Source organism: Oryctolagus cuniculus, chromosome 16, assembly GCF_051225735.1.
Source record: "Oryctolagus cuniculus isolate XC-2025 breed Fujian yellow rabbit chromosome 16, ASM5122573v1, whole genome shotgun sequence".
Lineage (NCBI taxonomy): Eukaryota > Metazoa > Chordata > Mammalia > Lagomorpha > Leporidae > Oryctolagus > Oryctolagus cuniculus.
This window is the reverse complement of record NC_142882.1, coordinates 54,313,202-54,453,331: the sequence shown is the minus strand read 5'-3', so window position 1 is coordinate 54,453,331 and position 140,130 is coordinate 54,313,202. Positions and strand designations below refer to the sequence as shown.

General features: G+C 50.6%; 3 protein-coding genes and 1 long non-coding RNA gene across 27 annotated transcripts; 2 read left to right on the top strand and 2 right to left on the bottom strand.

Moving 5' to 3' along the window:
• Positions 1-38,971: 38,971 nt before the first annotated feature.
• Positions 38,972-52,720, bottom strand: CBX3 (chromobox 3). 6 transcript variants are annotated; one of them, XM_089315436.1, is made up of 7 exons: positions 51,936-52,007; positions 50,931-50,982; positions 50,021-50,138; positions 46,658-46,800; positions 43,290-43,452; positions 41,037-41,131; positions 38,972-40,190 (listed from the first exon to the last, which is right to left on the bottom strand). In XM_089315436.1, exons 3-7 carry the CDS (start codon positions 50,078-50,080, stop codon positions 40,064-40,066), a joined length of 588 nt encoding a protein of 195 aa, XP_089171562.1. In that variant the 5' UTR covers positions 50,081-50,138; positions 50,931-50,982; positions 51,936-52,007; the 3' UTR covers positions 38,972-40,063. The 6 variants fall into 6 exon arrangements, with proteins under 6 accessions (XP_089171562.1, XP_008259771.1, XP_002713771.1 ...); XM_008261549.5 differs by lacking the exons at positions 50,021-50,138; positions 51,936-52,007 and adding an exon at positions 52,153-52,720; XM_002713725.6 differs by lacking the exon at positions 50,021-50,138 and having other exon boundaries at positions 51,936-52,088.
• Positions 52,721-52,864: 144 nt separating this feature from the next.
• HNRNPA2B1 (heterogeneous nuclear ribonucleoprotein A2/B1) lies at positions 52,865-62,957 on the top strand. Of its 18 annotated transcripts, none has more exons than XR_011383105.2 (14): positions 52,865-53,084; positions 55,682-55,717; positions 55,816-55,926; positions 56,093-56,239; positions 56,964-57,174; positions 57,300-57,401; positions 57,476-57,553; positions 57,991-58,053; positions 59,272-59,391; positions 59,627-59,749; positions 60,284-60,365; positions 61,210-61,438; positions 61,734-61,869; positions 62,415-62,957. XR_011383105.2 is itself a non-coding variant. In XM_070059678.2 (12 exons), the coding sequence occupies exons 1-11, from the start codon at positions 53,079-53,081 to the stop codon at positions 60,343-60,345; spliced, it is 1,059 nt and encodes a 352-aa protein (XP_069915779.1). In that variant the 5' UTR covers positions 52,865-53,078; the 3' UTR covers positions 60,346-60,365; positions 62,415-62,957. The 18 variants fall into 18 exon arrangements, 6 of the variants coding, with proteins under 6 accessions (XP_069915779.1, XP_069915780.1, XP_017199883.3 ...); XR_016222565.1 differs by having other exon boundaries at positions 60,522-61,438; XR_016222564.1 differs by lacking the exon at positions 52,865-53,084 and adding an exon at positions 53,109-53,360.
• Positions 62,958-64,966: 2,009 nt separating this feature from the next.
• Positions 64,967-94,517, bottom strand: NFE2L3 (NFE2 like bZIP transcription factor 3). 2 transcript variants are annotated; one of them, XM_008261554.5, is made up of 4 exons: positions 93,789-94,517; positions 72,801-72,977; positions 67,458-67,541; positions 64,967-66,911 (listed from the first exon to the last, which is right to left on the bottom strand). In XM_008261554.5, exons 1-4 carry the CDS (start codon positions 94,368-94,370, stop codon positions 65,697-65,699), a joined length of 2,058 nt encoding a protein of 685 aa, XP_008259776.4. In that variant the 5' UTR covers positions 94,371-94,517; the 3' UTR covers positions 64,967-65,696. The 2 variants fall into 2 exon arrangements, with proteins under 2 accessions (XP_008259776.4, XP_089171558.1); XM_089315432.1 differs by having other exon boundaries at positions 64,967-67,541.
• Positions 94,518-94,658: 141 nt separating this feature from the next.
• Positions 94,659-98,837, top strand: LOC149121755 (uncharacterized). The gene is made up of 3 exons (XR_016222567.1): positions 94,659-94,785; positions 96,361-96,473; positions 98,701-98,837. It is a non-coding gene; the product is annotated as an uncharacterized LOC149121755 (long non-coding RNA).
• Positions 98,838-140,130: the final 41,293 nt, after the last annotated feature.

Here is a 140,130-nt window from a genome sequence, read left to right as displayed (position 1 = left end):
CTCACCAGCACGGGTTATCTTTTGTCCTCAGCAACGGCCCGCGAGCTGCAGTGACAGCCCATCACGGTTTTGATTTGCATGTCTCTGTGATTAGTGATGAGCATTTTTCTCCTGTACTCATTGGCCATTTGTATGTCTTCCTTTGAGAAGTGGTTTCTTTATGTTCACTGCCCTTTTTTAATCTGAATTATTTGTTTTTTGCTTTTTGTTTTAGTTGTGCTGAGTTCATTTTATATTTGCTTGATTAACCCCTTTGTCAGCTGTGTAGCTTGCAAATATTCTTGATTTTTCCTTTGCTGTGCAGAAACCCTGTAATTTGGTGAACTCCTGTTGATCTGTCTTTGGCTTTGTCTCCTGTGCTCCTGGGGTCTCATCTAAGACATCCTTGCCCACTCCAGTGCCTGAAGCAGTCGCCCCTGCTTACTTCCAGTCATTCCGAGGGTCCAGGGCTTACACTTAGGCCTTTCTTCCGTTTTGATTTCCTTTTTAACCCGATATTAATCATCCGCAGCAGCAAGTAGCGTAGTGCGTGCTCGACATGACCGGGCTGTCTCCCAGGTGCCTTCATTGATTAGTTTGTTCCTGCCAGCAGCGATGCAGAGTTAGCTTCTGTGGTTAACCGCTGTCTCATAGTGAGGATACCGAGGTACAGAGGGGTTGAGCAGTTAGAAGTCGCGTCCCCAAGCAGGTTTTGACCCCTGTGTCGTGACTCAAAGACTGTGACTGAGTCCAGGCCTCGTACTGCCTGCCCTCCATTGCAAAGATGCTGCATGTCTCCCCCTGCCAGCTGGGTGTGGAAACCCCCTTCCAGTCTCCAAGAAAACCGTGGCCTCCGCTTCCTCCACGGTGCCCACACACATGAAGGAGCAGAGTCACCACGGGTCGCTCTGAGCACTTTCTGTTCCCAGCTTTCTTGGCATGTGATTTGCAGATCTGTGTCCGTTTGTGTCCATGTCGGTGACTCTGATACAGATCCAGGGCTGTGCAGCCATCGGCACGGTGGAGCTGCAGAACAATCCCGGAGCACCTGCAGGATCTCCTGCCTCTTGCACTGTTCCCTGTCACACCCCAACCTGGGGACACATCACAGAGACTGGTCACAGAGGTCCCCACACGTGTTAGTGGCGTCTCGCTTTCAGAGGCCCTTGCCTCTGACTACCCGGAGCCCCGCTTCTTCAGGGCTTTCCTGTTGGGTAGTGTCACCCAGCGTGCCCCTTCTGCGGAATGGAGAGTGCCCGTTGTGTGGAGAGACTGGACGTCAAGTTGTGCAGCAGCTGACGGCCGTCTGATGACTTCTGCTTGCCGGTTGTGAGTGATGCGGTTATGAACATTCCTAGGCGCTTCTTTATGGAGACAGACATTTCCAGTTGTCTCAAGTGTGCATCTGTGCCTGGGAGCGGAGTTGCTGAGTCCTACAGCAACTCCATATTTCACCACTAGGACAACTGCTTGATGGTTACAGCGGCTGCTCCATTTCCCACTCCCACCATGGGGAGGGGTAGGTGAGCGTCTCCGTTTGTCCATATCCTGGACAACACTTGTTCTTCCCCCATTGTTTTAACTCCTGCCACTCAAGTAGGCTGGAGGTGGGGTCACTCTCTGGCTTCCATTTGCTTTTCCCTGGGGCCAGATGATGTAGAGCAGTGTTTGGTTGTGTTCATCTTCTTGGGAGAGATGGTTGTTCAGATCCCTTACTCACTGACTGGTTGAGCTGTTCATTTTCCTCTTACATATTCTGGACAAACGTCCTTTATCAGATACATGATTTCGAAGTATTTTGTCCTATTCTGTGCCTTCTCTTTTTGCTTTGATAATGTGTTTCTTGAATCACAACTGTTTTAGATTTGGAAAAGTTACCATTTATATATATATATATATTTAATGGCTCATACTTAGATGATAATGTACCCAAAGTCTGTGGATCACTCAAAATTAGGAAGATTTTCTGTTTTCTTCTAAGTGATTTACGTTTTTGACTCAAGGTCAGATGCTCCATCTTGAGTTATATTTTAGAATTTATGAGGTGAAGATCTAAACGAGAGGCGTGGAAGCTTTTCCTGCCAGGGGCCATTTGGTGTTTATAGCCTCATTCGCCGTGTTTGCAAGTCTGCCCAGGATGCTCCCTTCTCTGGGCCTACTCATGTCTCCTCTGCAGATGCGCAAGCCTTCACACCTGCTCAGGGTGAGTAGACAGAAAGCACCTGCTCTTGTCTTTGCTAAAGTAGCACAGGCTCCCCCATGCACAGAAACTTCTAGATCACCAGGGAAATGTGGGAGATTTTCAGGGTTCGTATGTCTGCTTGATTCTGCTGTGTAAACTTGTGGCTAGTGCACTGTGGGTTGGGGAAGTCCTGGGTGGCAGAGCTCTTGCTGGTGCACACATGTCTGTTGGACTGCCCTGAGTCTACCTGTTGGCAGGGCAGCTGGTCCCCAGAGGCCAACAGTGTGCACCAGGACACGTGCATCACTCCTCTCCACCTGTGGGCTCCCAGGGACTGTGAGGTTCTTCGTCTGTAAGCCAGAGCCGGCCAGCAGTACAAGAACATGAAGCCCTGGGGTGCCCTTCCCCAGTGGAGACGGAGCCTGTTCCGGTGGAACGTGGTCTTCGCCCCATGGGCCTGCTGCAGGTCTCCCTGGTCACACCCTTCCCTGGCGTTGCCCCTTTCCCTTCTGCTTGCACCTGGGTTCATCTCTAACAAAGGACCTGGCCCTGAAGCCTTGTCTAGTTTCAGGGATGTAACTCCTCCGGGCTCCATCCTAGCCGGGTGACTGGAGCAGGTCATCCCAGCCTCTGACCGTGAGTGTCCTCTCCTGTCTACTGGGGACTAAAGGCTGACTCATAAGGTTGTGAAAGGAGATGTGACAGGATGGTGATGGTGCAACAGGAACCAGTCCAAGGTCAGGGGTTCAACCCGCAGAGGCAGGGAGGCAGCAACCTACCCACGTGACAGGGAAGGTTGGTGACAGTCAAAAAAGGATGACACCAGAGAGGTTTCCAGAGAGAAAATTGCATGCATCAGCAAAAAAAGAGTCCTCAAGGAAACGCACTAGACCAAAGATTTATGCTGCAATTCTGTAATTTGTCAGAGAAGTTGTGTCAGTAATATCCACCCGGTCGACACTGCCTTCATGGTTCTTAGTTCCCAGAATCAGATCCTAGCTGTAGTGAGGAACTGTGTTTCACTGGGTATGCAATGTGCATTCATAGCTTAATGTCATTCTTCGTGATGACATGGCATGTGGGCCTTTTTATTTGATTGTAGTTCAAGTCACTCCTTCAGTACAGTGAGTGATTTCTGGAACCTGTCAGCCCGTCTGACTCCAGGGAGCACCCCGTCCACATATAAGAGTGGACAGGGGAGCCACCGGGCAGGGACCACCGCTGGTCATGCTCACTGAGGAAACCACAACCGTGGGCACACAGCAGGGGCAGTGAATGTTTGCTCAAAGAATGAGTACATGAATGAATGAATGAACAGGAGAAGCAGCCTTGGGGTGGGTCATACTGGGCACAGGGTAGGACCCCTATCTGTCCCTCCCACACCGAGCCCCTTCTCGTGGGAGGGCTGTCCCTCCCTGCACCTGTTCCACTCCCCTCCAATCACATGGAGCATTCCTGGGCCAGGCAGAAGGAGGGGACACCTGCTGCCAAGTGGCCCTTCATGGGCAAAGGGCACAGGGCACAATCCCCACAAGTCTCTTCTCGGGGAATTCTGTCCACACCTTATCGGGAAGGCCTGGCTGTTTCCCATTTCACTCTTGGGGAAACGGAGGCCCAGTTGTCAGGGAGGGCAACTAGAAAGATGGTGGACAGGACACCTGTTTCTGTGACTCTGCACCCTGAGCTCCATCCTGTCCACTGAGCCAGCTGTGGTCTCCATGGGGAGATTCCTGGCCTCCTGCAGCCTTTGTGGAAGTCAAGGTTGGTGTCACCGCATCCTGGGCTGCCCGTGTGCTTCCTGTACTGGCCCTCTGCTCTCGCGGTCACAGGTACGTGGCTTCTCTCTGGCACCAGGACCAGGGAACTGCAGGGCCTGGAGGTCCCTCCCCAGACAACTGAGCGTAGCCTCCTTTTGAGGGGGAGTCCCAGGGCTTCTGGCAGCTTCTGGTCTGAATCCTGAATCTGTTGCTGAGCACACTGCAGAGAGTGAGACCTCTGGCCTCAGTGGCCTGATCAGCGCAGTGGGAACCTCCCCCACCCGTGCTGGGGGGAAGGACAGACCCACGTAAGGGCAGAGGCCTGTAGGGGCTCAGCCCCCTCCGCTGGTCATGCTCAGGACGCCCCACAGCAGCCTGGGGCTCACATCTCTCTGGCTTGTGCCCACCCTGTCCCTTGGGCTGGGCCGGCCCGCCTCTCTTAGACCCCACAGTTTCTCTAGAAATCAGGCTGCGACCCTAGTCATGCTGAGATGACTTGCAGCTCGGCTTCCTGGGGGGTGGGCTGTAGCCATCGGACCCCCAGGATCTGCAACTTGAGATGATCATGAGCTCCTGACCTTGTGTTCTGAACACTGACTGACCTGAGTGGTTTCCCCTACACTCTAGGTGTCCACTGACATGCAAACTGTAGCTTGGGCCAGTGCTGGGGTGCACAGTTGCCTGGGGCTTCTCCCTCCCAAGGCAGCCAAACTAAGCTACTGCGGGCTCCCCTGCTCAGGCTCTTCCACCCCACCCACTCCTTCCAGGTGGACTGCACCCGGGGCTCCAGGCTAACAGGTGCCCAGGGTGGGTCTGGTGGTGATCTGGGCATTTTCCGGATGGGGCTCTCCTGTGGATGGTGACGTCTCTGGGTCTGATCCAGGCCATTCCCAGGAACACACCTGTCAGCTTCCCAGTGCCCCGGCTTCCTCCTCACAGCCCAGCCCCAGCCTAGTGGGCCAGCTGAGAAGCCCATTAAGAAAATCCCTGGGGCTGTAGCCTCTCAGAGAAGTTCACACCATTCTTGCCCCTCCCGCCCTGCTGAGGTGCACTCTGGCCTCCATGTTTGCCCTTAGGGTCATGGCCCCCAACACAGTTGAGGCTCAGCATGAGGAGGGGAGGCCGCATCTCGGCGTGACCACAGCCGAGATCTGGGCAGGGGCTTCCCTCTCAGAGCTGTTCCCCATCTACAAACCCAGGGTGACAGCAGTGGCTTTCCCATGGGTGACACGTGGTGCCCAGGGCCTGGCCTGGGCCCTGCACATCCCAGGAGGTCAGAGACGGGACTGGTCACTGTCACTGGGGTTGTCCAGGATCCCCCTGCACAGTGGCCTGTCTGGGGTCACGTGGGGGTCATGGACCCAGCCCACTTCCTGTCCTGTGCTGTGGACATCAGGGCTCCCACAGCTGGGCGAATCCCTGCTGTGCTTCTGCCAGCCCCCCTGCTGAGCACGGGAACAGGGACTGTGCTGGCTCTTGTGTGAGCATGGCCCCGACCCGAGGCTCTGCCCTCAGTGGGAGAAAGCCCCCACCCCTGCTTCCTTGTTCCCACTGTGCACTCCTCATCCCGGAAGTTGGGGGCACCCAGTGTGTGCAGAAAGGGGCAGGCCGTCCCATTCCCTGTCCCTGTGATGTCTGGGGGCGGGGCTCCATCCCATTTCACAGATGGGGACACTGAGGCTGCATGGGCAGTCCCACTGCAGGTCAGTTCCATCTGACCCCAGAGCCCGCGTCCCTGACCATGAGGAGGCGCTGCCCCAGCCATGACAGTGTCTCCCTGCTGTTTGTCTTCCTCGGCCTTCCCAGCAGTCACTGCTCCCTGTCCAAGACAGACAGCAGTGTCTGTGCCCCGGGAGGTGTCAGTGTCCCTTTCAGAGGATCTAAGATGTAGACGTTGGCCCCATTCTGCAGTGAAGCCGTGTTGGGAGATCAGCCTGGGGAGCTCACACTGTTGCCGAATTGTGCACTTCACACTGGGCGGCAAACTACATTTTATTAATGAATATGGCAAACAAGGCAGAGAAAATGAGAATTATCGAAGAACATAAAAAATCATGGGACAGGCGAGGGACCTGTCTGGCACCAGGGATGGTGAAGGGGGCGTGTCCAGGAGCGGGCCCTGTGGGTGGGTCCAGAGCTGGGTCTACTGCCCTGCAACTTCATTGGCTGCAGCTCGGGTCAGTTTATCTCCAGCTCAGTTTCCTCACAAATGCATGGCCAAGGTGCCTCCATCCCTGCATCCAGTGCTGTCAGCATTGCTGTCCCCTGGTCAGCAGCCCGCGTCACGGCGGTCCCCAGCACGTCCCCGTCCAGGGAGCTAATACAGCTCCAGCGTGGCTGTTGCTAGAACTCAGGGCTCGGCCCCAGGCCAGCGGCAAGGTCTGGGGTTGGGAATGCCCTGACCTTGCTTCCACTGTGGCACAAGCAGAGCCATTTTGCCCCATGCCCCACATAGGGGACGGGCATCTGCAACCACCCCAGCTCCACTTCTGCTACCAAGGCAGCAGGCCTCCGTGGGCTCTCAGGTGGGTAACAGGCTCCAGAACGAACCTGGCTTAGGCGCAGGGCCTGGGCAGGGCTCTCTGCTGCTTCAACACTCAAATTTCAGGGTTGGCGGCCAGTGCTTGTCCAGGGTGGATTCACTGACAATCCCTACGCTGCTGTGCTCCTCCTGGTACTGGGCTGACTCATCTTGAACCTTGTGGATACATACAGGGTCCCTTTGAACTTGTCCCACCCATCAGGCTCTGGGCTCAGAATCCCAACAGACCCTTAACCCTGGTCCCTTCCCTTGCCCAGGGTGCAATGGCCCCTCATTCTCCCCACACACCAAGGGGCTAGTGGGCTGCCCAGTAGGGCCAGAGGCTTGCTTGGCTTACAGGGACCTGACCTGGCTGCCCTGGATAACCTGGCCACCTTCTGGGAAAGCACCAAGCAGCGTGATGGCTGGGGGCTGACCCAGCATCTGTACCACTGGACAAGGTGCCCAGATCCTGGTTTGCTGGAGCCTGCAGCTCAGCATTGTTGGAGACTACAGGAGAATATCTTCCATTGAAGATCTCAACCTAATGTGCTGGCTCTGACCAGCTCTGAAATGTGGGTGCTAGTTGCCAGAATACCCAGTTTTGATAGGTGGTCACCAAAGACAAGGTTAGCAAACACTTCTTCCTAAGATCTGATAGCTGCTAACCATGTCCCACAAACCCCATGCTTTGTCCCCACTGTCCACAGTTGCACCAGCATAACACACACCTGCCCCAGTGCAGGGCTGGGGGCAGCCAGTGCCACAACTGGGAGGAGACAGAGCTGGGCTCAGACCTGCACCCTCCTCCTTGGCACAAGTTGACCACACACAGGCCACTGTCCCTCTCAGGACATCCCAGCCTCCCATCTGGTCCCTGGACCATTTGCCAGTAAGGCTGGCGCCCTCCCCTGTCCTGAGGTGGAAGCTGAGGAGCGGGAGCCCCCATCACACCCTGGGACAGGGAGCCTCTGCTCTCTACATTGCGCAAGGTGAGCCACCACCCGCCCCGAGGGCCAGCTGCACCCACCCGCACCTGGAGAGTGGTTCCACTTAGAGCCCAAAGCTGAGATGAGCTGCCAGGCTCAGGGGCCCGTGTGCACCTGGGGCTGTCTGCTCTGTGTGGCTGATGGTGTCTGACACCCAAGAGCCCGTGTCACAGCTCTGCTGTGCACTCCGGAGGAAGCCCTGGGGTGGCCCTGGTGGTCCTACAGGATCCAGGGCTGGACCAGTGCGGAGTGTCTGCAGAGCCACCACCTGCCTCCCGGGGAGCTGGGGACAGGGCTGTGCTCTCTGAGGTCAGTGAGCAGCCTGGAGTCTCCTCATCAGGGCGGTGACTCTTTCACCCCCTGCCTGTGTTGATTGTTCCCCAGACTCCTGGTGCCACACGTGTTCTGTGGCACCACTGACTGAGCCCCCCATGCCATTGGTCACGTCATTCAGCCTTTGCTACGATGGTGGTGACATGCAGAGTGACCGAGGGACAGGACTCCACCCATGAGTCTTGGGGCACTCCGGGCCTCCCACTGTCTGCTTGTCCTGCCCTGTGTCCCAGTGGGCTGACCCCTGTGGAGTCTGCAGCTCTGTTCCTTCTAGGGACTGCCTGGCTTCAGGGGGAGGGGCTGGGGCTGGGGTGATGGTAGGCAGTAAGGTGGGGTCACCCATGGGAGAAGAGGTAGGCCAGGAGGTGGGGTCAACTACAGACACCTGAGAGCTGAGCAGGGAGCCCCCTCCTCAAATAGCTCCCTGGCCTGGGGCATTTCGCTGCCTGACTGCTCTCTTGGTTCTTTTTTGTCTTTGTGAATAAAACAGCCTTCCCTCTGGAGCCTGCCCCAGCAGTGCTGTGGGTGAGCAGCCTCCCAGTGCCCTCCAGCTGTCAGTCAGAGCAGCTGCCAAGGGAGGGGCACAGAGCCTCACTGTGCACAGAGGGAAGGCCAGAGCAGGCAGCAGGAGAGCCTGCAGGAGCCATCTGAGCAAAGAACTGAACACAGGGACTCGAGTCCCGTCCCCGCGTGTGCCCAGCAGCACTGCTCAGCACGGCAGGAGGGGCCCAGCCCTGACGCCCCCAGCAGAGGAAGAGGCAGGCGCCAGCAGGTGGATCGGTGCAGTGGAGCAGCGCTCAGCCATGAACAGGAGTGGGGTCTGGCACCGCAGCTGCCCTGAGGAACCATGAACACTGCCAGTGAGGTCAGATGCACGAAGTCACGAGTGCGAGATTTCATTTCCATCCAGCGTGCGAGCAGGCAGTGCTGTAGACACAGGGGATGGTCAGTGCTGGGGTGGGGTGGGTAGTGGGCATGGGCATGGGGAGAGACCGGGAGTGGTGTGGGGTGTGGTTTAAGTGATGAGTGTTTGGGGAGTAGATGTTAGGGGTGGTGACACATGCTGTGAGTGTCCTACGTGTTACCGAGTGGCTAATTCCCTGTTGTGGGAATCCTCCTTCCATGCATGGTTAGGGACAGGCTCATCTGGTGGGACTGGGGAGGTGGAAGAGCAGGTGCACTATTCCCTGTGGGAAGGGTGGAGAACTTTTGAGAAGGGAACAAGACCTCTTGTTCAGACTGAGGCTGTGTGGAGGACTGGGCTTCTGAGGGTGGTGGGTCAGGTCCCGGAGCAGCTCATTCCTGGCCCAGACAGGAATACACACTCGGAGGTGTGGGGCACTGAGAAAGGAGGGAAGTGGCAGCATCCATGCAGCAGGGGTCTGGGTGCAGGGGTGAGGCTGAGCTCTCACAGGGAAACATGAGGTCCCTCGGAGCTTCTGGACCTGACCTTGAGTGAAAGCAGAGGTCAGTGTCTTTCCCTGGCTCAGGTGGACCTGTGTGGGCAGCATGTACCTGTGGGATGGGGCCCTCTCTCTGACCCAGAGGACCATGGTTGGGAGTGGTACATCTCCGCAGAGACACTTAGTCACTGCAGCCTGTTTAGCTGGGTCACAAGGCCTTGGCAGACCTGCCCCAAGATACTCCAGAAACCTTGTGATGCAGGCTGGGGAGGATTGTCACTGTCACCATTAGAAACAGACAAGGAGGGAGGGGACAGACATGGCAGAACTATCCTGAACCTGGAAAGCAGTTCTGGAGGCTCATGAAGGCGATTCCGGGCAGACGGGAACAGCAGGTGCTAGGGCCAGTCCTGTCCCCGTCCAGTGGCAGTGGGGCACGGGCTGAGTGCTGGTGGCACATGGAGGCGCTCACCTGTCACCTTATGAGTGTGGCCTACAGCTTCAGAGCTGCTTCTCTGAGAACCTGTAAGAAATGTAAGTGTGTGCTCATTGTCAAAGGTGACGGATACGGAGAAGGGACTGGGAGTCAATGCCAAGCAGGCCCCGCAGAGTCGGCATCTCCACATTAGCTGTACCTGCCTCTCTCCCTGGGTTGGGCCTGGATTCGTCTTTATCTCATGCATGCCAGTAGGCTGTTTTTGAGCTAATTAATTTAAACCAGCATTGTTAAACAACTAGTATTTAGTAGTTTTAACTTTTCCCTTCCGTCTTAAAGAATAAAATGCTAAACTGAGTGAAAAACGACCCTTGCCTGTAAACATGGCAACACCACACAGCTACTGTACGATGGGAAGCAAAGTGGCAGAAAACTGGTCTGTGTGTTCAGACGGGACAGGGGCTGACTCTGCAGAATCAACAGCCCTGGACTGAGAAAAAAAAAAAAAATTGGATGTGGGAGTGGAGAGGCTCGGTCTGAGCACGTGTGCTCCTGGTGCAGCCCTGATCGCGGGGCTGGTGCCCAGTAGCACCTGCGCAGCCAAGCCCCCTCGGCTGTAGCTGTGAAAGCCAGCCCCTCTGCTGGCAGAAGGCTTTCGCCATTCGTGGGAAATGGAAACTTTACAAGGGAGGGGGAGGAACAAGATACTAAAGGGCTTTTTGTGTCGGTGCCCTTGAAACCCAAACAGCTTGCTGTCCCCTGGGTGCAAACACGGAGGGCGGGACCATTTTAGACAATATCCGGGAAGATTGTGACCTTCTGAGTACTCAGCCAATGAGGAGAAGAAGGGAGGGACTTGCGCACTAGGGTACACGTGCTTTGTTCTTGCTGTCCTGGGTGTGCCTGTGCACCCGACACCCCTGCTTGCGAGGCCGTGAATAAAGTCTCACTGTTCACCCTCTTTGTGTGTCCGGCTCCATCCTTTGATGCGTGAGGTGGTCCCTGGTGGGCTTATTTCCCACAATCTGTGGTCTCTGGAAGCCCCCTGGGGACCTGTCCAGTGGGAATTGGCATAGCAGGAGATTTTTAGACTCTGAAGGGTGCCTACCCCTCTTGCCCAAGGGCATTTCCCTAGATTGGCCCATGGTCGGTCACCCACTGTAGGTGTACCCTGCACACACAGCCTCCCCCAGCCAGCCAGACTCATCAGAACCCTAATACCCAGAGCTCTTCACCCCATGCAGGACCCCAGAGCCCGGGCTGGCTCATGCAGCACCTTCTCTGCCCCCTCCCCCAGGGCAGAGCAGAGCAGAACCCCGCTGCTGATGGCCAGGGCAGTGCCAGGGCAGGTACCAGCAGGCCAGGCAGCTGTGCCTGGTTAGCTGTGTAGGCATCAGGTGTGGTGATCTCCCGGGTAGCAAACCATTGTCATTACAGAAAAGAAGGACTCAAGGTCCCTCTGAGCCTGGCGGGCCATGTCCTGCATGGAGACACCGAACAGCCTGAGCAGAAAGGAGCCCCTGGCTGCCGGGCATCGGCAGTCTGGTTTGGGACCTGCTGAGGCCAGGAGAGGCCTGGGGATGCCAGGTGACCCCACCCGGGGACCACAGCCTGGGGCTTGGGAGGTGCAGGAGTGAGTCCTGGGGGCCCAGGCAGCTGGGCCAGCTGCTGCCCTGGTTCCCAAAAAATGGAATCCCTGGTCCTTCTGGGTTCCTTGTCATTCTCCCTTTGTCCCTGCCCCACAGACCTCAGGGAGTCCAAGGAAGCCCACTCCAGGGAGCCCAGGGACAGGCAGCGTCTCGAGGGAATGCTTAAGTTCTCTAGGTAGAGCAGGGAGGAGGGGGCAGAGAGCGAGATGCTGGGCCCCAGGAGGAGCTCCTTCCATGGCAGGGAGCACAGAGGGTGCAGGTGGGGCCACCTGGTGCTGACTTGGGTCCTTGGTGTCCTCTGCACCAGGAAGGAGGGGAGGGTGGGAGGCGTTTGCTTGAGGGTGAGGGGGGGCACTAGTCAGTGTGTCAGGGTGGCCAATTTGGGATTAGAGCAGTGGAGAGAGGGGGCTCACTCAACCCTGAGCCCTGCAGTCCTCCTGGGGATGCATGAGCCGGGGTGGAACCGGTCCCGTCACTGTGACCCCACACTGTGTTCCAGGAAGGGCACTGTCCAGGAAGATCCTAGGAGGACTGAGGAAGAGACGTCCCTGCGGTGTCACAGACGGGAGCAGTGTGCGCCTGTTGGGGCACCTTCTGCAAGCTGAGGCCCAGCCAGCCCAGAGCTGAGTCTCTGGGGGCCAGTGCCCTGGTCAATAAGACCATGTTGGAGAGTGAAGCAGAGAATGGAAGGCCTCTCTGTGTTACTCCTCTCTCTCTGTAATCCTTTCAAATAAATAAATAAATCATAATAAATAAAGCGCCCTCTCTCTGGCACCAGGAACCGAGGGTCAGGAAAAGCACGGTCAAGAGGTCTCTCCCACGACATCTGGGCACAGTATGCTTGTCAGGCAGGCCCCACGGGTTCTGGCAGGGTCTGGGTTCACCCTCGGCTCCGTCAATCAGTAGCACACAGAGAAAAGACCTATGAGCCTCGTTTCCTGATCAGGGCAGTGGGACCTCATGCTCCTCTGTCACCGAGGGGTGAGATGCAGAGAGACCCGTGTGAGGACAGGGGCCCTGCAGGGCTCAGCCACCCTCAGCTGTTTGTATCCATGTCGCCAAGGCAGCCATGGCGGCCACCTTGCTCTGGCCACTGCCCACTCTGTCCTGCCCCTCTAGAGTGCCCTGTCCCACCAGGACGTCTGGTTCCATGCAGAGTCTGGGTGGGATGACCTCCGACTGAGCTCCAAGGGTGGTGTGGTAGGGGTCCTGCCAGCAGCCCCTGCCATTGGGAACTGCAGTGACCCCCAGCTCCTGTCCGCGAAGCTGTGGACTCGGCTGTCCTGAGTGTTGACCTCTCCACTCTGGCATCCTCCCACCTGTCACCTGTAGCCCGGGATGTGCTGGGGTGCACGGTCACCTGGGGCTCCTCCCTGCCAAAATGCACTACACCTGGGCTCCCCTAGTCAGGCGCACCCACCCCACCCACTCCCTCCAGGTGGACTGCACTGGGGCTCCAGGCTGACAGGTGCCCAGGGTGGGTCTGGTGGTAATCTGGGCATTTTCCGGATGGGGGCTCTCCTGTGGATGGTGACGTCTCTGGGTCTGATCCAGGCCATTCCCAGGAACACACCTGCCAGCTTCCCAGTGCCCCGGCTTCCTCCTCACAGCCCAGCCCCAGCCTAGTGGACCAGCTGAGAAGCCCATTAAGAAAATCCCTGGGGCCGGCGCCTCGGCTCACTAGGCTAATCCTCCACCTGCGGCGCCGGCACTCCAGGTTCAAGTCCCGGTCCGGGGGCCAGATTCTGTCCCAGTTGCTGCTCTTCCAGGCCAGCTCTCTGCTGTGGCCAGGGAGTGCAGTGGAGGATGGTCCAAGTGCTTGGGCCCTGCACCTGCATGGGAGACCAGGAGAAGCACCTGGCTCCTGGCTTCGGATCCGCGCAGTAGCCATTTGGGGGGTGAACCAACAGAAGGAAGACCTTTCTCTCTGTCTCTCTCTCTCTCACGGTCGAACTCTGCCTGTCAAAAAAAAAAAAAAGAAAAGAAAGAAAATGCCTGGGCTGTAGCCTCTCAGATAAGCTCACACCCTTCCTGCCCCCTCCCACCCTGCTGCGGTGCACTCTGACCTCCATGTTTGCCCTTAGGGTCCTGCCCCCACCATGCTCCCCACAGTTGGGGCTCAGCATGAGGAGGGGAGGCCACACCTCGGGGCCACCACAGCCGAGACCTGGGCAGGGGCTTCCCTCTCAGAGCTGTTCCCCATCTACAAACCCAGGGTGACAGCAGTGGCTTTCCCATGGGTGACACGTGGTGCCCAGGGCCTGGCCTGGGCCCTGCACATCCCAGGAGGTCAGAGACAGGGCTGGTTACCGTCGTTAGGGTTGTCCAGGATCCACCTGCACAGCGGCCTATCTGAGGTCACGTGGGGGTCATGGACCCAGCCCACTTCCTGTCCTGTGCTGTGGACATCAGGGCTCCCACAGCTGGGCGAATCCCTGCTGTGCTTCTGCCAGCCTCCCCCTGCTGAGCACGGGAACAGGGACTGTGCTGGCTTTTGTGTGAGCATGGCCCCCAACCGGAGGCTCTGTCCTCAGTGGGAGAAAGCCCCCACCCCTGCTTCCTTGTTCCTACTGTGCACTCCTCATCCTGGGAGCTGGGGGCTCCCAGTGTGTGCAGGGAGGGGCAGGCCATCCCATTCCCTGTCCCTGTGATGTCTGGGGGCGGGGCTCCATCCCATTTCACAGATGGGGACACTGAGGCTGCCATGGGCAGTCCCACTGCAGGTCAGTTCCATCTGACCCCAGAGCCCGCGTCCCTGACCATGAGGAGGCGCTGCCCCAGCCATGACAGTGTCTCCCTGCTGGTTGTCTTCCTCGGCCTTCCCAGCAGTCACTACTCCCTGTCCAAGACAGACAACAGTGTCTGTGCCCTGGGAGGTGTCAATGTCCCCTCCAGAGGATCTCAGTCCTTGGCGTTGGCCCCGTTCTGCAGAGTTGGGTGGGGAGGGCCCGTCCCGGGAGCTCACGGGTCCTGAGTTGTCCCCGGTACCCTGCCTTTCTCAGCAGTCCCAGCAGTGGTTCCCTGTCTGCGAGTGCTGCTCTCACTGTGCCCCCGGCGTTACCAGTGTCCTTCCGCGTGCTCACCTCCAGGCTGGGCCCATTCTGCAGAGAGCTGGGAGGGGAGCCCCGGCCTGGGGAGCTGGCACTGCACTGCCCGCACACTTGGCCCTCGGCAGCAGGCTACTTTTTATTGAGCAGCGCAGTAAACATGGAGCAGAACATGAGGAAAACGGGAATGAGTACGGAATAGTAAACGATCATGGGGGAGGGGAGGGACGGGTCTTGCACTGGGGGTGGGGCAGGGGGGACTTCAGGAGCTGGGGCTGGGGGCGGGGCCAGAGCTGCCTCTGCTGCCCCTGCAGAGTCCCTGGCGGCAGCTGGGGACACACTGGGCTCCGGCTCAGCTGCCCCCCACACCCATGGCTCCAGGGCCTCCTTCGCAGCATCCTCTCCGGCCAGGGCCACCACTGGAAGCAGCTCGGTGACCGGGGGCGTGGCTGTGCCCAGGGCTTCCTCGACCACCTGCTCATCTGCCAGGGGCAGACACAGCTCCAGCGGGGCTTCTGGGGGCAGGTCAGGGCTCTGCGGTGGCGCCCCAGCTCCGAGGTCTGGGGCCAGGGCTGGCTCTGGTCTTGTCTCAGCTCCGGCACAGGCAGAGCCATCGGGCCCCACTGCCCCCACTGGGAGGTGGGCCTCTGGGGGCCCCCAGGCCTCCACCTGTGCTGTCACCAGCACTGAGGGACTGAGCGCCACCTCACGTGGTTTGTGCTTGCTGGGGAACGCCGCTGACGGGGGCTCCTGGGCTGTGGACAAGTTTGTCCACTGCTCCACCACACACAGGTAATCCGGCGTAGGCGGCCGGTGCATGTGCAGGATGCTGGCAATGCCCAGCCCGCTGTGCTGCGCCAGGGCTGGGGCTGACTCGTCCTGGCCCTAGGAGAGAAGAACAGGGACCCTTTGCACGTGGCAGGAAAGACACAGTCCCGGGGTCCCCTCCACACCCTCCCAGCCTGGGCCTCAGGCTCCCCCCAGCTCTTCCTCAGCTCTGGGCCTCAGGCTCCCCCCACCGCCATCCCCATCTCCTCCCCAGGTGAGTGAAGTGGCCCCCTGATTCTTCCCCAACTCCTAGGGGGCTGTGGGCTCCCCAGGTGGGGCCCGGGGAGTGGCCTGGCCCACAGAGCCCTGCCCTGGCTGCCAGGCTCACCCTGCCCTTGCTCTGGTGAGAGCACCAGGTGCGTCGGGGGTGAGGGCTGGCCCAGCGTCCCCTCCACTGGGCAAGGCGCCCACAGCAGGGGTTCCTGGGGCCTGGGCCTCGGCATCGCGGGATACAACAGAGGAACATCTTCCTGAGGGAGTCTCCACCAAGTGTACTGGCTCAGACCCAGCTCTGGAATGTGGGGCTGGTTGTCGGGGCACCCAGCACTGTGAGGTCATCACCAGTCACGTGAGGTCACTTCCGGAAGCCCCTGTACCGAGCCCCCTCCTCACACAATGTCTCCCCCAAAGGCTTTGTGCTTCCCCTACACCCCCACGCCTTGTGCCCCACTGTCCACTGTTGCACCAGCATAACACACTCCTGCCCCAGTGCAGGGCTGGGGGCAGCCAGTGCCACAGCTGGGAGGAGACAGAGCTGGGCTCAGACCTGCACCCTCCTCCTTGGCACAAGTGTGACCACACACAGGCCACTGTCCCTCTCAGGACATCCCAGCCTCCCATCTGGTCCCTGGGGTGTCCCTGGTGGTCCTGCCCTGTGTCCCAGTGGGCTGACCCCTGTAGAGTCTGCAGCTCTGTTCCTTCTGGGGACTGCTTGGCTTCAGGGGGTGTAGATACAGGGGGCAGGGCTAGGGTGGGGCCGTGGGTGAGGGTGATGGTAGGCAGTAAGGTGGGGTCACCCATGGGAGAAGAGGCAGGCCAGGAGGTGGGGTCAACTACAGACACCTGAGAGCTGAGCAGGGAGCCCCCTCCTCAAATAGCTCCGTGGCCTGGGGCATTGCGCTGCCTGACTGCTCTCTTGGTTCTTTTTTGTCTTTGTGAATAAAACAGCCTTCCCTCTGGAGCCTGCCCCAGCAGTGCTGTGGGTGAGCAGCCTCCCAGTGCCCTCCAGCTGTCAGTCAGAGCAGCTGCCAAGGGAGGGGCACAGAGCCTCACTGTGCACAGAGGGGAAGGCCAGAGCAGGCAGCAGGAGAGCCTGCAGGAGCCATCTGAGCAAAGAACTGAACACAGGGACTCGATTCCCGTCCCCGCGTGTGCCCAGCAGCACTGCTCAGCACGGCAGGAGGGGCCCAGCCCTGACGCCCCCAGCAGAGGAAGAGGCAGGCGCCAGCAGGTGGGTCGGTGCAGTGGAGCAGCGCTCAGCCATGAACAGGAGTGGGGTCTGGCACCGCAGCTGCCCGGAGGAACCATGAACACTGCCAGTGAGGTCAGATGCACGAAGTCACGAGTGCGAGATTTCATTTCCACCCAGCGTGCGAGCAGGCAGTGCTGTAGACACAGGGGATGGTCAGTGCTGGGGCGGGGGCGTGTAGTGGGCATGGGCATGGGGAGAGACCGGGAGTGGTGTGGGGTGTGGTTTAAGTGATGAGTGTTTGGGGAGTAGATGTTAGGGGTGGTGACACATGCTGTGAGTGTCATACGTGTTACCGAGTGGCTAATTCCCTGTTGTGGGAATCCTCCTTCCATGCATGGTTAGGGACAGGCTCATCTGGTGGGACTGGGGAGGTGGAAGAGCAGGTGCACTATTCCCTGTGGGAAGGGTGGAGAACTTTCGAGAAGGGAACAAGACCTCTTGTTCAGACTGAGGCTGTGTGGAGGACTGGGCTTCTGAGGGTGGTGGGTCAGGTCCCGGAGCAGCTCATTCCTGGCCCAGAAGGGATCACGCACTCAGAGGCGTGGGGTGCTGAGGGCGGGAAGTGGCAGCAGCTTTCTGTGGGTGCGGGGTCGGTAAGGTAGAGACATTGTGGGGCTCCGTGTGAACAGGCGGGGTCCTGGGAACTTTCTCAGTCTAATCTGGAGAGGAGGGCAGAGGCCAGTGTCCCTCATGGTTATGTGCATCTATGGGGTGGACTCTCCAATCTGACCCCAGATGACAGTTGGGTGAGTTCCTGCAGAGCCACTCCGTCCTTGCTGTCCCTGGTCCTAGGGTCCTTGGGGGCCTGTCAGACTTGACCTGAGACCCTCCCCAGAGGACACGGTATGATGCAGGGTGGGGAGGATCGTCACCGTCACCTTCCTATACAGGGAGGGATGGTGCGCCTAGCAGGACTGTGCCCTGAGCCCGGCCTATGAGCTGGAAGCTATATTGGGGAGCACATTTTAAAAGTAATAGTTCGGGATCTTGTCTCAAGTTTAGAGAGGCATTCTAAACTTAGACATATACAAGAAAGGCAGTATAGTAAAACTTCAGAATTTTGGGGGAGCAGTGAGAGAATAAGGGAGAAGCGTTCAGAAAGGTGAACTGGGAGTTCCATGCCAGGCAGAGAGCAGATCAGGGGCCACGTGCGCGCGTTCACAGGCTGGAGCCGCGTGGGAGAAGAACCGTGCTGACAGCACGGACCACGAATAGCGTGGTGTCACGTGGGCATCAACAGGGAGAAGTGGCCAAAAGGCCGCAGCCCCAGAGGTGTGCTGGGAACAGGGGTGGTGCCAGGGCGCCCCACGCCTCTTATTTGCTTCCTAACGATGAGTGGTTATGTAGCCTGACTGGTAGGTGAGTGGATGCAGATGAGATCACGTAGGGGCAGTGTGGTTTTCAGCTCATGAATCTGATTAATTTCACCCTATCTGCCTGCCAAAATCAGACAGGGGTTCAGTGGATTCATAATGTGGAGCCCAGGGGTGTACAGGGGAGCAGCGGGTGCTCAGGGCCCACCTGCCGAGGGCCAGCTGCAGTGGGGCGGGGCCTGTGGCCTAAACAACGCCTCCCCTCTGAGTGCTGGCTGCACACAGATGCGGTCACTGTCACCTGATGAGTGTTGTTTCCAAGGGCACTGCTAATTACCCCTTAGCAGCTGCTTCTCTGAGAAAAGTCTGAGTTCCTGGGGGCCTTAGGGGCCCTGTCCTATGGAACTGCGGTTGGCAGGAGTTTCTGAAGAACTGTCTCTGCTTCCTGCCCCTTCAGTCCAAGGTCACCTCTCTGGGTTGGCCCAGGGTCCAGTCCCCTCCTGAAGGGACGTTCAGCACAGGGCTTGGCACCCACCCAGCCATCCTGGGCACAGCCAGGCTCATCAGAACCCCATGGCTAGAGCCCTTCCCCCACGAAGGACCTCAGAGCCCTGGCTGACCCGTGCAGTACCTGCTCTGTCCCCTCCCCCAGGGCAGAGCACAGCAGAGGCTCCACTGCTGATGGCCAGCTCAGCACCACGTAGACGCATCCCTGCAGGTCCCTGGGCAGTTGTCTGTAGACAGAGCAGCTGTCCCTGGTCACTCTGAGGGGCCCAGTGTGGCGGCCTCCAGGGGTGGGATCAGTTATCTACAGAAAGCCACAACACAAGGCCCCTCTGAGCATCCTGATCAGGGAGGGGCCCCGGGCTGCCTGGGTGCCAGCGGTCTGGATTTGGGACCTACCGTGACCAGGAGAGTCCTGGGGATGCCAGGATGCCAGCTGACCCCTCCAGGGACCATGGCCTGGGACTTGGGAGGTGCAGGGCAGGAGCCTTGGGGTCTGGGAAGCTGGGTTGGCTGCTCTCCTTGTTCTAAGGAAACAGAGTCCCTGGCCCTGCTTGGCTTCTTGTTGCTAAAAGGGAGGCAGCCCTGGAGTAATTTTGGAAAACTGCCTCAGGGCTTGAGAGCACCCAAGCAAGGCCAGAGCTGAGGGGAGGGGTCCCTCTCTGGGGGGCCTGGGGAGAGAAACAGGAGCAGAGCCACACTTGCTGTGCTTGTCAGGGTCCCCCAGGTCCGTCCTGCTGGGCCGGGATCCTGACCCACACCTGTGTCCTCCACAAGGCTCCCCTCCCCACTCCTGCCCTGGCCTCCAGTCTGTGGGGATCTGGGAGCCAGGTGATCCCCACCTGGTCAGCAGACTGGCCAGGTGCCCACATCCGGGCTGGAGCCCACCCTTTGTCACAGCGGCTCCCAGCACAGTTTAGGGCTTTGTCAGGGGCAGCAGCCAGAACAGCAACCCCGACACCAGCCCCACACCAGCTGCCTACATGTTGGCTTACAGCACACCTCCACAGAACCTGCAAGGGGCTTGGTTTCCGGTCATTCTCCCTCAGTCCCTCCCCTCAGACCTCAGGGAGCCCCAGGAAGTCCACTCCAGGGAGCCCAGGGACAGGCAGCGTCTCAAGGGAGTACTTAAGCTATGTAGAGCAGGGAGGAGGGGGCAGAGAGTGAGATGCTGGGCCCCAGGAGGGGCTCCTTCCACGGCAGGGAGGTCAGAGGGTGCAGGTGGGGCCACCTGGTGCTGCCGTGGGTCCCTGTCATCCCCTGCCCTTGGAAGGAGGAGAGGGCAGGAGGGGTTACTTGAGGGTAGGGGGCACTAGTCAGTGTCCCAGGGTGGCCAATGTGGGATCAGAGCAGTGCGTGTGGGGGCTCTTCCCACAGGCTGCCCCATCACTCCTTGCTCATGTGTGACAGGTGACAGGGTGACTTCAGACGGCAGGAGGACAAGGGAAGGAGAGCAATGCTGCTTGGAGTCTGGCTCTGCCCACACCTGGACATGTGGCACTGGGAAGTCCTGAGCCCCAGACCGAAATGCCAGGCAGCAGGGAGACCAAGGAAACCTGAGCGTGGAGGCTGGCTGGAACATTTGTGAGTGTTTTAAATGTATTATTCTTTGTTTGTTTGTTTACTTAAAGAGACAGAGAGACCTCCTGTCATCATATATACTCCTCCAAATGCCCACTACAGCAGGGGTGGAGCCAGGCCAAAGCAGGGAAGCCTGGAACTCCATCCAGTGCAGACAGCAAATGCGGAGCCCTTAACCTGCTGCCCTCCAGGCTGCGCACTGGCAGGAGGCTACAACAGGGGGCGGAGCAGGGAGTGGAACCCGGGCACTGCAGGGGGGATTGCAGTGTGGGATTCCAGGTCTCAAGCAGCACCTCATTCACACGGCCTGTGCCCAGCCCAGATATCTAATCCTTCAACGCAGAAAGCAGAGTGCTGAGGATGTTGAGGGCTAGGGAGGAGACGAGAGGAACCCACTCCCGCTGGAGCGCGCTGGGGTTCTGGGGGGGGACACTGTGTCCAGAGGCACCCCAACACAGGAGCCTTCCCCGGGGAAGGATGCCCTCACTGCCCTGGCGTGACAGCCAAGGCGGGATCTGAAGGCAGGCCATGTGCTGGGGTGGCGCCAGCAGCGGGGCCCACAGCTGCCTACCCAGGTGGGTCTCCCTGCCAGGTTGATGGGAGGCAGGGAATACACCACTGGCTGATTTAAGCTCCATGGCCCCCAACACATGGAATTTCCCGAGTGTCCTCAACTGGGTCACTTGGCCGACCTGTTCCTGAGAGCAGGATTCTGTGAGAGGAAACGCAGAATTCAGAAGACCCCGGGGAATCAGGCAGGACCCCTGCAAGCATAAACCTCAGGGTCAGTGGGAGTCAGTGGCTCCAGGAGGGTCCCTTCTGAGACGCAGAGCACAGGCCCCGCCAGGCAACCCAGGTGGGAGCCGCTGAAGAGGGAGTCCCAAGGGTGGGCGTCACAGAGGTGGGGTTCCACAGGGGAGGCTGCCCTGCATTTCTAGGGGTCCCTGCATTGGCTGCCAAGCCTCCTTCTGGCGTCCTCTGTCCCCACTGGGCATTCTGCAAACCTTGTCCCTGCGCATCTCCAGAGCAACTTACAAAGAGAGTTACAAGTCTAGGGGCCTTGGGCCCAGACCCTGTTCTGCCTCTGCTCTGAGAGGAAATGGGCTTTTCCCCATGGGCCTGCCTGGCACAGGTGCCCCAGTGCCCAGCACCACCCTCCGTGCCCTCCTTCTGATCAGAGCCCTGCCCTCCTGCGCAGTGGTTCCTCCTGTGCCCGTGGGTGTCTCCCTCCTGGGAGCTGCAGATCCCTGACTCGGGACACCTCAGCAAGGCGGGGTCCCAGGGACTATGTCCTACTGGGCCAGGCAAGGTCAAGCCTTCAGCCCCTTCCTGACCACACTGAGACCAGGACAGAGCATGTGTGTGGCTGTGGTCCGTGAATAGCCCTGGACCCCGTCCCCAGGAGGCCAGTGATTAAACACCTTCTGCTAAGGCAGACTGAGCTGCCAGGGTCAAGTGGCGCCAGCAGCAGTCCCTCAGCTGAACTCAGTGTCTATTTCCAGGATGACCAAGTTCCCAAAGGAGCAGCAGCCTGCGTCATTGCCCCCTGCGCATCCGACATGCTGAGCCGCGTGTAGTGGCCCTGGGGGCTCTGACCTGTTTTTTTTTTTTAAGATTTATTTATTTACTCATAAGTCAGAGTCACGCAGAGAGAGGAGAGGCAGAGAGAGAGGTCTTCCATCTGCTGGTTCACTCCCCAGATGGCTGCAATGGCCAGAGCTGTGCTGATCTGAAGCCAGGAGCCAGGAGCTTCTTCCAGGTCTCCCGGTTGCATGCAGGGGCCCAAGGACTTGGGCCATCTTGTACTGCTTTCCAAGGCCATAGCAGAGAACTAGATGGGAAGAGGAGCAGCCAAGACTTGAACTGGTGCCCATATGGGATTCCAGCGCCTCAGGCCAGGGCGTTAACCCACTGTGTCACATTGCTGGCCCCTGACCAATTGTTCTTGTTGCCTGCATGTCCGAGGCATGCAGAGCTGGCCTTGCCCCTCCCCTGTGCCCACAGGCCCCCGCCTTCATTCAGAGCCCAGCAGAGTGGACGCCTTGTTGGGGAAGAAGGGTGTGCTCACCTGGCCACAGCTGACCTTCCTCATGCCTGACCTGGGAGGGAGGACCCTGTGGACATGGACAGCTCAGGCCCTAAGCAAACACAGTGGGATTCGTTCCACTGCAGAGAGCTGCAGGTGTTGAGGTGAGTGGATCCCCTTTGTGAGGGTGCCCACGTGTGGTCTGGAGGCCTGAGGACACCTGTGACTGAGGGGCTGCCCCAGGGACAGGGGGGGCTCTGTGGGTTCCTGCTCCCTCTTCTCTGGAGTGCATCCCAAGCCCTCGTCCCTGCACACAGGACACGGGGTACCCAGAGTGTGGCTGAAATGCAGTGAATGTCACAGGAACCAGAACCTTCCTGGAGCCCACCTGGCCTGTGTCCTCCTGAGCTAGTTGCCATCTGATGCCGTGGACCTGGCCTCGCAGGTGAGCACTGCCATCCTCACACACACACACACACACACACACACACACACACCACCCTGCCTGCTCCCCTCAGCCTCCTGGCAGCCCTCATGGTCAGCGTGGCAGGAATGGGATGCTCGGGGTCCAGAAGCCTCCAGGCCCCCAGAAGCACTCAGCCGTGTGCCCTGGTCGGGGGGTGGGCTCCAGGAACCCTCCTGGGGAGGGGACCTCACTCAGCTCTGAACCCAGCAGTCCTCCTGGGGATGCATGAGCCAGGGGTGGGACCGGTCCCGTCGCTGTGACCCACACTGTGTTCCAGGAAGGGCACTGTCCAGGAAGATCCTAGGAGGACTGAGGAAGTGACATCCCTGCGGTGTCACGGACGGGAGCAGTGTGCGCCTGTTGGGGCACCTCCTGGAAGCTGAGGCCCAGCCAGCTCAGAGCTGGGTCTGCTGTCCTGCTGACAAGGACGTTAGGCTGTGACCAGGACAAGGTCCCTGAGGAGGGCAGACGTCCTAATCTCTGTTTACTGTAACCCCCCGTTCCAGTTCCCCAAAGGTACTGGCATGTCTGGGTGGTCATTCAAATCTCTGTTCTCCATAGGTGTTGACCTGTCTGTGCAGGTATCCTCATCTCAGTTTTCTGTAAACCTGCCCCCCCCATCTCAAGTTCCCTGTACGTGTGGTCTCAGGTTCCTCTCGGGTGGTCCTGAGTCCCGCAGGCTGCAGCTAAGCCCACTATGCAATAACTGGGAAGGCATGATGCTGATGAACCTGTACATGTTGTAAGACACCTGGATCGGATGCCCAGCCTTGGGAGGTGATTCTGCCGGGCCTGTCAGTGTTAATAAACTGCTTCTGCTGATCCTCCACCCAGCCTCTCGTGCCTGTTTGAACTAAGGGGATTTCTCCAATCCAGCTTTCTATACGCTGCAGCTCCGCCCACTGTGCGCCTACAGGAAGCTGCTCCCGGGGAGGCTGGAGATGGAGGGGGCCCTCCTGGGGTGGGGTCACAGGGCTTCCCAGCACAGGGTCAACTACTGGGCACAGAGTCCCCCTTCTGCCCCACACTGAGCCCCTTCTCCTGGGAGGGCTGTCACCCTGCACCTGCTCCACTCCCCCTCCAATCACGAGGAACATCCCTGAGCCAGGTGGGAGGGGCGGCCCTTCATGGGCAAAGGACAGGGCACAATCCCCACAAGTGTGTTCTCAGGGAATTCTGTCCACTGCCTGTGAAGACGGCCTGGCCATTTCCCACTCCACAGATGGGGAAATAGAGGCTCAAGCCCCGTCAGGGTCAGCAGCTAGAACGAGGATGGACGGGACAGTGACCCCCATCTCTGACTATGCACTGTGAGCTCCTTCCTATCCACGGTCCCCCAGTGAGGCCCCCATGGGCCTCAGGGTCTGGAGGTTCAGGAACGGCACCCCCTCCCCCCATCCTGGAGCCCTCAGGGAACTGGGAGGTCGTAGCCACCACTATCCTGGGCTGGGTGTGTCCTACACTTGCCCTCAGCTCTCCAGGTCACAGGAACAGCCCACCTGTGAGAGGACACAGCTTCTCTCTGGCACCAGGATCTGAGGGTCAGGGAATGCAGGGTCCAGAGGTCCCCCCCAGGTGCAGCCTCCTTGTCAGGGGAGCCCCACGGGTTCTGGCAGCGTCTGGGTTCAGACTCTGCCGCTCAGTAGAGCACAGGGAGCCAGAGCTCTGAGCCTCCGCTGCCTGATGCGTGCGGTGGGGCCATCGTGCACCTCAGTCACCGAGTGAGCAGGAGGGTGAAATGAGACCCGCACGTGAGGACGGAGGCTCTGCAGGGCCTCAGACACTCTCAGCTGCTCAGACTCAGTCTCCCAGTGCAGCCGTGGCTTCCACCCTGTTCTTGCCTCTGTCCCCTTCCCCTCTGCCAGGGAGTTCCCCTATCTTGGACCTCACTGTTGCTCTGAGAAGTCTGGCTCTCCATAGGTTCCATGGTTCCCAGGCTTCTGCTGTCAGATCCCCTGGTGTCTGGGGCTTGAAATGACCCTGAGACTCAGGACCTTGGACTGGTGGTCGTTGGCTGTCCTGGGTGGTGTGCCACGTACTGTGGGTGCCCTTCCATGTGTCACCTGCAGCCTGGCCCAAACTGGGGTGCACAGTTGCCTGGGGCTCCTCCCTCCCAAGGCAGCCAAACTAAGTTACTGTGGGCTCCCCTGCTCAGGCTCTTCCACCCCCCCCCCACTCCCTCCAGGTGGACTGCACTGGGGCTCCAGGCTGACAGGTGCCCAGGGTGGGTCTGGTGGTGATCTGGGCATTTTCCAGATGGGGGCTCTCCTGTGGATGGTGACGTCTCTGGGTCTGATCCAGGCCATTCCCAGGGACACACCTGCCAGCTTCCCAGTGCCCCGGCTTCTTCCTCACAGCCCAGCCCCAGCGCTAGTAGAACAGCTGAGAAGCCCATTAAGAAAATCCCTGGGGCCGGCGCCTCGGCTCACTAGGCTAATCCTCCACCTGCGGCGCTAGCACTCCAGGTTCAAGTCCCGGTCCGGGGGCCAGATTCTGGCCCGGTTGCCACTACTCCAGTCCAGCTCTCTGCTGTGGCCCGGGAGTGCAGTGGAGGATGGTCCAAGTGCTTGGGCCCTGCACCTGCATGGGAGACCAGGAGAAGCACCTGGCTCCTGGCTTCGGATCTGCGCAGTAGCCATTTGGGGGTTGAACCAACAGAAGGAAGACCTTTCTCTCTGTCTTTCTCTCACTGTCGAACTCTGCCTGTCAAAAAAAAAAAAAAAGAAAAGAAAAGAAAAGAAAAGAAAGAAAATCCCTGGGGCTGATGCCTCTCAGATAAGCTCACACCCTTCCTGCCCCCTCCCACCCTGCGGTGCACTCTGACCTCCGTGTTTGCCCTTAGGGTCCTGCCCCCACCATGCTCCCCACAGTTGGGGCTCAGCATGAGGAGGGGAGGCCGCACCTCAGCCCCACCACAGCCGAGACCTGGGCAGGGGCTTCCCTCTCAGAGCTGTTCCCCATCTACAAACCCAGGGTGACAGCAGTGGCTTTCCCATGGGTGACACGTGGTGCCCAGGGCCTGGCCTGGGCCCTGCACATCCCAGGAGGTCAGAGACGGGACTGGTCACCGTCGTTAGGGTTGTCCAGGATCCACCTGCACAGCGGCCTATCTGGGGTCATGTGGGGGTCATGGACCCAGCCCACTTCCTGTCCTGTGCTGTGGACATCAGGGTTCCCACAGCTGGGCGAATCCCTGCTGTGCTTCTGCCAGCCCCCCTGCTGAGCACGGGAACAGGGACTGTGCTGCCTCTTGTGTGAGCATGGCCCCCGACCCGAGGCTCTGCCCTCAGTGGGAGAAAGCCCCCACCCCTGCTTCCTTGTTCCCACTATGCACTCCTCATCCCGGGAGCTGGGGGAACCCAGTGTGTGCTGGGAGGGGCAGGCCGTCCCATTCCCTGTCCCTGTGATGTCTGGGGGCGGGGCTCCATCCCATTTCACAGATGGGGACACTGAGGCTGCCATGGGCAGTCCCACTGCAGGTCAGTTCCATCTGACCCCAGAGCCCGCGTCCCTGACCATGAGGAGGCGCTGCCCCAGCCATGACAGTGTCTCCCTGCTGGTTGTCTTCCTCAGCCTTCCCAGCAGTCACTGCTCCCTGTCCAAGACAGACAGCAGTGTCTGTGCCCCGGGGATGTGTCAGTGTCCCCTCCAGAGGATCTCAGTCCTTGGCGTTGGCCCCGTTCTGCAGAGGGCCCGTCCCAGGAGCTCACGGGTCCTGAGTTGTCCCCGGTACCCTGCCTTTCTCAGCAGTCCCAGCAGTGGTTCCCTGTCTGCGAGTGCTGCTCTCACTGTGCCCCCGCCGTTACCAGTGTCCTTCCGCGTGCTCACCTCCAGGCTGGGCCCATTCTGCAGAGAGCTGGGAGGGGAGCCCCGGCCCGGGGAGCTGGCGCTGCACTGCCCGCACACTTGGCCCTCGGCAGCAGGCTACTTTTTATTGAGCAGCGCAGTAAACATGGAGCAGAACATGAGGAAAACGGGAATGAGTACGGAATAGTAAACGATCATGGGGGAGGGGAGGGACGGGTCTTGCACTGGGGGTGGGGCAGGGGGGACTTCAGGAGCTGGGGCTGGGGGCGGGGCCAGAGCTGCCTCTGCTGCCCCTGCAGAGTCCCTGGCGGCAGCTGGGGACACACTGGGCTCCGGCTCAGCTGCCCCCCACACCCATGGCTCCAGGGCCTCCTTCCCAGCATCCTCTCCGGCCAGGGCCACCACTGGAAGCAGCTCGGTGACTGGGGGCGTGGCTGTGCCCAGGGCCTCCTCGACCACCTGCTCATCTGCCAGGGGCAGACACAGCTCCAGCGGGGCTTCTGGGGGCAGGTCAGGGCTCTGCGGTGGCACCCCAGCTCCGAGGTCTGGGGCCAGGGCTGGCTCTGGTCTTGTCTCAGCTCCGGCACAGGCAGAGCCATCGGGCCCCACTGCCCCCTCTGGGAGGTGGGCCTCTGGGGGCCCCCAGGCCTCCACCTGTGCTGTCACCAGCACTGAGGGACTGAGCGCCACCTCACGTGGTTTGTGCTTGCTGGGGAACGCCGCTGACGGGGGCTCCTGGGCTGTGGACAAGTTTGTCCACTGCTCCACCACACACAGGTAATCCGGCGTAGGCGGCCGGTGCATGTGCAGGATGCTGGCAATGCCCAGCCCGCTGTGCTGCGCCAGGGCTGGGGCTGACTCGTCCTGGCCCTAGGAGAGAAGAACAGGGACCCTTTGCACGTGGCAGGAAAGACACAGTCCCGGGGACCCTCCACACCCTGGTGGCTCTGAGCCTCAGGCTCCCCCCCTCCTCCCCAGCTCTGGGCCTCAGGTTCCCCATCCTCCAAACCCCACCTCCTCCCCAGGCGGGTGAAGTGGCCCCCTGATTCTTCCCCAACTCCTAGGGGGCTGTGGGCTCCCCAGGTGGGGCCCGGGGAGTGGCCTGGCCCACAGAGCCCTGCCCTGGCTGCCAGGCTCACCCTGCCCTTGCTCTGGTGAGAGCACCAGGTGCGTCGGGGGTGAGGGCTGGCCCAGCGTCCCCTCCACTGGGCAAGGCGCCCACAGCAGGGGTTCCTGGGGCCTGGGCCTCGGCATCGCGGGATACAACAGAGGAACATCTTCCTGAGGGAGTCCCCACCAAGTGTACTGGCTCAGACCCAGCTCTGGAATGTGGGGCTGGTTGTCGGGGCACCCAGCGCTGTGAGGTCATCATCAATCACGTGAGGTCACTTCCTGAAGCCCCTGTACCGAGCCCCTCCTCACACAATGTCTCCCCCAAAGGCTTTGTGCTTCCCCTACACCCCCACGCCTTGTGCCCCACTGTCCACAGTTGCTCCAGCATAACGCACAACTGCCCCAGTGCAGGGCTGGGGGCATCCAGTGCCACAGCTGGGAGGAGACAGAGCTGGGCTCAGACCTGCACCCTCTTCCTTGGCACAAGTTGACCACACACAGGCCACTGTCCCTCTCAGCACATCCCAGCCTCCCATCTGGTCCCTGGACCATTTGCCAGAAAGGCTGGCGCCCTCCCCTGTCCTGAGGTGGAAGCTGAGGAGCAGGAGCCCCCATCACTCCCTGGGACAGGGCGCCCCTGCTCTCTAAGGTGCGCAAGGGTGAGCCACCACCCGCCCCGAGGGCCAACTGCACCCACCCGCACCTGGAGAGTGGTTCCACGTAGAGCCCAAAGCTGAGATGAGCTGCCAGGCTCAGGGGCCCGTGTGCACCTGGGGCTGACTGCTCTGTGTGGCTGAAGGTGGCTGACACCCGAGTGCCCGTGTCACAGCTCTGATGTGCACTCCGGGGGAAGCCCTGGGGTGGCCCTGGTGGTCCTGCAGGATCCAGGGCTTGACCAGTGTGGCGTGGCCGCTGAGCCACAGCCGGATCCCCAGGGAGTTGGGAACAGGGCCAGGCTCTCTGAGGTCAGTGAGCAGCCTGGAGTCTCCCCATCACGCACTGACTTTTCTGCTCCTTGATGTTGTTGACTGTTCCTCAGCCTCCTGGTGCCCCCGGTATACCACTGAGCTGAGCTCCTCATGCCGCAGGCCTCGTCATTCAGCCCTTGGTAGTTCTGCGGTGACACACAGAAGAGATAGGGACGGGACTCACTCACGAGTCCTTGGGGCACTCCGGCACCTCCTTGTCTGCTTGTCCTGCCTGTGTCCCAGGTCACCCTTTATGGAGTTCTCCTGGCTTCACCAGGCTGTAATAGGAGAAGGAGTTAGCTGTGCAGTCATTTGGGGTTAACCCATGGCGAAGAGGTAGCTCAGGATGTAGGGCCCAGAGATGGCAATGCTCTCGGGACACTGGTGCGCTAAGGGAGAGCAGCGGCGGTAGCCAGGCTCTGGGGGTGCCGGGGCCGCACTGTAGGGGCTGGGGTGACGTCTGTGCTGCTCAGCAGGGAAAGGCAAGTTCCCAGGTGTTTTCTCAGCCTGACCTGGTGGGAAGGGCAGAGGTCTCCGTCCCTTGTTAACTGACGTAGACCTGGCCATCCTGCACCTGTGGGTTTGACATCCTTCACTCTGGCCCCAAAGTGCACGGTGGGGTGAGCCTTAGCAGGCCAGCCTAAAATCTAACCAACAGGCAGCTCCAGGGCCCGTGGCGGCAGACCGAGCCGCTTTACTAGTGTCACCCCTGCCAGGCACCCAGTAGGGTGGTCGCCTGGTTAATGGTCAGTGGTCTTTAGAAAAAACTGCCAGGTTCCCACCACTGGGCTAGAGCCCACCCTCTCGTCCTCACACCAACTCCCCATGGCTCCCCCTACCTGGAGCCTGGACTTCACTGGGGGAAGACCCTGGGAAAAGAGCCAGGGTCACTGTGTTGCCTACTGGCCTGTGGCACCGCCCACGGAGAACCAGGAGGAGGCCGGGGTTCCCTGCCCTGCAGACCCCTGGGGAGTCCACCCAAGGGAGCCCAGGGGCAGAGTCAGGAAGGCCTGCTGGAGCCCTTTGTGTCCAGTCAGTGAGGAGAGGGCCAGAGAGGGAGGCGCTGGACCCACGAGGGGCTCCTTCTACCCCAGGCAGGACAGAGGGTGCATGTGGGGCCACTTTAGGGTTGTGGATCCCAAGCACCCCTGCCCTAAGTAGGGGGAGACTCACTGAGGCCAGGAAGCAGCTGCTTCAGGGTGGGGGCACCCATCAGTGTGGGAGTGGTCAGGGTGAGGTCAGAGCAGTGCGGGGTGGGGACTCTTCCCACAGGCTGCCCCATCACTCCTTGCCCATGTGTGACAGGTGACAGGGTGACTCCAGGTTAAGCTGCCACCTGCAGTGCTGGCCTACATTATGGGCACCAGTTGAAGATCTGGCTGCTCCACTTCTGATCCAGCTCTCTGCTATGGCCTGGGAAAGCAGCAGAAGACGGCCAATTCTTTGGGCTCCTGCACCCATGTGGGAGACCCGGATGAAACTTCAGGCTCTTGGCTCTGGCACAGCCTTGGCCATTGCAGCCATTTGGGAAATGAACCAGCAGATGAAAGATCTGTGTGTGTGTGTGTGTGTGTGTGTCTATCTGTGTGTCTTCCTCTGAGGTAACTCTTTCAAATAAATAAAAATAAATCTTCAGTAAAAAAAAAAAAAGAAAAACAAAAATTATAAAAATTTGCTTCCTGTGGAGCCCTTCCGGGAATTGCAAAATTATTCATGGTTTGCAAGCCCCGTGTGGTTTGTGGAGGTACGTGTTTTGGGGAGTGGTGATTTATTTGCAGTCTTGGTGCTATTTAACTGGCATTTTGCTATGTTTCCTGTCCTAATGTGCTCCTAGTATTAGTTACTTCATTACAGGTTTTTATTTCCCCTTTGAGCAACTCATTTAAAATAAAGTTATATAGCATCTCTATTTACAAGATTACTGGTGGTTTTTAACATCAAATGCTTTTTTTCCCCTGAGAGTCTCCAACTTATATTAATAATTATGAGGGGACGTGCTGTGGCATAGTGGGCAAAGCCACCAACTGCAGTGTCAGCATCCCATATGGGTTCCGGTTTGTATCCCTGCTGCTCCACTTCCAATCCAGCTCTCTACTATGGCCTGGGAAAGCAGTGGCGGATGGCCCAAGTCCTTGGCCCCTGCACCCATGTGGGAGACCCGAAAGAAGCTCCTAGCTCCCAGCTTCGGATCGGGTCAGCTCCAGCCATTGTGGCCAACTGGGGAGTGAACCAGAGGACGGAAGATCTCTCTCTTTCTCTCTCTTCCTCTCCTTCTCTCTCTATGTAACTCTGACTTTCAAATTAATAAATAAATCTTTTTTTTAAGATTTATTTTATTTGTTTGAAAGAGAGTTACAGAGAAATGTAGAGACAGAGATGTCTTCCATTTGCTGGTTCACTCCCCAGATGGCCACAACGACCAGAGCTGCGCGTATCTGAAGCCAGGAGCCAGGAGCTTCTTCTGGATCTCCCACACAGGTGCAGGGGCCCAAGGACTTGGGCCATCCTCTACTGCTTTCCCAGGTCATAGCAGAGATCTGGATCAGAAGGGGAGCAGCTGGGATACAAACCAGCGCCCATATGGGATGCCGGCGCTTTAGGCCAGGGCTTTAACCCACTGTGCCACAGTGCCGGCCCCAATAAACCTTTAACAAAAATAATAATTATGTGAGACTTGGGCTGCTGCACAGCGGGTAAAGCTGCCACCCACAGTGCCGGCATCCCAAGTGGGTGCCGGTTTGAGTACCTGCTGCTGCACTTCCGATCCAGCTCTCTGCTATGGCCTGGGAAAGCAGTAGAGGATGGCCCAAGTCCTTGGGCCCCTGCACCCATATGGGAGACCCGGAAGAAGCTCCTGGCTCCTGGCTTCAGATACGCACAGCTCTGGTTGTTGTGGCCATCTGGGAAGTGAACCAGCAGTTGGAAGATCTCTCTCTCTCTCTCTTCCTCTCTCTCTCTCTCTCTCTCTTTCTCTCTGCTTTTGCCCCTCTGTAACTCAGAGTTAGAGTCAGTTATGCAGAGAGAAAGAGGTCTTCCATCTGTTGGTTCACTCCCCAGATGGCTGCAACGGCTGGAGCTGTGCCGATCCGAAGCCAGGAGCCAGGAGCTTCTTCTGGGTCTCCCATGTGGGTGCAGGGGCCCAAGGACTTGGGCCATCTTCTACTGCTTTCCCAGGCCATAGCAGGGAGCTGGATTGGAAGTGGAGCAGTCGAGTCTCGATCCGGCACCCATATGGGATGCTGGCGCTTCAGGCCAGGGTGTTAACCTGCTGCACCACAGTGTCAGCCCATAAATAAATCTTAAAATAATTATGACACATTTTTATAGAGTCTTTGTTTTACTATGGGCTTAAATTCATACATCCCAGCATGTCTCAGAAGAGAAACACATGTACTGTTTGGGCATTTGAATGACTGTGAGAAAGCAGTCCTGGTTTCAGTCTTAAATTTGCCTAACTATAAAAGCTCTATTCCTCAAACTGCAATTTTACTTAAAAATCTGTGGATGAAAAGTGCTTCCAACCAATGCTCTATAAAAGTGGCAGCATTTCTTGGAAAACTGAGCACTTCTGTTTGCACGTTGTGTCACGTGGTCCTGGCCATTCTGTTTCTCAGTCAAGGACACAAATGCCCCGTAAGGGACACTGACTATGATGGCAGGAATACAATCCTGGGTAAATGCTCCATACAATTAGAGAACTGTAGATAGATGACAATGTTTTATTGGATTAATGGTTGAACATTCTATCTCTTCCTCACCAAGATGTTGCTAGAATTCTCGTATCGTTGCATTTGCCCAGGGAAATACACCCACCCTTGCAGGCCTCGGGGGAGGCCTTCCTCTGCTTTCGTGCAGATAGAGATGGCCTCTGATTACTTTTGAAACAGTGAGCTGGGTCCCAGCTCGGGAGTTCTGTCTTCTACAGGGAAATGCTGCTCTGAACACTGGCCATGCTTATCCTTTAGCCTTTCTCATTTTTTTGTTTAAAGATATATTTGAAAGGCAGAGAGAGAGAGAGAGAGAGAGAGAATCTCCCATCTGCTGGTTCACTCCCCAAATGGCCACAAGGGCAGAGGCTGGAACTCCATCTGGGTCTCCCACATGAGTGGTGGGGGCCCACACACTTGGGCCATCTTCCACTGCTTTTCCAAGCATAAGTGGAGCAGCCAGGACTTTACCAGCACTTGGATGTGGGATGCCAGCAGCAGCTTAAATCAAGCCTTTGTTTTTTAAAATATATTATGAATGAATGAATTTTCACTGTATCTGAAAAGCACAGGCATACAGAGAAAGAGATATTCCATTGCACTGGTTCACTCCCCAGATGGCTGCAGCGGCCAGGCCTGCGATACAGGATGCTGGTGTAGGTTCCCCATGCTGCACTCCAAAGCCTGCCCGCCCTCAGCGTTCCCTCTGTGGCCCCCTTTCCACTCTCTCCATTCTTATGGACAGCGCCATTGCCCTGCATTGCCCAGCATCCAGGAGGGCACGCCCACTGGGCCTCCCATCTGTCCCCTCAGCTCCCCACATCCCGTCCTCAGCCAGCCCACGCAGCCGTACCCTCTTTGTCTCCAACAGAGTCTAAACCGCCTCTTCCTCTCCTCTCCCCACAGCTGCCCCTGGGATTCAGTAACCTGCAATCCATGCTGTTAGGACGTCACGGCTGCCGCAGGTCCTGCCAGTCTTCGTGCCACCGCGGGGCGCGTGCCCTCATTTAAGATGGCCCCTGTTCCTGCATGTCCTCTCCCAGGGACCAAACTGAAGTCTGTTCACATCGAGAAACGTCAGAGGAATGGCAGTGGCTGGGGAACGCTGCAAACAGTTTATGTGCACTGTGATATTTAACGAGGGGAGCCCACCAGGGGAGATCTGGCTAGGTCTGGAGGTGGGTGGAGGCCAGGGGTGCTGCTACACACCCTGCAACACACAGGACAGCTCCTACAGCCAAGAACTACCAGGTTCGAAGTGTCAGCAGGGCCACTGTGGAGGAAGGCTGGTCTCACCACAATAGACTTCCTTTCTCAGGTTCAAAGGCAGCTAGTCCTCCTGTTTCCAGGAAACTGAGACTGGGATAAATGATTCACCCTTTTGGAACTAGAATTTGCACTCAAAGCTCTATGCCTAGCATTTGGGCTCTTCCCACGCCCCTGCCGCCGGCAGAGGCCTCTAAGAGCTGGCAGGCGGGAATGTGCAGCCCTGGGGTTGCTGCAGGCTGTTTGGGAATCAGTGGTGGGCTGGGACCAGCAAAAGCCCAACAGCAGCAGCAACAATCATCAAAGACTAAAAGTCTAGAAAATGCATCAGGGTATTGTTTAGTGAACCCTTAGTTACAGCTATGTTTGGGGGGGTGATGGTGTATGCTGTTTCCTAATATGGAATTTATTTCTTATTAAGACCTGCCAGCTCCCTGTGGCATAGCAGGTAAAGCCGCCGCCTGCAGAACCACCATCCCATATGGGCGCCAGTTCAAGTCCCAGCTGCTCCACTTCCGATCCAGCTCTCTGCTATGGCCTGGAAAAACAGTACAAGATGGCCCAAGTCCTTGGGCCCCTGTACCGCGTGGGAGACCTGGAAGAAGCTCCTGGCTTCAGATCGGTGCAGCTCTGGCTGTTGCAGCCAACTGAGGAGTGAACCAACAGGTGGAAGATATCTCTCTATCTCTACCTCTCCTTCTCTCTGTGTAACTCTTTCAAATAAATAAATAAAATTTTTTTAAAAGATCTGCCATCAAAATATTTGAGAGACTTGCTCTGCACGGTTGCTGAGTTGAGGGTATAATCCATTATGAAAGCCTTGGCCATCATCCCTGGGGAGAGATGATTTTGTGCACCCTGAAGCCACTTTGATTCAACCCATGGGAGACAGGAAGAAGAGGTGAAATGGGGTTAATTATGGACTGCAGACACTATCTCCCCAGTAATCTTCTTCTCATCAAATATTTACCAAGCATCTGCTCTACCTGGGTCTAGTCTAGGCACTAAAGCCACACAGGAGACAACTTGGTGCAGCTCTAATGGAGCTCCCAGCCTGGCAGGGACAGGCACGTAAGTAGGCCGGCAGATGCGGAGCAGGAATTATCAGCCTAATGGAGACCCTGTTCAGGGCTACTGCCTGCAGGGGCGACCTCCACCCCGCCCCCCCCCCCCCCCCCGCGCCAGCATCTCAGTCTGTCCTCCCACATACGTTCCTATTCCAATGCAAACCTCCCTCCAGAATCAACACAAAGACCAACCTCAGCCCCCGCAGAATTTAAGCAAAGGAAAAAAAAAAAAAAAAAAGAGTGCTAGGAATGAGTGATTGGAACTCTACTATTTATCAGTTTTAAAATACCATCAAGGGGGCCAGTGCTGTGGTTTAGCGGATTAAAGCTACATCCTGCAGTGCGGGCATCCCATACGGGTGCCTGGGTGCCGGATTGAGTCCCAGCTGCTCCCTTTCTGATCCAGCTCCCTGCTAGTGCGCCTGGGAAAGCAGTGGAAGACGGCTCAAGTGCTTGGGCCCCAGCACCCACGTGGGAGACCCGGATGAAGCTACTGGCTTCGGTCTGGTACAGCCCTGTTGTGGCCACTTTGGGGTGAACCAGCAAATGGAAGATCCATCTCTCTCTCTCACCCTGCCTTTCAAATAAATAAATTTTTTAATCAAACAAATAAATAAATCTTTTAAACAAACGCTGCTAAGATGCTCCAGAACTGTCATGGAAAATGACGGTTCATGGAGATCTCACCCCTCTGGTTGAAGAGTGTAGATTCAGTTTATCCATTCTCTCAATTTGTTTTATCAAAGAATGGATTTGTTTTTCTTGGCTTTTGGGAGTCCCTCCCATGTTTATAGATGATGAGTCTTCCTTAACAATAGATTCTGTATGTAGGAGCAAAGGGCTATGAATTATTGATAAGGAATCAATAAATAATCAGACTAGTGCCTCTTCTGTTGCTATGATACAGCAGCACAGTATGATATGGATGAAGTACCATATTAGGAATATTTAGAATTTCACAAGATGTCAATACATACATGAACTGCAATCTGTCTGGGGTTGGCAGCGTCTAGTTTGGGGAAGTGAGACTTCTTGGCCAGTGGCAGGTCAAGACATTGCAAAGAATGAAGCTGTGAATTGAGGTGGAAATAGCCTGTAGGCTCAAGGAGCTCCTGGAGGTGTGTGGTGCTCGGACAGATGACTGGCTGACTTTTCATTCATAGTTTCATCAAATGGTTACTCTGAATCAGCTGTGGTGAAGCTGTGAAAAACAGTCCCAGCAACCTAGGATCTTGTCAGGGGAAGATGGGCAAATTAGCTAGCAATTATAATACCATGAGGTAAGAGGCAAGATGGAGTAGACAAGAAGCTCATGGGAGAGGCTGGCGTGTGGCATAAGAGGTTCAGCCGCTGCCTGCAATGCTGGCATCCCACATAAGCACCGGTTCAAACCCTAGCTGCTCCACTTCAATCCAGCTCCCTGCTAATGCGCTGGGGAAAGCAGCAGCAGATGGCCCAAGTGCTTGGGCCCCTGCACCCATGTGAGAGACCTGGCTCTTGGCTGTGGATTGGCGCAGTTCCGGCCATCTAGAGAGCGAACCAGCGGATGAAAGACCTTTCTGCCTCTACTTTTCTCTGTAACTCTTTCAAATAAATAAAAATAAATCTTAAAAAAATATGTAATAAGTCCACATATGAACGATTAATCGAGGGTGATATTTATTTACTTTTAAAGATTTATTTGCAAGGCAGAGTGACAGGAAAACAGAGACCTTCCATACATGGGTGCACTCCTCAAATGCCTGCAATAGCCATGGTTGGCGATGCTGAAGCCAGGAACCAGGAACCCTATCCAGGTCTTTCCCATGGGTGTCAGGAGCCCAAGTACTTGGGCCACTGTCTGCTGCTTTCCCAGGATGCATTAACAGGGAGCTGGATCAGAAGCAGAAAAGCACGGACTTGAACCAGGCACTCTAATATGGGATGTGGGCTTCCCAAGCAGAGGCTTAACCTGCTGCACCACAATGCCAACCTCATGATGTGTTATTTAATGTATAGGGAGAAAATAAGGGGTACAGAAATTAAGGTATCATTGTACCTTAACCCACCTTTCCTTAACCCTCCTTCCTAACTGGAATTATCTGTTCACTTGCTGGATGTATGAGGGTACTTCAAAAAGTTTGTGAAAAAAAAAAAAGTGGAATAAAAAGATTATATTGGGGTAAAAATTTTTTGAAACCTCTGCATTTATTCATAATAGGTATTTTTGTAACTTCTTTAAGATCCCTGTAGGCATTGTAAATTTTCCCGCACCATTATAAACCTACCTTGTAATTTCATTTTCCATTAACTTTTTTTTTTAAGTACCCTCACATAGTCACTCTGCTAAATTTGCAAATGCAACTTGCGGTTATTTATTTTAGTATCATCTATGCTACAAATCAGAGCACTGTGACAACTACATTTTTTTTTTCCATCTAAGATTTAGTTTGCTAATATAGTACAATAGTCTGTTCTCTGAGCATGTGAGGCCTCTCGAGAAAATTTCTGGAGTCTGCAATGTGGTCACCTGTTTCCAATTAGCTCCCTGCTAATGCACCTGGGGAAGTGGCGCAGATGGCCCCAAGCACTTGGGTCCCAGCTACCCAAGTGGGAGACTAGGATGGACTGCCTGGCTCCTGGCTTCAGCCTGGCCCAGCCCTGGCTGTTGTGGCCATTTGGGGAGTGAACCAGCAGATGGAATATCTCTCTCTGTCCCTACCTCTCTCTCTGTCTTTCAAATAAATAAATCTTTTTTAAAAAACAACAGAATACAAACATCGCGAGAAAATGTGCAACACCAAAGACTTGTACAGTATCTTTGGTACAAAAGAATCTTTCCTATGAAACATGCAGGGTCACTAACCATGGGAAGAAATGTTCTCCAGAAATATCAGAGTGGCTAACGATAAGATCAATGTTGAATCATTATTCTAGTGAGGATAAAGGATAATAATGGCTATCTGAGTAAACTGGCACAAGGTGAATCCATCTACATCACTCAGTATCACTATAAACAGTAGCGCTGCCATCAACAGCAAAAGCTACTAACAGCCCACGTATTCAGCAACTGAGCAGTCTCCAAAGAATCTGCTATGGCCCTATCACATCTCGTTTACCAGACGCAAGGCACTGTTCTAAATGTCTCAAAACTTGCTGTAATGTTTCATCATTACAGCGGCCCCCGAAGAATGTTTTATAGATGAGGAAATTGAGGCATAGGAGAAAACTGTTCAACACTGCAGAGCAGGTGGCACTCTGACCCAGGCAACGTCTGCAGTGGTTAGAGGCAGAGCTGAAATAGGTAGATTTTAATGTGTTCACCAGGTAAGACGGACAAGACTTCAGTGAAAAAATCCAACATAACTACTTGTTTCTGTTAAATAGTATTTAAATGTATAAAGTATGAAAATGGATAAAGAACTGTACTTTGGGATGGAGGTGGGAGGGACAGATGAATGAGGTAGGTTTTATAATTTTTTTTTTTGACAGGCAGAGTGGACAGTGAGAGAGAGAGACAGAGAGAAGGTCTTCCTTTGCCATTGGTTCACCCTCCAATGGCCAGAGCACCGCGCTGATCCGATGGCAGGAGCCAGGAGCCAGGTGCTTTTCCTGGTCTCCCATGGGGTGCAGGGCCCAAGCACTTGGGCCATCCTCCACTGCACTCCCTGGCCACAGCAGAGAGCTGGCCTGGAAGAGGGGCAACCGGGACAGAATCCGGCACCCCGACCGGGACTAGAACCTGGTGTGCTGGCGCCGCTAGGCGGAGGATTAGCCTAGTGAGCCGCGGCGCCAGCCACAATTTTTTTTTGTTATAGAATTATAGACCAGGATAGTAATGATATAAATAGGTTTCATGAATGATTTGGGAACTGGAGAATTTTTAAGAACAGTATAACTTCATCTTTCCACCACACATCCAAGGTAGACATGAGATGGAAGATGCTACAGTGACTGCCAGTTCTGAAGATGGAGGGGGCCAGGAGCCAAAGGATGCAGTTGGACCCTATAAATGGAAAGAAGACAAGAAACCAAATCTGCCATGGGAGCCTCCATAAGACATGCTGAACTGTAAAGGCACCAATGAATGTTTGAAGCCATTATAGTCGTTTGTTTACAGTACCAATAGAAATTAATCAGAGTATCTGAGAGAATGTACAAGGACAACACTTTCCAGAAAAGTCCTTCAGAAAATTTCACATAGGGCTACCAACTGCTATGAATAGAAGTTCTGTATTCTCTTCTGTGACTCCGCTGCTGAAAGCAGAGCTGGATCTGTCAGGAGACACAACATGCAGCAGATGGGACTGCACTTCTGAACCAGTCCCATCAGAGAGCTAGATTCTAAGTACCCAATTTTCACTTCAATGAGGAATTACTTTTAGGGACCACATTAACCTGATTTTTATCTCCCTGCTTTTAGTTTCTGTGGAAAGTCTAAACCTCACAAGCTCAAAGATCTGGGATATGTACTCTAATGCTCTAGTGGTTTCATCTAATTCATAAAAATGAAATAATAAGTGTATGTAGCTGTTTCTATGCCCATTGTGAAAGTAATCAGATAAAGAGAAAAATCACATAAAGGAATATAAAACTATTTATTGACCACTGTTCACCAGTATTTACAATAAAGTAAACAATATACAGTTGGATAACATTCTGATTACTACAAAGTTATTTTTCCTGGCATCTGCTGAACCAGTAACCCAAACACCGCGAAGATTGAGCCTACATGTAAGGAATGAGACGGGACAAAGACAAAACATGCAGGTCAATAATTTAGATTACAACCACTTGTTTACCCACTTATGCCAGCAGGTCCTAAAATGCCAATGTCTAACAATCTGATCAGGTTTTCAGGAGCCAAGTCTTAGTCATTCCATGAATCATGGCCTTTTAGTAGATACAGCATAGGGATTTTGGCGTTTGTAAAGTAATGGCTCGCTAGAACAAATATTCAAATGTCCATTTACCTTGCTTATTTAGTTTATTACAGCACACCAGGATGTCTATTTTCTGATCTCGGGAGGGATGACTACTAGTACCAATAAAGTTTTTATAAGCCATTGCATTTATGACTATAGATTTAGATACAGGTTCTGATATGGCTTCTTTTAAATTATCTAATTTAACTTGTCCAAATGACTTACAAACTATTTAATTTAAAAGGTTATGGCTTCATGAAAATCTTCAGTTTAACTTGAAGGGACTTATTTCTTAGGTTGCTCAGAATGATGGAACCTCAGAAACATGGGTCTTCCCATGGTTTTTCTTTTGGTAAAATTTAAAAACAAAAACAAAAAAAGAAAACCATTTATAAAAGTATACACATACAACAACCCAGAATGGTCCTTTAGTATCAGTTAAAATCAAGTTCTGATTGAAGAACTGACTATGACAACTTTCCCCAATATTCAGAAAAGCAAACGTTCTTTTCTGATAAAGGAAGCAACTACAGAAAGCTTTTATCTGTTAGAAGTAACCAGTGCTATCGATGCAAAAAATAAAAATAAAAAAATTCACAACAACTCCCCCAATACTACTTTCAAAACCAATGTATCAAACTTGATTTTCATTAGAATGTAGTTATTTCTTCACACTAGTAAATCGAAAACCAAGACCCAGATTTTATATATATATATAAATATATATAAAAAAACAATGCAAACAATTACTGAGCTTCATCTTCTGGACAAGAATGCCAAGTTAATCTCTCTTCATAAAAAGCAATCACAATCTGAGGACATTTCATATTTGCCTCTTTTGCCAGCACCAAGTCAGCCTCATCTGAATCTTTCCTGTTGTAAGGGAAAAAAATTCAGTTAAAAGCTCATATTTTAACTGTTCATTTAAGAAATAATTCAGTAGTTACTCAAAAGGTATTAAGTGCTCCAGAAGGATACTTGGAATAGTTCATGGAAAATGGAATCAGAAGATACATTTAGGGGGCGGGCATTCCTAATCCACTTATCTAGTGCCCGGATTCAAGTCTCAGCTCAGCTCCTGATTCCAGCTTCCTGTTACTGTGCACCTTGGCCCAACCCAAGCTCTTTTGGGCATTAAAGGAGTGAACCAGCAGATGGGTGATGCCACTCTGCCTTTCAAATAAAAATAAACTTTTTTTATAAAAAGATTTTATTTATTTGAAAGGCGGAGTTACAGAGTGACAGAGAGAGAGAGAGAGAGTCCTCCATCTGCTGGTTCATTCCCCGGATGGCAGCAATGGCTGGAGCAGCACTGATACGAAGCCAGAACCAGGAGCTTCTTCCAGGTCTCACAGGGGTCCAAGGACTTGGGCCATCTTCCACTGCTTTCCCAGGCCATAGCAGAGAGCTGGATCGGAAGAGGAGCAGCTGGGACTAGAACCAGCGCCCATATGGGATGCTGGCGCTTCAGGCCAGGGCTTTAACCCACTGCGCCACAGCGCCAGCCCCAAAATAAACATTTTTAAAAGAAATTTATTTTGTCACAAAAGAAATTTTTGCCAAAATAATTTCTGTTAGCAAAAACAACTACAATCACCCTTTCAAAAAATGATCAATGACAGAAACTATAAAACCTTCCTCAGATACAGTATCACAAACTTTTAAAAAACATGCCCACTTACCCTGACTTTAAAATTTAGCAATCACCTGCACACTTACCATTTCATGAGAAACATCAATTCTCCACTGCTGTCTGTGGCACCAATTATTCGTTCAGGATCAAGACCTCTGGCAAAGCCTCTTGGTTTGTCAGCCTGTTTGGAAGAGGTTAAATGATTATTCACATAAATGTTTCCTCAGAGCAAACAAAGAATATCAACTTCTAACTTGTCTTCCTGATAATGTAACTTTTAAATAATCACCTTCCAGTATGGGCATTTGGCACAGCAGTCAAGACTCCACTTGGGATGCCCACATTCCCTATGAGAGTGCCTATCACATTCCTTATTGAGTCCAGCCCTTGTTTTCTGCTAATGAGCACCCTGGAAGCAGCAGTTGATGGCTGACATACTTGGATCTCTATAACCCACCTGGGATACCCTGTTTGCGTTCCAGGCTCCAGCTGTGACCTAGCCCAGCCCTGGCGGTTGCAGCCATTTGGAGAGCAAACCAGTGCATGAAAGCTCTCTCTCTCTCCTTGCCTTTCAAATATATATATATATATAAAATTTAAATTTCTAAAAACCATTCTGAATCAAGTCAAGAAAACACACTTCATGCAAAGACATCAGGGAGGAGTGCACATTATGGTGCAAAGAGTTAAACTGCCGCTTGGGGTACCCCACCCTACGCTGGGGTACAATGGCTACTCTGTTTTCAATTCAGCTCTCTGCTAACCTGCCTAGAAAGTCCAAATACCTAAGTTCCTGCCACCCACATGGGAGGTCTGGATGGAGTTCCTGATTCCTGCCTTCAGTCTGGCCCAGCCCTATCTATTGTGGGCATAGGGGGAGTGCACCAGCAGACGGAAGATATCTCTCTGCCGTCATTAAAAAAAAAAGACATCCAGGGCAGACTGTGTAGAAGTATAGTGAAAAACTAATTCTTTTATTTGTGGTAATAATAACAATTATAAACACATGTAAGTCAACATTTTAAATCACTTCCAGGAATCCTCAGAAATACCACTCTACTCAATTTTGTTGTAGAAGTTATTTTTCATATTAAAATTAAGTTTAAAATGCAACTGGCATTTATTATTCTTAACAAATATTTTAAAATTTGTTTTAATTTCTAGTAAATACTTGAGTTATATATAAATTTTGGGACCCCCTGTAATTTTCTATAGTGTAAAGGACTCCTCACGGCCCAAAGTTTGAGAACTGATGATATCAATAAACCTTTTATTCCTACCACCTTTTATAACAAAGTCCCAGACTCTGGGGCTAGACTGCTTACATTAGAATGATGGCTCTACCCCCATAAACTATGTGACCTTGGGCAAATTAATTAGCCTTTTTGTGATACAGATATTTTAGACACTTTTACTATATAAAATGCAAACTGAACTATTTAGAACACTGCTTGGCACAAGTTAAGAGCTCAGTATAGGCTAAGTATTATTAAACTATGCTTCTCTTGAGCATGTGACATTTTCAGAACCCAATTTGTACCCAACCTCTTGCTTCTGATCTGTAAAATAGCCTAATACCGATAACCTTACTAGGTCTGCCATTTAGATTTGTCTGATGTTCTTGCCATCTAATATCTGCACGATCTAATTCCAAATCCAAAGTCCCTTTACCAATTTAATCTGTACTACACACTTAGTACCTGAGCCTAGAAATTAACCAGGTGCTCAGATCTTTCCCCCAAGTGCCATGCTAGGCCACTAGGCAGGGCAAGAATAATGTTTTCGAGTCAAGTGCAGAAGTGGTTTCCTGATGTGGCCAAAGTCAGAGACGTAAGTGAAAGAAGACTGGATCAAATCACATGTATAGTTATTCAACTCAATGTCTAAATCCACACCAGTAAAACATGAAGAAATGTTTATTATCAAAGACTATATATTTCTAAATAAAAGGACTGCTTTGCAACACAAAGACCATATCCAAAATATGTTCTGGTGGTTGATGCCACTAATGGACTACAGCTACTAGATATGCTATCTGGACTGTTGCTGCTGCCATGGGAAGACTTCCAGTGATCCAACCTTAGAGCAGGGATCAGATCTGAGTCCACCAAAAACAGTACTAGCATAACATCTTAAGTGGCATAAGCACTGACTGCAAATTTGTACAATGTAGGTTCAACAATGCCTATCCTTTTTTTGTTCTAAGTATTAAGCATCTATAAATGTCTTCTTAATGGCATTTCAAAAGTACCTTGAGCTTTAAAGAAAGAATATTTAAAAGTCAAGCCATCAACCTTCTAATTTAAAAGCCAGTCTGGTGGGCCATGTTTTATACTTACAGCATCTCTCTTCTTCTTTGATTTGCTATCATCAGATTCACTGTCAGATAAAGATTTTCTTTTTGTACCATCTTTTTCTTTACCAGCTTTTTGAGAATTAAGAAATGCTTCAATTAACTCTGGACAATCTAAATTTTCTTCAGGTTCCCAAGTATTGTCAGCACTGTGTTCAGCAAAAAAATGTTGATTCAATTAAACATGGTTCATCACCACCATCTGGATCCACTTAATAGATATCTGCAAAAAAAGTCCTCTGTACTGCAGATACTAATCATTCCTGCCCTACTGCCTGTATTCTTGAGAGTTATCTGCCTATATCTCCTTGGATCTGCTTTCATAGCCCTAAGTGAGCCATCTATTTCACCTCTGCTTAAGTGAACCTGATTCCAGTACCATAATGGAGTATAATACACAAGGTCTTCAAAAGTTCATGGAAAATGAATATTACAAAAAAAAAAAAAAAACTAAGCATGGATTTAAAAAAAACAACCTTTCAATTCTGTTTTTTAACAAACGTTTTTTCTGTTAAAGTTTTATTTGCGAGGCAGAGAATGAGAGACGGAGAGCTGCCATCTGTTGGTTCACTCTCAAATATGCACAAGAGCCTGGGCGTTTGTTACTGGAGCCAAAGACAAGAGCTGGGAACTCAACCTCGGTCTCCCACTTGGGTAATAGGAACACAATTACTTGAGCCATTATTATTGGTTCTCAGGGTCTGCATTAGTAGGAGCTAGGAAAGAACCCAGGTACTGTAATGTGGGATGCCAATATCCTAACTGCTAGGCTAAACGCCTGCTCCCATGAATAAACTTTGCAAAGCATCCCTATATTTCTCTAAGTTTCACAGACAAGCTACATCAGAATTTTTCTATAAGGGCTTTCAAAAACTGTATATTCCAGAGTAGATGTTTGGCTAAGTGGGTAAGATACCCATGTCCCACACTTGAGTGTCTGGGTTCAATTCCTGCCTCTGGCTTCTAACTCCAACTTCCTGCCAATGCAAATCCTAGAAAGCAGCAGTGATGGCTCATGTAATTGGGTTCCTGCTGCCCACTTGGGAGAACTAGTGAGTATCCCCAGATATTGGCTTACCCCACTCTCCCACCCATTGCCAGCATCTGGTGAGTGAAATCAGCAATGGGAGCTCTTCTCTCTGCCGCTCAAATGGGTAATGAAATGAAATGGCAGACTCCCAATTCCCACCCCCAATTACGTCTGGGATTGGAATCTCCAGTACTCCAATACAAGAGTGTTTCTAAAGTTCATGGGAAAGCGGCTGACATTGTGGCATAACAGGTTAAGCCACCACCTGGCATCCCAGATGGGCGCTGGTTTGAGTCTCTGCTAATGTGTGTTGGAAAGCAGTGGAAGATGGCCCAAGTCTTTGGGCCCCCAAACCCATGTGGGAGACCCAGAAGCAGCTCCTGGTTCCTGGCCTCAGCCTGGCTCAGCCCTGGCTTTTGGGGCCATTTGGGGAGTGAACCAGCAGATTGATGACCTCTTTCTCCCTCTCTCTAACTCTACCTTTCAAATAAATAAAATAAACATTTTTTTAAAAAGTTCACAGGAACATAAAATTGAAAAGTTTATTTTGGGGTAAAAGAAAAATTGAAATCCATGCACAATATCCATTTTCCATTAACTTTTTGAAGATCCCTACTGTATTTTAAAATTCTGAGGCATTCTCAAATGTGAGACTATATTTTCAATTTCTGCTGGGTACTCAAAATGGGAAATAAATATAAAGCAGGAAGTGACAAACCAAGTCAATTCCAGCCTTTTGTATGGAATGTCTTTTAGTTTTTCAAATGGTTGGGGGAAAATTTACATAATATTTGAATTTCAGGATCCATAAACAAAGTGTTTCTGGAATTCAGTCATGCTCATTTGCTTAATATATTATCTTTTGCTGCTTCTGTACTACCTCCCAGAGATGTTAGAGACCTGCAGTGCTTACTTTATGACACGTTAGGGTTAAAGAATCCCAATTCATAATTTAACATAAAGTTGAGATGACCATTTCTATATAATTTTCACAATGGCTGTGAAGAAAGAGTATCAATTAACAAAGATAAAAGTCAGATCATCCTACACTAGCGATAGGCTTGCTAGCTTTTTGTGCTCTGGTTCACAAAGCCCCACAGGAACTAGAGGGAATGAAATTAATCTTACAACTGATAGGAAAGATGCTATTGGCCTCTGGCATTTACTAACTTGCTCTGTTGATATCCTGAGGCTCCAAAATTAGCACACAGGTTGACTAGGAAGTCTCCATTCTGTAGTGTTATTTTCATCATAAACTTCTACATTACCTATATACTGCACATGCAGGTTTTCAATCATACTGTGACCTCAGGTTTGGGAAGAAAAGGAGGGAGGGATCCATTCATTTTCTAATGTTTTGATGGGTAAAACACGATTCCAAGAAAAACTGTCCATCTTGTGAAAGCAATTGATTCTAGCAAACTGGCTAAATCCAATTTTAAGTTCACAGACTTGTTTTGTTTGGTTCTGGTATCTGATGTGCAGGAAATATTTTTAGTGAAAATCTGGATTTGTGATATATACTTAGGCTCACCTAAGTATATTGAATAGCAAAACAGGGAAGCCTAAATCTTCCATTCAACTCCTAATTCCCAACTGCTATGGAGGCAGCTTTATACGTGGGCAGTGGAAGAAAGTGTAGTGAGAATTACTGAGGCCTAACCATCTCAATATCATGTCCCCATCTCTACCATGCTCAGGAAATTACTGCTTTCCACCTATCTACCTTTTTTACCTGTTATTGCCCATGGAGCTTTAGCTTGTTTCTGTCGTCTAAGGCAGAAGAATCCATGTAGATTAGTACAATAAACATGTGTGAAGAGTGTAATTTCTACATGTTTAAGTTATTCAGGAAACAGCTCACAAAGTGATTATGAGAGCAACTCCTAACAAGGAACACAGGCTCTAGCTCTTAGAGATTAGGACACGGTAAACTTCAGTCCTGATGCAAATTCTGAGTATCAGTCTGTACCAAATAGCTTCAAGAATTTTTAGTACCCTTTGTTTGAAAGGAGTAGATTAGATATGCTAGTCAGTACAATATCCAACTACAACAAAATGAATTACATAGTAAACTACATTCTGTGATTTTATAAATTTGACTCTCCAGGGTAATAAATCAGTCTCCACCCGATCTGCTGAGTTTCAACAGTAGGCTAAGGACTCTTTCTAAGCAGACTTCAAATAAGAGACCCTAGAATTAAGGTGTCTTTAAGTTTAAAGAGACCTATGGAAAAACTGGTAACAGACTCAGGCTAAAAATAAAATTTAAAGCCATTTAAGTGCAATTAAATGCACAATAAAGAAGCACTAAGATTTCTTACTCTGTAAATCCCTTCCACTTCAGGAAATACTCCACCTTCCCATTCACTACACGTCGGTCCAATACTTTCTCCACCACAAATTCTTCAGGCTCTGCCTCTTCGACCTTTTTACTCTTTCCATTCTGTTTCTTTCCCATTTTTTGCTAAAACAAAGCAAAAGGGAAGTTAAGATTCTCTTGAGTATGCTTTAAAGGCTTAATTGCTTATATTGACCCACCATCCTGCAAATGACACAATCAAAACCCCCAGTTCTATCTCTAGGTAGCCTATAAGACTCAATTTAATTAGAATTTCCACTCATTTTAACCACAAAACAGCAACAATCGACTAGGAAGTATTATAGGATGATAAAGACAACAGACTAAGTAGCAGAGTAGTAGTAGAGAGATCTTAACTAACCCAAACAGCAACATTCAAAGTGTCAGTGACACAGAGAACAGTTAACTGCAGAATGAGAGCATGGTTCAGAACCCTAGTATCAACTGCAGAGTTGACTATGGAGACCATGAGTAAATTAACTATTATCTGGAGATAATATTCCTGAACACTTGGAACAAATTTAGAATGCTGCCACTTCAAGAGGCCAAAATGTCAGATGGTTTTAATTCTCTAAAATGATAAACCTTTATGGTTTCTTTGAAATCCAAACTGGTGGCCAACCAAATTTAAAGAGGGAGGTTAAAAAAAAAACCACAATATTTAAAACTGCAATAGTAAATAGTAAGATGTTGAGGGGGAATATCCATAATGTAATGTGCATTTTGCCGGCGCCGCGGCTCACTAGGCTAATCCTCCACCTAAGGCGCCGGCACACCAGGTTCTAGTCCCGGTAGGGGCGCCGGATTCTGTCCCGGTTGCCCCTCTTCCAGGCCAGCTCTCTGCTGTGGCCAGGGAGTGCAGTGGAGGATGGCCCAGGTGCTTGGGCCCTGCACCCCATGGGAGACCAGGAAAAGCACCTGGCTCCTGGCTCTTGCCATCGGATCAGCGCAGTGCGCTGGCCGCGGCGGCCATTGGGGGGTGAACCAACGGCAAAGGAAGACCTTTCTCTCTGTCTCTCTCTCACTGTCCACTCTGCCTGTCAAAACAAAACAAAACAAAACAAAACAAAAAACATAATGTAATGTGCATTTTAAAACCAACCCATCTTGGTCAGGTGCTGTAGTGCAGGTTAAGCCACCACTGAGAATGCCCATGTCTCATATTCTAGCCACTCAGCTTCTGATCCAGCTCCCTGCTAATGCACTTGGGAAGGCTCAGCTCCCTGCTAATGCACTTGGGAAGGCTGCATATGACAGCCTAAGTATTCAGATATGCCACCAACATGGAAGGTCTGTACAGAGTTCCTGATTCTGGCCTGACCCAGCCCTGGCTGCTGCACGCATTTTGGGAGTGAACCCAGTGGACTGAAGATCTGTTTCAGATAAATAAAAAAAGTTATAGCAGCGGCTGTAGTCGTGGCTCAGCAAATGCTGCTGGTTCAAATCCTGACTGGGCCATTTCTGATCCAGCTCCCTGCTAATGTGCCAGGAAGACAATGTTAAATGGCCCAAGTACCTGGGCCCCGGCTTTGGTCCGGCCCAACCCTGGAACAATGAATAAGCAGATGGGAAGATGTCTCTCTCTCCCTCTTTATCCACTTATGTGTCTTTCAAATAAATAAATAATCTTAAAAACTGCAAGTGGAGAATTAAAGCTATGCAGATACAGGGATGTAAAACCCAACTACCTAAGAATTAAAAAAATAAACCCCTCAAAACTGCAAAAGGACAACTAAAGCTCCATAAGCATATGGGGCGCACACACACAGAAACGAGAGTATTTCAGGAAGGTCACAGAAGATGTGCATTCTGAAACACTACGTATGGATTCCACATATTTTTGTACCAAAACAAACTTGTAATTCCACTTTCCCCTACAAACTTCTTGAAGTACCCTCCTATATATAAGAAAGATAAACTGGGGCTGGCAGTGCAGCAGGTAAAGCTCCTGCCTGTGACAACATTCCATATGGGTGCTGGGTCATGTCCGGGCTGCTCCACTTCTGAGCCATTTCCCTGGTGATGTGCCTGGGAAAATGGGCAGAAGAGTCCAGTTGGTTGGGTCACTGGGAGACTGGGATGGCGCTCTTGGCTTCGGCCTGGCCCAGCCCCAGTCGTTGCTGCCTTCTGGGGAGCGAACCAGAGGATGGAAGACTGGAATATCTCTAAATATTTCTGCAGCTTGATTTAAAACATTTGACTTTGTTGGATGCCTTTTCCAGGCAGGCTTTACTACTGTCATTAAACAAGATACGTTAAGTGCTGGGCCTACTCAAACAGTTTTCTGCCTCTGTACAGTATAAAGGAGGTAAGAATGATGATAGGAGGAAAAAGAGAAACTGAAATAGACATGGGTTTATAGGAAACCCTAAATGAAAATCTAAACAGTACTGTGCATGAAGTGAGCAGGCAACAAGAGGAGCTCAGAAACTCAGAAATGTTAAAGGAACACATTATGATTAAAGACATACCCCCCCCAGCATCTTTATTACTCTGACTTTCATAAGGATGAATTCAAGTGCTCCTTTCTTGTTTAAAATGCTGGTTCAAGTCACCAGTTTTCCATGTATGAGGTAAATTTTCTAGCCAAAAAAAATTTCTCATTATTTAAAAGAAATCCACTCAGCTTCCCACTTAAATTTTATTATGTGTTATCTTAGAACACTAACTAAATTATTTTAAAATAAAGTTCAGTAACTTCCAAGGTAGTCAATGTGTGATCCTGTACAAGAGGAGGAAATACTTAAATGCCAATAAATTCTAGACACTAAAGCCTGCCCCAAAGCAATTTCAGTTATTGGGAACATCAGCTTGTCTGCCCTCTGCCTCTATATTCATCCTCAAAGCTTCATAGATAGCTTTTTCCCCCCCAGCCAATAAGCGAAGGACAAGGGTAAAGCTAATTTAATTATTTATGCTTTGTGTTTACTGGTTATGGATCAGGGTCAGCTTAATCCTGAGAAACAAGATGCCGCCTGCTTTTATTACTGATGCCTTTTAACCTGTATATGGGAACTATTACATCTACAGTCTACATTTTGTGTATAAATGTATTCCAAGGTACACGACAATGTGCAATCTAATGATGGCACAAGTTATAAGTCAACTCGGCCTTTTTAAGTGTGAAACTCAAGGGCATCAAAATACTTAAGTGTTAACATGCAGGGTGGGACTGTGGCGTAGCAGGTAAAGCAGCAGTCTGCAATGCTGGCATCCCATTAAGGGCACTGGTTCATGTCGGGCCTGCTCTACTTCCTATCCTAGTCCCCTGCTAACGTGCCTGGGAAAGCAGCAGGGGATAGCCAAAATGCTTGGCTGCACCTACATGGGAGACTGGAAAGAAGCACCTGGCTTTGGCCTGGCCAGCCCCAGCCGTTGCAGCCATTTGGGGAGTGAACCAGTGGATGGAAGACCTCTTTCTCCGTCTCTCCCTGTAACTCTGCCTTTCAAATAAATAAAAAAATAAATCTTTAAAAAAAGTTTAACACTCATCTTCAATCTTCATATGCTTATCATTAACAATTAACACACCGTGCTAGAATTAAATTCCATGGGAACCAAAACTCTGAATTTTGTATGACTTTAATGTGAATATTGCAATGCTCTCTTTTCTCAAACTTCACATTTTGTATAGCTCAATAGGAAACCCAAGAATGCAAACCTTGGATTTAAGACTGCTAGAGAGAAAATACTGCTCAGAAGAGAGAGAAGATCTACTCCTTGGATATACTTGATTTTGTTCATTTTGCGTCAAGACAGTTCAAGGAGTTAAGGTTTCGTATTTTACAGAAAGAAGTACAAACAACACAGAGTGACGAAAGTAATTTGGAAGATCCAGTGACTTTTGTTCTTCTCTAGGTACACAAAGTACCTGTTCTTCAGGCTGGGCATTCTTAACAGAAATCTAGAATTCAGTAGACTAAGGAATATGCGGACCAACAGTGCCTTTACTGCTTGTCTACACACGTTGCATTTTTTTCATCTTTGCTTCAAGACAAAAACACTCAACAAAATTCATATGGTGCTGTCCTAAGATTGGGTGTCTTTTTAAAGAATTCAGGCACTATTAAGACAAGTCAGCGAACACCTCGATGAACCAATTTCGTTTTTCTCCCACACTGGGACAGTTGGGAAATGAGGACGTCAATTGCTCAACCACAGAACTGCAAAGTTACAACTCTGGGGGAAAACACACGAGTTAGATGCTTACACACTGTAGGTTTTCGTTAACTTACCAATGTAGTTTTATTGGAGGCCATTTTTTATTGCAGACTTGAAGAGCTATTACTAGAAAAATGCATGACAGTTAAAGTTTGCACGACGAAGGACACCTAAACACAACTTGGGCTTGGATTTCAACCCCCACGGAGTGGTACCCATTTCGGAGCAGCGGATCCGAGCGCCTGCCTCGCCCATTAGTGACGCATGCTTGAGTCTAGCAGTATTCCACCCGGCGGAGGCCAGGGAGACCTCGCCGAGCCACACCGGCACCCGCTCCCCGCTGCAAGTCCCACTCGTCCCTCCACGTTCGGCTTTTTAAAGGACAAACCGCTCGGCTCACGCCCGGGTACAATGACACAAACACCTAACACGAAGCGACCACGAAATTCTCCCGCAGCCCAGCTCAGGGACCCTCCCCCTTCCCCCAGACGCTCCACAAGCGAGAGGAAAGCCCCCGGCGGCCGCGGCCCCGCGCCGTGACGCTTCGAGGGCGAAACCACGCCGCAGGCCCCCGCCCCCACCCGGGAGCGCGGGCCTCGTGGTCAGCGCATCCGCGGGGAGAAACAAAGGCCGCGGCGCGGGGGGCTCCAGGGCACTGCACCTCAGGCCCACGCCGGGCCCGCGAGCGGCGGCCGCGTAACGGGGCGCCCGCAGCAGCCCGCGGGCCGCGCGCACCGCCAGGCCTCGCGGATGCGAGGGAATGCACCGCCCTCCCCGGAGGCCCCGCTCTCCCAGCCCGCCGGGTGGGGGAGGGGACAGGCACGCTTTGTCTGCAGACCAGGCGCCCGTCGCCCCCACGCGCCACCCTCGCCGGGTCCTGCGCTGCCCCTACTGCCTAAAGGCGCGGGCCCACGGCCGGGCCCGCCGCGGGGCCTCCGCTCGCCTCGCACTGCTCCCGGCAGCTGCGGACGCGGGGTCCGGCGGGCAGGGAGCCGGGGAACTACGGGGTCCCCGGGGTGCAGGGGGCACTCTAAAGCACCGCCACCCAGTGAGCGTGAAAGAGAAAGAAAGCCACCGACTTCACCGCTCCGAGCTGCTCCGGGTCGCGGGGCTGCAGCGTCTCCGGCCCTGCGCGCCTCAAGCTCCAGCCACATCCGAGGGGGAGGGGGCTGGGGAGCGGCGCGCGGGGCCGCGGAGGGGGGCTGGCCCCGCCCACGCCGGGCGGCCGAGAGGGCGGAGCTGCGGCCGCGCGCGCCGGCAGAGGGGCCGCCGGGAGCGCGGGGCAGCGGCGCTCACCGTTCGTGCCGTGGCGCTTCTCGGTCCCTGCGGGGAGGAGGGGCTAGGACGGATCACTGGACTGGGCTCGACGGAAGCGTTTCTGCCTCGCGGCTGCAGCGACTGGCGCCAAAACGAGGCTCCGCCCACTTCCGTGCCCCTAGGGGTGGGTGCCTCCGAGCTGGGCGGAGGGGGCGCCGGAGAGCCGAGGACCCCCTTCAGGAAAGCTCGCTGCTGAGGTCCGGGCGTGATGTGGGCCAGGACTGGGCGGGTACAGCGTTCACAGTAATTTGCCGAGTTGAAGTCCCGGCAGGTGTTTCCGGAAGAGGCTGAGCCAGTCCTCCGAGCCGGGAAAGGGGCTGGGGGACACGAAGGGTCCAAGGCGGCCGCAGGGGGATGGCATCGTCGGAAGCGTAGCCGCAGGGAGCGCCGCCGCGGGGTAGGCTCCGCCCGGCAGCCTTCATTTCAAACTGCGTGACCGTTTCTCACCTGCCCTGCGCTAACGCGAGGGCTGGCCCCGATCCGGAGAGGGCGTAACGCGCAGGCCTGCAGCCTCCCGCCATTCCCGGAGCCCGTCTACGCCGCTGGCGTCGGGCACGGCCGCAGGCGGCAAGGGCGGGGACTGCGCACTTGGCGTGAGAGGGGCGGAGAGCCTTCCCGCCATTGGCGCCAGTTAGGGCGTTTACGCAGCGGCCTGACGTAGAGGAAGACGCGTTGGTCGGGGGAAGGTTCTAGAAAAGCGGCGGCAGCGGCTCCAGCAGCAGCAGCAGTGGCAGCAGCGGCAGCAGCGCCGGGCCCCGGGCGGAGGTGCTCGCAGGCGGTGTTGTTTCTCGAGCTGCGGCAGTGCTCAGCCCGGCGCCAGGACGAGTCCGGCTCGCGTTCGTCCGCGGAGATCTCTCTCATCTCGCTCGGCTGCGGGAAATCGGGCTGAGGCGACTGAGTCCGCGATGGAGGTAACGGGTTTGAAATCAATGAGTTCTTGGCAAGGGCATGGCCAGGCGATCGGCTCCTTCGGCGGCGGTCGGCCCGCTGCGTGCGCGGGAGAGCGGCGGGCCCGGGGCCGCTGCGGGCGGCGGCGGCGGCGTGGGGGTACGGGTGGTCGGGAGCGGGGTGCACGGCGGTCGGGTGCGCGAGCGCCTCCTCCGCGCCAGCCTCCCGGCGCCATTTCCCTGGGCCGCGGGTGGGGGATGGGCGCGCCCGCGGGCGGACGCCGCCCCGCTTCGGCGAAGGTGGGCGCCGGGGCGGGCATTGGCGCCCACCTCGGGGAGCACGCGGATGGGGTTGGGGGGCGGCGGCCACGCGTCGTCGCGTTTCGGCGGGCCCTCGTGATCGCGGTTGCGGAGCCTCCCCTCCCCCTCTCCCGGGAACCGGATTTGGCGGCCGCCATTTTCGTGGTTCTCTTTCCTCGCGGCGTTGTTTTTCTTTTAAAACACCCCCGGTCCGCGCGGCGCGGGGCCCCCCTGGAAAGCGCATCCGGGCTTGAACCCCTGGGCTCTGCCTTCGCGCCGGGTGGCCGTCGTCTCGAAGTGGGTGGCGAGTGTCTTGTGAGCTTGGCTCTTGCAGGTCCTGCGCACTTGATTACAGGCTCCGTGCCTTGCCCTCGCTGAAATGGCGCCACGGCGTCCCGGAGCCGCGGAGCAGGGGGGTGGCTCTGCGGGGCCGGCGGGCGCCGGTCCGGGGAGGCGCAGGCCCCCAGCCCTGGGCCGGTTTTCACACGAGCCGGCTCGCCTCTTAAGAAGCTGTGGCGCCTTCCAGCCTCGTTTCTTGGAATTACGGCCTCCTCGGGGTCTGCAGGGATGGAGAAGGCCGTGGAATTGCAGGGAACTAGGAGGAGAGCAAACGGGAGCCGTGTACGAGCGTGGCAGCGCCGACGGTGGCGGCTGCGGGAGGGGCAGAGGAAGGAGTGTCGAGCAGGGTGGTTGGAAAGGCAGAACTCGGCCGTGTTTTCAATGCTTTTCCTGGGAAGTGTAACCTCTCCCGGGCTAGACCACGCTTCGTCCCTTACCAGGGGCGAAGGCAGAAGCTGGGAGGCCGGTGAACTGGAAAGGACTTAATGCGTAGCTGTGCTTTGGTTAAAAACATGACTCAGTCCCCCAGCGCGTGCTCTACGATATTCACCGCCTGGGCCGCGGGGTATTTGAACTTTGTCACTTGCCTTTCTCATTTATGTTTGCAATCGTGGTTGATGATTACATTGATAAGCGTAAGGGCTCGAGCGAAGGGGTTCTACCTGGTTTTTTGTTTGGCCCTAAGCACGTTTGTACAATAACTTTGTTTATAATCGATAGTGCACATCAGGTAAGTTGGAAAAAACTATGAGGTAAGTAATGAGTTTTTGCTTTTTTATAGAGATTGGTAAGGATTGTTGTAGATAGATATATATCTCATAGAGAAGCCTTTTTTGCTGGATATTTAGAGTAAAATTAGCTGGAAAATGCAACTGCCGATCTTGCTAGATACTTATCTGCATGGCTCCTAGGAGTAGTTTGATAATTTCAAGAGTTTTCCCTTCCCAGTTTGGGCAGAATCCAGGGAGCTCTTAACTGTGTAGGGAGAAAAATCTGAGTTGGCTTTCACGTCTGTTCTCTTTGAGTGCGTTGACAGCCTCAAAACTGGGATTGAGATCGTAATGCAGCTTACTAAGAACAAGGCTTTTTTTTTTTTTTTACTTGTAAAAAAACAGGTTTAATGAACCACTCTGATAACTGCTAAGATAAAGAGCTGCTTAATACAACACATTTCTTTACTAGTTTGCAGATGGTAGGAGTACAGCTCAGATTTTTTTCTTTCTGCCCTGTAAAATTTGTGATTTAATGTGTTTTACTTATCGAATAGGCCACCAAGTTCAATAAGCTGAGCTTTTGCCATCTTTAATGGATTGTGGGGGAATAAAGGCTAGTGTTAGAGTATGTATATAACTAAAATGTGGAACTATTTCAGTTGAATGCTTTTTATGTATAGATGATGGTTAGCTGAGAATTTCAGATATGAAATAGTGCTGCCAACCAAAAATTGTTTTTAAACTTGTAAGGTTTACATGCTGCTCAAAAATAAAATTTGCCATGTTACAGCACAGATTAGAGTTCCTTTTATGCATATTTTGAATGTATAAGTTTTTTCTAAATTGAGAATTGTAATGTTTGGAAATTTGAATCATCTTGTAGTGTTTTTGGTGGAGATACTTAGAATCACCATGGTGGGGGTGAGGGGCAGCTTATGGAAATTGGGTCTTAAGTAAAGAACCAGAAGTTTTATGTTATATAAACTGAGTAAATAACTTGTAGGTTTAAGTTACGTAATTTGTGGAAATTTGATAAGAAACCTTTAGTAATCATTCAGGGACCACAGAAAAGATTGTTCCTTTCTCAATGTTTTTAAAAAGTAATACTGTTTGTTTTTAAGTTAATTTAATGTGTGCATTTAGATTAAGCGTTAATGATTTTGAAGCAAATAGTTTAATAGCAGTTAGGCAGTTTTTTGGTATAACACAACTAATATGCAGTTTAACATATGGTTTAAATTTGATGTAAGTTTTTTTTTTCCCCCCCAGAAAACTTTAGAAACTGTTCCTTTGGAGAGGAAAAAGGTACTCTGCCAGCAGGTCACCTCATATTTAAGAATTTAATTTCCTGCATACAAAGAGGAAAATGTAAATAAAAGTTGAAATGATGTTTTCCTTTACAGAGAGAAAAGGAACAGTTCCGTAAACTCTTTATTGGGGGCTTAAGCTTTGAAACCACAGAAGAAAGTTTGAGGAACTACTACGAACAATGGGGAAAACTTACAGATTGTGTGGTACGTTAGCTGGATGTCTGACTTCAGACGCCCAGTATTCTGTTCAAAATGTTAAGTGAATCACGCAGACTATAGTTTGTCAGTGTTGTGAAGCTTAAAAATATTACAATATGGTATTTAATAAAAAATGATGTTTAATGCAAATATTTCCCCTTTGGTTTTCAAGGTGATGAGGGATCCTGCAAGCAAAAGATCAAGAGGATTTGGTTTTGTTACTTTCTCATCCATGGCTGAGGTTGATGCTGCCATGGCTGCAAGACCTCACTCAATTGATGGGAGAGTGGTTGAGCCAAAGCGTGCTGTAGCAAGAGAAGTAAGCAAAACATGACCCTTTATTGTGCAATTAAAAAAAAAAAACTATCCTGTTAAAGTTTAGAAAGTGATTTATGAAAGAGTTAAAGTCAAGCTCAAAAAGTTTTTTTGTTGATGGTAGGAGTATTTTGTTTTTTGAGATTTACTTTATTTATTTGAAAGAGTTAGAGAGGTAGAGACAGAGTTCTTCCATCCCCTGGTTCACTCCCCAGATGGCTGCAACGACCAGAGTTGCACCGATCAGGAGCCAGGAGCTTCCTCTAGGTCTCCCATGCTGGTGCAGGGGCCCAGGGGCTCAGGCAGTCATCTTCTACAGCTTTCCCAGGCCGTAGCAGAGAGCTGGATCAGAAGAGGAGCAGCCAGGACTAGAACCAGCACCCATATGGGATGTTGGTGCCCCAGGCTAGGGCTTTAACCCACTGTGCCACAGCACCAGCCCCTTGGTAGGGGTTTTTTGTTAGGAACCAAAAACAGTCTAGATCTCCCAGGTGGGAACAAACTACTTGAACAATCATGGAAGCCTCCCAAGGTCTGCCTTAGGAAGCTGGAATTTGGACCTTGGATCCTCTGATGTGTGGAACATGAGAATCTCACCCTGCTAAGTTGAGGTTGATCTTTGAAAAGATGAAGCTCTTGATTAACCTGGCGCTTTATCATGGGATGAACGTAAGCAGGTATAGTGTGAAGTCCGCCTTCAGTCTTGTATGGTTTTTCCCCCATTGTAGGAATCTGGAAAACCTGGGGCTCATGTAACTGTGAAGAAGCTGTTTGTTGGTGGAATTAAAGAAGATACTGAGGAACATCACCTTAGAGATTACTTTGAAGAATATGGAAAAATTGATACCATTGAAATAATTACTGATAGGCAGTCTGGGAAGAAAAGAGGCTTTGGCTTTGTTACTTTTGATGACCATGATCCTGTGGATAAAATTGTATGTAAGTGTCTAAGCAGTAGGTGTGTGGTTCTTGGAGTAAACAGTCATTAAAGGTAAATTTCTAATTGATTAATATTGAAAGGTATTGATTTAATAGTTTGGGTTTTTTTTTTTTTTTTATTACAGTGCAAAAGTACCACACCATCAATGGTCATAATGCAGAAGTAAGAAAGGCTTTGTCTAGACAAGAAATGCAAGAAGTCCAGAGTTCTAGGAGTGGAAGAGGAGGTAATCATAATTCCCTTTTCTCATTTCTTTTTATTTATCTAAGTGCTCTTTAATAACAAGGCCATTTATTATAGGTAACTTTGGTTTTGGAGATTCACGTGGTGGTGGTGGGAATTTTGGACCAGGGCCAGGAAGTAATTTTAGAGGATCTGGTAAGTGTTGAAATAAGTTTAATTTTAAAATACTATGATTGGCTTCTTATTGGAAGGAGGGCATAAAACCTAGATTAATGTTTTGGAACCTTGTTTGTAGAAATAAAAGAAATATCAATGGCATAAGTGAGTTCTGATGTGGCTGGCAAGCCATATTAGCGGCTTACAGCATAATCTGCTGTAATATAGCATAACCATAGTGCCTTATAAAAAGCAAAATGTCATTGCCGAAGCTTAAAAATAGTGTGTTTCTTAAGTTCAGGCTTGCTGAGCACTATCCCAAAAGTTAAACAGTTATCTGAGAAGCATAAATTATCTCCTTGTTGTAAGGTTTTTGATTGAATCCTGAGGCATTAGTGAGGATGTGGGGGAAATGGGTCTTAATATTGAATAAGAACTGAGATGTAATACCCATGAACTCTTGTGTCCCCTAACAGATGGATATGGAAGTGGACGTGGATTTGGAGATGGCTATAATGGGTATGGAGGAGGACCTGGAGGTGAGATTTTTTTTCTCATTTATGTTACTAAGTTCGAATGACACTATATATGTTCCTGATATGTATATATTGCAATTTTTGATTTTTTTTTTTGTTTCTACTTAATAGGTCATAGTGGTACAGTGGGTTTGGCTTTTCTCTTATTACTAGGTTTGCATCTCAGCTATTAGTAGTTTAACAGAAACATATAGGGGTTAATATAGTGTGAAAACATGGGTGGATTTTACAAAAGAATCTGAAGATGCTATCATTGTATCTCAAGCAAAAAGGGGAGCCTAAATGTGATCTGATAGTTACTGTGTTTTTCTGATGGGGAGACCATTGAACCTGACTAAATACAAGGGGAGTGTATGAAGGTTCATGGGAAATGTCATTAAAACTAGTTAGTGTACTTTGGGGTAAAAATGTTGAAATCCATGCAGTTTTTGTGTAATCCACACTGAAGGAATCACCTATGTAAGAGCGGTTGTTTAGTCTTCCAAGTAGAAAATAGGTCCCCTATGATAACTCCCAAGAGTCACTTAGGGAATTTGTCCAAAGTATACAAGTGTGTTCCTGGGTACAGATAAGGTTGACACATGTTGAGTGTTAGATTTCACTTGTTGCTTTGAGTACAGAAAGAGGTTGGTGTTTAAAACTGAGCTCTAGTAGTAGACCTTATTCCTGCGTTTAGAAGTGCTAAGTTTGTATTTAATGCCAGTAATTGGAGACTTCTTGGACCAGTTTCAAGGAGTTCAGAATAACATGAGTGTTTCATTCCTGATCGTCTCCCATTTCTAGTGAAGGTGGTGAGCATATTAAGAATGTGATATAGCATTTCATAATTCAAAGATGGAGTTCTCAGTTCCTGTTTCCTTGAGAACTTAATCTTTTGGGCCAGTAGAAGGATATGGCTCTTTCCATCAATCAGAATATCATGACTAACCTGGCCCCACAACTCTTGTCCAAAATGCACAACCAGTATTTTACCATACCTTCCAGAGGAGGGATCATTATTAGCTTTCGTTTTTATAAATAGCTTCATTCTGTTGGCTATGGTAAGTACCTTAATGCTTCTTGCAAATTGTTTTCCACTTGAAGCTGTTCTAGAGGAGATACCACAGAACTAATTTTTTACTTCAAAGTATGTGTATTGGAAAGCTGGAAATGGGTATGATAAGACCGTTCAAATGGCATTGAAAATACTAAGTAATGACTTAAAGGCTTATTTTATAATAGGTGGCAATTTTGGAGGTAGCCCTGGTTATGGAGGAGGAAGAGGAGGATATGGTGGTGGAGGACCTGGATATGGCAACCAGGGTGGGGGCTACGGAGGTGGTTATGACAACTATGGAGGAGGTAATAAATTCACCTGCAACCTTTATATGGGAATTTGGATCGGAATGAATGCCCTTTAATATTTCAATGTTGTCAATAGATACCTTTAAAAATTGTAGTTTTAGATAGGTGATTTGTATTCTAATTTGTTTCTGTGAGGGCTTTGTCCTAGATATCAAGTATGTGTCAACGGTTTAATGTTCTGCAGCCCACTATGTTAGTATTCCAGTTTGTTAGTATTCAATTTTGTTAACAGGAAATTACGGAAGTGGAAATTATAATGATTTTGGAAATTACAACCAGCAACCCTCTAACTACGGTCCAATGAAGAGTGGAAACTTTGGTGGTAGCAGAAACATGGGGGGACCATATGGTGGAGGTAATTTATAACTAAAAATTGAGATTGTTTATAGATTCTTTAGTGATATAGTCTTTGATAACAGTAGTGAAGATAACATTAATTATGTTTACATTTGAGTAATGTTTCCATATGCAAGGTTACTGAGAAATTGTGCAGAAATTGTCACAATTACTTCAGAAAATCATAACATCAGCATTGGTGATTCAGGCAATGGAGGTAGAATTCTAGTTCAGTACTGTAAAGAATGATATTTGGGTTGGGGATGCTGTTTTCTTTGCTTAATTATTTAAGATAGATACTGAGTACATGGCAAATGACACAGGTTTGTAAGAGCCCCTTTGAAAATTAAATTCTAAACCTGTATTCGAACCAGTGTTCCTCTCATTGAGGAAGTTTTTAGTGGGGCTACAGAGATTTCCTGTCTCCTGTGAGTAGTAAACAATCTAGATGGTGTCAGAAGACCCTTTAAAAGATAAAGTTAACTAACCACAGCCTTACGGTAGCTAATCATGGGAAATCAAAGTAAGTTTGCTTTCTCTTGCTGTTTGTTAGGAAACTATGGTCCAGGAGGCAGTGGAGGAAGTGGGGGTTATGGTGGGAGGAGCCGATATTGAGCTTCTTCTCTTTGCCTTGGGTAAGTAGCTTTTGAGTTTTACAATTATTATTATCTTGGGAGACCTAGCTGCAGGAGTAAAAGCTTTTTAGGATCATGTTATCTTTCCTTAAAATCTGGGTAGATGGATAATTTCATAACCTATTTTTTTTTTACTCTTTACTTCTGTTGAAACAGGCTTCACTGTATAAATAGGAGAGGATGAGAGCCCAGAGGTAACAGAACAGCTTCAGGTTATCGAAATAACAAATGTTAAGGAAACTCTTATCTCAGTCATGCATAAATATGCAGTGATATGGCAGAAGACACCAGAGCAGATGCAGAGAGCCATTTTGTGAATGGATTGGATTATTTAATAACATTACCTTACTGTGGAGGAAGGATTGTAAAAAAAAAATGCCTTTGAGACAGTTTCTTAGCTTTTTAATTGTTGTTTCTTTCTAGTGGTCTTTGTAAGAGTGTAGAAGCATTCCTTTGATAATGTTAAATTTGTAAGTTTCAGGTGACATGTGAAACCTTTTTTAAGATTTTTCTCAAAGTTTTGAAAAGCTATTAGCCAGGATCATGGTGTAATAAGACATAACGTTTTTCCTTTAAAAAAATTTAAGTGCGTGTGTAGAGTTAAGAAGCTGTTGTACATTTATGATTTAATAAAATAAATTCTAAAGGAAATTGTGTAATTATAGACTTTTTATTTTAAATAAGTTAAGGAGGGGGTAGTATAAATAAGGTCCATTGCAAAGCTGTTGTTATATTTGTGTAAGATAAATGCTGGTCAGATGTAAGTGTGTTGTCTGCGATTCATCAGGATTAAATTATCTAGATGACTTAAGGGATATCTCTGCAAGGAGAAACACCTTTTTAGATCTTTTAGATGCTGCTTCTTCAATGCAAGGAAAGGAAATAACCCCAGCGAGGTACTCTTCAGGGACACAGGTCTAGTACAAGAGAACTCTTGACGGCTACTAAGTTCAGCCAGTCTTAAAAAACTGTGCTGTTTCTACAAAGCTTTAACTACAGTAGTTTATAAGGATGCCAACGAAAGCTGAGGGTGTAGAGCAAAATAGTTCTAAGCTTCAGTTAAACTTCTTTAGGTAAGATCTTATTTACTTTTCCTTTCTTAATTTTCCTCCCTAAAAGATAAACTAATACTCTTCAATGGTCTTTCAGTATAGTGGTTCTTATGTAGTGTAACATAGCTATAAATTGAGTTTAACAATTTATAAACTCAACTTGAGAGAATAATTTTTATGAACCCTGTTTTCCAATCTGTCATTTACTTAAATTATTTTGGTTGTTTTCCCTTTTTTTTCCTTCTTTCCCATCCCCTCTCCCTCCATGAAGATTCAGGTGCTTAACATATCATTTTTTTCCCTGCTGGAATTTTAGCATTGATATGAACCATGGACAAGTATATTCTGCTGCCACAAAGACTGTAAAGTGCTTCATTTCAACAGCTGAGGCAAGCCAAGTGATCATTAATAAAGCTTTTCTTGGTTCCTTCAGTGGTGTTGGTAGTAAAATGGTAGGTAAAAGTTAGGCTGCAAGTTCAATAAATCATGAAATTTCCCATCATTACACCCTCTGTATTCACATTTCTTGGATCGAGCGTTTAAAAGAACTAGGGTTTTTAAAATTTATTGTTAAAATAAAGGATTTTTTTTTCTGTAACTTTATGGTTCTAGCTTTATTACATGCTTGTCAGGATAAGGCTGAAAGAGAAGGTAGGGTAAATGATTGAATCTGTTTTCAGATAATAGTTTTATGCATATGTGTAAAGTGACTGCATAGTGGTAAATTCTGTCCAGTACAAGGTAATTGGGTTAAAATGTAATTGTTTCCCAATGACCTACCCTACAGAAAGATGTAGGTTGGCTGCTAAAATTCAAGCCTTAAATTATTCATCAGTTTGATTGCCTGGCTTTATTGCCTTTTCAGGATTGTGATAGTCACAGCCTATTCTATATGCACCAGTGAGGCTTCTTTGATCTAAGACCACCACTGAAGTTATTTAGGTTCTTTGGACAAACATGATAAACTTCTTCAGATACTTTTTTTTTCCTTTGGCAGGAAGGTGTCTTGCTGCAGGTAACTAATGAAGAAGTGGTCAACCACAGAGTCTTCAAGAAATAAGAAATTCTGTACCATCTGAAAGTAGTTCTTGTTGGTGCCTTCATTTAAGAAGCACTCTTAAGATAAAAGGGAAATGTTTTCTGATAAAAACAAAATCTTCATTTAGTACAGGTTCTTCATTTTAAAAATTAAAAATGAATGTTGTTTGTAAAACTAACATTCTCAAATTAGCCAGAGATAAATGTGTCATGTTTTTAATTAGGTTTTGTGAGTAGAGAGATTAAAGTTCTATTTTAAATACAAAGTTTATAAAATAAATACTTTTGTACCCAAACACGTGGTGTAATGTTTACACATAAAATGTGTGAATCTTGTTATATAAACGTTTAGTTGTCTAAAAGATTACCATCCCCTAAATTTTTAAAGCAGTTAAACAAAGGTATGCATATTTCCATTTTATTTTTCAATATTAGACACATTTCAGAAAAGCATTGTGGGCATTATTGGCTGTCCCTAATAAAATGCTGTTTACCCACTGTACTCAGCGTTTGAATATGGCTACAGTTTTCTGGCTTTTAATTGATGGTAGTGGTTTTGAAACCTTGGGTTTCATCCAGCTAGAGTGGTCATATGACTGATGGCAAAAATTGAGATGTAAACTCTGTCATACTAGTCTGTCAAATGTCAGTTCTGTTGCATTTTTACTTAGTGACCATGATTATAATTAAAATGTTGAGTTTACAAAATAGAATAATTGGACATTTATCCAGCAATGGCCAAGTCTGTATTTTGAATGAGTTTATGTCACAGGTAAGTTGAACTGATGATGGCTAGCAAGTATTAATGAGTGGTCTTATACCTGAAATAGTAGCTATACTCAACCATGGGGTATTTGAGTATAAACTTGGCTTCAAATGCATTAGAAAATTGACTTTGGAATTGTAAAAAATGTTGGACTCGACAGAGATAAAGTACTTTGAAGAAGTTAACAAAATCAGAATATGCAAACTAAAAATATTTAGTCAGGGGAAATAGTCAAACAGGGGAGAAGGTGATGCATGATATGTTGACGTGAACCAGTTTACAAAGATAGTTTCCTAAAAGGTAATGTTGAATATTTGATCTGTTTTTCCTTTATGCATATTGTGTATGGAGCAGTTTCATTTGAAGGTTAAATTAAGGTAGTCTTATTGCTACATAACATTATGTTGACACTTAGAGCAACTGATCTCATCTGTGATTAGCTGTATGATTTTTGGCTCACAAACCTGACAAGTTAGAAGATTCACATGCAGAATGGCCTACCAACAGGGGCTGAAATCTTGATACGCTATTAACCGTCCTCCAGACTGGTGGTCCTAAAGAACAAAGGAAAGAAGTTGCCAAATAATTCACCCTAGAAGTCATATGTTCTTAACATGCTGTTGACATGGCAACAGGGGGTGGTGGTGAGTGGTTGTTTGCAGTGCCATGGATGTATAAGAGGTTAAGGGTCCTTGGGAACCACATTTAAAGCTGGCTAACAGAAGTGCTTCTGATGCAGTGAAACATGTACACAAGGCATTTTCAGCAGCTCAGTTTGGCACATCTACACAAAGCAATTTTATCTGAGCATGAAAGTATATTTCAAATACTGGGAGCTTAACGTAGGGGAAGTTGTGAAGGAATCAATTCTAGGGTCACTGCTGATGGTTCTCAAGGAAGTTTGGCTCTTGAAGGGAGAAAATACAACTGGTCAGCCTGAGCTTGGCATTTATCAAAAATGCAGGCATGTTCACATGGTTAATATGCCCCTTAAAAATCTGTCAAGTTCTTGAGGTAAGTGAATTACCAAAACAAGTATAATGTGTTGAAGATGGTGTGTTTGTGTAAATTTAGCTACTTTGATGTCTTTAAAAACATTTAATGTGCTTAAGTAGCTACAGTAGGCTGATAGTGCTGAGCTGAAGCCAACCTTGAAGGGACCTCAATAGCAGAATGGCATTAAACATACAGCTTGGATAAAATGTATTCTCACTATTATTCAACTTGGCCTGGTTAACTCAGAAGCTATAACAGGAAGAGACATGGATGGCCAGCATTGTAAGAGGACTGTACTATGAATTTCTAGCTACAGAAGTGAGAGGTTGAGGCTCTGCTGAGAATTTAGGAGGGGTAAACTTTGTATTAGGAAACTTCAGAGCACAGCACCAAAACATGTTTGACTCCAGCCACAATGTACCTTCACGTTCATAGTAATTGAAGGGGTGGGGCTAGAATGCCACCAACAGGCAGTGCCATTTGAAGAGGGTTTTTAAAAGAAGGAAGGAAGATGCATTATTCAGTCATTTGGTGACAAAAGTTCAGGACTAAACTGCCAACTGATCTGATCTCAAGTACCTTACACTGGGAGGCAGTGGTTCCTATGGCAGAAATAACATCAGACACTTGGTGTGGGAGGCCAGCATGGTTACACTGTAGTATTGATATTCCCTATGGGGTGAGCCATAGCCATGTTTAGGAATTTGCAAGTGTTAGTCTTTCAGTAGCCTCAGCATTTCCAGTTCTTTGGTCCTAAAATGGCTGCCCTGCTGTTTTTCTGTGTGGTTTACCATGTTAAAGCATCTCGGTTGCAGGATGTTACGAGGCACACAACTACAGGCTCACTTCGCCAATGCCAGGAACCCCAGGCTAGGAGGAGCCTCTGGGTATTTTTCCAAGCTTATTAAACCAACGCACTTCAAAGCTCTCCTTCCTTTGGTAGTCTCTGTTGGGTTTGGGTGGATTTATATCAGCATACTGTAATTGCAATTAGAGTTCAGTTTGCATAAAAATTTGAAGTTAGGTTTTCATGAATGTGCATATTATGGCTGACAGAAATAGGGAAACAACTGAAAATTCCAACAAATAAGAATTTATTTTCACAGAAAAGTCATAAAAATCAGCTTTTGAGGAGCTCACTATAATGCTAACACTTAAAAAAAGTTAAGCCTGCTTTGCATTTTAGAAAGGTCATCTTCCAAAAGCTGCCAAAGTGAGTAGTGTCTTAATGCTTCTTGCATACAGCTGGAATCAGGTATATGCAGCAGGAGGACTTGAGTTGTACCTTCCCCTGAATTCCTGCAAGTCTGATGGGCAGTTCTATCAGGTTCAAGTTGAGTGACCAACTCACACACTTGAATAAAGTCCCAAGTTTACAAGCAAGAACCAAACCTTTTTGGGTTGTGACCAAAGTAATCAGTTTTTGAAAATTACTGTGTGTGCATTCACATAATAAGGGGAGACCATCTTTGATTTCTTTCACTTTTTTCTTTTTCCCTTTTGGTTTTCCTTTTTGTGGCCTGAGGCTGCCAGTTCTTTGGGTACAATCAAAACACTTCCATCATGGCTACACTGAAGAGCAAACTGGTTTGGATTGACTGGCCTACCTTGATCATCTCTCAGCCTACTAAAAACATCGTGATAAAGGTCATGTAGTTTCTGCCTCATCATGTTAATGGCTTTGCTACATTGGGCTCGCTCGCTCTCAAGGGTTTCCTTCTTGGCTTGTAAGTTACATACATCATCTTCTAAATTCAAAATTATGTCTAATTTGCGTTTACGGCAGTTCTGAGCGGCAACTTTATTTTTTCCTCTTCGTCTGATGTCACGGATGAGTGAGACTTGTAAATCTGTCAGATAGTGCCTACTTAACATGCTGTTGAAGGAATCGACAGGCATGCGGACAATTTCATCTACAGAAAAAGGGATACGCAGAGCTTTAGCACACCGTTCATCACGGCTCAAGTTTCTGTCTGTGTCATCAGTGCACTTACTCATCTTCTGTGATGTCCCAGACCATGAAAAAGGCACAGAAGTGGATTCTGGTGCACATGGCTGGAAGTGGTAAGTATGGTTGTGCAATACATGTTGAAATGCAAGATCCCCGTGGTCTGTGTGGTGAAACTTACTAGGTTCTGGGTAGTAGCCTCCTACAGCCCCTTCTAAATCACAAGAAAGAGGTTCAAGGTCACTGTTAGAACCTGTAGCACCTTCACACACAGAATGAGAAGAACTAGACTTGCTAACAGAGGTGCTGTTGTGACTTGAATTTAAGGAAAGATCAGAATCAGAATCAGGTTCTTCAAAAAGCTGGGAAATTTCTACTGGATTAAACCCTTCTTCTATGGCCAGTGATGTTAAGTTTATCTCATCAAACATGGTTATATCAAGGTCATGTAGTAGGTCTTGGCTTGTGAGATTCCTCATCTGATTGTCAACAGGTAGAAGTCTTGTGAGATTAGTTCCATGGAAGGTTTGCTCAGGATTGGTGGGAGGAGAAAACTGAAGAAATGGTTCTTGTGCCTGGGAAGTCCTTGACGTGGGATCTCTTCGAAATGTACTGTTAGGGTACAGTAGCATGGCCTCATGAAGATTCACATCGTGACTCAGAGCCTGGCTGAAGTCTATATGTGCTGGAGAATTCATGCCATCACTGATGTTATCTTGAAGAGAAATATCCTCTAATGAGGTGCCCTGAAAAAGAAGGGGAAAAGTCACCTTGAATATGTGTTCCAAAACCTCCCGTTTTAGGCAGTTTTTATATTCTAGTGGGTTAATTCCCTACAGCGTGAGAAAGGAGCCCAAAATCAGAATATGTTCTACTTGGGGAGAAAATTACTTGAAAACCCAGAAGCAGTAATTCTCATCTTGTAACTTAACCACTACATAGTATGCAACTCTCAGCTACTGGTCCATAGCTTAATAAGCTATCTTGAGGCAAAAGATCTTACCATTACAATGACTTAAAAAAAAAAAAAAATTTAAGCTTATACCTAAGTTTATCAAATATTCTATTTTGTTTCAGTGTGAAGTATTAGATAGGTTTATCCTTTTGCAACAAAAGAACAGCATACATATTTAGGTAATTTCTAGGTATTTCTATAACAAAATCTCAAAAAACAATGCACTTGAAATTAAATGCGGGTGAGTTTTCATTGCTGTGTCATCCAAGTAAGAGAGTTGTTCGCAGATGTTGGTGCCCCTATGTTCCTGAAAAGGGAAAGCCAAGATTCCAGTTACCTCCAGTGAATATTCTGGCTGTGAGGAAAGCAACTGAAATAAGTCCTCCAGAGAGAGAGACGTATCCGCTCCATTTAGCTGTATCTGTAGAAAACAAAAAATGTACATCATTGTTCTGGTAAGATACGTAAGTTGCCTGGTATTTAAGGCCCTAAGGACAACCAGGTCAATCTCTTGTTTCTCTGTTGAACTTTCTGTGTCCTTCTACTACGATATTTTCTGTTTTAAATATATCATTTATTTGAAAGAGAGGTCTTGCTCAAGGAGCCAAGTACTAGGGCCATCTTCTGCTGTCTTCCCAGGCACATCCCTGGGCTCTTAGGAACCCAAGAATAGCTAGGACTCAGACCAGGCACTGAAATGAAAGGCAAAAGCAGGTGTAGCCAAACAGCACCTTCCTGTTCCACAATGCCCACCTCTACTCCAATTAAAGGCAAAAGCTAGTGTCTATGTCTTTGTTAAACAAAGCCATTTCACCATTCCTGCCCATATTATTTCTGTCTGGTATATTTTTGTTCCAGCTTGGTGTGTCCTACCATAGGCAGCCCTCAATTGTTTAGAGGATTATGTACTTTTTAATTTAATAGTCATGCATACCCAAGTGTTTTACCAGCCTATTGCTTCCTCTCTCCTTCCTGCCTTCAGAGTTTAGATTGTTTTTGAGAATTCATGTGCTTTTGCTCTTTTTAGAGTGGCTAAGTTTCTATACCTAGAACTATTAACTGATTAAAATATCAGGCTTAATGTTTCCCCTCAGGATTTTGTCTTAGCAAATCTATCGACAGCAATATATGCCTATCAACTTTAAAAAAAAAATTTTATTTGAAAGCAAGAGAGAGAGGTCTCCCATCCTCTGGTTCACTCCCCCACTTGGCCACAACAGCTGGAGCTGCACCGATCTGAAGCCAGGAGCTTCTTCCTGGTCTCCCACGCGGGTGCAGGGCCCAAGCACTCGGGCCATCCTCCACTGCCTTCCTGGGCCACAGCAGAGAGCTGGATCGGAAGTGGAGCAACTGGGACTTGAACCTGTACCCATATGGGATGCTGGCACTGCAACCAGCAGCTTTACCCGCTATGCCAGAGCACCAGCCTTAGTTTGTCTTGCAGTGCTTAGTGCTCCAGATCCTCTTAATGTGAGGACCATTTTAATTCCAGAAATAATTTGCCCTAAACATTTAAATATCTCTTAGCTTCTGGAACTACCATTGGAAAAAAATTTCTTTCACTTTATCATTGTCTCACTTTTTGTATTTGGCATCCTTCTCTAATACATTAATTACTTTTACTCCCAATTTACCCCTTTACTGAATTTTTTAAAAAGACTACTTGTATATAGAACTTCATCTGGCATCTTCACACTTTATGCTAGTCTGTTCTTCGATTCCATCTTGAATAAATGTCTTGGTTTTACAGAGTTGTTTTCATAACATGATCTTGACATTTTTCGTGCATGCTGGCTGTTTCTTCGTGTCATCTGTCATTTTTAAAAGGTGAGCTCAGCTTTGTTGGGAGCTGTTTTTATAGGAAGCCCACACACCAACAGTTATTGAGACGGTTTTACACTAGGATTTCCTGGTGGTGGCACCAGTGTGGGTTCAGACCCTGGAATTATTCTCGGTGTCCTGATTTCTAAAGGATGAATAAAGTTGTTCCAGTCCCTGTTTCCTGGAAAACCACTCAACCCATGTTTCCCTCCTGACTTGTTCTGATTCCTCTTTGGAGTCTTGGGCTGCGGTGCCTGATTATCAAATTCGCCCACTCTGTCACTTCCGTCCCCTATGTTGGATTGTGTGTGTGTGTGTGTGTGTGTGTGTGTACAGATACTTTGTTTCCATTTTTGCCAAGTACTTGGGCTCTGTGAAGCCATGCTTTCAGGGTCCATAATACATTAGGCTTTCTGTGTGAGTTTTCTGTGGATGCTTTATTAACTTTTAGTTAAATTTGTCAGTAAGTTTCTCATTCTTTAGCTGGAAAATGATTCCTCACTTGTCAGCTTTCAGAAGTGTTCTATTACTTATGACCTCATGGATCAAGCTTTGCTGAGAAAGGGTGACAAACACAGATCTACAAAACCAATCCTTAATGGTGGGTAAAACCTGTTATGTGCAGAAAGGAAGCCTTAACACTTGGAACATAGAAGCATGGGTATGAAGATCATTCTGCTTAAAATGAATGTCATTATCTGAGGGGCTAACTCCTCCCCCGTCAGGTTGGGTGATGGTCCAAACAGGTGAGATGGGAGGCTGTGAGAGGACAGCTTCCCTTAGAGACAACAGCTCTTGCTGATCTTGAGCTTCCCAGCTCTCATGACTCCCCCACCCCCAAGACTCCTTATCTCAGTGGCAGTGATTGTTGGTAGTTGGTGGGGCCTTCCTATTCCTTGGCCTTTTGCTTAAGCACGCCCTCATCTCTATTTTTAATCATCCCTCAAAATTAATCCCAAAGCTTTATTCTCTGCTGGGAGTTTAATCCAAATTCCCAGGAAATTAAGCCAGATTTTTGTAATTCTTCCTAACAGGACACCCACATCCTACATCAGAGTGCCTGGGTTTGCGTCCCAGCTGTGGCTCCTGACTCAGGCTTCCTGCTAATGCAAGCTTTGGGGGGCAGCAAGTGATAGCTCAAGCAATTGGGTTTCTGCCACTCAGATGGGAGACCTACACTGACTTCGGGCTTAGGCCCCAGCCCTGGCCACAGGCATTAGGAGAGCGAAGCAGCACCGAGGAGCTCTGTGTCTCCATGCAGCTGGTTAAACCACTGCTCCCGGCACCCACATCCCATGCTGGAATGCCCAGTCAAGTGCCAGCTACTCTGCTCTCCAGTCCAGCTTGCTGCTAATGTACCTGAGAAGCTGCAGTTGATGTTCCAAGAGTTTGGGGCCCTGCCACCCATGTGGGAGACCCCAGGTGGCGTTCTTGGCTCCTGGCTTCAGCCTGGAACATTCATACTGTTGAGGCCATTTGGGGAGTGAACCAGAAGATGGGAGATCTGTCACTGCCTTTCAAATAAATTTTAAAAATTAAGTGCACATGACAGTTTTATTTTAGTCCAAGAATTCCTTGCATTTCAGAAAACTAGGATATTCAGAGAACATAGTGGATATGTGTAAGAGGGTTTCTTTTTCTAAGATTTTTTATTTGAAAGACAGAAGCTCCCTCTGTCTCTCTTGTAATTCTATCTGCTGGTTCACTCCTCAAATGGCCACAGTGACCAGACTGGGCCAGGTCAAAGCCAAGGGCCTCATCTGGGTTTCCCACGTGGGTGGCTGTGGCCCAAACACTTGAGCCATCACTGCTTTCACACACATTTCATTAGCAAAGAGCTGACTCAGAGGTGGAGCAACCACGACATGAACCAGCACCCAGAGGGGATGCCGGCATCGTGGGAGGCAGCTTAACCTGCTATACCACAACGCCGGCTCCAAGAGTTCTCTTTTAAAACATGAAGTTCAACTTCTCTTTAGAGAAAGGAGGGCTTCTCTCCATTAACAGCCTGTGGGTCCAGGAGAGGGGCTGGAAAGAAGTCACTGTCTAAGTTAAGCACGTACACCGAATGTCCTAAGTATTCTTCCAGGGTGGTCACCTGGGATGCAAATGCCCTGACCAACGCCCTTGTTTTCTTCAACAGCCAGGGAAAGCAGCGAAGTAACATCTCAGGAAAGGAGCAAATACACTTCCAGAGCTGCTCTGACAACTACTGTCTGCCAAGCAGAGACGGGATACAAATGCTAGGAACATGGGGTACACAGGCGCCAAGCCTGCTAAGAACTAAGGCACACATGCCTTGCTTTGAATGACTAATGTGCTTCTGTAAAGTTGTGTCCAAATTGATGCGTGTCCTATGTCAAAGTGCATGTTAACTCCTCCCAAGGGCGCTCCCTCCTGCATCTCGGTTAGCAGCTTCTGAGTGCCCCACACGTCCGGGGGGGAACTGGTTGCTACAGTGAGGCAGAACACACTGCTTTTCTGGAAGGCCAAGTGAGGGCAAAAGTAAAGACACACAGGAGAAAAAGCACCCACTGGTGAAAGGGGACGGGCAATGGGGTGTTCAACAGGTGGCAGAGGCACTGGGAGACATTCTGTCCCTAAAAGATGGCCGGGAGGCACTGAGGAAGCAGACGTGGTTCTTCCAGTGTCCTGCCCGGGGTAGGGGTTGACAGAGTGGAGCTGGGGGGACCCAGGCAGGTGTGGAACACCTGTGCATTTACAGACTGCTAGGCTGTGACTGAAGGCTGTCATGGGGTGGAGGCTGGCTCAGGAGGTGGAGATGGGAGGGCTTGTTGTGGGGAGTCCTGTGCCCCTGGCTCTCGCCTCCTACACAGTGGCAGGAAGAACCCCTGTGGGGGTGCTCCCCGCAACTTGGTCTCCATGTGCCCTGTGGCTGGAGGCGGCAAGGAACAGGAGGCAGCGGGCCAAGCGAAAGCTGCACCCTGGGGATGAGAAGTGTGCTTCCCAGGCCAGGTGACCTGGGAGTGATGCTGGGGCCTATGGAAAGAATCCTGCAGGATGGGCTGAAGATGGAGCTGCAGCTGCCCTTACCCAGGGAAGGGCTCTGGGAAGCAACAGTGCCCACCCAACAGCAAAATTGGAGATGTGTCCTGGAGTTGAGGGGACCATTACTGACCTGGCACTGTCTCCCCAAAGTGATCCTTCCCTGGGTTTTCCCCACCCGAGAAGAGCGGCCTCCATGACAGCAGGGGGCAAAGTGGGGCCCTGGAGCAGCCGCACACCCCCTTTTCCACCCCAGCCGGACCTGGTGGCTGCAGCAGCTGAGACAGGAAGAGGGCAGAAGTTGACCTTAGTTCAGCGTTTAAATTGCATCAGCAATATTGGCGGTTGCTGCACCTGCATGACCAGAGGGCCTGCCCTGAGCACCTGCAGCGGCCAGGGGAGCGGTGGGCCAGGCAGAGGACAAAACTGGTTTCTGATTTCACTCCAAGTCAAGTGATGTTTGATGTGATGTTTGATGTGACGTTAGGTGGCCCAGGCCACAGGGATGGGCTGAGGCAGACACCGCCTCGTGGGAGGGTCATGCCTAGGAGGACAAAGCCAGCCATCTCACCTTCCCTTGTCTTGGCAAACATAACCAGCAAACTCCGTGGGCAAGTCCCCGAGGTGTGGGTGGACACAGACAAAATCGAGTTTAACCCATGGGCTGATAATATCATCTTCTGTGAATCAAAAAAGGCTAATGCGCTTAAAAAAAAAAACAAATCCTGTGTTTCACCTATCAGATCTGCCAATAGAATAGTTTTAGGTGTTAACTCCATTCTCAAGACGATCGTCGACACCACAAAGTGCACCTGACCCTAGGCGGCAAGGCTGGGAGATGCTCTGAGCTTACCTCACTTCCAGAGCCACTGCCTGCCTCTGCCTCCCAGGCAGCTTTAGCTGCTGCTCTGTTGCCATCTGCAGTCTTTTGCTGGCGTGGCCTCTCCTGGGCTGACGCCTTTGCCTCATCTTCCTGGTGCTGAGAGCCGCAATCCACAGCTTCACCCTTCTCTCTTAGCAAGTCGTTCTCCTGTCAAAGTAACCAAAAATGGGCTTAGGAGAAACCCCAGTTTCACAGAGAAGCCGAGTGGCTTTATAACACCATTCTGTGGTCATGAAAACCTCCAAGGCTGGCATTTCACTATCAAACACACACTTAATTCTGAAACAAAGGTCAGCTTTCTGTCCTGTGCTTAAGTACTCACTCTGAGACAGGCTGTTCTAATCTGTAGAACTTAAACTACCGCCATATGCATTTCCCAAGCTCTAGAATTCAAAAGGTTTGCAAATTAGAATTAGAAATCAAGACACCAGTAGGCAGGTTTTATTTATGCTGTCTCTGTTGAAAACAGATCAAATAGCTGAAGTGAAGGCTAACGTGGGGGCCAGAACTGTGGCACAGAAGGTTAAGCTGCCAGCATCCCATATTGAGTCCTGGATGTTCCACTTCTGATCCAGCTCCCTCCTAGTGAGAGGAGAGAAAGTGGTGGAAGATGGCCCAAGTGCTCTGGCCCCTGCGCCCACTTGGGAGACCTGGATGAAGCTCCAGGCTTCAGCCTGGCCCAGCCCCGGCTGTTGCAGCCATTTGGAGAGTAAACCAGCAGATGGAAGATCTCTCTCCCCATCTCTGCCTTTCAAAGAATTAATCTTTTTTTAAAAATTTAATGTTAAATAAAATTCCCCCAAATGCCTGCAGGGGCTGGGGCCTGGCTGAGGCCTGAGCCAGTAAGCGAGAACTAATCCAAATCTCCCCCGTGAGTGGTAGAAACTGAACTACTTGAGCCATCACTGCTGCCACCTAGGATCTGCATTAGAAGGAAGCTGGAGGGGGCCGGCGCCGCGGCTCACTAGGCTAATCCTCCGCCTTGCGGCGCCGGCACACCAGGTTCTAGTCCTGGTTGGGGCGCCGGATTCTGTCCCGGTTGCCCCTCTTCCAGGCCAGCTCTCTGCTGTGGCCCGGGAGTGCAGTGGAGGATGGCCCAAGTGCTTGGGCCTTGCACCCCATGGGAGACCAGGAGAAGTACCTGGCTCCTGCCATCGGATCAGCAGTGCACAGGCTGCAGCGCGCTGGCCGTGGCGGCCATTGGAGGGTGAACCAACGGCAAAGGAAGACCTTTCTCTGTCTCTCTCTCTCTCACTGTCCACTCTGCCTGTCAAAAAAATAAATAAATAAAAATAAAAAAATAAAGAAGGAAGCTGGAGGGGCCGGCGCTGTGGTGCAGTGGGTTAACGCCTAAGGTGGCCTTAAGCGCCAGCATCCCATATGGGTGCCGGTTCTAGTCCTGGCTGCTCCTCTTCTGATCCAGCTCTCTGCTATGGCCTGGGATAGCAGTAGAAGATGGCTATTCAATATAGTACTGGAAGTTTTAGCCAGAGCCATTAGGCAAGAAAAATTAAAGGGATACAAATTGGGAAGGAAAAAGTCCCTCTTTGCAGATGATATGATTCTTTCTTTAGGGGATCCAAAGAACTCTACTAAGAGACTACTGGAACTCATAGAAGAGTTTGGCAAAGTAGCAGGATATAAAATCAATGCACAAAAATCAACAGCCTTTGTATACACAGGCAATGCCACAGCTAAGAAAGAACTGCTAGGATCAATCCCATTCACAATAGCTACAAAAACAAATACCTTGGAATAAACTTAACCAAGGAAATCAAAGATCTCTATGATAGTTACAAAATCTTAAATAGAAGAGGATACCAAAAAATTGGAAAAATCTTACATGTTTATGGGTTGGAAGAATCAATATCATCAAAAGAAATTTATAGATTCAATGCAATATCAATCAAAATACCAAAGACATTCTTCTCAGATCTGGAAAATCCACGTGGAAGACCCGGAAGAAGTTCCCGGCTCTTGGCTTAGGATCGGCGCAGCTCCGGCCAAGGCGGCCATCTGGGGAGTGAACCAGTGGATGGAAGACCTACTCTCTCTCAGGCTCTACCTCTCTCTGTAATGCTTTCAAATAAATAAAATAAATCTAAAAAAAAAGAAAAAAAAGGAAGCTGGAATCAGAACAGAAGCCAGACGCCTGGAATATGGGTGTCTTAATGAGTGTCTGAACCGGTAGGCCAAAGGTTTGCCTCTCAGTAGACGTCTTCAACTCTGCTTGTGTACCCAGCTGAGTCCTTCCACTATTCTTTTTTTTTTATAATTTATTTATTTGAAAGTCAGAGTTACACAGAGAGAGAGAGGTCTTCCTATCCGATGGTTCACTCCCCAGATGGCCACAACAGCCACAGTTGCGCCGATCCAAAGCCAGGAGCCAGGATCTTCTTCTGGGTCTCCCACATGGGTGCAGGGGCCCAAGGACTTGGGCCATCTTCTACTGCCTTCCCAGGCCATAGCAGAGAGCTGGACAGGAAGTGGAGCTGCCGGGTCTTGAACCCATATGGGATGCTGGCACTTCAGGCCAGGGCGTTAACCCACTGTGCCACAGCGCCGGCCCCCCACTTTTTTGAATTAAATAGACTTAAGTAATTAAAACACGCAAATCATGACCATTCAGCACATGCTGTTTCAGGACCGGCAACCATTTTTCTGCCCAGGGTCATCTGGGTATTTATAACACCATTTGCAGGCTATACAGAATGATCAGCTTTGAAAGGAGCCTGTTACAGAATTTTTTGAATTTGAAGCCCACCTGAGGTCGCCTTGGAAGGGCCCAACCCCAGGATTTTGTGGGCCTCACCCTGCCCTGGCTTTAAAAGCTGTCTGTGTGTTACTCTTCCCCGCTAACTTCACAACATTGCAAACTCTTCTGAAGGGTCCATTTTTCATTTCTGACTTCCAGAAACGTGGCGCCGTGGACTCACTCAAGGACAGCACCCTGTCCCCACCCAAACCACAGACATGTTCATCTTAAAAAAAAGTGGAAGTCAAAGATACAGAAATTAAAAGTAGTCAGAAGCAAGGAGCAGGAAAAGCAGCCTAGGAGGCTCTGCCTTGCCTGTGGCTCTCGGTGGCTCTGCCACCTGCTCCTTCCCCCACCTGTGTGAGTGGCTGCTTCCTGTCTGCCGCACAGTCCCCACCAGCCTACCCACACAGACCACCGCCTGCTTCCCCACTCCACATGCTCATTAGATCCCCCTGCATTTTCCCGCTCGCTCTCTGAGCAAAACCCTCCCAGGAGTTGCCAGGACTCAGGGTGAGCCCTCTCGACCTTGCTCCAATGTGGACTTTATTCCCACCGCTCCACGGCCCATGGCCCAGAAGTCTCTCAGATCCATGGGTTCTCCAGCTTCAGCCCATGGGGTCCAGCAGCCTCCTGGCTGCAGCTTTTCCGGCTGGGGTCGGAGTGGACTTCCCCTTGCCGATCCCTCACCTCCCCCATCTCTAAACACAGCCATGCCCCAGGGCTTGCTCCCCCGCCCCACCTGAGCTCCCCACTTGTGGCTGGACTGGTTGCTCCTGCCCCTGCGGCTTCCTCCAGCATCCTCTTCAAATATCACCACCCTGCTTTTCTCTCCTAATCGCTCCTGTGGAGCAGAGCCCCTCTCCCTACCTATCGGCTTTGGCTGGCTTTGTTTTTTTCCATAGAGTGTCAGCAGATCTCTTACCATATTTGTTTGCTGTCGCACTAGAGTGCAACTCTTTTGAAGGCAGGGACTCTGCCTGGTTCCTGCTGTGTGCCCAGAGGCTGGCACATAACAGATCCTGAGCAGCTACTTGGTGAATGGCTCAACCCTTGCACCGCACCTCCTAACACTTCAGTGAGGATCCTACCGACAGAATGTTCTTCCCTGCAGTGACAATGCCGATTCCCATCCACGTGTGGGAAGGAGGGAAAAGGTGACCTCTCTCAGCTCACCAGTCATGACCGCTCATCTCTTGCCTAGGCGAGAAAGATAATCAAGTTCAAAGCTGGATTCCTGTGGCAGCTAATTCACTGTTGGTAGACAGAGGAACTTTTAAAATTTAAATCTCATGATTTTAAAACCATGAAGCCAGGCCTTCTTAGTTCATCTGTAATATGTGGGTAAATAGAACACACAGGACACACATATAAGACCACTTCAAAAAGTCTGTTTCATGTCAAATTTTCTGATTTTGGTAACTGGTCAAATAAAAGAAAACCATTGCTCTTAGGAAATAAGACACTAAAGTCTTGTATATACTGATGCAGTGACTTCACCATTAAATGTTTCAGAACAAAAAGATGATCTATATCTATATATAGAGAGAGAATAGGTATAATTTTCAAGTTTATCTGGCAGAGAGAGTGAACACAACAGGAAGCTCTCATCCACTGGTTCACTCCCAAAATGCCCGCTACGGCCAAGGTTGGCGGGGCTGGTGACAGGAATGCAACCCAGGGCTTCCATGTGGATGGCAGGGGCTCAATTACTTGAGTCATCACTGCTGCCTCCTAGGGTCTACACTGGCAGAAGCCAGAGTTGGGAATTGAACCCAGGCACTCCAACATGGGAGTCAGGCTTTTTTTAATATTTTACTTTATTTATCTGCAAGGCACAGTTACAGAGAGAGGGAGAGACAGAGAGAGGTTTTCCATCTGCTGGTTCTCTCCCAAAATGGCTGCAACAGCCAGGGCTGAGCCAGGCAGAAGCCAAGTGCTCCATCCAGGTCTCACACATGGGTGACGGGGCCCAAGCTGCTTTCCCAGGCGCATCGGCAGGGAGATGGATTAGAAGTCGAGCAGCTGGGACATGAACCAGTGCCCAGATAGGATGCTGGCACTGCAGGCAGCATCTTAACTTGTTATACATAACAGCAGCTCCAAGGTTCAGGCCTCTTAATCACTAAGCTAAAGGCCAGCTTCCAGATAGGTATAATTATTTTAATTGCAATGTTATTAATATAAAATGGGAAAAATGTAAATAACAGGTAAATCTTACTAAAGAATATATGCTATTCTTCCAATTTGTTTTAAGTTTTAAATTAATTTTAACTAAAAGGTTACCCTACAAATCCTTACATAGCAAAGTCACTGTGGCCAAGGCAACAGCAGAGTTAACCTAGAAATTCCTGCCATTAAATTGCCCATTAATCATATTCTTTCTCCCAAAATGTATGGACATATCAATCTAAGAATTATTTTCATCTCTTTCTATTCAACATTTAAGTTTCCTATTTCTTTTTCTTTTCTGATTGCTTTGGTTATACTTAGAAAATACCATTAAATAATAGGGACGATTAGGCCGGCGCCGCGGCTCACTAGGCTAATCCTCCGCCTAGCGGCGCCGGCACACCGGGTTCTAGTCCCAGTCGGGGCGCCGGATTCTGTCCCGGTTGCCCCTCTTCCAGGCCAGCTCTCTGCTGTGGCCAGGGAGTGCAGTGGAGGATGGCCCAGGTGCTTGGGCCCTGCACCCCATGGGAGACCAGGAAAAGCACCTGGCTCCTGGCTCCTGCCATCGGATCAGCGCGGTGCGCCGGCCGCAGCGCGCCGGCCGCGGCGGCCATTGGAGGGTGAACCAACGGTAAAGGAAGACCTTTCTCTCTGTCTCTCTCTCTCACTGTCCACTCTGCCTGTCAAAAAAAAAAAAAAAAAAAATAGGGACGATTATTTCTGCTCATGAATTTTTTAAAAATTAATTTGAAAGGCAGAGTTACAGAGAGAGAGAGTTTCCATTTACTGGTTCAGTCCCCAAATGGCTAAAATAGCTGGGGCTGGGCCAGGCCAAAGCCAAGAGCCCGGAACTCTATCTGGGTCTCCCGCGTGGGTGCAAGGGCTCAAGTACTTGGACAATCTGCTGCTGCTTTCCCACCTGCGTTAGCAGAGAGCTGGATTTCAACAGGTGCTCAGATGGGATGCCAGTGTTGGTGCTGCAGGCGGCAGCTTAACCCACTGTGCCACAATGCTGGCCTGTCTGCTCGTGAATTCTATGGGAATGCTTTTAATGTCTCAACAATAAGGATGCCATGGGCTATTTTAGGTTTAAGATGAGAAAAGTCAGGTGGACATACCAATTACACTGCTGAGGTCAGATTCCAGAATTTTCAGGCAAGGTCTGAACCGGAGGTGTTTACTGGGAACATTTCAAAAAAAAAATTTTTTTTTTTAAAGGGATCACATGTGACAGAGCAGGTAAGCCCACCACCTGTGACACTGGGATCCCACATGGGCACCAGCTCAAGTCCCAGCTGCTCTACTTCCTATCAAGCTCCCTGCTAATATCCTGGGAAAGCAGAGGAAAATGGTCCAAGTGCTTGGGCCCCTGCCACCCATGTGGGAGACCCGGATGAAGCTCCTGCCTTCAGCCCGGCCCAGCCCTGGACATTGCAGCCATCTGGGGACCGAACCAGAGGACGGAAGATCTTTCTCTCCCTCTCCATAACTCTTTCAAATCAATCTTTAAAAACAGAAGATTTACAAAAATCAAGGTCATGGGAACTGATGAGATTCCCAGCCAGGGGCAATTGCAGCGATCAAGCAGAGAAGCCAGCAAAGCCGCCGAGGCGAGCAGGCGGTGAGGTCTGGGACCCCGGGGACAGTGGTGTCTTGGACTCCAAGAGGAGGGAGCATCGTGTGGAACCGCTGCTCCAAAGCTGCACCGGATGAGGGCACGAAGTGTTCTCCGGATGCGGCAGCAAAGGCAGCCATTGCTGGACTTGGGAAAGTCCGTGCAGGGGAGAAGCCAATGAGACCGTGTTGAAGACTGCAGTGGGAGCTGACAAACTGGAGAGTGAGAGCGAGCAAAGTCGTGGATGGCGCATCTCGATAAAGGCTGGCACCAGGGCATCTGTAAGGCCATGACTGAGGAGGAGAGCTGGCTGCAGAGCAGGGTCCGTCCTGGGCACCGCGGCACGGCCTGGCAAGGGCCAGCGGCAGGCAGACTTTGAAAGGGGGCGACTGAGGCGTCAATTCCATGTCCCCACGAACTTTCAAGCTAAAGAGCAGAAGAGCAAAGACACTGCAGAAAATAAGAACAGATGGATCTTCCTGTTAGCAAATCCTCGAATACATTCTGAAGACAAGTCAGAAGCTCCACTGCTCCCTATTTTGAAGGCTGTTTTTAGGAAGCAGGAACGGGGGGGCCAAGTCATCCCAGCAGGTTAAGCAGCTTGTGACACCAGCTGCTCGGCTGGGAATCCAGCTCCCCACTAATGCACCTGGGCAGGCAGTGGAGAACGGCCCAAGTGCTTGGGCCCCTGCCAGCCTTGTGGGAGACTGGATGGCAGCATGGGATGGAGCCCCAGGCTCCTGGTTTCGGCCTGGCCCAGAGGCTGCTGTGGCCATCTGGGGAAGTAAACCAGCTGGTGGAAGCGCTCTCCTCTGAAAATAAAAAGTGGAAGCAGTCCTTGCACTCAGGCATCCCAGAGTCTTAACACTAGGCCAAGCGCCCACCCTCCTTCCTTCCTTAGTATTGACTACTCAAAGGATAAAGGCTCAGTTCGTCGGCAGCTACCATCCTGCAGATGTCAACTTGTGCAAGAAGATGAGGATAGAAGCAGCCGCTCTGACTGCCCTCTCGTCTTAAAGATGAGGACATGCGGGAGCCAGGGAGAGTGCAAAGTGGCAGCCGCAGGAGGGATTTATGCTTCGCTTCCTCTTTGGCCAGGTGGAGAGAGGCAGGGGGCAGATGTCAAGGGGGTCACTTCAGTGCTGGAAACCCGGTCTCCTGGGAGGGCCCTGTGTGGTTGACACTCCAAGCAGCCACACTTCACTGCCAAGCCAGCACGCCTTGGGGAGGGTTATTAACAACGATGCGGGAGGGGAGCAGACGTCTAGCCTAGTGTTCAAGACGCCCACATCCCACGTGGGAGTGGCCAACTCCAGCTCCCGCTGACGCGCACCCTAGCACCCAGCAGGTGATGGCTGAAGTCACTGGGTCCCTGCCACCCATGTGAGACACCTGGATTGAGTTTCCAGCTCCCGGCTTTGGCCTGGTCAGGCCCAGGTCCAGTCATTGCAGGCATGTCGGGGAGTGGATGAGCAGACAGTAACACGCTGTCTCTGGCTTTCAAATAAAAAAAATTAAGCTGGATAACGAGCACAAACCAGGACTGTCTGAGCCACAGGGAAGAGAGGAGCCACATGCCAGCCTGCATCCTGACAGCCAGCTGACGCGCGCTAACCAGTTCCAGACTCGGATAGAAAAATACTTTAACCTGCACAGCCTTAGGTAGTTATCAAGCATCTTCTCAGATAAGCCTTCACGTGTTCACTCTCCTCTCGTGTGTAGCCTATTAGGAAACTCACAGAAGCCCACACAATAAGCAGCAAGGCTTGGGCAGAATGTCCCCTGGGGGAGGAGGGGTGCGTGATGGTGCAAGCAAGGAGGAGGAGCCACCTCGCCTAAGGTCACGCCCGTCCCAGGCACCCACATCCCACGAATGATCTGGTGAGGATGGGGGGGGGGGGGCGCCCTGGTCATCCTGGCTCAGTGCCAGAGCACCTGGCCTCATTAGCCTGAGTCACGGCATGACTTCTGTCTCATGCCACAGCCTCATCCCCCTCCCAGCTCTCCTGGATCAAGCTGTGCACTGACCCACTCTCCGCCTGCTCCCCGGAGCACCCACGTGTGACAGTCATGGGGCCTGAGCAGGGTTGGGGAGGCAGGAGAGACTGGAACCAAGGCATGGAGGGATAGAGGCCTCGCAATGATATTTGTATCTTCAGAGCAGAAAGGGTCCCCAAACGCAGAGCAGGCAGAGGGCCAGGTTCCAAAGGCTGATGCCAAAGGCCTGTCCTATCCCAGTGGCTCTGTAACCCAGGCCAGTTGTAAACCTCTCTGATCCGTGGTTTCCCCACCTGTGAAAGGAGAGGACAACTTTGGCTCATTCACTGGAAAAAGCCCCTTCATACACTGTAAGATGCTCCATAAGCACTCATTACCACTCCTTTTTCATTCTGAAGTTCAATTAATGACTAACTTTGAAGAGAAGGCGACCCGGCCCTGGTAGCCAGTAATTACCACCTGCTGTCTCCTCTTCCTGTTTTTCCCAACTCAGTGGCGTGGAGCGAAGATGGAGTCCATGTGTTTTACAAGCACTGCTGTAAAACTGTACTGGAGACTTATGGTCCATGCCCTGAATTTAAAGAATGGGTAAGCTAAACCCATCATTAAGTCATTTTTGATTTGTGTGTAGGTGATTTTTACCCTCACAGGGCTGAGACCAATTTAAGAAGTGTCCACAGGAAGCCATCAGAGCTGGACACCTGATCACAACTGAAACCCCAGCCACTCGGACAGCCCCAGCACCTGCTGGATAGCTCCTCCCCCACTGCCTCCTCCTGGGAAGTGTGCTCTCCCCACCCCCATCCTCTGCAGCTGGGGTCCTCCTGTCTCACAGACCCCAGGGCTGGGTTTGCTGTAGGGACTTCCCCATTCTATCTAACGGAACCGTTGCTGGAGTTTCTCTTTCCTACTGGTTGTCATCTTACAGCACCTGCTCTCCGCCACAACCCCTCCCCAGTCCAGGAGGGAGCAGGGCAGGACAGGGGCTTGCAGGAAGATTTCCAGAGTCAGTCATGGCAGTGGGAAGGGCAAAGGCGGCACAAAGCCTGGCTCTCCTCCTGGTGAAGTCTGAGGCCCCATCGCCAGCCACACGCTGGGACCTGGCCAGAGTGGAGAGCGAGCCAAGCCAGCTGGGGAAGACGGCTCCGAGACAGGCAGCCAGCAGCTCAGCTGGTCCTTTGATGTCTTCACCCCAGGAGGAGGCACCGAGACCTGCTCTGACCTTTAGGGCTGGAGAAGCTTCAAAGACAATAGCGTGGGGTCTGTGGGTGGGGTCATGGGGAGGGGCAGTGAGGCGGCCTTGGAGCAGGAGGCAAGCTGGTCAACCAGTAGGAAAGAGAAAACTCCAGCAACGGTTCCGTTAGATAGAATGGGGAAGTCCCTACAGCAAACCCAGCCCTGGGGTCTGTGAGACAGGAGGACCCCCACTCGGTGGATGGGGGTGGGGAGAGAGCGCACTTCCCAGGAAGAGGCACTGGGGGAGGAGCTGTCCAGCAGGAGGCAAGCTGCAGTCATCAAGCTAGAGAGATGGGGAGCCCTGGGGAGCTGTACTAGCAGTTTCTGATAATGACAGCTGGTGCTCATGGGGCGCTCGTGGTCGGGCCAGCCACCATGTACCTTGTATAAGTGGCTCAGCATCCCTGCAAGGCACACACTGCTGTTGTCCCCTCTTACAGACCACAGAGAGGTTAAGCAACTTGCTTTCAGTCACACAGCTAGTGAGAGTGAGTGATAGAAGCGGGATCTGGCCACTTCACAGCCACCTGTGAGCCACTGTCCATATGCGAGCCCCTAGACGCAGCTGACCACTGCAGATGCTGGCTGGGATCTGAGGGTGGGCAAAGGAGGGGTTCACACTTCTCGCCCCAGAATCACAATGACAGTCCCCTCTGTGCAGAACTCCCTGCCTACTGGGGGGGGGGGGGGAGTCTCCAGAGAACACCCTGTCTGCTCCTGTCCACGTGGCTGCAAGAAGTTTTTCAGGTCCATCTGCCCATTTGGGCCATCTAGGTTGAATTCTGCTTCCTGCCGCCACATTGCTCACGCGGGCACCCCCATATTCCCCCAGGCCACATGCCTGCCAGCAAGAGTCAGCGCCTGTCCGGATCATACGTGGCAAGGCTCGGATCTCATTTGGTTTCTGATCCAAACCAATGCTTCAACTCCATACACAAGACATCTGGACCCAACAACCTGCAGCCGTGCGCTGATGGCACTGCGGTTATGTGCAGGGGGGTCCTTAGGATTTAGGGGTCTATGCGGAAATCGTTACATGCTTTCCAAGTCACCAAAGGAGAGGGAAGAGGCAGACAGGAACCAAGCTGGGCTCTTCTGGCTAAGTCCCTGCGAAGAGCTGGCAGGAGAATCACAAGCAATGATGTCTGGGGTGTTTCAAAATAATAGAGGGAAAGCATCAGGAGCTACAGAGGAACCAAGACTGGGCAGGAGCTGGTAATTGCTGGAGCTGGAAGGACAGGGACAGGGATTCATTACCCAGTGTCCGTTCTCCCCACTTGCCATACCAGCTTGACATTTCCCTAGAAAAACATGATAGAGGCAAAACTCGCCAGAGGACCCCCAGAGGAGGCAAAAAAAAAAAAAAAAAAAAAAAAAAAAAAAAAAAAACCCACAGGGGCCAGCGCTGTGGTATAGCGGGTAATGCTGCCGCCGGCATCTCATATGGACGCTGGTTTGAGTCCCGGCTGCTCCACTTCCAATCCAGCTCTCTGCTATGGCGTGGGAAAGCAGCGGAAGATGGCTCAGGTCCTTGGGCCCCTGCACCCACTTGGGAGACCCCGAAGAGACTCCTGGCTTTGGATCGGCCCAGCTCTGGCTGTTGCAGCCATATGAGGAGTGAACCAACCAGTGGATGGAAGACCTCTCTCTTTCTCTCTACCTCTCTGTAACTCTGCCTTTCAAATAAATAAATAAATAAAACTTAAAAAAAAAAAAAGGCAGATGTCCTCCAAGGATTGAAACCCCAATTGAATTCAAAATAACCAGTGTGGTTCCAAATGGAAGCCCCAGCCACCCTGACACAAGGCCACGGACACTGACCCACAGGTTCAGCCATTAAATGCAGCACTCTACCTGCCACCAAGTAACCTTCCCGGGAGGCAGAGGGGGTGGGGGAAATTTTTTTATGATTCATTTATTTCATGTTAGAGTGGCCCAGCAGGCAGGACAGATGCATGATGTTCTTCTATTTTTCTTATTATGGAAAATTTCAATTTCAACCCATGCATAGAGGACCACAGTAACTCCCAGTTTCAACAGCTCTCTGCATTCTTCCATCACCAGGACCTTGGAACCCTCCCTTAATGATCCCGTCACAGATTTGGGGGCAGATACATGCAAAAATGCAGAAACCGCAGCTGCACTAGTTCACATGGAGGCCCTGTAGTCACTCAGGCTCTAAGCGTGACACGGACACTGCAGGAAGTTCTCTCCCGTGGGCGGTTCCACCATAGCTTTGCCTGCCCCAGGACTGCAGCAGGAGTTTGAAACTGCATTTAACTGCAAGCCAGCTGAGCACTCACTGCTGGATTTTTTTCTGCAAGCTACTTTACCATCCCCTAACCCAACCCCACCCTCGTTCAGAGAAAATGATAAAAAGAGCTAGAGAAATTGGGTTTCAACTTTTTTTTTTTTTTTAAAGATTTACTTAGTTGTTTGAAAGGCAGACAGAGAGAGGAGAGAGAGATAGAGGGAAGGATGGAGGGAGGAAGAGAGGGGAGAGGCTGATTTTTCATCCGCTGACTCTTCAAATGGCTGCAACAGCCAGGGCTGGGCCAGGCTGAAGCCGGGAGCTCCATCTGGGTCTCCCACATTGGTGGCAGGGGTCAAGCACTGGGGCCATCCTCTGTGCTTTCCCAGATGCATCAGCAGGGAGCCGGATTGGAAGCAGAACAGCCAGATCTCAAACCAGTGCTCCGATACGGGATGCTGGTGCCGCAAGCAGTGGCTTAACCTGCTACACCACAACGCTAGCCCCCAACCCCCCACCCCCGGGGTTCAGTTCAAAACACCTGGGCCCAAGCAGGTCACTTTGTCCCTGGCCTTTAGCTATTTGGGCCTAGATGCACAGAAGGGCTTTGGGCCAGGCGCTCCCTGCATCCAGGGGTTGCGGGACTCTAGGAAGCCCTGAGCAAGAGGCTATGGCAAGAGTCTCACACCTGGACCAGCACAAGAACCCCTTGGGGCATGTTGGTATGGGGGGTGTCCTGAGGTTCTTGTTCAGCAAATCTGGGGTGGGCCTGGCCATCTGCATCTTAAAAAGCTCCACTGGCCCTGCTCCAGGCAACTCGGATGCAGTCATTGGCCTGCCTTTGAGGAAACTAGAGAAAGGTTGAGCAGTTCTCCCAGAAGGTTGCCAACGGGGAAACCATGGTTAACGGAGGCTGCCAGGGAGCTCCAGGGTTGGGATGGTGCGACGGTTCCTTACGTAGGTCAACAGGCTAGGCTACGGGCCCAGTTGTCCAGTGAAACCCTAACCCTGGGGTTGCCGCGCTGGCATTTTGCTGCAGTGGGCAGCATCCACCATCAACCAGGAGCTTGTCTTCAAGAACGGGCTGTGCCCATGCAATCCGCGGAGGGGCTGCGAGAGCAAAGCTGAGGTTTCCCGGAGGAGGAAGAGGAGAGTCGGCCTCAAGCCTGCACGTCCCAGGCCCTGCTGAGTGCCCTGCTCGGCTCCCTGGCTGCTCTCCCCAGTGCGGACTGGCCAGCTCCCCAGGTTAAAGCTGCGTGTGCATTTATTCACCTTGTGCCTTTCCGGTTTTCCTGAAGGAGCCTGACTGACACAGATGGGATCCCAGTTCTTTCCAGCTTACACAGGGCACGTGCGGCCTCTAAGCCACATCCATCCTCTGCCACCTACAATGTAACCAGAAACAACCCAGGCATAGGCCTCAGCAAGTGCTAGCGGCCCAGACACGTATGCGAAGATGAACACAGATCCCCAAGCACTGTATTCTGAGAATAAACTATTGCTACCACCAGGCTGCCATCCATGGCGAGGCTTTGTGTTTATGGCTGAAGGCTTGCAATGGGCAGGAGGGGTGGTTTACTTAGTGCTTAAGAACCTGGGGCCGGCACCATGGCTCACTAGGTTAATCCTCCACCTGCCATGCCAGCATCCCATATAGGCGCCGGTTCTAGTCCTGGTTGCTCCTCTTCCAGTACAGCTCTCTGCTATGGCCCGGGAGTGCAGTGGAGGATGGCCCAAGTGCTTGGGCCCTGCACCCGCATGGGAGACCAGGAGGAGGCACCTGGCTCCTAGCTTCGGATTGGTGCAGCACCAGCTGTAGCAGCCATTTGTGGGGTGAACCAACGGAAGGAAGACCTTTCTCTCTAACTCTGTCAAATTAAAAAAAACCAAAAAACCAAAACCAAAACAAAAAAAAGTGACTTGGGGCTGGTGCTGTGGCATAGTGACTTAAGCATCCACCTGTGGCACCGGCATCCCATCCGGGTGCCGGTTCGAGTCCCAGCTGCTCCACTTCTGATCCAGCTCCCTGCTGATGGCCTGGGAAACACTAGAATATGGCCCAAGTGGTTGGGCTCCTGCACCCACATTGGAGATCCAGAAGAAGCTCCTGGCTTCAGATCAGCACAGCTCTGGCCATGTGGGGAGTGAACCAGCGAATGGAAGACCTTTCTCTCTGTCTCTGCTTTTCTCTGTAACTCTGCCTCTCAAGTAAACAAATAAATAAATCTTTAAAAGAAAAATAAAAACAGTGATCTGTTCTTTTCCAGGCAAGGTCACTAACCCAAGTTTCCCCACTGATTAGTGATGGTGCCAGTCTGAGAGCTGGCTTTCCACTATCCCCATCTCCTCAAACAGCTGGCATCAATGGTCAGACGGCCCCTTAGGACTTCAGGTCTGACCTCCTTGCTAGCTGGGAGTCTGGCCTTGAAGGCTCCAAGACACAGTCACACTTGTGTACCATGCAAAGCCTGTACGGATGGCGCGTGCACAACGGACATGGGCTGAGCTGTCCCTGGGTGCTGCCGCAGGTCAAAGCTGAGACCCAGTGCATGCTGGAGACACTGCAGCTCCCAGCAGAGGCCACCATGTTCTACAGGAGAGAGGCTGCAGGGGGCAGGCAGGGCTGGGAGGAAAGGGCGGGAACGGTTCTGTAGATGAGGTGAAAAGGGAGCTGCGTCTGAGAACTGAGTAGTAGGAGAGCGGGCAGGACTGAAAGCAAGGCGTTCCGGGCCAAAGTGCCCAAGTCAAGGGGCAGAAAAGCATGGGGTTCCTAGAGGAGTGGGAAGGGAGAGAGGATTTAGTTAGAAAGTAGGCGATGGGGCCAGTGCTGTGGCACAACAGGTTAAAGTCATGGCCTGCAGCGCCAGCATCCCACATGGGTGCTGGTTTGAGACCCGGCTGCTCCACTTCCAATCCAGCTCTCTGCTATGGTCTGCGAAAGCAGAAGATGGCCCAAGTCCTTGGGCCCCTGCACCCACATGAGAGACCTGGAAGAAACTCCTGGCTCCTGATCAGCTTAGCTCTGGCCATTGCAGCCATCTGGGGAGTGAACCAGTGGAAGGAAGACCTCTGTCTCAGGCTCTACCTCTCTAACTCTGTCTTTAAAATAAATAAAATCTTAAAAAAAAAAAAATAAGAAAGCAAGCAGGTGACAGCTCAGCAAGCCCAGCCAGGGGTCGGTCACACTGGCCACAGGTAGACTCTTAGATGACAACATAGTGACTTAGTAAGAAATGGTGAGCTAGTGCAGACTCCAAGAACGTGGAGACATGAACCAAGGCACACTTTGGAAACCTGCCTCTAGCAACAGAAAGGACAGGAGTAAATTGAGGAGGGGTGTTACAGAACCTCATTTCAATTAACAGGGCTCACCTTATACCACCCCTGCTAAATTTTCCTTGGACTGGATCCCAGTGCTCTCCCAACAACTGCCTAAGCCTCGCTTAATCACTCAGGATTTTGTTTGTTTTTAAGATTTTATTTACTTATTTATTTGAGAGGTAGAGTTACAGACAGAGAGAGGGAGAGACAGAGAGACCTCTTGCATTTGCTGGTTCACTCCCCAAATGGCTGCAACAGCCAGAGCTGTGCTAATCCAAAACCAGGAGCCGGAAGATTTTTCCAGGTCTCCCACATGGGTACAGGGGTCTAAGCACTTGGGCCATCTTCCAGTGCTTTCCCAGGCCATCAGCAGGGAGCTGGATCAGAAGAGGAGCAGCCAGGACATGAATAGGTGGCACTATGGGAAGCCAGTGCTGCAGGTGGAGGTTCAGGCCACTGTGCCACAATGCTGGCCCCATCACCTCGTTTTACAGACCAGGAACCCAAGCTTACCCAAGAAGTTAAGAAGTGTGCCGCAGATCACACAGCCAGCCAGCGGTGGAGCAGAGATTGGCCCAGCAGGCCTTCTACGTGCCGGCCTCCAGGGTGGGCCTGGGTCTCAGGAGCCCACTGCCTGAGCTCAGAAGCAGGCAGGCACCATGACGCAGCAGAGTGAGCCCTCAGCGTCCGGTTGGAGTCCTGGCTGCTCCACTTCCAATCTAGCCCCCTGCTGATATGCCTGGGGAGGCAGCAGAGGATGGCCCAGGTGCTTTGATCCCTACCACCCGTGTGAGAGACCCTGATGGAGCTTCTGCTTCAGTGTGGCCCAGCCCTGGGCTGTTGCAGCCATCTGGAGAGTGAACCAGCAGGTGGAAGCTCGCTCTCTCTGACACTACCTTTCTCTGACACTGTCTGCCTTTAATTAATAAATAATTAAAAAAAAAAAAAAAAGAAAAGAAAAGCAGGGAGAATGAAAGAGAAGAAATCAGGATGGGGGCAGGGAGCAGGAGGAGGAAGGAAATATTGCAGAGATAATTTCCCTGCCAGCTGCCAATCAAAGTGAAGCACTAACTGGAAAAAGATGGGTTGAACTAAGGTTCCCCAGGGTTGCACAGCAAGTCAGCAAAACCCCAGATATTTTCGTGAGTGTACCCCAAGCCCTGGCTACACGATCATACTCGCAGGCCAGCCACTTCCCGAAACAGCTGACCACTTTCAATGGCTGGAACCCACTTGCTCAGCACCCCCAAGAACTGACAGGAAGACTGAGACTATTGCAGATTTAATGTGGGCCCGCCTGCCCACCCTCCAATTCACATCCGAAGTCCTAGCCCCCAGGAACGCAGAGTGTAATCTTATTAGGAAATGGTCATTGCAGATGTGGGTTAAGGTGGAAGCCCACGCACCCATATAGGACTTGGCTGATGTGAGAAGGGGAAACGGGCAGGGGCAAGGACATGGGAAGATCCAGCAGAGATGGGGGCAACACAGCAGAGGCCAAGGAAGACGGAAGACAGCCAGCAAAGCAAAAGGCAGGCCAGAGTAGTGGGACAGACTCTCCCGCAGTCCTCAGAAGCAAACAACCAGGGGTGGCATAGCGGGTAAAGCTGCCACTTGCCGTGCCAGCATCCCGTATGGACACCGGTTCGAGACCCGGCTGCTCCACTCCCTATCCAGCTCTCTTCTATGGCCTGGGAAAGCAGTAGAAGATGGCCCAAGTCCTCCTTGGGCCCCTGCACCCTTGTGGGAGACCTGGAAGAAGCTCCTGGCTTCGGATTGGCACAGCTCCAGCCATTGTGGCCAATAGAGAGTGAACCAGAGGATGGAAGACTCTCTTTCTCTGCCTCTCCTATGTAACTCTGACTTTAAAATAAATAAATAAATAAAATCTTAAAAAAAAAAAGAAAGCCTGCTGGCAGCTTGGGTCATCATGTGATAAGTGTAATTACAAGACTACAGCTGTGAATTAAAAACAGGCAGGTGTCTGAAATTTCATCTCTGTCCAATTGCCCAGGCATTAAGGGACTTTGATTTAAAAAAAATTCCTTTAACAAGTCAACAAGGACCTCTTTCCTCTTTCCTTTACATTCAGAATTCCACATTAACAGCACTGGGTTTTGTCTGGGACCTGACAAAACCAGCCCAGTGGGCACTAAATCAGGAGGAACAGGCTCCCTCAGCCAGCAGAGGCCACGGTCGCAGAGCATGAACCACATCAGACGCCCACAGGTCCTGTGGATTTCAAAGTGCAACACCAGAGCTCTGAAATCCTGAGGCTGGCAGTAGGCAGCCACCGAGGTGCGTTCACATACTGGCTTCTTGGTGTGACCGCGTGTGACTTTGGGGAACACGCTGAATGGCTGTGGTCTGCTGAGGCAGTCACCTGGGGAACCCGAGTCCATTCAGACAGGGGTTAGTCCCACTCAGAAGCGAAACCACAGCGGCACTTCTTCAGCCACCTGGAAAATCCCCTACTCCAAAGTATTTCTGCACATGTATAAAAGGCATGGAAAAGTATACCGTAAAATGAGAATATCCCATGACACAAACGCAAGCCACAGGAATGATCTATTAAAAGCCAGCAACAGGGGTGGTTACACAGCAGGTTACACGTCCACCTGTGACGCCGGCATCCCATAAGGGCATTGGTTGGAGTCCTGGCTCCTCCACTTCTGATCCAGCTCCCTGCAATGTGCCTGGGAAAGCAGCAGAAGATGGCCCAAGTCCTTGGGCCCCTGCCATCCTTGTGGGAGACTGGGATGGAATTCCTGGCTCCTGGATTTTGTGAACCAGCAAATGAAAGCTCTCTTTCTGTCACTGTCTCTCTCTCTCTCTCTCCCCTGTCAGACTGCCTTTCAAATAAATACTAAATCTTTAAAAGACAAAAAAAAAAAAAAAGCAACAACGACGATTTTCCTACAGGACATTATGCTCCCTCTTTGAAGTCAACATTGAGACTTCATACACACAGTTCTAGGCCCTTTATATGGAAGTAACTTAAATCATTTGAAAGGCAGAGTTAGAGAAAAAGAAGGAGGGAGAGGCAGATAGAGAAGGATCTTCCATCCCCTGGTTCACTCCCCAGATGGCTGCAATGGCCACAGCTAGGCCAATCCAGAAGCCAGGAGCTCCTTCTGGGTCTCCCACATGGGTGCCAGGGACCCAAGCACTCTGCTGCTTTTCCAGGGGAATTAGCAGGGAGCTGGATCAGAAGTGGAGCAGCAAGGACTCGAACCATTGCCCACATGGGATGCCGGCAAGGCAGGCAATGGCTTTACCCGCTATGCCATAGCGCTGGCCCCAGGAAGCAACTTTTTAATCTCCACATGAACCCTATGAGATAATTCCATATCTTTTCTATGTTTTACTATTTACTGTTTCTTTTCTATGTTTTACTCTGCTGACCTGCACAACGGGAACCTGAGTCCCATCGTGCAGGTCAGCAGAGTAAAACACAGAAAGGCGAAGAAAGCTGTGCAAGGTCACAGAGCTGCAGCCGGCAGAACTAGGACTCAAAACCAGGCAGTCTGGCTCCCACACATCCCACACTCAACAATCAACCAAGCCAGCCAGCCACGTAAGCAAGCCCACAGAAGCAGAGTGGGGACAGGTGCCCGAGGGTAGGCTGAGGAAGGAGGGCAAAGGAGAGCGCCCCCTCCAGGCCCCTGCCAGCCCTGCACAAAGGCTTTCCCCACGGAATCAGCAGGAGACCCTCTGGGGCAAACGCTGCTCTCCCACAGTTTGGGTGGCAGGAAGGCTTGCAAGGGATTTAAGAAACCTGTGGGCGGGCACGACACAGGTGGAAGCGAAGTTCCCAGATTCAAGTCCAGCTGATTGCAGACACCACTGCTGCTTGCCTGACCCATTTTCTCCCAAAGGTAGAGCTCCAAATTGTAACCTCTGCTTGCTTTTAAAAGTCAAGCCAGCATCACAGAGCAGTCGTCCTGGGGACTAGGAGATGGATGAGTCACCCCAGCCCACATGCAAGCCTGTCCAGAGAGCCTGGGCACAGAGCAGGAGTTTCATTAACATGCCACCTGGGAGTCGACTCGGGTTCTAGTCCTACTTCTGCCGTTAATCAATGTGTGGCTTTCACCAGGCCCCTTGACCTGTCTGTGCTTCTGTGTTCTTCAAAACATAAACCGGACATGGAAGTGTGTGACCTGTGCACCTGCCAGCCCAGCCGGCGAGGGCACTGCCAGGGGACTGGCCCCGAATGAACTTCACCCTCTCCTTTAGGGGAGCTGGGCCAAGGCCCTCTTGAACTGCCTCCAAGGATGACCTGATACCCAAGTATCACCCAGCTGAGGCGGGGAGAGAGGCCTTTGAAAAGCAAACAGCCAGGCTCCCTCCAGAACCCTGCACACTTCGCAGGGGGACTGGCATTCATCTGTGAGAGGGGGCTTTGGGTCGGAATCCACAGGTCACAGGCTCAGGAAAGGGAGCAGAGTGGCAGGTGCCACTCAGCAGCGGGCGGAGGACCCACAGGTCCGGATAAGACGACTCAGCTGTGGACAAGAGCCTTCCACGGCTCGTTCTAAATAACAGGAGCCCACCAAACATCTCACGCAGCCCACCCCAGGAGTGGCGATCCCCAAGAAGAGGAAGGCATCAGATGGGCATCACAGTGAATCACGGAGCACTGTGACACAATGACCCCTCCGGCGGAGGGCGGAGCAGCTCGTCTGGCAACTGCCTACACACCCAGAGCAGCAAACCAACCAGCTTGGCCCCAGCGGCTGTTGTGCAGAGGACGGCACTTCACAAAACAGCACCCACGGAGCACTCGGGGATCGACACCAGGTGTCAACACCAAGGTGTGGGCCGGGATTCATTTCAAAGGTCCCTGGCAAGGAGCCTTGGATAAGCTGGGTTTTTGAGGAGCTAGAAGTATCCTTGAACTCGAAGCGGCCAGGGGAGCGCAAGGCACTTAAATCACTGATCTCTGGGCGCTTCCTTTCCAAAAGAAATCACAGTGCAGAAAGCTCTGCACCCAAAACCAGAGGGAACGTATTCACCGATGGAGGGTCACACACCTGTTTCCTTTATGCTAATGAAGGGTTCACACCAGGTCCAGGGAGGGAAGATTGCGGGATGGGTGGGGGGAGGTTCACAGACCGGCTTCCAGCTGGCAGCCAAGGGGCCGCTGATCACCGCTCCTTATGGCAGGGCAAGCAGTGAAAACGAACTGCAACTGGGTTAAAACCAGGCCGAGCATGGGTCTTCAGCCGCCCAGGCTACCTCGGGCCGGGCACGGGGCCCACGGAAGGACACCTCAGCGTCCACGAGACCCTGGCCAAAGTCAGTGGGCAAGAAGACGAATATGATCCCTTTTCCCGCACACTCTACAACCATCATACACAAGCAAAGGTGCCTTCTCTCCCCGCTAAAACCTAAAATCCACAGTGACCCCACTAACAAGCTTTACTTCGGATCTACAAACACGCGGCGAACCTACAACCGCCCAGAGACTTAGGGCCCAAGGAGCGTGCGGGTGTGACGCTGCCTAGGTCTGCCGTCACCCTCCAGGGCTCCCGACCAGGCCGCCCCCCTCCCTGGCCCACCGCGGCGTGGACGCCGCACCGCGCCCGCGTCCGGTTCTCGGGTTACCTGGCTCGCGCCTCCACCAGCGTCCGGCACCTGGGCCGTCGGTTCCGCGGGCGCCTTCTCTTCCTCCCCGGCCGCCACTGGGCTACTCCGGGCCAGTCGCAGGTCCCCGCCACCCCCGGGCGCGGCATGGCTGTCGCCGTCCACACTGGCGCCGACCCCTCCCGCCGAGGCGGCGCCGAGCAGCCCCGGGGCCCCGTCCGCGTCCCCGTCCGCCACGCTGTGCACCAGCCAGGCATCCACCCGGGTGCGGCGGATGAAGGGCGCCCCGAGCGCGCGCACCTCCCGGAGCAGGTGGCCCTCGGGCGGCACCGCAGGGTCGTGCTCCCGGCTCTTGGGGTGCAGCTGCCGGGCGCGCCCCCAGCTACCCCAGGCGGGGAAGGGGCTGAGTGCGTAGGCTGAGCGGCCGGAGCCGCCCAGCAGCAGCAGCAGTAGCAGCTCATCCCGGAGCGCGGCGGGCGGCGGCAGGAGCAAATCCAGGTCCAGACCCAGGTCCAGGTCCAGGCGGAGCCCCGCCAAGCTCAACAGCACCGTGAGGTGCAGGAGGCCGCCGCCAGCCTTTCCCCACGGCTTCAGGAGCTTCATCTCCCGCCTGCGCCGGGGCCCTCAGCGCTCCCGCCGCCGCGCACGCCCGCACCTGCAGCGAGCGCACCGAGGGCCGAAACAACGGAGCCGAGGACACAGCGGTCGTCGCGGGTTTCCTGAGCCGGGCACAAAGGCACTCCCTCGGCAACCGGCACCTTGCCTGGCGCGGCCGGGGCTGGGGAGAGGCGGAGGAGGAGCTACCTGCGCGCCGCAGCCAGGCTCCGCCCTAGGCCGCGGGCGCCGCCGCCCGGAACACGCCCGTGGGAGGGGAGCGAAGGGCGGGTCTCCCGGAGCTCGGAGGCTCTTTATATGGGGAGGGGGCGCAAAGTTTTCTGGGAGCAGAATTGCACTGGACACCGGGTGGTCCCCGGCGTTCCCGTGACGTGAACTGGGCCAACCTAGCTCAGAGCTCCAGGTGAAGGCTGGAGGTAGAACCGCACGGAGGTTAGGTGGGTGGGAAGGGACAGGATGCATTGTCTTGGAAGGTAACTGGGGACACTGGGGGAGGCTCTGAAGTCCGACCCCCTGGACTGAGATCTTAGCTCCACCGCCTGCCGGTTGGGTGATCTTGTATGAGTTACTTACACACCTGTGGAACAGGTGAGGTGTGGTGAGATTGGATGAACAGTTGTTAAGACCCAGAATCTGATATATACGCCCTGCAGCTGCCCTAGGGGTCCCAGCATCACAGACCCTCACTAGCCCCTGGGCTTGCCTGCGTGTTGCACAGTGCACCTGCAGTGAGGGCATAGCACCAGCTGTACCGGTACTCGTGTGCGTCCAGATCCCCCGCCGCCGCTTCCTGGGCTAGACCTTGGACAAGTCGCTGGCTCATTGTGCCCCCATCTCCCCAGTGTAAAGTGAGACAATAACAGCACCTCCCCAACAGACCGCGTGTGAGCCCCAAAGAGCTCCTGTGAACGCCGACCCCCTCGCCGGCTAGAGCACCGGCTCATCCTTCCTTTGTGTTTCCCGTCTGCAAGGTGTTAGCACTAAAGCTCCATCCCTGGGATTTTTGGCCAGTGGGAAGTAATCTCTCCCCGATGTGTTCATTCACTTACAAGACTTCTCTGTGCACCAACCGTGAAGTACCGGGTCCTTTCCACTCTTGGTGCTGCACAGTGGTTAAGCTTGGTCTGCTTTTCCCGGCGCAGGGTCTGGAGGGCTGGGACCTGTTTGATTCACCTTTATGCACACACAGCACCTACCCCAGGACCAGACCTTGCAAGTGCAAATTCACAAACCCGGACTCCTTTCCCTGGGGGAAAAGAGGGACACCCGGCTGGCAGTTGGGTGAGCTAGAGTAAGACTTGCTGTAAAAGGTGTCTTCCTCCCCTACCTGGTTTTCTCTTCTCTCCCCTGGGACTTGTGTGATAAGAGATTTCAGATTGCCTGGTGGGGGGCAGAGAAGCAAAGATTTTTTTTTCTTTTTATTTGAAGGCAGAGAGAGACAGGGAAAGATAGTCCATCCAACGGTTCACTCCTATCTGCCTGCAACAGCCAGGGCTGGGACAGGCTGAAGCTGGGAGCCCAGGACTCAATCCAGTCTCCCACATAGTGGGCAGGGACTTGGCTCCTGGAGCTGCCTCCCAGGGTGTGCATTAGCAGGAAGCTGAAATCAGAAACAGACCAGCACTCAAACCTATAGACTCCTATAGGGGATGCACACGTCTTAAGTGCAGTCTTAACTGTTGAGCCAAATGCCTGTGCCAGGAGCAGACTTCTTAGAGTTGCTTCAGCTTTGGGCCTTGGAGGATGAGTAAGGAGTGAGAGTGAGGATGAGGAGAGGTGCTCACTAGGTTAGCAGGACTTGGGAGGGAAGCCCTGTTCGGCACTTGATGGGGAATTCAAGGTCTTGGCTCAGTGAATGCTGTATTCAGTTTTCTGCCCAGAAGCTGCTAACTGCCTGAAGCTGGCCTGGAGACAGTGGAGGCCATGAAAGGGAGGACTTTTGTTCAGCAAATTTATGGTGTTTTTTTTTTTTTCTGAGAGATTGGATATAAATCTGTGAAACACTGGAAAGCAGAGAAAGAATGTACTCAAATGCCAGAGTCCTGTGATGTAGATGGCTTCATGATCTGCGTGTGAATTGCATTAATCCAGGTGAGAGCAGAGGTGATGCCGTCTTCAGGGTGGAATCTTCTAGAATCTACACAGCTGATACTCAAAATTTCTTTTCTTTTCTTTTTTTTTTTAGTATTTTATTTTATTTATTTTAAAGACAGAGTTACGGCTGGTGCCGCGGCTCAATAGACTAATCCTCCGCCTTGCGGTGCCGGCACACTGGGTTCTAGTCCTGGTCGGGGTGCCGGGTTCTGTCCCGGTTGCCCCTCTTCCAGGCCAGCTCTCTGCTGTGGCCTGGGAGTGCAGTGGAGGATGGCCCAAGTGCTTGGGCCCTGCACCCGCATGGGAGACCAGGAGAAGCACCTGGCTCCTGGCTTCGGATCAGCGTGGTGCGCCAGCCGCAGCGGTCATTGGAGGGTGAACCAACGGTAAAGGAAGACCTTTCTCTCTGTCTCTCTCTCTCACTGTCCACTCTGCCTGTCAAAAAAAAAAAAAAAAAAAAAAAAGAGTTACAGAGAGAGGAGAGAGAGGTAGAGACAGAGAGAAAGGTCTTCCAACCACTAGTTCACTGCCCAAATGGCCGCAATGGCCAGAGCTGGGCTGATCCAAAGCCAGGAGCCAGGAGCTTCTTCTGGGTCTCATACGTGGTTGCAGGGGTCCAAGGACTTGGGCCATCTTCTACTGCTTTTCCAGGCCCTATCAGAGAGCTAGATCAGAAGAGGAGAGGAGCAGCTGGGACTGCAACCGGTGCCCATTTGGGATGCTGGCGCTCCAGGCCAGGGCTTTAACCTGCTGTGCCATAGCGCCAGCCCCCCACCCCCAAATTTTTTTTTTCAATTAAAGAGGTTACACTTGAAATGTGTTACAGGGATCAGATTTGACTAGGAACAAGTAAGACGTTCCATGGTAATGTTAGCTATACAGCCAGCTGATCCCTTATTGCAAAATATTTGAAAGGCAGAGTGATGGTGTGGGGGAGGGTAGCCAGAAAGAGAACTGAGAGAGAGAGAAAGAGAGAGAGAGATCTTCCATCTACTGTTCACTTTCCAGATGACCACAACAGCTGGGGCTGGGCCAAGCTGAAACCAACAGCCAGGAAGTCCATTTGGGTCTCCCATGTGGGTGGCAGGGACCTGAGTACTTGGGCTATCACCCACTAGCATCCCAAATAGGCACTCAGATATGGGATGCAGGCATGCCAGGTAGTGGCTGAACCCACTGTGCCATAATGCCAGCCCCAAATGGTTCCATTCCTAGGATCACCTAAGAGCCAAGTGAGAAGTCTGAGCCATTGTCTTGTAAAGGACTTGGAAAGGCATCTGCATTTGCTCCAGGGTGCTCTGAAATGGTTGTCAGTCTGCAAACTGTTTCTGGGCCAGATGAGGCAGGTCCAGTTGTCTGTCAATATTTGAGGATTGGTTTCAGGATCCTCTGTGGATACCAAAATCCATGGATGCTCAAGTCCCTTATATAAAATAGTATAGAATTGGCATCAAACCAATATGTATTCTCCAGTATATTCTAGATTACTTTTTTTAAAGATTTATTTATTTATTTGAAAGGTAGAGTTAGAGAGAAAGAGAGAGGTCTTCCATCTGCTGGTTCACTCCCCAAATGGCTGCACTGGTCAGGGCTGGGCCAACCCGAAGCCAAAAGCCAGGAGCTCCTTCTGGATCTCCCATGGTGGGTGCAGGGGCCCCAAGCACTTAGGCTGTCCTCTGATGCTTTTCCAGGTGCATTAGCAGGGTGCTAGATCAAAAGTAGAGCAGCTAGGATTCGATCTGGCACCCATAAGGGATGTCGACACTGCAGGCGACAGCTTTACCCACTATGCCACAGTGAAGGCCCCTAGATTAGTACTACTACTGTTAGGTAGGAAGTCAGATATGAGCTTATGTATGTGTAACAGGCCTAAAGAGAAGACATCTATGTCCAGCATATGCATCAGCATCTCAAAGTCATCCTGATAAAATGTTTCAGGGGCAGCCTGGTATTCACATCCTGCCCTGCCCCCTTCTACCTGTTAACCTGCCAGGTGGGGGTCCCCATCCCTTCTGCCTGACAAACCTTCCACAATCTCCCAGATGCAGCCCAGTATCTGCATTTCAAATACCCTGCTCCAGATCCCCATTCTCTAGGGGGTCCTGCTCACCCTTCCTCTAAACACAGGAAGGAGCCAGCTAGGCTTCCTCCTGTCTGATACCTTCAAGGGAAAACTCAGGTAGGAGCTTCTTAATATTTACAGCCATAAAATCCTTTGTTTCAGGAGGAAATGTGTGAAGACAGAGACCAATCTCCTTAAAACCCCCGGCCTCAACCGGACTGCGCGCTCGGCCCTCTGCCTCTCTGCTGAGCCGCCCGCCTGGTCTGGCCAGGTGTAATCTCTCCACTCAACCATGTAACCTCGCTCCTTCCCCCCGTCCGAGCGACTGGGCACTCTCTCTCAGGCTCTGTCTGGAGAGGTGCCCATCTGTTCTTACAGATGTCCTTTTCCCCTAATAAACTTTGCTACTTTTTACTTTCCACTACTCTGTCTCACGCCTGAATTCTTTCTTGCACGAAGACAAGAACCCTGCCATTCTCTGGTAACACTACTGCTAATACTTCTCTTCCTCCTCCCTCTTCTCCTCCTATTTATTTATTTATTTATTTGAAAGGCAGAATTACAGAGGGACAGAGGCAGAGAGAGAGAGAGAGGTCTTCCATCCATTGGTTCACTCCTCAAGTGGTTGCAATGGCCAGAGCTGGGCCAATCTGAAGCCAGGCGTACAGAGCTTCTTCCCGGTCTCCCACTTGCATGTAGGGCTCAAGGACCTGGTCCATCTTCCACTGCTTTCCCAGGCACATTAGCAGGGAAGGATAGGAAGTGGAGTAGCCAGGACTTGAACTGGCACCCATGTAGGCTGCAGGCACCACAGCAGGAGGCTTAACCTGCCACCCCACACCACTGGTCCCTAGATTACTTCTAATATCTAACACAGGGGCCTGTGTTTGGCACAATGGCTAAGTTGCTGCTCAAGACACTCTGGGTTTGAGTCCCAATTCTGAGAGGGGGCTGGCATTGTAGCACAGCAGGTTAAACTGTCACCTGCAACACCAGCATTGCGTGCCAAAGCACCAGTTGGTCTTTGCAGCTCCACTTCTGACTCAGCTCCCTGCTGACGCGCCTGGGAGAGCAGCAGAAATGGCCTAAGTACTTGAGTCCCTGTCACTTACATGGGAAACCCAGGTGGAGTTCCTGGCTCTGGCCCAGCCCCAGCAGTTGTGCCTGTCTGGGGAATGAACCAGCAAATGGAAGATCTCTTTCTCTCGGTAACTACCTTTCAAATAAATAAATCTTTAAAAAGCGAGAGAAAAATATCTATTGCAATATAAGTGCTATGTAAATAGTTGCTATACTGCGTTGTTTAGGGACTGTCAAGAAAAACAAGTCTGCACAAGCTCAGAACAGGTGCAGCCATTGTAGACCTCGCTCCATTCGTGGTCCCTGGTTGGTTGAATCCTCAGATGTGGAGCTGGTGGATGTGGAGGGCTGACCGTGATGGAACTTAGAGTGTTGAGAAATCTTGATAGTAATTAGACATCATTGCAACACGATCCATGTTGTTGTTGTTCTTAAGATTTATTTTATTCATTTGAAAGAGTTCTGGGGAGGGGGAAATGAAAGAGAGATCATGCCCTCTTGAAGCCCTCCCTGTGGGGAAAGGCAGCTGCCACGGAGTGAGGCAGGGCACTGGTGTCCCTGAACACTTTTAAAAAACATGTTGATTTTGGTGCAAAAATCTATGAAATCTATGTCTAGATTTGAACCTAGCCTTGATTAATTTTTCATAACACATTTTTCATGAAGTTTTTGAAGACCTTTGTACGGATAGATGATCCATCTTCCGGGAGGTTTTTAAAGTGTCCTCAGAGGAGACAGAACTGATCAATTCAATGAATAATTTGTCACGATGCGGTAGAAAAACATCAGTCCACTCTGGTCTCTAGATGTGATTATTGGGCTTTACCCTTTAAATGTAAAATTATAACTCGGCACAAGAGATAGTTATACCTAAGACATAGGCATGAGGCACAGCCACCTCCGGTGAGCACACTATAGTGGTTTCTTTTCTTTTCTTTTCTTTTCTTTTCTTTTCTTTTCTTTTCTTTTCTTTCTTTCTTTCTTTCTTTTTTTTTATTTACTTGACAGGTAGAGTTAGACAGTGAGAGAGAGAGACAGAGAGAAAGGTCTTCCTTCCATTGGTTCACCCCCAAATGGCTGCCACGGCTGGCGCGCTGCGCCGATCCGAGGCCAGGAACCAGGTGCCTCCCCCAGTCTCCCACGCAGGTGCAGGTGCCCAAGCACTTGGGCCATCCTCCACTGCTCCCCCCCTCCCCCCGGGCCACAGCAGAGAGCTGGACTGGACGAGGAGCAACCAGGACTAGAACCAGTGCCCATATGGGATGCCGGTGCCGCAGGCGGAGGATTAGCCAAGTGAGTCATGGCACTGGCCCCTGTAGTGGTTTCTTATAAATAACATCTAACTTGGAAGAATTCCTCTGCATTCTCACACATCTCTTCCTACAGCAGAGTTGTGGGTTCTCCATACCAAGCAATTCTCCACTTCTTTGCGGACACAGATTGTCTGTCCTACCAGCCTATTCAGGTCTGACTCCACGGAGCCATGGAGCTGGAGTTAGCGTCAGCCCCTGGAGGCTAAGGCTCAGTTGAACCAGACTGTCCCCACTTCAGATGCCAATCTCAAGTCTGTGCTTGCCAGACTTCTGACTGTCCTGACTTCTCCTCAGGTGTGATAATTTTCTAGAATGGCTCACAAAATGTTTACTCTTGTTTGCAAGTTTAGTATCGAGGATACAGGAAGCAGAAGAGATGCCTGGGACAAGGTGTGGAAGCTCCACGCCCTACCCAGGTGCACTACCCGCCCAGCACCTCCTGCTGTTCCCCAACCCATCAGCTTTCTACCCCTTGTCATTCTGTAGGCGGGATGGCTGAGGTCATGAGCCCTGGTGATTGAGCACTACCTTTTCCCCTCCTGGGAAGTTGGAGGTGTGTGGGAGTAGCAGACTGGGCTGGGGCTACAAGTTCAACCCTCTGCTCATGGCTGGGTTCACCCTCTCTGGCTAGGGGCTTCAGGATCCAAGTTCAGGTGTGATGGATGGGCTTATTGTGAATGACAGAAGATGTTCCTTTCACCTTGATTGCCCTACAGCTATTTCAGGAGGGGGCCAGGGTCAAAAAATCAAATATCTCAAAAGACGCTCTCATCACTCAGCACTTAGGAAGTGACAAGGGTTTTAGGCGCTCTGGCCAGGAGCAGGGACAAAGACAAAAGAAGTATTTCTTATTATGTCCTAATATCACAGCATCTCTTCAAAACCAGCAAGAAAGAAGGCAGATCCAAACCTCGTCCTTGGGAAATTTAAATTTGTGGTAGAAATCTTGGGATTAGCAAAGTAGCCTACCAAAGTCCCAGTCATAAAATTAGGATGTAAGTTGTATTCTCTAGGAGGAAGAATTCATCAAGGCTAGGTTCAAAACTGGCAGCGTCACTAGAATTTAAATGACTACAGTGGTTGAGACATTTTGCCCAAGGCTTTTGCAAAGGAGAAAGGGCTTTGAGTGGCCTGATTTGCTATCTAGCACCCATCTGGGGGATGATGAGTCAACCGATGTTTAAGAAGGAAGAGTTTGGCCGGCGCCGCGGCTCACTAGGCTAATCCTCCACCTAGCGGCGCCGGCACACCGGGTTCTAGTCCCGGTCGGGGCGCCGGATTCTGTCCCGGCTGCCCCTCTTCCAGGCCAGCTCTCTGCTGTGGCCAGGGAGTGCAGTGGAGGATGGCCCAGGTGCTTGGGCCCTGCACCCCATGGGAGACCAGGAAAAGCACCTGGATCCTGGCTCCTGCCATCGGATCAGCGCGGTGCGCCGGGCCGCAGCGTGCCGGCCGCGGCGGCCATTGGAGGGTGAACCAACGGCAAAGGAAGACCTTTCTCTCTGTCTCTCTCTCTCTCTGTCCACTCTGCCTGTAAAAAAAAAAAAAAAAAAAAAAGAAGGAAGAGTTTATGCTTTTTCTCTTGCTAGTCTGTGATCTTCTGAAAGTTTGTCTTTGACGTTGCTGTAGACATGATGATGATCACCAGCTGTGTGCTCACACAAAGCATTCACTATCAGAAAAGACTTCCAAAAAGTTCGTCAGGGACAGGTGTTCCACACAGAGGTTAAGATGTCGAGCAAGACACTCACACCCCACATTGGAGGGCACGGGTTCAATACCTGGCTCTTGACTCCAGCCTCCTGCTAAGGTGGACCCCGAAAGGCAGCAGGTGGAGGCTTAGGCGGCGGGTCCATGTCACCCACATGAGATTGGGTTCCCATGGAGTGGGTCTCCAGCTCCCAGGCATTTGGGGAAGGAACTAGTGGATAGGAATCCTGTCTATCTGTCTCTGACCCTCAAATAAACAAACATGTTCAAGTTTGTAGAAAATATAATTAAAAGATAATTTTGAGTTCAACATTATTGAAATCCATGATGCACCTCTTCCGTGAGCTCTCTGCAGACTCCTTATAGGACTTGTAATGTACTGAGTCCTGCTCTGTCCTGGGCTGTTTTCTTGCATAATCTCATTTACTCCTCACATCAGCTGTGTGAAGCAGATGTTATTGCCATTTTATTTTTTAAAAAGATTTACTTATTAGAAAGGCAGAGCAACAGAGAGAAGAGAGGTTTTTTTTTTTTTTTTTTTTTTTTTTTTTTTTTTTTTTTTATCTGCTGTGTCTCTCCCCAAATGGCCACGATAGCCAGGTCTGGAGCTGAAGCCAGGAGCCAGGAACTCCATCCTGGTCTCCCACATGGGTGGCGGGAGTCCAAGCACTCAGGCCATCTTCTGCACTCAGGCCATCTTCTGCTGTTTTTCCAGGCACATTGGCATGGAGTCGGACCAGAAGCTGAGCAGCTTGGACTCGAAGTCAGTGCTCTGATGTGAAATGCCAGTGTCACAAGCAGTGGCCTAACCTGCTGCACCGCAGTGCCTGCCCTGCTCTCTCCACACACAGTCTAGATGGAGACACCAAGGCTCACCCTCCACCCCAGGACTGCTCTCGGTAAAGGGCGATCACAATTCAAACCCACAGAGGTGAGTGTTGACCCAGAGGTGAAGCCATGGCTTAGGTCACCTGCATCCCACTTCAGAGTGCCTGAGTTCAAGTCTTGGCTCCCAACTCCAGCTTCCTGCTAATGTGTACCCAGCAGGCAGCAGATGATGACCCCAGCACTCCCTACAACCTACGTATGAGATCTGAATTGTGGTCCTGGCTCCTGGCTTCAGCCTGGCCCAGTCCTGGCTGTTGTGGGCATCTGCGGAGTGAAACAACAATGGAACATCTTTCTCCTCTATTTGTTTGCCTCACTCTCTGTTTCTCTCTGCCTTTCAAACAAATAAAAATAGGGACCACTTTTATGGCACAGTGGGTCAAGCCATGCCCTCTGATGCTGATGTTTCATATCAGAGTGCCAGTCTGAGTCCGAGCTGTTCTGCTTTCAACCCAGCTCCCTGCTAATGCACCTAGGAAAGCAGCAGAAAATTGCCCAACTGCTTGGGCCTCTGCCTTCCATGAAGGGGACTCATGGAATTGTGGGCTCCTGGCTTAGGCCTGGCCCAGCCCTGGCTGTTGCAGGCATTTGAGGAGTGAACCAGTGAATGGAAGATCTCGTTGACTTTTTCTCTCTCTTTATCACTCTACCTTTCAAATAAAATAAAAATATATTTTTAGGGGTCAGTGCTGTGGTGAAGTGGGCCACACATCTGCCAGTGGCACAGGCATGCCATATGAACATAGGTTTGCGTCCAGGAGCTCCTCTTCCAATCCAGCTTCCTGTTATGGCCTGGAAAAGCAATGGAAAATGCCCCATGTCCTTGGGGCCCTGTAACTGCATGGGAGACTCAGAGGAAGCTCCTGGCTCCTGGCTTTGGATTAGCTCACCTCAGACTGTTGCAGCCATCTGGGGAGTGAACCAATGGAGAGAAGAGCTTTCTCTCTGTTTTTCCATATCTCTGTCTGTTACTTTACCTCTCAAATAAATTTAAAAAAATGTTAAATATATATATTTTTAAAGATTAGTTTTGAGGCAATGACCTTCGTCATTATTCAATAAAGTTGAAAGTTTTTATTATCTGATCTGACAATTAATTTAGTACTTGCTTTATATATATATATATATATATTTTAAGGATTATTTATTTATTTGAAAGTCAGAGTTACAGAGAGGCAGAGGCAGAGAGAGAGAGAGAGAGAGAGAGAGAGAGAGAAAGTCTTCCATCTGCTGGTTCATTCCGCATATGACCACGACAGCTGGAGCTGGGCTAATCCTGAGCCAGGAGCCAGGAGCCAGGAGCCAGGAGCTGCTTCTGGATCTCCCACCCAGGTGTAGGGGCCCAAGGACTTGGGCCATCTTCTGCTTTCCCAGGCCACAGCAGAGAGCTGGATCGGAAGTGGAGCAGCTGGGACTCGAACTGGTGCCCTTATGGGATGCCAGCACTGCAAGCTGCGACTTTACCCACTATGCCACCGCCTGCCCCTCTATTTTATTTTTAAAAGATTTTATATATTTATTTGAGAGGCAGAGTTACAGAGAGAAAAAGAGAAAGACAGAGAGATCTTCCATCCATTGGTTCACTCCCTAAATGGCTGCAAAGGCCAGAGCTGGGCTGATCTGAAGGCACGAGCTAGGAGCTTCTTCCAGGTCTCTCACGTGTGTGCAGGGGCCCAAGCACTTGGGCCATCCTCCACTGCCTTCCCAGGCACATTAGCAGGGAGCTGGATTGGAAGTAGAGCAGCTGAGACAAAAACCAATGAATATATGGGATGCCAGCACTGCAGACAGTGGCTTTACAAGCTACACCACAGCACTTTCCCTCTGCCTTTCTTTTTTTTAAAGATTTATTTATCTATTTTGAAAGAGTTTGAGAGAGAAAAAGAGAAAGAGCGATTTTCCACGTGCTGGTTTACTTCTGAAAGGCCACAATGGCCTGAGATGGACTAAGCCAAAGCCAGGAGCCAGGAGCTTCATTTGGGTTCCACATGGGTGGCAGGGGCAAAACACTTGGGCCATCTGCTGGTGCTTTTCCCCAGCCATTAGCAAGGAGCTGGATCAGAAGTGGAGCAGCCGGCACATGAACTGGTGCCCACATGGGAAGTTGGCATCGCAGGTGGCAGCTTTACCCACTAAGCCACAACACCGCCCCTAATTTAGTACTTGAATTCTTTTATTTGTGTAATCATTTCCTCAAGTACATGTGTATTCTTTGTGGCAGTTGTAATACTCCCTTTACTAATTAAGTCAGTAAAACAATTCCTCTTTCTACTTCTCTGTCTTTGGTCTTTTTCTCTAATTCCTAGTTTTATTGTCCTGTATTCTAAAATATGTACTTGCTCTTAACTTGATAGCAGCTTTCTTTTGAAAAAAATTATTACTATTTGAGAGGGAGAAGGAGAGGGGGAGGGAGAGATTCCATCCACTGGTTCACTCCCCAAATGTCTGCAAACGCTAGGGCTGGACTGGACCAGGACTAAAGCTGGGAGCCAGGGACACAACCCCGGTCTTCCATGTGGGTGGCAGGAATCCAGGCGCTTGAGCCATCTCTGTGGCCTTCCAGGGTCTGCTTTGGCAGGAAGCTGGGGTCAGGAGCCAGAGCAGGAAACTGAATCCCGGTATCCTGGAGAGCAGCTCTCTGATTGCCAACCTGTAACAGCAGAGCAGAAGGTGGGATTCCTGTCATCAAGGTCCATGCCCGAATCTCCTTCCTCCCACTCTACATGGCTTCTACCTACTTTTTTTTTTTTTAAGATTTTATTTATTTATTTGAGAGGTAAAGTTACAGACAATGAGAGGGAGAGACAGAGGAAAAGGTCTTCCACCCACTGGTTCACTCCCCAAATGGCCGCAACAACCAGCGCTGAACCGATCCAAAACCAGAAGCCAGGAGCTTCTTCTGGGTCTCCCACCCAGGTGCAGGGGCCCAAGGACTTGGACCATCTTCCACTGCTTTCCCAGGCCATAGCAGAGAGCTGGATCGGAAGTGGAGCAGCTGGGACTCGAACTGGCACCCGTATGGGATGCTGGGATTAACCTACTGGGCCACAGCACTGGCCCCCTGCCTACTTCTAAAAAGATGGTACTGGCCACAGTTTTCATTGGCTGAGCAAAGGTGTGTATGAAAGTGTCATGGGTTGAATAGTGTCCCCCCAAAGTTCATGTTCACTCAAACCTCAGCAGGTGACGTGATCTGGCGAGAGGGTCTTTGCGGCTGTAGCTAAGTTATGGGTGGAGGGGCGAGCATGCTGAATGCAGGGAGGACGTCTTAGAACAGACGGAGCAGGACACGCACGATGCAGAGAAGATGAGAAGCTGGGGACAGAGACTGGAAAGATGCTGCCGCAAGCCGAGGGATGCTAGGAGCCATCGAGACCAGAAGAAACCAGGAAGAACCCTCCTCTAGAGCTTTCTGAGGGAGCCTGAGCTGCCAGCACCTTGGTTTCACACTTCTGGACTGTGAAAGAACACATTGCTGTTTGTTGCCCTAAGCTGCCATGTTTGTGGTCATTATGGTATTTCTAGGAATCGGATACCAATATGGTTTTATTTTCTTTCCATTTTTATTTTGTTCTTCCACAGTGATTTTTCCTGTAATATTATTCAGCCATGAAAACGAATGAAATCCTGTCATTTGCCATGACGTGGGTGAATCTGGAGGATTCATGCTAAGTGGAATCAGCCAGGCACACAAAGACCACTGTGCTATGATCTCACTCGTGCGTGGGTGGAAAATGGGGAGATGCTGGTCAAAGGGTGTAAGCTTCGTCACAAGAGAAGTTAGTTCCGGGGAGCCACTCTCCAGTGTGACGACTGCAGTAAACAATACTGTGACGGTGGGGTGGGTTGACCGCCACTTAGTCCGGTGGGTAAAACGTCACGTCCCACTTGAGAGGGCCTGGGTTCGATACCCAGCTCTGCTCTGGACTCCAGCTTCCTGCTAATACAGACCTTAGGAGGCTGCCGTGAGGTGTTTGGGTTCCTGCCACCCCCATGGGAGTGCTGGATTGCGTTCCTGGTTCCTGGCTTTGGCCTCTGTCTCAGCTCTGGTCATTGTGAGTATTTGAGGAGTGAACAGCAGATGGGAGCTCTCTCTGTCATATCTTTCTCATTATCTCTCAAATGAATAAAAGCTAAAAAAAATAAACATGAGAAAAACCTGCATGAAAATATAATACTATATGTTTACTTGAACTTTTCAAATTGGGTCAATAGAAGTCTCTCCTCCCTGCAAAAATGGCAACTGTGTGTACTTATCACATCCTCACAGTCTGTGCCTTGAGTGTGTAGCAGTTTTCTCTGTTAATTACTCTGCACAAAGCTGGAGAAAGAAAAGGGAGCTCTTCTCCCCCAGGTGAGCCCTGGGGGACACAGGGGCGGCAGAGGTCCTGGATTCTGCCTCTGCTTCACTCTTGCCTGACCTTTCACCTCCCCCTCCCCATCTCAGCAAGGCCAGCAGAGAAAGCACGAACTCTCCTCTCTCTGTGTAACTCTGACTTTCAAATAAATAAATAAATCTTTTTTTTAAAGTGATCTGCCAAAATGAACAGGTATTCAAATTCTATTACCTGCTTATAACTCTTTTCTATATGATAGAAATTACTTTCTAAGAAGGGGCCATCAAAGAAAGAGGTACTTTTCTCTGAAGGGAGGAGAGAACTCCCACTTTGCTTATGGCCCTGTCTAGATACTGACAGAGTCCGTGGACACAAAAGGCTTCCATAGCTGTGGCAGCTCATGTCAAGAGCCTCAGGTGATCACTGATGTCATAAATAAGAGTGTCAATTGTTAAATCAACAACAGGAGTCACTGTGCACTTGCTCCCATGTAAGACCTCCGTCCTTTATGAGTTGTACGATGAGAATTAACCGTAAAACTTGTTTTCAAACAGTGCTTTATACTTTGTGGGGGGAAGGGTTAAAATTGCTGCAATCAGTATAGAGTTGGTCTTCCACATATAAAGTTAATTAAAAACAAATCTTAAGAATGGGAGGGGAGAAGGAGTAGGGGGTGGGAGGGTGTGTATGGGGGGACCGCTATATTCCTAAAGGTGTACCTATGAAATTTGTATTCATTAAATAAAAGCTTTCTTTAAAAAATTACTTTCCAAAATAATTTTATCATAATTTATTATATGATTTTATAAACAGAGTAATTTGTTCTTGTAACAGTTTTTTTGGTAACTGCTTTTTATTTTATTTTATTTTTTTGACAGGTAGAGTGGACAGTGAGAGAGAGAGACAGAGAGAAAGGTCTTCCTTTGCTGTTGGTTCACCCTCCAATGGCCGCCGTGGCCGGTGTGCTGCGGCCGGCGCACCACGCTGATCCAATGGCAGGAGCCAGGTACTCATCCTGGTCTCCCATGGGGTGCAGGGCCCAAGTACTTGGGCCATCCTCCACTGCACTCCCTGGCCACAGCAGAGAGCTGGCCTGGAAGAGGGGCAACCGGGACAGAATCCGGCACCCTGACCGGGACTAGAACCCGGTGTGCCGGCGCCGCAAGGCGGAGGATTAGCCTAGTGAGCCGCAGCACCGGCCTGGTAACTGCTTTAAAAACACATCAAGATCACTTTCTGTATAAAGATATTGCTCCACGCTCATTTTTGTCATGGCAAAGTATCCCGTAACCAGCCTACACCTTGGTTAACAGTTTGCTACTGCTAAACATTTAGATCATCATTTTTTTCACTATTATAAACTGTGGGGGTGGCATTGCCACACAGTGGGTTAAGCCGCTGCCTGTGACAACTCATATGGGCACCAGTTTGCATCCCGGCTGCTCCACTTAAGACCCAGCTCTCTGCTATGGCCTGGGAAAGCAGTAGAAGATGGCCCAGGTGCTCAGGTGCTTGGGCCCCTGCACCTGCATGGGAGACCTGGAAGAAGCTCCCTGCTTTGGCTTCAGATCAGCGCAGCTCCAGCCATCGCAGCCATTTGGGAAATGAACCAGTGGATGGAAGACCTTTCTTTCTGTCTCCCTTTTACTGTCTGAAACTACCTCTCAAATAAATAAATCTTAAAACACACACACACACACAAAACCAGTGTATCCTAATTCAGAATTACAGTAATATTCTCCAGTTTTCTGAGTAAAACTAACCTTGCTGTTATTAATCTCTAGACCAGAAAGGATCTTTGAATTTTTTTGCATATAGTAATTTGAATAATTCTGGAGAGCATACTTCTTCCTTTCTTTTTATTTGAGAGGCAGAGAGAGAAAGACAGATCTCCCATCCAATGATCCAGTGGTTCACTCCCCCAGATGCCTGCAATAGTGGGAGAATGGGCTAGGCCAAGGCGAGGGGCTAAGAACTCAGTCCGGGTCTGCTACGTGAATGGCAGAGATGCAACTTCTTGAGCCATTGCCTGCCACCTCCCAGGGTCTGCATTAGCAAGAAGCTGGGATCAGGAAGGGAGGCCAGGCATTGCAGGCACTCCCCTGGGGGATGTGGGCGCCTTGATCAGAGCCATTAACTGCTAGGCCCAATGCCATCCCCTGGAGAGCAGTTTTCTTCTCTCCATTTCTGTCCCATTGCAGTTCTGAAGGGAGGGGGGCTTTGTGACTTTATAAGCTTCAGTGAACCGTGAACATTGCTCTCTTGGTTTGTGCGTTTTTATAATTCAATGCCAAGTGCACTTCCCCGATTCCATTGCACTGTATCCACTAAAATCTTCAGGACTGCCAACATGAGTTAGGAAGAAACAGGACCTGGATCTGTTTCCTAAGAAAGTGTCAATCCTTGTTAAAACAAAGAGCTGGGAGTGCTCCCAGCTGAATGCCATCTCTCTTTGACTTTGAGGGCCTGCTGAAAAGCTTTTCAGAGACAAGAGATGATTTCTTGGCACAATTGACATTCCAATCCTGCAAGGTAGCTTATGGTCAGATACTGCTCTATGAAAAGAGGTGCTTTGCTCAGTAAAAACTGGAAATACAGAAAGAGAGAGAGAGAGAGATCTTCAGTCTGCTGGTTCAGTCTGCAAATGCATGCAAGAATGAGGGGTGCTGGGCCAGGTGGAAGCTGAGAATTCCATCCAGATCTCCTACATGGGTGGCCGGAGCCTCACTGCCTAAGCCATCATCTGCTGCTTCCTGGGCACATTAGCAAGAACCTGGGTCAGATGCATGGATAAGCTGGGATCCAAACCAGGCATTCTAATATGGGATGTGGGTGTCCCAAGGCGGGGATTAATTCCTTGCACCTAAATGTCCCCCCACCACTGTCTTTGAAACTATAAATTGTAGATTGTGCTATGGTGTAACTGTTTAAGCCTCCGCCTGTGGCACCAGCATTCCATATGAGTGTTGGTTCAAGTCCCGGCTGCTCCACTTCCAATCCAGCTCTCTGCTGTGGCCTGGGAAAGCAGTGGAAAATGTCCCAAGTCCTTGGACCCCTGCACCCACATGGGAGACCTGAAGAAGCTCCTGGCTTCAGATCGGCACAGTTCCAGCTGTTACACCAATTGGGGAGTGAACCAGTGGATAGAGAACTCTCTCCCTCTTTCAGTAACTCTGCCTCTCAAACAAACAAACAAACAAACAAATAAATATTTAAATATATATATATATAAATTAGGGGTTCTTTCCTTTGGAGCTCTTTATCATCAGCATCGCCTAGTTGATGTAAACACTCAGATTATTGATGACGATTACTTGGCTGCAGCTTTGCAGGAAGTGTGCTGCTGATAAGGGGAGGTCCGAGGCCCGCTCAGGGTTTCAGCCATGCAGCCTCTGAAGCGGAGGAGCTCACTGCTCCCCTCCATCACGGACGGGAACTCAGTGCTGTTGCAGGTTTAGGTTGAAGCCCGACACACAGACTGCAGCACAGCAGGGTCGCAGTCCCCAAGTCCCCAGGTCTACATTCGCACCTAATCTTCGTCATCAATAGCCCTTATTTTTGCGGCAAGCTTGTCCAACAGGCATTGAGTGTGGTCAGGGAGGCAGGGCTTGGCTACCTGGATCCCTTTGACGAAAACTGTTCCCTTTGAACCTTAAAAGAGATTAAAGAGATCACCTTGGGGTTGGCGCAGCGGCTCACTAGGCTAATCCTCCGCCTGCAGCTCCAACACCCTGGGTTCTAGTCCCGGTTGGGGCGCTGGATTCTGTCCCAGTTGTTCCTCTTCCATCCAGCTCTCTGCTGTGGCCTGGGAGTTCAATGGAGGATGGCCCAAGTCCTTGGGTCCTGCACCCGCATGGGAGACCCTGGGGAGGCACCTGGCTCCTGGCTTTGGATCAGCGCAGCGTGCCGGCTGTAGTGGCCATCTTGGGGGTGAACCAACAGAAAAAGGAAGACCTTTCTCTCTCTCTCTCTCTCTCTCTCTCTCTCACTGTCTGACTCTGCCTGTCAAAAAAAAAAAATCACCTTGGGTAAGACTGAAATTATTCTGGATATATTCGGCAGCCGTCAGGGCCCAGTCCTCTTCCTGTGCTGTGCTGCTCCAGGGGTGTTTGCCATGAAAGTTCTAATCCAGCTGTCTATTTTTCAGCTCCCTCCCGAAAACAGTTAATTAATCTGGGAACCTCGAGCCGTCTGTGCGCCTGACTGCGGCGTCCTGTGAGCCCCGGTGCGCCCATCCATCTGTGGCATTCCTCCCAAGTTTCTTTCCAAGATCCAGCAAATGCAGGAAGATCTTGGCTGCTGCAGAAACACATCATCATCTCCGTTCCCACAGATGTGTGCTTTTTTATATGGGTTAAATTAAGTTATTCGATAGACATTTTAAAAAAGATTTATTTATTCACCCAAAAGGCAGAGTTACAGAGGAGCAGTGGCAGAGAGAGAGAGAGACAGAAAGAGAGGTCTTCTATCTGCTGGTTCACTCCCCAGATGGCGGCAATGGCCAGAGCTGCCCTGATCCAAAGCCAGGAGCCAGGAACTTCCTCTGATCTCCCTTGAGGGTGCAGGAGCCCAAGGACTTGGGCCATCCTCTACTGCTTTCCCAAGCCACAGCAGAGAGCTGGATCGGAAGTGGAGCAGCCGGGACTAGAACCAGCACTCATATGGAATGCTGGTGCCACAGCGTTGGCCCCATCAATAGACGTTTTATGAGAACCTACTGCATGTTGACATTGTTCTGAGAATATTGTTCTGTGAAGAAACCAAAGCCCCAGATATTATGGAGCTTGCGTTCCAGAGGAGAGACAGCCAATATGCAAATGATTTGTCAGGGGATAATTAGTGCTAAAAAGAAAAATAAAGCAATGGGAAAAGGATGAAGGAGAGAGGGCTGGCATGTGCACACAGCCCCCGTATGTGTTACCTAGTGATAGTGTGTGCTTGGGAGCCCTCACGTGTGTTACATAGTGAGGGCATGTGCATAGTACGCACATGTGTGTTACAGAGTGACGACATGCTCATGGGTGCACATATGTGTGTTACATAGTGGTGGTGTGTGCTTGGGAGCCCACATGTGTGTTACATAGTGATGACATGTGCATAGTACACACATGTGTGTTACATAGTGACGCCATGCTCATGGGTGCGCACAGGTGTGTTATGTAGTAGTAGTGTGTACTTGGGAGCCCCCACATGTGTTACACAGGGAGGTGGACAGGGGAAGTCTGACTTGAACAGGGAGGAAGCCACACTTGTCTGGGGGAAAGAGTATCCAGGCAGTGAGAGTAGCAAGTGCTAACACCCTGAGGCAGGAGTGCACCAACCATGTTTGAGGAGCAGTGGGGAGGCCAGTGTGAGAGAAAGAAAGCAGTGTCAGGTACCACGTCATACTGGACTTCACAGGCCATGGTGAAGAATCTGTATTTTACTCTGAGTAGGAGGAGAGCTACTAGAGAATTTTGAGTAAGATGTTGATACCTGCAAACACGATACATTGCATAGGAAATACTCAAAAGATCCTAGCTTTTATTTTTACTTTCCCTGACTCCAAAGGAGCTCTCCATTCTACTTTGTAAAAATGGTGTTTTCCTTTCTAAAATATGACAGAGAGGATGGATGAAATATAAAAATCCGGGTGGGTGTTTGACACAGTGGTTGAGACACTGGGGATGCCTGCGCTCCATAGCAGAATGCCTGGGTTCAAGTCCTGGCTCCACTTCTGATCCATCTTCCTGCTAACGCACACCCTGGCAGACAGCAGGTGATGGCTCCAGTGCTTGCTCCCCTGCCACCCCTGTGGGAGGTGCAGTTCCTGGCTCCTGGTTAAGCATGGCCCAGCCCTGGCTGTTGAAGGCATTTGTGGAGTGAACCAGCAAATGGAAGATCTCTATGTGTCTGGCTCTCTCTGTGTTTCTGCCTTTCAAATAAAATAAAAATAGGGGCTAGCATTGCAGCGCTGATAATGTGCCTGGGAAAGCAGCAAAAGATGCCCCAAGTGCTTGGGCCGCTGCATCCACATGGAGACCTGGACGGAACTCCAGGCTCCAGCTTCAGCCTAGTGCATCCCCCACCACTGTGGACATCTGGAGAATGAACCAGTGGGTAAAAGATCTCTCTCTCTTTGTACCTTCCTCTCTATATAAAATTCTGCATTTCAAATCAACAAATCTATTAAAAACAAAAATTTTTAAAAATATAAATCTAGATCTTATAAACTTTAGGTCTAATTTAAACACCCTAGGTCTGGAAGACATTTGATTCTTAGGAAATTAAGTCCCTGTGTCCAAGACTTCAGGTTCTTCCTCGTATTTCCCTGCTGAGCAGTGTATTTTTTTAAAATGCTTATTACAAACATTTTCAAAGTTAACGCAAAATCAGACTTAACACCCAGCTCCAAGCAATTAGGACTTCGAGGCCAATCTTACTTCTTCCTTATTGGCACTCATTTTCCTTTCCTCGCACAAACTTATTTTAAGGAAAATCTCAGACATATATTTTCATCCATGAATACTTAAGTATGTCTCTCTAAAAATAGAATATTCCCTTTTGCCTTACCGCATCGCCAACATCACATCCAGAAATGTAATGTAAATTCCTCGTTATCCCAAAAGTCCATTTAGCAGTCACATTTCCCAGTTGTGTCTTGGTAGATCTTGTGACTCTTAAAATCTGATTTTTAGCACACACACCCCCCCCCTTTCTTTTTAGAGGATTTGTTGTTATTCACTTGTTGATGAACGCTGGTCAATTGTCCCTCTTTTGGGGTTTTGCTGCAGGTATCCTGTAGCGAGCCCTGGAAGCTTCCAGCCCTGTCCCATCAGGGGGCACATCCTGGGTCCCGCCTCTCTCTTTGTGATTCCAGGATTGCTGGGGGTGAGGGGTTCTGCCCAACCCACCCATTGTAAAGTTCCCACTCATGGCCTTTCCCACTCAAGGCTTTGAGTGCCCTGCTTTTCCAGGAAGGAAACAGACCCTGGCCTGCAGGGTCTAGGGCTCACCCCCAGCAGGGACCTCCTTTATGTTGTAATAGAATTGGCTAATTCCTTAACTCACCAGCTGCCAGTTTTGTTTAGAAGAATCTGGTCCTTTCCACTTTGGGCTCCGGAAATACTTCTGATTCCTGCTAGGTTGTTTTTGAGGTCAATGCCTTCACCTTCCTCTCGACCTTGTGCCAAAGCTACCCTCCTGCTTCTCCTTCCTCACCTCTGCTGTGCCCTCTCCAGACTGTTCCTCCTCCACGTGCTGCCGAACGTCCTGGCCCCTGTGTGTCTGGTTGTGCCTGCCTCTTGCCTCTGGTTCTGTCCCTCTGGCTTCCCCCAGTGCTACCTTGGGACCCCTAGGCCCAGCGTGGCATGAGTTGCAGCCCCTGGCTCAGTGACGGCTGTTGCAAGGTGGCAAGTCAGCTTGACGTGTTTAAAGGCAGCTCGGTGTGTTTAAAGCAAACCTCTGTTTCTCATTGTAGTGGGTTTTGACAATTTCCTGTTGCTGTGGCATCTACTTTATTTATTTATTTTTAAAAGATTTATTTATTTATTTGAAAGGCAGAGTTACAGAGAGAGGTAGAGACAGAGTGAGAGGTCTTCCATCCGTTGGTTCACTTCCTAGATGGCCACAACAGCCAGAGCTGTGGCGATCCGAAGCCAGGAGCCAGGAGCTTCTTCCAGGTCTTCCACATGGGTGAAGGGGCCCAAGGATTTGGGCCATCTTCCACTGCTATCCCAGGCCACAGCAGAGAGCTGGATCGGAAGAGGAGCAGCAAGGACTAGAACCAGCGCCTATATGGGATGCCGGCGCTTCAGGCCAGTGCTTTAACCCCCTGTGCCACAGTGCCAGCTCCATGGCAACCTCCTTAAAGCTAAGTTTAACTTTTTTCGCAATAGAATCAGGGCTCTGTCACCCATGACAATTTCCAGTTCTGCACTTCCCCCCAGCTCCTCAGTGTGGACCATCTGGATCCCAACGTCACACCTATAGGAAAAGTAGCCCTAACCTCCCCGGTTGTCCCCACGGAGTCCCACTTCCCACCCCCCTCCCTGTAGACTGAGACCCCTCTCCAACTCCCTAATGTCTGTGCCCCCGAACTCCAAGTGTGTGGGCTCCAGGCATGCTGTGAACCTCGGGCCTGTGAATAATATAATCTTGGTTTCCGTCTCCCGTCTCTCCTAATCATCTTACAGTCTACACGACGTCAGTCAGAGGCTGCTTCTGCACTCTGATCGGCCGTCACTGGGGAATGACTGTGTCGCTCTGAGATCCACCCCCAGTTCATAAACACTGCATCAGCCTCCCCCATCCGAGTGCCTGGGGTTGGTACGCGGCTCTGCTCCTACCTCCAGCTTCCTGCTCATGCAGACCCTGACGGGCAACAGTGATGGCTCAAGTAGCTGAGTCCCTGCCGCCCATCTGGGACTGAGCCCTCAGCTCTGGTTTCCATCCTGGCCCAGCCTGAGCTGTAGCAAGGATTTGGGGAGCCAACTACTGGATGGGAGCTCTCTCTCTCTCTCTCTCTCTCTCTCTGTCTCCCCCCCAAAAATAAGTAACAAGAAGAAAAAGCATTGTAGAAAGTAGGTCCATCCTTGGTGCAGCTCCCTTGGGGAGCAGAAGCTGAAGTTCTCACTCCTTGTTGCTGAGGCCTTGGTGACTCTGGGTCAGCGTGTTGTGTCCTTGCCCAACTCAGTCCCCTGAGGTGTGAGCCTCTCTGGGCCTGGCTCTCTGAGTGAGGAGAAAGGTGGTGAGATGAGGTTCACTCCCCTCCGTGACTGCTGTGGCTTGAGTCTGATTTGTTCCCCCGAAGTGCTGTGTGCTGGAAAAAGCTTGGTCCCCAGGGCGACCACGTTGATATGTGGAGCTTTTAACAGATGATTAGACCCTGGGAGCACCACTCCCAGAAGGGGTTAATGTGGTTCTCAAAGGACTCGGTTAGTTCCAAGAACTAGTTGTTAGTTTCAAACCTAGTTACCAAGAAACAGCAGGCCTGGCTCCTCCAATTCTTGCCACGTGGCCCTGTTGGGTCGCCATCCACACGTGGCCCTCACCAAAGGATCTTTCAAGCCCTAGCTACTCTGCACTTTCAATCCAGCTTCCCGCTAATGCGCCTGGGAGGCAGTGATGGTGGCCTAGGTACTGGAGTTTCTGCTACCCACACGAGGAGACCCAGATGGAATTCTTGGCTCCGCTTTGATCTGGCCCAGCCTGGCTGTTGCAGGCATTTGTAGAATAAACCAGTGAATGGAAGATAGATCCCTCTCTCTCTCTCTCTCTCTCTCTCTCTCTCTTCCCCACTCTCTCCCTCTTTCTCTGTCACTCTGCCTTTCAACTAAATAAGTAAATCTTTAAGAAAAGAATGAAAGGAGAACTTTAACGGTGCTGTCCACTTTTGGTGAAGCAACCAGTTATTAAGGCATAAAGGAAGCCAGCTGCTCCTGGATTGGGAGGAAAAAAAAAAAAAGACTGAAGAAAGGAGGAAGTATGCTTGGGTCAACCTGCTCATGAGCTGAAATATTCAAATGTAGCTGCCGAGCAGTTTGCCCCATTCTTGCACCTGTTCTACGTTGGCACATATGGAAGTCTTCAACCAATATGTACCAGGATGCGGGTGCCAGCCGCAGAAGCAGGATCTCCTGCAGTGATGCAACCCCACTGGTGTCAGAGAATGGGAGAGAGACCGTGCTGGGTCCTGCCATTCCTTATCAGACTTCCTGAAGGCTTTCTGCTAATGGCAGGGAAGGCTGGGGCTGCCATCCGTGCAGCTGCCCTGGAGTAGCTCGCAAATTAAATTAGCACTGACCTCCCTCACATTCAACATTTGCCGATTTCTAAAGCGCTTCAGAGGGGTTTGGCATCACGATTTCCACTGCAAAGTTCTGAGCCTCCCACACGATGATGTGCAATGTCACGGATGGAATTACTGCTGAGAATAGACGTTGCCAGATCTGGGTGTCGAGGGAAAGGCAGGAGCATAAGACATCACATCACACCCAGTGTTCAGGGAGGAGTCGGCATGGATCAAAACGTCCCTGCAGACTTTCGTCTACACCCGATGGTTTTAAAGTGGCATGTAATTAGCTGACTTATTTTGTGGTGTCTCCTTCCCGGTGATGCACTTGGACGGTATCAAAAGAGATTCGCCTGTGCCCGTTTATAAACATCTTAAAGTTCAGTATCTTGTGGGCTTCCATAAAAAGTAATTGAAGAACTTTGGTTTGTAGAATATGGAAGGGCTTTTAAGTGCTTGTGGGAGGGAATCTTGCAACACTGTGGACTGTTTATGGGAGAGGTAGCAAACTATGATCTGTCTGGGAAACTGAAAAACAGAAAGTGTGCTTCTGCTCTCAGCAACTTTCTATTAGTTGGATGCATGCTTTTTTTTTAAGATTTATTTTATTTATTTGAAACACAGTTATAGAGAGGCAGAGGCAGAGAGAGAGAGAGAGAATCTTTCATCCTCTGGTTCACTCCCCAAATGGCTGCAACAGCCAGAACTGGGCCGATTGGAAGACAGGAGCCAGGAGCTTGTTCAGGGTCTCCCATGTGGGTGCAGGAGCTCAAGTAATTGGAACAAAATCTGCTGCTTTCCCAGGCCATAGCAGAGATCTGGATCGGAAGTGGAACAGCCAGGACTTGAACAGGTGGCCATGTGGGATGCCGGCTCCATAGGTGGCAGCTTTATCTGCTAGCCACAGCGTCGTTGGCTTCACACGCCCTACTTTATAAACAGGAAAGGCTAAGCCCAGGTAGTGTTTTTAGCGCTTTAGGGACCGCACCCATGCACAAAGGGCTAATTTTGTTCATGGGAAGATCAAAATGAGTTGTAGAGTGCAGTGATGTGCCTTGCAGCGAGGGTTTGACTGACAGACTACTGACTGTACATTTGATGGTGGTCCCATAAGATTACATCACCTAGGGATGTAATGACATCATCAACGTCGACACAGTGATGTAATGACTCAGATGGGTGGTCCCATAAAGATTACATCACCTCGTGATGCTAAGAACATAGCATCTTGGTGTTTGAAAGTGCCCTCTGTGATGTTTGCATAGTGACAAAATCGCCTAACGACATGTTTTTCAGAACGTGTCCCCATCAAGAGACTCAGGACTGTAATTAGAGGACCCAGTTCAAGATAGGTGTGCACTGATTGGTTCTAAGGCTGAGAGCTGTTTATGGCAGGTGCGGTGTCTAGCATTTGGATGCATTTGAATCATCATCACGGACTGGACAAGGACCTCAGCTGTCTTCTCGTCCAGCGTCTCCAACCTCCAGCCCTGGAGCTGACTCTTTCCCAATCTGTGCGCATGAGCATGTCCCAGGCCTCACAGGCAGATCGCCCAGCTCGAAGTTCATGAAGTTTTGCTGTGACCTCTCACAGAGAGTGAATGTCACTTCTATAGGACAGCTTTTGTAATAATTGAAGTTGGGTCTCCGGTGTCCCCTAACTTGCTTTTTTCCCTTCCCTGGTTGATTCTGAGACTCTGGCTCCTTCCAAAGATGCTTACTCAATCCCAGAGGGTGAACTTCCCAGAGAGAACAGCGCTTTAGCCAAGGAAATGGCAGCTGCTGTGGTTCTGAGCTGGACTCTCCACAAGTCCCTCAGGTGCACGGTTCCCGAGCTGCACCGGCAGTTCCTCCGGCCTCTCCTCCCTGACAGACCCCAGCTTTTTCATGGTCTGGGATGACAGCTGTCTAGGTGGCCTGAGACTTGCTCAGTTCTCCTCCCTTCCCTACGTACACGTTTTAGAACTGTAGAATGTGCGGGCACTGGTTAGGACCACCCAGTCCCTAAGAACAGAGTGTCCCTTCAAAGCTTCAGCCCAGCGATTCAGGTTACCAGAGATGCAAACACAGGCTGCTTTCAGCTGTGGTGCAAAGGTGGAAGGCATGGCCAGGACTCTGATCACTCCAGGCAGCCTGCCTGAGCCCTGGGGACCGGTTTGCAATGGATCCTGAGCGTCTGTTCTTCGATGCCTATCTGTAGGTAACAGCCCCCTTCATGTAACTCGTGTCTGGACGTTCTGTCTCAGCAGACACAGACGCGTCGGAAATCACTGCACAGTGAACCCGCTCCTCACGTCCCCGGGTCCTACAGGGGTGGGCATCCATAGCCAGCGGCCTGAGAGCGGATGCCCAGCTAAGAAATGAAATAGAGCAGGTGGTGGGCAAGCTGAGCGGTTCACCTGCCTTCTTTTGGCTGTACTTTAACTTCTCCTGAGCATCTTTTACAAACTATTATTTCTAGGATTTCCATTATTGTGCTTCAGTGCAGTCCCTTTGGAAAGCAGTCTGGCATAGTAACATTGACCCAGCAGTTCCATTTTTAGGAACGTTCTCTGCAGACTCACTTGCAAATAAGTATCAGGAGACATGCAAATGAATAGTCACAGTAGCAATAGTGACAAAAGCAGTCCGATGAACAAACAGAACTGGAAATAGCCCAAACACCCACTGGCAGGAGAATGAGTAAATATATCACTCATTTGCTGTTTCTTTTTTTATTGTGGTAAAATATGCCCAATGTAGAATCTACCATTTTAGTGATTATTAACTGTGACGTTCAACGGCATTAAATACATTTACAGTGTCGGGCAGCTGTCACCATCATCCATCCCCAGAACGTTTTCATCTTCCCCAGCTGAAACTTTGGACCCTTTAAATAACAACGCCCCTTCTTCTCTTCCCTCCGTCCTCGCAACCCAATTCTGCTCCCGTCTCTGTAGCTCTGCCTGTTCTAAGTTTCTTATAGGACCATGGGTGGAATCATGATGTTTGCCCTTTTGGGATTGGATTAGTCAACTTGGCATAAGGTCCTCAGGTTCATCCGTTTATCTTTTTAAGACTGAATAACATTTCAGCATGCGTGCACGCACGGGTGCACACACACCACACTTCAGCTATTCATTGCTGGATAGACACTAGGTTCACTTCCACCTTTTGAATATTGTCAGTTGTGTTGCTTTGATACAGGTGTACAAATACCTGTTCAAATCCCTGTTTTTGCTTTTTTGGATTATATACCTGGAAGTATAATTCTATAGTAATTAAAAAAATTATTTATTTATTTATGTATGTATTTATTTATTTGAAAGGTAGAGTGACATAGAGAGCGATATCGTCCATCAGCTGATTCATTTCTCCCAAAGGGCTGAAATAGCCAGGGTTGGGTTAGGCCAGAGCCTAGGACTCCACCCAAGCTCTGTGACTGAAGAGCCCTCTCAGGTTTAGTCTCTAATAAACCTGGCCCAGCTGTTGAGTTGCCTCCCCCCTTTTCTGATTCTTTCACTGCCGTACATTGTTTCTAACAAGGTAAGCACCTGGGCCATCGCCCACAGCTTTCCAGGCATATTAGCAGGGATCTGGGTCAGAAGTGGAGCAGCCAGGATTCAAGCTGGTGCTTAGAGCTGGGGTGGCTACACCGCAAGTGATGGTTAACTCACAGTGACAAACACTGGCCCTTGTATGGTAATTCTATGTTTAACTTTTTTTTAAAAGGAGTTATTTATTTAGCAGAGATACAGATGGTGGGAGGACGGGGAGAGGTCTCCCATCTGCTGGTTCACTCCTCAAATGGCCACACCAGCCAGGGGTGGGCCAGGCTGAAGCCAGGAACCAGTAACACCATCCAGGTCTCCCACGTGACAGGGGACCTGAGTACTTGGACCACTTTCCACTGCCCTCCCAGGCACACTAGCTGGGAGCTGGATCAGAAGTGGAGCAGCCAGGCCTCGAGCCGGTGCCCATGTGGGATGCCAGCATCACAGGTGGACACTTAGCCAGCTGCACCACAGCAGTCTCCTTGTTTAATTTTTTTGAGGAAGGATCGTGCTGTTTTCCATGGTGGCTGTACCAGTTCATTCATTGTTTACTGCATGTGATATTCTGCAGTATAACTATAGCGTGAGTTACTAGCTACTGTCAAACTTCTTTCTACAGCGATTGGTTAATACAAATACCTATAAGAGTGTGTTAAGAGTTCCTAGTGAGCCACATCTTTGCCAAAACAAATCTCATCAGGTGTCTCAATTTTTGCCAATTTAATGGCTTTAAAATTACCGTCTTATCAAGGTCTTAATTTTTATTTCTGTAATTGGCATTGTGATTATTCAATCATTTTTTTACTTTCCACAGTTTTGCTCTTCACATGGAGTCTCCAATTCAGTTGGGTCAGTTTTGCTTGGAGGACAGCAGGTGGTCCAGCCTCACCTCTCCATAGAGGCTTCATGGGTGTTCTGGCACCTTCCTTTTTTGGGGGGCACCTCTCCCAGGTGTCAAGTTTCCCTGTAGGGGAGGTCTGTCTTTGTTCCCTCGGTTAACCTGCCCATGTGGGTGCTTGACATCTGTTTTCTTTACCGGGAGATCACAGTGATGATGGGGAGGCACTGGTGGTGGGTTGATCGAGGACTGTGATCCGGTAATGTGACTGCCCTGTCGCATGGCCTTGGCCTGCTGGTTTAGGAAAGTGAGGTCCAGGCATTGCTGGAGTTACGCAAAGTGATGGAGAATTTCTCCCAGGGCTCAGGCAGGCGTCTCACTGTCCCGCACGCAGCTCTGCTCTGCCTGACCTTTGTACTTCCCCTGGTATTTTCCTCTGACAATCGTCTGCTGCCCCCATTCCCATAAACGTCTAACCTGATGCTTTTCAGAACTCAGCGAAGCCCGGCTTTGGCTATGGGACCCTTCCCTGTTGTCGGACGTCCCCTCCTGATGGCGTCTTCTTTCTCTAGAGCACCGTTCTGACCTCAGTCCACACCCGCACCATTTAGGGTCCCGTTACGTTCTGCCCCATATTGATCTCTAATCGTCACGTGAGTGTTTTACTGTCGCAGAGGCAGACAGCAGGCAGGACCCTTTCTCCACTTCCCTCGCCCGATTTGCAGCCGACGGCGTACACTGCTGCCTGCATTTGGCGCTGCCTGCATTTGGCGCTGCGTGACAGACCTGAGACGTCCAGGAGGAAAAGGCAGGAGCCAACCCTCAGAGCACGAGGTGAAGACCCTTGAAAGCCACGCTTTTGGTGACAGAGTCCCCGAAGACACGAAACCACGCTATGGGGAACGTGAAAGCTGTGTGCTTTATTCCAATACCAAAGAGGATGGCGGAGACTGCTGCACAGGGTGTCAGGCCACGCCCACTGCGGCTTCAGGAAGACCTGAGCACCTGCCTGTGCACGGACCTGCACTGCGGGCCGAGGCGCCGGCTGGGAGAGGGAGAGGATGCCTTTCTACCCTGGGGTGGGAAGACAAGGTCTCGAAGCAAGAGGATCCCAGAGTCGTGAAGCAGAGCCTTGGTGATGACCTCAGCGCCGCGCGTGCACCAGGGAGGAGCCAGGCCCCGGCCGCCTACGGAAACGGCTGCCGTTAGCACCCAGCACCTGTGTCTTTACTACAGTCTTCTGCGCCCTCCATTGTCCCTCCGTGGTGGTGGTGTGTGTTGGAGATAAAAGAGTAGGTATACTTTGCCAATGAATTTCTCCTATTTCTGTATTTATGACACACAGGGACATAGGATCGGCTAAATCTGGCAGAGAGGGCAAATGATTCTTAAAGAATTATGTGAGAATTCACATGAGACTTGTATCAAAATTCAAGGCCTTGGCTCTTTAATAAGAACAATCACCAGTCTTGTATTGAGGCATAGTGGGTAAAGCCATAGCCTGTGATGTTGGCATCCCATGTGGGTTCGTGTCCCTGCTGCCCCACTTCCTATCTGGCTCCCTGCTAATGGCCTTGGAAAGGCAGTGGAAGATGGCCCGAGTGCTTGGACTCCTGCCACCCTCATGGGAGACCTGGATGATCCTCCTGGCTTTGGCCTGACCCAGCCCTGGACCTTGCAGCCATCTTGGGAGTGAACCAGCAGAAGAAAGATCTCTCTCTCTCTCTCTCTCTCTCTCTGGCTTCCTTCCTTCCTTTCTTCTTCTTCTTTTTTTTTTTTTTGATTAATTTATTTATTTGAAAGGCAGAGTTACACAGAGAGAGAAGGAGAGGCAGAGAGAGAGGGAGAAAGAGACAGAGAGAGAGGTCTTCCATCCACTGGTTCACTCTCCAATTGGCCGCAACGGCTGGAGCTGCGCTGATCTGAAGCCAGGAGCCAGGAGCTTCTTCCAGGTCTCCCACGTGGGTGCAGGGGCCCAAGGACTTGGGCCATCTTCTACTGCTTTCCCAGGCCATAACAAAGAGCTGGATTGGAAGTGGAGCAGCCGGGACTCAAACTGGTGCCCATATGGGATGCCAGTGCTTCAGGCCAGGGCGTTAACACACAGCTCTAGCCCTTGTAACTCTGGCTTTCAAATAAATTAATTAACTAAAAAAAGAAGAAGACAAATGACCAGGGCTGGTGTTGTGGCCCAGCAGGTAAAGTCACTGCTTGGTACGCCCACGTCCCATTGGTGGTGTGCCAGTTCAAGTCACAGCTGCTCTGTCTCTGATCCAGCTTTTTACTGAAACGTCCTGGAGGCAGATGGCTCAAGTTCTTTGGTCTCTGCCATCCACACGGGAGACCTGGATGGAGCTTTGGGCTTCAGGCCTGGCAGATCCTTATTTCAGTCGGGTCCTAGAAATTGGTAAATGAAAGAACCCCCTTCTCCTCGTTCCCTCTGTGTAGTGAGGACTTGCTGGGTTCTGAGCAGGAGGAAGCTGGGGGCGCCAGAGATGCACAGATCTGGCCCTTCCCAGACAACAGGTGCATGGTGTAGGACCACGCTCCTTCAGGTCGGCTCACCTCGCTGGACTCCAGAGCCAGAGCCAAAAGACCAAAGCACAGGCGTGTACACCGAGGAGAGAAAGGACTTGTTGTCTGTTAGCTACGCGCTTGCTCTTACCTTGAGGGAGAAATTACACTGATCAACACCACGAGATTCCAGTTCAACTCAAAAACACTCGATGTTGCCAAATAGCAATGTGGGCCTTTACTCATTTCTCAAGTAGAGTGGAATAAAATTGATTGTCTATAAAATATTTATCAAACCTAGGCTAGTGCTGGAATTATAGGCTTTAAAATGTCCTCTCTCTGCCTATTTCATTATTGATTAGGCAGACAAAATTTTTACTTAATGCAGTGACCATAATGTGTTTACTGGGATTAATTTACTCACCCTTGAGGATTAATTTAATTCCTTTATGATAGCAATTTTTTCCTGGGAGTCTTTTCCCCAAAGGGTCACAGCCAAATGTATGAGGCTGTTAGATGACTCACAATAATTTTCGTGTAACTGAATAATTTATGCCTGGGTGTGTGTCAAGCCTGGTTGCCCATCACAGCAGGCTGTGGGGTTAGCAGTTAAGAAGCCAGCATCCCACACTGGAGTGCCTGAGCTCCACTCCCAGGTCCAGCGCCTGATTACAGCTCAGCTGGAACAGACTCTGGGAGGCAGTGGGGATGGCTCAAGTGATGTGTCCCTGGCACCCACATGGGCGACCCAGCCTGGGCACCTGGCACCCATGCCTTGGCTCAGCCCAGACCCAGTCACCATGGGCACCGGGTGGTGGACTGGCAGATGGGAGCATGAGCTCTCTCTGTCTCTCTCTTTCTGACCCTAAGGGATCCCAGGTCCTGCACCGGTCCAGTGAATGCAGCAGAAAGTCGAGGGGTGCAGTCTCGGGTTCTTTCATTCAAAGACGCTTGCCAGTGATGAGGTGAAGCAGCTGCCCCTGTGTCGGTGGCTGACCAGTCCAGTTTAGACTCAGGGAATCTTAAGGGAAAGAGCTGTTGCCATTAGATGCAGGATTTTCTGTGGCCAGGACACATGTCCTCGCTTCTCATCCTCGCACCCACTGGAATTGCCCAAGCTTTCATTCCTATGAACACATGGGAGGAAGGAGGTTTGGAGCAACATACTGACCAGGGGAGCAAGCAGAGCAGCCACTGGGTGAGGTTCTCTCTCCACCTCCTGCCAGCCCGGCCTGGATCGAGCTCCTTGGGTCAGGGTCACGCCATTTCACTGGGTCTCTGACGACCCCCAGGTAACTTGGCCCTAGGCCATGAGCCCAGCAGAATTCCCCATGTGTGGCGTTGGGAATCAGTACTTGACCACAGGACTGGAAAAGCACTAACCTACTAATGATTGGTAGAGACCCGGTTGTACCATTGCAAAGCTAGCATGGTGACAAAAAAAGGCAACCGCAACGGTACCCCTAAAACAAAAGGAAAAGGGCGGGTGAGTGGCACAGAGGGTTAAGCCATCATTTGGGACACTGGCATCTCAGGAAAGAAAAGTAAAAATCCCAAGGTGCTATTTCTTTCCCCTAGATGTCAACGAAAAGGCTTTTCTTTGCTCAACAAAGATCATCCATTTTAGGGGCCGGCGCTGTGGTGTAGCGGGTAAAGCTGCCGCAAGTGCCAGAATCCCATATATGGGCGTTGGTTCGAGGCCCGGCTGCTCCACTTCTGATCCAGCTCTCTGCTGTGGCCTGGGAGAGCAGTGGAAGGTGGCCCAAATCCTTGGGCCCCTGCGGCCACATGGGAGACCGGGAAGAAGCTCCTGGCTTCTGGCTTCAGATTGGCATAGCTGTTCGTTGCTGCCATCTGGGGAGTGAACCAGCAGATAGAAGACCTCTCTCTCTCTCTGCTTCTCTGTAACTCTGCCTTTCAAGTAAATAAATAAATAAATCTTTTTTTAAAAAAAATCATCCATTTTGAACTAAAAATCAGCCTCCTGGTATGATCAAGGACTTTATGAAAATTAATTTGTTTGTTAGAAAACGTGGCCTTCCTCGTGGCCCATAAAGTAAATCATATCTTAGGCATGCATTTTGGGGGTGCCTGGAAAAGTCTAAAAGTACAAAAGGCTTCTGACAGAAAGGAAAGTTCCTGATTTTTTCCTGAGTTTTGCTCCTTGTCCTCACTGAGACTGCTTTCTTGGCCGTTCTTCGTAAGATTTTTGTTTCATGCTCGTATCATATCCTAGCCTGTACACACAGCAGCTGGGGCTCGCCTTACAAGCAGTTGTTCCAGGCGTTTTCGCTGTTATGAAGAACGTGCTAACAGACCCGGGTCTGCGCATGGTACCTGCACTTGCAAGGGTACCTGTGTTTTGAACTCAGAGGGCCCCTACCTGAAGGGTAGATTTCTGGGCGGGAGATGGTTGGATCTGTGGATTGTGGTAGGTAGTGCGATTCCCCACACACCAGGGCCACGTACACTCTTACTGTTTCCAAGTTGATTTTCTTTGCATATTTTCAAGTTATATAATCGTCCACAGATAAGAATGATTTGGTCTCCTTATTTCTAGTTTTAATATCTCTACAAAAGGTCTTCAAAAAGTTTATGGAGAATGCATAATTATGAAAAAAAATGTGCATGGTTTTCAAAGTTTTTTTGCACCCAAATACACTTGTATTTCTTGATTTTTATTTTTTTAAAAGATTTATTTATTTATTTGAAAGGAAGAGTTACAGAGAGAGAGGGAGAGAAGGAGAGACAGAGAAGGCGAGATCTTCTATCTGCTGGTTCACTCCCCAGATGGCTGGAACAGCGGGGGCTGGGACAGGTAAAAGCCAGGAGGCGGGAGCTTCATCTGGATCTCCCACATGGGTGCAGGACATGAACACTGGGATCACCTGCCGCTGCTTTCCCAGGTGCATTAGCAGGGAGCTGGATTGGAAGTGGAGCAGCTGGGAGTCGAACAGGTGCTCAGATGGATGCTAGCATTGCAGGTGGCCGCTCACCCTGTTGCACGACAATGGTGGCCCCTCCATTTGTCTTTTAATCTCATTTCCTATTCTCTGCATCCAGGAGTGGTTAAATAAATTATGCCACTTCCACACAGAGGAAAGCTATGCAGCTCTTTAGAAGATAATGAAGGCCGGCGCCGTGGCTCAATAGGCTAATCCTCCACCTTGCGGCACCGGCACACCAGGTTCTAGTCCCGGTTGGGGCGCCGGATTCTGTCCCGGTTGCCCCTCTTCCAGGCCAGCTCTCTGCTGTGGCCCGGGAGTGCAGTGGAGGATGGCCCAAGTGCTTGGGCCCTGCACCCCATGGGAGACCAGGAGAAGCACCTGGCTCCTGCCATCGGATCAGCATGGTGCACCGGCTGCGGCGGCCATTGGAGGGTGAACCAACGGCAAAAAGGAAGACCTTTCTCTCTCTGTCTCTCTCTCTCACTGTCCACTCTGCCGGTCAAAAAAAAAAAAAAAAAAAAAAAAGATAATGAAGTAGATTATGCATGCCCCGATAGATCATCTGAGACCTGAGGTCAAGGGGGAGCAGCCAGTGAAACACAGCGCATGTTCTCACTTGGGTCAACAAAAAGCGGCAGGCATACATAAATATGTATGTTTATACAGAGATAAGTTCTAGAAGGACACGCAATCCACTAGTAGCCAGTGATTGCATCTTGGTGAGGGATTGAGGCCCAGGCCGTGAGATAATCTACTCTGTAGGATTTTTTTTTTTTTTTAAGATTTATTGTCTATTTGAAAGAGTTACAGAGAGAGAGAGAGAGAGAGAGAGAGAGAGATCTTCCATCCACTGGTCGTCTCCCCCGGTGGCTGGGTCAAGCCAAAGCTAGGAGCCAGGAGCTTCATCAGCATCTCCCATAGGGGTTGCAGGTAGCAGCTTTACCACAACTCTGGTCCCTAGATTTTTTTTTTAAGATTTTTTTTTTTAATGTATTTGAAAGAGTTACAGAGACAGGTAGAGCCATAGAGAGAGGTCTTCCATCTGCTGGTTCACTTCCAAATGGCTGCAATGGCCAGAGCTGAGCTGATCCGAAGCCAGGAACCAGGAGTTTCTTCCAGGTCTCCCACGCAGGTGCAGGGGCCCAAGCTCATTGGTCTTCTTCTGCCGATTTCCCAGGCCATAGCAGAGCTGGATCAGAAGCAGAGCAGCCAGGACTCGAATTGGTGCCCATATGGGATGTTGGCACTGCTGGCCAGGGCTTTAGCCCACTGCACCACAATGCCAGCTCCCCCACCCCCATCTTCCTTTCTGAATGCTTGCATTTCTTTTTTTTTTTTTTTCCTGAAGGAAAATGACAACAAAAAATGTAACGATTCAAGTTATTTTATTTATTTGAAAGGCAGAGTTACAGAAAGACAGAGACAGAGGGAGAGAGAGAGAGAGGTCTTCCATTTGCTGGTTCACTCCCCAAATGGCCACAGTGGCTGGAACTGGGCCAAACTGAAGCCAGGATCCAGGAGTTTCTTCTGGGCCCCCCACATGGGTGCAGGGGCCTATGTGCAGGGGATGGAAGATCTCTCTCTCCGTCTCTCTCCATCTCTGTGTTACTGTAGCTTTCAAATAAATAAATAAATCTTTACAAAAGTTGTGATTATGAAACTTGTGACAGGAGAAGTCCTGCCCTGGTGCTACACGGAGAGGGCCAAGAAACAGATCACGGATTCTTTATGCCCCTGGCTTCTCAGAAAGAGAAGGGGTGGCCGGCGCCACGGCTCACTAGGCTAATCCTCCACCTTGCTGCGCCTCCGCTCAAGCCTGAGCTGTGGCTGAGGAAGCTACCCCTCCGGAGATGGAGGTGGACAGTCTGTCTGCTCAAGATCCTAAGCCCGGGCTGGCGCCGCGGCTCACTAGGCCAATCCTCCGCCTTGCGGCTCCGGCACACCGGGTTCTAGTCCCGGTCAGGGCGCCGGATTCTGTCCCGGTTGCCCCTCTTCCAGGCCAGCTCTCTGCTGTGGCCAGGGAGTGCAGTGGAGGATGGCCCAAGTGCTTGGGCCCTGCACCCCATGGGAGACCAGGAGGAAGCATCTGGCTCCTGCCATCGGATTAGCGCCGTGCGCCGGCTGCAGCGGCGGCCATTGGAAGGTGAACCAACGGCAAAGGAAGACCTTTCTCTCTCTTTCTCTCACTGTCCACTCTGCCTGTCAAAAAAAAAAAAAAAAAAAAAAAAAAAGAAAGAGAAGGGGCACAGATGGATCAGGCATCCTCGGTGGAACAGTTGGGAGGTTCATGGGTTTCCCCAAATATCTTCTAAATGTCGCCAACACATTCTCCCATTTAAAAAAGATTTTAAAAGGACAGTAGAAAAAAAATCACTTTTGAGACTTTGATAGGAAAAGAGGAAAAGCATTTTCTTGTTTCCCTTTAATGTCCTGGTGTGGAGAAGGTGAGTGCCCAAGCTCAAGGTCACAGGTAGCAGGACTGGCCAGTAATTACCATCCAGCAGTGCTCCTGTGCGCTGCCAGGCACGTGAATGGGACTTTCCCCTCAGCAAAGCTGCGGGCAGCTCAGAGCGTGAAATCCACCACAGCAGGATCCCGCTCTGCAGCCCCTGATGAGTGGCCGCCACCACGTCAGGGTTTATATCAGCGCGCCCGTCCTGCTGCTCATTTATCACCTGCTGCGAGCCGCCCCGCGTGTCCTGAGGCCAGGCCCAGCTCTTCCCTTGGCTGCTGCAAGTTATTTTTTGCACGAGACAGTTGTTCAGCAACTTGGCGAAAGCTTTAGAAAACGCCCTCTGCGTGTCCAGATCGCGTTAGACTCTCAGAAATCTGATTGGTCGCCATTGCTGGAGCGCCTTTCACTCCTCTGTGTGTTTTCTCTCTCGGCTAATATGGTAAACAGCCCTGGTCTCTGCTCATTAATTACCCGGCATATCAGGCAAGACCCAACCCTCTCGAAAGCCTTTCTTCCTATTCTAAGAGAAGAACTAACGCCCAGGGGTTCTTATATGTCTGCCTCTTTTCAGGGTATGACTTTATCTGCACGGGTGGAGGTGGTGCCGGCATCCTCCGGGCTGGTGATAAATCACTTTGCTGCTTTGCTGACGTCGGGGAGGCTGGCCCCCGCTGGGGTGCACCCTCCTTTCCTTCCTGCACGGCGCCCTTTGGGAAGGGGGCATCTTCAGAACAGGATGCTGAGGTCTGCCTAGACCTTGTTCAGATCAGATGGGAGATTATTGACAGTTGGGAGATTACTTATTGCTGTGGACTGAGTAGGACTTGGCTGCCCAAACTCATGCAATGGTTCAAACCCAGAGTCTTTCCTTCATGGTCAATGGGTTTATGCTAATGGTTGATGGATGAGGCAGACTTGTTCTAGTTTTGGCAGCTGGGAGGTGGGACCAGTGGGAAGTCTTTAGGTAACTGGGGGTTTGACCTTGGAAGGCGGGTCTCAATAGAGTTTTTTTTTTTTTTTTTTTTTTTTTTATTTATTTGAAGGGCAAGGAGAGAGAGAGAGAGAGATCTTTCATCTACTGTTTACTCCTCAAATGCCCACAATAGCTGGGGCTGGGCCAAGCCAAAGCTAGGAGCCAGAAATTCCACCTGGGTCTTCCATGTGGGTGGCAGGCACTCAAGCCGCCATCTGTTGTCTCCCAGGATTTGCGTTAACAGGAATTTGGATTGGAAGTGGAGGTGGGACTTGAACTCAGACACTCTGATATGGACATGGGCATCCCAAGTGGTGGCTTAACCCACTGTGTCACCCACATGGGCGACGCGGGTGGAGTTCCTGGCTTCTGGCCCAGTTCTGGCTGTTGTGGCTATTTGGGAATGAACTAGCAGATGGGAGATATCTCTTTATTTTATTTTTATTTTTTTTTATTTTTTTTTTATTTTTTTGACAGGCAGAGTGGACAGTGAGAGAGAGAGAGAGACAGGTCTTCCCCTTGCCGTTGGTTCACCCTCCAGTGGCCTCCGCGGCCGCCGGCGCACCGCGCTGATCCGATGGCAGGAGCCAGGTGCTTCTCCTGGTCTCCCATGGGGTGCAGGGCCCAAGCACTTGGGCCATCCTCCACTGCACTCCCTGGCCACAGCAGAGAGCTGGCCTGGAAGAGGGGCAACCGGGACAGAATCCGGCACCCCGACCGGCGGTGTGCCAGCGCCGCAAGGTGGAGGATTAGCCTAGTGAGCCGCGGCGCCGGCCGGGAGATATCTCTTTCTTTCTTTGTCTCTCTCCTTCTCACTCTGTATCCCTGCCTTTCAAATAAATAGAACAAATCGAAAGAAAGAAAGAGCCCAGATGGACCCTGATGGTTACTCAGGAAACATGAAGATGTAAGACATGAACATTTTAAACATCCTATGCACTGCCTCAGAATGCCTGGAGGGGAGGTGGGGTGAAAGAAGACGAGGAGCCACAGGGCCAAGTGCAGGGTGAGCCCACCTCACCCCACACCCCCACAGCGAGGATGGCAGGGGGTCCCTGGCTGAGCCCTGCTGGCCCTGGTGATGTGCTCGTCACACTCGTGGGTCCCTTCTGTCTACAAGGGAAAAGGCCTTACCAATGCCCTGGACCAGCCTGCTCCTCTGACGAACAGGAGCCCTGGTGCCCAGGCCCCCAGACCACAGTGCTCTCTCTGGGCACCGGGTGGATTCCTCCATGCCCTAGAGATCTGTGGTTGGATTTCAGGGATTTGTTTCAGGACGAACCTACTAGGTTTGAATGTGATTTGTCCCTTCTGAAGCTCACTCTGAAACTCACTCTGAAATTCAGTGGCCACGGTGGTGATGACATGAAGAGAGATTAATGCCTATCTCAGGACAGATGGAGCTCTCGCTCTGGCCATGCTGGACCCATTTCCGCGAGAGTGAGCTGACGGGTACACAGCAAGGGTGCCCCTCGTGTTGTCACTCCTTGACACCTGCCTGCTTGGCCCTCTGCTTTCCACCGTGAGTTGAAGCAGCATGAGGCCCTCACCAGAAGCCAAGGGGATGCCAGCACCAGGCTGTTTCCTTTCCCAACCTACAACACCGTGAGCCGAGATCTTCTTGTAAATTACCCTGTCTCAGATGTTGGTACAATAACCGAAAAGGAACCAAGAATGTACCTGAGTGTTTCAAATGCCTTAATATTTTTATGTCTTTAAAGATTTTTCCAAGGCAAAATAAATGAAGGCATTTTCCTCTTTCTTCCTCTCCCTCATCTACAGCTATAGCATCTCAGATTAACTCTCCAGCTGGTTTATTCTATAATCCCTTTCTCCCAAGATGTTAGGGGAAGCTCAGATTTTTTTTTTTTTTTTTTAAGGCCAACACCAGGTTAGAGAAGCAGGTTCCAGGCCGCAGGAATGGCTTCTGGAAGGCCCTCCCTAGCCCACCTGCTGGGAGCCACCCCCACCCCCACCCCTCAGCAAGAAGGCAGAGCATGAGTAGGCCATCAGAAGGACTAAACACACAAAGTGCCAGCTCTGAGCAGGGTCCAGGAAGGCACTTGGCTGTCGCTGAAACCACAAGATGCAGGAGACGGGGCGGTGGGCAGATTCCATTTTCAAGGTTGAAAACCTGGCTACTTGTAAAAGTGCTTGCATTTGTTACCAGGTGAGGCAACTTGTAGCTGACTGATCCAGCTCTGTAATGCCATGCTTCTCCAGTCACGTGCAGAGGTCAGTTTCACGGGCTTGTGGCGCTGCGCCCCGTTTTCTGTGACTGTGAAGACGAGGGACTGGCCTCCGGCAGAATGGAATCGTTTGCTGCTTGCACCTTGTGGACTCCACGACGTGCAGCTTTAACGGCGTGCTTGTGTGTGTGATGTGGCCTGGGGAACCTGAGACTCTGGCAATGCTGTCAGCACACTGTTGGCCTCCAACTGAGCTGCACGGGCGCATCTGAACCCTAGTGACAAGCTCTGGCAGGCAGGAAGCAGAGGAGGAGGGGCACGGGGAAGCTGGTTCAGGCTGAGAACCTACAGGCAGGTGTTAGCTCTGGGAGAGAGTGGCGGAGCTCACCCGCCCTGCAGGTGGCAGGACTAGGACGAACCATGGACCGGGTTCAAAGACCCCAATGTCAGCAGCGACTCTGGCTTCAGTTCACACTGGGAGAGTTGACCTAACAGCAGGGAGTTCACAGAGAGTCACGGCATGAGAATCAGTAGTTTTGTGTTGAGAGTCCAGGTTCTGGAGCCAGACCCACTTGTGTTCAAATCCTAGATCAATCAGGGGCTGCTGTGGTGTGGTAGATAAGACCGCCACCTGCAGTGCCGGCATCCCATATGCACGTCGGTTCCAGTCCCAGCTGCTCCTCTTCAGATCCAGCTCTCTGCTATGGCCTAGGAAAGCAGCAGAAGATGGCTCAAGTGCTTGGGCGCCAGCACTCGTTGGGAGACCAGGAAGAAGCTCCTGGCTCCTGGCTTCGGACTGGCACAGCTCTGGCCGTTGTGGCCATCTGGGATGTGAACCAGCGGATGAAAGATCTCTCTCTCTCTGCCTCTGCCTCTCTGTAACTCTGCCTTTCAAATAAATAAATAACTCTTAAAACAAACAAACAACAAATTGTAGATCCACCACCTCAAGTAAGTTCATCTCTCTGTGCCCCTCAGTTTCCTTACTGTAAGGCACAGGTTAATAGTACCTACTTAAGGGCAGTCGTGAGGGTTAGACAGTTAATCCATGAAAAATACTTAGCACAGTGTATGGGATGTAGCAAGTGCTAAATTAACAGAAGTAATTGTATCATTGAAAAAGCCAATATATGGGGCTGGTGCTGTGGTTCAATAGGCTAATCCTCCACCTGCGGCGCCGGCATACCGGGTTCTAGTCCCGGTCGGGGCGCCGGATTCTGTCCCAGTCGGTTGCTCCTCTTCCAGGCCAGCTCTCTGCTGTGGCCAGGGAGTGCAGTGGAGGATGGCCCAGGTCCTTGGGCCCTGCACCCCATGGGAGACCAGGAGAAGCACCTGGTTCCTGGTGTGCCAGCGCGGTGTGCTGGCCGCAGTGGCCATTGGAGGGTGAACCAACTGCAAAGGAAGACCTTTCTCTCTGACTCTCTCTCACTGTCCACTCTGCCTGTCAAAAAAAAAAAAAAAAAGCCAATATATGAACAAAGCCAAATAAAACTGTAAAACCAGTATGATTCAAGGAAGAGTATTAGTTTTTTTAAGGAGATTTACTTATTAAAGTTTATTAAAAATTGCATTACGAAAAAATTATGTCTGGATTTCAAAATATTTTGCATCAAAACAAACATCTTTTAAAAATTTCCTCACTTTCCAGCACTGGTGCATAGGCTCTCTGCTGTTGGAGTCCCAAGTCGTGGGCAGCCACGCCCTCCACGTGGGTCCACCGTGTCCCTCTAATTTCGGTACAGTTTCCTCTGCCATTTCTCACTCTTCCCTGAGACTACACTAGCTCCACTTTTTTTAAAACAATCTTCTCCTTGGCTAGAGCAGTAACCGCCCTCCCTACTTCGCCATCTTGGAACCGCCTACTTACTTATTTTGAAAGGCAGAGTGAGAGACAGAGACAGAGAGAGATCTTCTATCCACTGCTTTACTCTCCAAATTTCCTCAATGGGTGGGGCTGGGCCAGGCCAAAGCCAGGAGCCAGAAACCCCACCCAGAGATCCAAGTGTTTGAGCCATGATCTGCTGCTTCCCAGGCAATTTAACTGGGAGCTGGATCGGAGGCGAAGTCGCCGGGACTCAAACAGGTGCTCTGCTAAGGGCTGCAGGCGTCACGCTGTGCACTCGACACCCAGCCCCCCATGTTATTCCACCGACGGATGGCGCTGCAGTACCAGAGCTGAGTACCAGCTGAGTACCAGCTGGTCCAGTGTGGTCTCAGCTCTGTTCTCTCTTTACTGTGTTCTGTCTGACGCCATGGCTATTGCAGAGGACTCCTGCTTTCCTGGTTTTGTTTGCTATTTCAGAAAAATCAGACCTCGCCATTCATTAAAGCTTCCTTATGCCTGAAATGCCATTTTTAAAGAGTTACCAAGAAATGAGGTTGCTTTGGCTCAGAATCTGGGCCAGAGTTGAGGGGCTGTGTCTGGCGATGGCTCTCCTGCCGCCGGGTCCCCAGGCAGTGCAGGGCATCACCAGGGAGACAGGGAGTGCCTGAAATGCCAGTTTTAATGAATGTCACTTGATAACTCGTGGGGCTGTCTTGTTCATTCAAAGTGAAGTTAGCATTGCCACATCCTGGAAATCGGCATTGAGTGTCTAATTGCTTAATCGCTGGAAGGAGGAACAGAGAAGTTCTTCATTGTTTGTGGATTGCAACATTCACAGTAAATGAATTCAGCAAGCTGGCAGGCACAAAATGGGGTCCCGAATGGGAAGAGAATGAGGTTCTTCCTGCTGCTGGGTTCCTTTGAACTTGGAGATCAGAATACCTGGATTCCAAAATGGGGATCCATTTAAATTGTTTTGGACCCTTCATCGTTCATCATAACATCATGGTGGGAATGTATTCACGAAAACAGAGGTAAACCCTAAATTATATGGCAGAATATAAATGTGAAAAAGATTATTATCAAAATGAAAACAGAAAAACAAGCTGGACCTCACACGGAAAACGGAAGACCCCTGGGAATCGAAGGAACCTTTCACTTTGGTAACCGAGTTCCTGGGTATTCAGTAGGTGCTCAATAAGTATTTGTGCTGAATGAGGAGAAAGAAGTTAGAAAAGGAAGACAACACCCATTGCTGTGTATGTGGTCAGTGTGGCTCGGGCAGGTGGGATGCTGGGACTGGGGTGTTGTGGCAGGGGCAGGTGGGATGCTGGGACTGTGGGGTCAGAGTGGCGCTCTAGGCTCTCATGTGGCACTCCAGTTCCAGGTCCCTGTCAGGAGTGATGGCGAGCAGGCACGGCTGGGCTCAGGAGCTTAGCTCTGGAAAGGTGACCTGAGCAGCAGCCACAGTGGGTTGAGGGTGGGGCTGCGATCCAGCCACTGGGATTGCACCAGGAACGTGGGACTGCCCCTCCCTGCAGCTGCGGGCCCGTGGGTAGAAACAGCCTGGAAAAACCGGTCCAGCGTGGAGACTGAGAGTCAGGAAAACTTCCAGCCCTGCCCTGCATCCCGGACAGTGGGGCCAGGGATGCAAGACATGTTCCCATGGACACTGTCACCACCTGGAGAAAAAGTCGGCTTAGCCTGAAGCTCTGGTAAATGATCCATACAGCACACTCTCTCCCAGGAGAGCAAGGTGGTGCACATCCTACAGCCGGGCACCCAATATTGTACAGATTCCTGGAGGTCAGGACGCACCCACTGTTTTTAGGAGCCCTAATATCCATGTTGTTTTGTTTTGTGTTTTGAAAAAGTTACACAGGGGCTGGCGCTGCGGTTCAGTAGGTTAATCTTCTGCCTTGCAGTGCCAGCATCCCATATGGGCGCCGGTTCTAGTCCCAAATTCCCCTCTTCTGATCCAGCTGTCTGCTATTGCCTGGGATAGCAGTAGAAGATGGACCAAGTACTGGGCCCCTACATCTACATGGGAGACCGGGGAAAAGCTCCTGGCTTCGGATCAGCACAGCTCTGGCCATTGCGGCCCTCTGGGGGTGAACCAACGGAAGGAAGACCTTTCTCTCTGTTTCTCCCTCTCATTGTCTGTAACTCTATCTCTCAAATAAATAAATAAAATCTTTTAAAAAAAAAGTTACAGAGAGAGAGGGAGAGACAGAGTGAGAGAAATATCCCATCCACTGGTTCATTCCCCAAGTGGCCACAATAGCCAAGGCTGGGCCAAGCTGAAGCCGGGAGCTTCTTTCATGTCTCCCACATGGGTGCAGGGCCCTAAACACTTAGACCATCCTCCATGCCTTTGCAGGTGCATTAGCAGGGAGTTGGATTGGAAGTGGAGAAACTGGGACTCGAACCGGTGCCCATACAGAATACTGATGTCACAGGTCAGGCCTTAACCTGTTGTGCCGGTTGCAGTGGCTTTTTTTTTTTTTTTTAAGATTTATTTATTTATTTGAAAGACGGAGTTACACAGAGAGAAGGGGAGGTCTTCCATCTGCTGGTTCACTTCCCAGTTGGCCACAATGGCTGGAGCTGCACCGATCTGAAGCCAGGGGCCAGGAGCTTCTTCCGGGTCTCCTGTGTGGGTGCAGGGGCCCAAGGACTTGGGCCATCTTTTACTGCTTTCCCAGGCCATAGCAGAGAGTTGGATCAGAAGTGGAGCAGTCGGGACATCCATATAGGATGCCAGCGTTGCAGGTGAGTGGCTTAACCGCTGCATCACAATGCTGGCCCTACCCTTTGGGTTTATAACATAGACTACTCAGTTGCTCCCCTGTGCTTAATACCCTTTTGCTATCTTAAAGAATTAAATTTACCCCAAACATGAAGGTTTATCACTCTAACAGGTATTAAAAAAAACAAGCCTCAGTCTCTGTATAAAGTTCCAAAGAGGCATTGTCAAATGTTTTGAGCAATGATGTCATTCTTGGGATAGAGGTGGAGACTCTGAGGTTTGTATGCATGAGGATGTGTAAGGTCTGATGTCTGTGTTTAAACCTCTGTCAGGGACTGGCGCTGCAGCTAGTAAGTTAAGCCTCCGCCAATAGCACTGGCATCCCGTATGGGCGCCAGTTCGAGTCCCGGGTACTGCACTTCTGATCCAGCTCCTTGCTAATGGCCTAGGAAAGCAGCAGCAGATGGCTCAAGTGTTTAGGCCCCTGCACCTGCTCCTAGTTCCTCGCTTCATCTCTGTTGCAGCCATATGGGGAGTAAAACCAGTGGATAGAAGACTCTCTCTCTCTCTCTCTCTCTCTCTCTCTCTGCCGCTCTGTAACTCTGCCTTTCAAATAAATCAATAAATCTTAAAAAAAGAAAAAAAGAAAAAGACCTTTAAAATTAAAAAAACTGTCACATAACTTTAGAGTTTTTTTTTTTAAGATTTATTTATTTCTTTGAAAGGCAGAGTTACACAGAGAGAGCGGGGAGGCAGAGAGAGAGGGAGGGTGAGAGGTCTTCCATTCCCAGTTAGCTGCAATGGCTGGAGCTGCACCGATCTGAAGCCAGGAGCCAGGAGCCAGGAGCTTCTTCATGTGGGTTTCCCACATGCGTGCAGGGGCCCAAGTACCTGGATCATCTTCCACTGCTTTCCCAGGCCACAACAGAGAGCTGGATAGGAAGTGGAGCAGCTGGGACTTGAACTGGTGCCCATATGGGATGCCAGCACTGCAGGCAGTGGCTTTACCCTCTATACTGTGGCGCCGGCCCTGAGTTTCTATTTTTATAGACTCAAATAACACAAATGCCTTGAACCGTGTGTGGTTTTTTGTTGTTTGTGTGCACACCTGATGGCCCATGGGACTAACTGTGTGGCTGTCTGAACTATTCTTAATGGAGCATGAATGTTTTCTGAAACTCAGAGAGATCATGTTGGGGCTGGTGTTGAGCACAGCGGATCAAGCTGGTACCTGCAGTGCTGGCCTCTCGTGTTGGAGTGCTGGTTTGAGTACCAGTTGCCCCACTTCTGACTCAACTTCCTGCTAATGTGCCTGGGAAAGCAGCAGAGGATAGCCCAAGACATTGAACCTCTCCCATGCATGTGGAAGACCTGGATGGCGTTCTTGGCTCCTGGCTTCAGCCTGGCCCAGCCCCGGCTATTGCAGTCATTTGAGGAATGAACCAGAGGATAGATCTCTTTCTCTCTCTCTCTCTCTTACTGTCTCTGTCTCTCCTTCCCTCTCCCTGTCAGTTTTCCTTTCAAATAAGTAAGTACATCTTAAAAAAAATACTAAAACAGGTCACGTCACATGAATCATTGGATTCTTCATCTTTCTGTGACTTGACACTGTTATGCCAGTTCCTATAAGCTGTTTCATGGACGTTAGCACAGATTTGAGCACATACAGTTATTTGCTGAGCCCTACAGTAAACAGTTACTGCTTTGCGCTTGGTTAGGTGGGAAATGTATGGCTTAACTCTCCCTCTTGTCTGAGGACTTTCCCACCCCGAGCCTGGAGTGACATTCAAGGACCAGGCACACTGTTCAGAAGGGCACAGGTTCTCTGGAGAGTGGAGCCCTCGTCTCCTGGCAAGCAGGATCATTCTCAGATGACACAGGGTATGTTTTTCTTCTTGGGTTCCAGTAATGAAAGCGTTAATTTGCCATAGGCAAGCTTTCCCCAGCTCCAGCACCTTTTATCTGAGATGCCGAGCTCCCTGTAAGCAGCAATTATGTCTCCCGACACTCTTGTTAGCCCCATTTCGTGGAGAAGAAAATTGAGGTAGGGCAAGATTCCATCGCTCCCAGAGGAGCCGCCAGAGGACTGGTGCCTCGGGGCTGCTGTGTCCCGCTCTGTCTGTGCGCCATCAAATAGCGCCAAGGCGCTCACTCTGCTTGGGGCCAACAGCTCCGTAATTAAATACTCATCGTTGGGTTGATTTTCTGGCCAAAAATTCACAAATGTGGCCTTAGTCTCTACCCTAGGAAATACCAGGACACCATTATGAGGTCGTAGAAAATTTCCCCTAGCTATTCCTCCTTTTGCTGTATGTAAGAAATAGGGAACTTCCTCTGACTTCTTTTCGTATGAGAATAGAAAGAAATACAGGCCACTTTTTCCGAATCCACATTTGGAACAGATGGTGTGGAAGTGATATGTGGATTTATTTATTTTTAAAATTATTATTGTTTATTTGAAATGCAAAGTT

What these genes read in the sequence shown, in the direction of transcription:
- CBX3 (XM_070059680.2), bottom strand. Translation starts at nt 52,010, where the DNA reads ATGTGGCTGGAGCTTGAGGCGCGCAGGGCCGGAGACGCTGCAGCCCCG. An exon ending in GAGCAGCTCGGAGCGGTGAA is followed by an intron (nt 46,801 to 51,935) that starts GTCGGTGGCTTT and finishes GCTTTGTTTTAG; the next exon opens with CAAAAAATGGGAAAGAAACA. An exon ending in CAAAGAAGAAGAGAGATGCT is followed by an intron (nt 41,132 to 43,289) that starts GTAAGTATAAAA and finishes TCTTCCAAACAG; the next exon opens with GCTGACAAACCAAGAGGCTT.
- HNRNPA2B1 (XM_017344394.4), top strand. Translation starts at nt 53,319, where the DNA reads ATGGGCGCGCCCGCGGGCGGACGCCGCCCCGCTTCGGCGAAGGTGGGC. An exon ending in TTCCTTTGGAGAGGAAAAAG is followed by an intron (nt 55,718 to 55,815) that starts GTACTCTGCCAG and finishes TTTCCTTTACAG; the next exon opens with AGAGAAAAGGAACAGTTCCG. An exon ending in GTATGGAGGAGGACCTGGAG is followed by an intron (nt 58,054 to 59,271) that starts GTGAGATTTTTT and finishes ATTTTATAATAG; the next exon opens with GTGGCAATTTTGGAGGTAGC.
- NFE2L3 (XM_008261554.5), bottom strand. Translation starts at nt 94,370, where the DNA reads ATGAAGCTCCTGAAGCCGTGGGGAAAGGCTGGCGGCGGCCTCCTGCAC. An exon ending in CTGGTGGAGGCGCGAGCCAG is followed by an intron (nt 72,978 to 93,788) that starts GTAACCCGAGAA and finishes TTACTTTGACAG; the next exon opens with GAGAACGACTTGCTAAGAGA. An exon ending in AGCCAGAATATTCACTGGAG is followed by an intron (nt 66,912 to 67,457) that starts GTAACTGGAATC and finishes CTTCTTTTTCAG; the next exon opens with GGCACCTCATTAGAGGATAT.